Here is a 142595-nt window from a genome sequence, read left to right on the forward strand (position 1 = left end):
TCAATATTTATTGCCTACCTACTGGCACCTGAAACTGAGGAGTCTCTGTCAGTCAGAGCCCGTTTTTCATTTCCACTGAAGGAACTTCACAGAGGAAAATCCATCAATTTTAAAAGAGATGCTCTTGGTTTGAATGAGTATAAAAAAAGATGATAATCAGGCTCCTAATATTAATACATTAACCTTCTGCTTGGCTACCCACCGTCATTCCTTATCCCTGATGTAAAGACATGGATGCTGGTATGATTTCTGGGTATAGTTAAACAGGACCCTACTGAAGGGATTCTTCTAAATTGGTAGCTCTGTGCTCTGTGCCTGCAGTCAGCACAACTGAAGGCTCATCAGTGCCCTGCTCTGTTTTTTCCATATATTGTCTTTGATGGACACCTGAGAGTCTCTGTGCACTTCCAAAGCCTCACAGTGGCCTTGTGTGATGGGACAGTATCCCAATTTACAAAGGATTACATATTCACTCTGCCAACCTTTAAGCTCCTGGCTTGGCACATAGGAGCCTTAGGCTCCTTACAGAGTCAGTTAAGTCCCCTGCCACCTAAATTAGGTATTCTGAATTATCGCAAGAGATTAAAAACCTGACTTTCAAGCATGGCTTCTAATCTGGGGATGTGGCACTCCTGGTTGTTCTGGGAGCACCTTGACCTTGACTAACACATGGAAAAAACTGCAGGTCCCACAGACTTCTTGTTGACCTGGCGGCACTAAAGGCCAGGTCTCCTACTGGACAAGCAAAACCAAACACAACAAAAATCAGAAGCCAGTTTTGAAAACAAGACCTGTAGCTCTCTGCCAAAGGAGGCCTGGGATAACTTTTAGGGGATTGCTTCCCTACATTTTGAGTCCAAATGCAATACCTTAACCACAGTACTATCCTTTCCTCTTAATGACAGTAGTTATAGAAAAGTCTAGAAGCTACAGGTCAAGCCAAAGTGTTTCTTTTGGGTTTTTTAAGCAGTAATGCAAACTTCAGGAAAAGAATGTATAGGAAGGTACTGGCTCTTCAAAGACAGGAAAAATAATTTATTGGGAGGAGAGGACTATATTTTACCCATGATCTGCCTTGTTTACTCAGAATGCAAGGAAAACAGGGCTCAGAGAATAAAATGCCATGTAACTGCAGTAGTCAATACTGCTGGACCCACAGGTAGAAATGAGCCCTAACTAGAAATGCATGTAAAGTACCATAAAAACTGAGAAACTAAAAGCTATGCAATGTGCTCAGATAAAGTTAAGAAAAATGAACTTGTTATTGTTGTTGTTCTACTCTCTCTCAGTTACTTTATTCCCAGACAGTGCTACCTAAAACAAAATCAAAACCAGTGGGGAAATCTGAAGTTGCAGCCAGAATTACTTGATAGTGCAGAAACAAAAGTCTTGTGAAAAGACTTCTACAAATCCTCAGTCAGTCCCTGTATCTTGGGCAAGCTACAGTTGACTGACTGAACGATAAAAATGTAAACTTTCATATTTGGGGTCAAAGATAAAAAAGTCTCCAAATGAGCCTCAAGTTTTCTTGTGAATCAGGTCCAATTTGCCTAATCTCTGCTTCCTGACCAAGCAGGAAACTACAAAGGTTACATACAACTCTATGAACAGAAGATTTCACAAGCCCCAAACCAGTAGGTTTCTCCTCTGTATTTTTAAGATCATCTGCCTTGAAAGAAACACTTCTAAAGTGAGTTGTTCTTTCTCTTTCTCTTGCCCTCTCTATGATGTTGAAAGTCATCCTGAGAATACTTAACCTCTAAAAAATATTGCCTTGCTTTCCTTTCACCTCTTATCATCTGGATTGTCAGTTCTGGGTCTTCACTATTTTTGCTTGAACATCTGCTGGCATCCTGTAAGGATGTGTGTCAATACTTCTCAGGCACTGGTTAAAATCACCAGGAGGTGGTGAAGTGGAGGGAAAGACACTTAGCGCTGGATAGTTTTGGAACAGAGATTTCCTTCTTCCAGCACATTAATTCACTTAAAATCCAAACAGCCAAGTGCTTTTTAGGAGAATATATGGATGGAAACACAGAGCTACCATTTCCTGACTCCTTGTAAGATACCACTGGTGAGTGAATGATGTCATAACATCAAAGGATGCCAGAGTAAACCCAGTCACCTTCTTTATTCTGGAGCTATATCCAGGCCTGGATTAGGGCAAAATGTTAGAGGGCACATTTTGGGCATACACAAATCACAAATCTGTCTTTTAAAGTTTGTTTTTTGTTTTGATGTGGCAGGTCATTTTCAGCTGTTATTCTGTGAACAGCACAGTAACCTGTCCTGCATGCTCACCTTTAGGCATATCTGGACATTCTAAGGAAGGCTGTGCTGCTTGTGTCTGTCATCACCTGCTGGCGCAACTTTTTAATTAAAAACTGACAAGAGCAAGAAGACTTACTGTGCAGCTGTCACTGATTGATTTACAAGAAGTTTCTTGAATGATCCCTTTATGAGTGGAGGTTCTTTGTTATTCAACCCAAAGAGGAGCACGTAAACCACAGACACGTTCTCGGAATCTGGAAAAGCATTTGTCGTGACTGAGTGAGAGTACTCATTTGAAGTTCTTAGGAAATTTGGCATGATAGGTCCCATTTTAAAATCAATCCATTTTCTCAGCCTTGGGGCACAAAGTGAGACACAGAGGAGAAATCTGACATCATCCTCTTGTCTGACAAATCAGATGATTGGTAGAGTTGCTCTAACAAAACATTGGGATGGGCAAATGATTCACCGCACTATCCAGGGAATGATCTGTGTGGACTCTCTGGAATGTGAAGTCAGCCAGTGGTATATTTAAAAGACTGATATGTTGCTCACCTCTATCAGTAACTGCTTATATTTGTCTTAATTTCTTAGGCTATGGTCCTGCAATGGTGCTAAGGAGCAAAGCTGAATTGTGTCATGATATCTTTGAGTTTGAAACCAATTTCCAAGGTAAAATGAAAACCAGTAGGGTAGCAAGCAGATGTGGCAAGCAAGGTTTCTAAGAAGGTTACTGTCAGGAACAACTTAGCAAAAGAAAGCAAATCTTTCTGCACTTAGAAACACATCCTCCATATCTCTGCTTCCTGCAACTGTGGCTGCAGCTTGTGGGCTCAGATATGGGCCATGGTCACTGCCACCTCACACCATGCAGCTCTGTGCTGTGTAAGCATTGGCAAGCTGTGCTTAGTGCTGGGACTTGCCAAGTTTCCCAGGCTAGGCTTAGATTAGGAGCCAGAAGGTTTGGGGTCAGCACTTCATATGAGGCTAGTTTTGGGGTCTATGAAGACCTCAGGCTGGAATATTATGTGTGAATTTGCTACTACCCAAAATTTTAAAGAAGAGTAGCTACCTGCACTGAGGGCCTTTTTTGAGAGAGGTTTCACTGGCACTCATACAGACCTCTGCAGCCTCTCCCAGAAAAAGCACCAGAATGCAGACACCTTTAGAGAACCCTCTCGAGACAAATAGGAAATAACAAGCTCACCACACTGGCCCCTCTACCAAGGCAAAGCTGGAGAGCTCCACGTGAAATAATTAGCAAAGGACCAGCTGGACCACCTTATTGCAGGCATTGCAGGCAGAGGCTCTGAATGTCACAGGGTGTTTGTGTATTTGCAAAGCGCCCGAGGCTGCAGCACAGGCGCTGAAGACAACCAAACAAACAGCATAAACCCCACTGCAAGCTCCTTTGATCCTGTGTATGAATCGGGATTCAGTCAGGAGATTTATGAGAGCCACCAGTGCTGCACAAACCAGCAGGGCTGAAAATTGCACAAGAACCCAGCACAGAGAGGAATACTGAAGAACCCACCGGGCCACTGTTGTGACAAAGTCCTTTCTCTTGTATAGGACTCTTGCAAAGCTCTCTCTGATCCCCGAAGCTGTAATACCCTCCTGTGCAAACAGAACTGGAGGTACAGGGGGATTGCCAACCTCCTAACTCATGTCTTCTATCTATATGGGCCACCACAGCCCCCCACCCCCTCCAGCTAATTGCCCCATCTTGCCAGGCTCCAAAGCGTCTCACAATTGCTACATGAAGACTGACAGGAAGCAAAAGCAACTTGGATTACACTCTGCTGCCTCGCCTAGACTCCAGAGCATGAACTGAAATGGGGCAGTGTTAAGGGAACAGTTTTGTTTCATTTAGCACGAGGACTGATTTTAAGAAAGTATAACTTTAAACCCTTTCCTCTTTTCTATAATCTGTTTTAGGCTTTCTGATGCCACAACTCCCCTGAAGCAGCAAGTAGTGCACACAGACAGAATGACCAACATGTAGTTCAAAAAGAAAAAGGAGCAAGAGAGGGATCTGTTCCAGCAACTACTGGACCTAATCCAAGAGAAGGCCCTAAAGCATTTCCCGGAGAATCCTCAGAGGACTGAAATGGAGCTCATTGCCCTGGAAAGAGCCCTGACACAGGCATTGCAAGGAGGAATGTCATGGATTAACTTCCTTTGTGATTGGCTCTAATGACTGCACCCCGGAGCGCTGCACTCTGGAGAAGATACACATTCAGGGGTGATTGGAGGGCCACCCCACAGCATGCAGTGTGCAATCCCACCACCAGAAGATGGATGAGATCAAAGGCATTACTTACACTGGTCATTCTTAAGCTGTGGTGTGTGCTTTGCAGATCCCTAGCACTTGCCAGTGGAGGTCCTGATTTGTATCCAATTAACTTCCAGCCTGCTTGCTTTGTTACTTACCTACCTCATTACCAAAAGGTCAGCTCACCAAGGGCTGGCTATTCAAGAAACAATGTGCTACCTCTGGTTTTGCATTTATTTTCTGTTACTATTTATCACGAAATAAACTTATTCTGATGCCACTCAACTGCAAAATTTCACTGGAGTACCACCTATTGAAAGCATAACATCCTTCCATGCTGTTAACTCCAACTGCGAGTTAAGTGCAAACACATATTCTTGGTTACACAACATTCCTTCCCTCCAACTATTTTCTGGTCTTTAAATGGGAGCATAGTGCCTCCCTGATTCTGTTTCCCTGACCACATGAGGCAGCCTGCCAGCGTATCCTCTTTGGCTTACACATGTCCAGAGGATCTCTTGACCTCCTGATCCCCACAGTCCTTCAGCATCTTTCTTGTACTCTCACAAATGTGCAAAAGCCATCAGACATTTGGCATGAAATACTCATGATGCTAAGAACCATCAGCTCTTACACAGGCATTGCTACTGACTTCAGCTATTGCAGAGCATGTTCATAGCACTCTGCAAACCCATAGGACAGAATTAGATCATTGTTTTCTTCTGTACAACCAACATAATGGGAGGTTTTAGAAAGCAGAGAAGCATCAGGCAAGGCATTTTTTCTATAATGGTATGAAGCACTCATGTTTCATGACTTATGTTAAAATCCACTAAGAAAAACCATTCTCACTGGTGGTGTCCTTGCATGAAGGGCATGAAAGGAATTTAGGTTTGCATAAATGACCTCTGCACCAAAGCAGAAACCTGTGACTTAGAGCATGTGATTTAATTTTGTGTGGTCATCTTATTTTTTATGTTATTATTATAAATCAAAGTATTAATGTGTCAGCTGCTACAGATACCTGAGAAAGCCCATTTGTCAGAAGGGACTTTTTCTAAACTGTTTGAAATGCAGTGCAAGTAATAAACCCCTTTGCATTGCTGTGTCATATTAAGTGATACAGCAGCATCTCAAAAACCACAAATGCCTGTGGAACAACAACCTCCAGAGCTGATCAGTCATTGCAAAACTGAATTTGGAGAGAAACTCTGTGTGTGTGAGCCTGTTGCTGATGCAGACAGGAGTGGAACCTCTGGCAACAGAGGTTGATGGCCCCAAGATGGCATCTGTTCCCTGCTGCACCCAGCACTGCACCCAAAGTGCTGCTGCACTGAGCAGTGGTGGCAGACAAATGTTCTGCTGAAGTACTCACTCAGTTTCCTCATAATCAATGCTTGAGAAGAAGCAGGGATGTTGATTTCCAAGCCCCCTTTACTTTATGGTGGCCATCCCAAGGTGTACTGCCAGAGAAACCACCAGGTGCAGAACAAAGGGGCACAGCATCACAACAGGGCTGTCTTCCCAAAATCCCACACCATCCTGTCAAAAAAGGTCATAGCTACATCAACACAGTGGTCAACAAGGAGGGTACTACAAACCAGCGTGGCTTGGTGTACTTAAACGCCACAAAATTTAACCATGTTTTGGCAAAGTAACAAAACACAGTATCTGTGTGAACTCGCAGCTGCCACAGAAAATAATACAATGTTAGTTCTGCAGACGGGATCTCTCTGCCTTATGTACTTCCAGAGGGAACTATAAGCCAGCCCAGCAGCTCTCCTGCAAACCATCCTCCCATTAGAAAGAACAGTGGGAATGCATGGGCAACATACATTAGAACACAGCCCATGGAAATGGCTCAGGAGCCTTTTGGCTGAAGTCCAGCCTCGAGTCAGCTGAGCATCTGCGGGAATGCTGGGCTCCTCACTGCAGGCATTGTCTTTGGGCTGACAGCAGCACAGCTGTGACAAAGCACACTGAGGGAGCCTTGGCAGAACTCTCCACTCAGAGCAAAATATTGGTGTAACATACTATGCTTGGAGTAACTATAGCAGCTATCATTAAAACCCTATAAATGTGATGATATTCTCCCAGTGCCTGAGGCTCACAGAGCCATCAGTTTATCAGGTATGAATGCAAGAGACTGGATCACACTCCAGAAGTTTTTCATGTTTTCCCAGTATAGGCTGCCTTAAAAAAAAAAAAAAAAAGAGAGAGAAATTGAAAAGGAATTTCCTGAATAAAGGCAAAAAATTCATACCATATATGGCTGGGAATATTTGAGGAAGATGTGCTGATTATAAAAAAAAAAAAAAGAATATTATAGCTAAACAGAGGATTATTACCAATTTGTTCTGACAAACACTTGTGGCACATCTTGTCTGATGGTGTCCAGTACTTCCCAAGCACTAAAAAGAACTGATGTAGAGACAATTAAAATAAATGCAATCTGTTTTGTGACCCCATTGGGAACTGGAATTTAAGTGCCAGAATGCTATCAGCATTTTACGCTTATGCACTTCCTAGAGGTCTTCCTGTCTCTTAGATTTGAAGATCACAGCCCTTGGATAGATCACAGGACTCCAGAAAGGCAGGCAGGGAAACATTTATAAATATGTAGTGAGGGAAATGGATAGATCCAGTAGACCAAAAGCATGACGAGCACACGCATGAATAAATATGATAAAATTACTGTATGGTCAGAATCAGAGTTGTTGTGGGGTGGTTTTTTGTAGTTGACCTCTAAATTACAAGGGGTGACATTCTTGCCCCACTGAAACCAGTGGGATTTGTGCCATTGACTTCAAGACAGCTAGGATTTTACCCCATGTAATGAGCTATGAAACCAAGCCAAAAGAATCCCAAGTGTTCCTTGAACTCTGATGAACTGGAAATCCAGTTTCAAACTGCAGAGCCCATGTTCAGCTCTGTCTGTAACAGATGCAAAGCAGAGGCTGTCATCTTCAGAAATACATCTGCAGGGGAGCTAGTCCCACAGACAATTTTGTGAAAAAAGAAAACTAAACCCCCAAAAAATCTGTTTTTCTTGTTGGTCTAGCTACTGCAGCTGTGTTCCAGTCAGTATGCCTCTCCAGTTCCCTCTAGTCCAGGATTTTCCCCCCTTTCTCTTGAAGGAAAGCATTTGAAGCATGAAAAGCTATGGGTAAAATTTTGCCTGTAATGTCCCAAACGAAACAGGTGGATTATAATTGAGGAAATGGAAAATATTATTTATGACTCTATTTAGAAGATAACCAGGTTCATTATCATTTTATGGCATATGGTAGTTATTTATGGCATATGGGAATTCCCCATAGAAAATTTTCCCATATCCACGCCCCCACTCAACAGAAGAAAGATTCCTCTGTTGGTGATTCTGTAACACAGAAGAACTTGAGGTTTAAAGATCACATTTACGATATGCCATGTGTGGCTTTATCTGCCAAGGTAGTAGCTCATTGTACATGAAGAAAGGGCTGCATTGCCTCATTGGCAGTATACAATAAATTATTGACAGAAAGAAAATGTGGCCAGTAGCTGCAAATTCCTTTCTTGAGGGAATCTGGAAGGGCCTTAGTTTCTGGAGGCAAATCCCCAAGTGCAACAGTTAATAGGCTGTTTTCACTGTCCTTTCCCTGTTCCATCATTAATGTGTCCTCTCATGGCCGCATCCGTTGGATATTGATCTCAGTGGACTTCGAACTCAAAGAGCTGAGAGTGGCAAAATGACACTGGGAAAGGAGAAAAACATGCTGCAATCAGAAACCAATATCAGATTTGGGGGGCTTGCCTTGCTCTGCTTCCTTCCCCTGCCTCTTGTACAGGGGAGTTTTTATATCTCCCCTGAGCAAACATTAGCAGCATGGAGAGTATCTGCCTCAGAGTATCTGACATGTGGAAAAATAAGCCAGAGCTGGCCCTGAGGGTGGTTGAGGTGATGTGAGGTGGCTGCCCACTGCAGAGACTTTTCCATCTTTCTAAGTGACGAACTGCAGAACTGACAGCATAAGGAACAATCTGAAAGCTGGGATGCATCCTGGATGCATTCCTGACTGAGAATGTTGAGAAATGCAGGCAGCCAGGGAGGAGGACTTGCAGAAGGCTCCTCGCCTGGTTTGCTGACTGAAGTTAGGAAACCTTGCTATAGTCAGGCCTCAACAGCAACATCCTGAAAACATTGAACAATAACATGTTTCCATTACATTCACAATATATTCTAAACCAGCTATCCACACACTGTTGGCCATCAGGAGCATGAGATTATCGATATCCTTTTCCACATGGACAAGCACAGAGACAGCAACTTTCACCTAAATGCCAGTCCTGGAGGTTTTTAGCAGCTGCATGTTTCTGTTTAGCCTTTCTCTGTTTTTTATTAAAATCACAGTGGTAAAAGAGCTCAGTGAAATTTTTACTGTATTATACAGCTTGACAAAGTATTTTGCAAGCAGGAAAATACAAGTGAGATTCTAATGGAAGCACGAAGCTGTATCCTGGATACAGTATGGTCCATTTACCTGTATCAAGGAGAAATGTCACACTGCAATGTGAGTGTGTGTTACCACGAGATAACACATGCCTTCTGGGAATTAGGAAACACTTTGCCTTGCTTGAGCCTTCAGCAGAACAACAGGAATTATCTCATGGTAATAAGTAACCCAAAATGTCTAATTCTTGCAAGAAAATGGCAAGGAGAAAAAAAACAATTACTTCATTGTTATGAAAGAACCTGTTTCTTCCCACTGACAAAAAAATTAGTGATCGAAGATGCCTTGGGAATCTATCTGAACTATCTATTTGCCTCTACCGAGTGAATCTATGGGTCTGCAGTTTATTATGCATACAGATATAAACATATGTAAGGACAGATACCATTTTCAGATGTGCACAGACATTGGAAAAAAACCTTCATGCCTATACTTAACAAATTATGGACATATATTTAACTTTATGGCTGTTTAACATGATGGTACTCTTTAATTGGAGTTTGGAATTGCTTTGATAATGTGGCACTATTACACCTTTTTAAATGCTCTAGATGCAAACGCTGCAGGATGAAAATGGAGCTTTTAATACAAGGATTTATGTACAGATTCATAAGTCAGTTTTAGAAACATCTAACTACATTTAATTTTGAAAATAATTAAATATGCTTATTTAAAAGTATTATTTTTATGGCAATTAGTTTTTAATAGACTTTTAGAAAGAATCAGCTTTGATCCAGAGAAGAATACCTTTTGTCCTCAAAATTTATTGTTTTATAGGTATTGAAGATTCTTCTGATTAGAGCTAACTGCAGGATTATGACACATTATAAAGCACTTCCCTGCATACTTAACTTTTGAGATTACTGCAGACTTACATGCCTGAAATCTGCCACAGACAGGCAGGCACATGGCTGTCTCATTATTTTCATCATCTCTGGGCAAAATTCTACCACTCTTTGCCTTGGGTTCTTTAGGAATTTGCCAGAAGCCAAAAAAAAAAGAAGAAAAAAACCAAAAAGAAGAAATGAGAAAAGTAAGGGAGGATGTTAATATTTGACTTTAGGATCAGAAGGGGTTTATGTTAATTATTGATATGTCTCCTTTAATGTATATGACATGTCCCTTGAGACTGATGAGATAGCTACAGAATATTAACGACCTTTCCCTAGACGAACGTTAAGCAAAATATTAACAACAAAAATTGCATTCCTTCAGCCTTATTATTGGGAAGAGATCAAAGAACAAATTTGTAGCTCCATAAACATGGGCCTCGAGACACATTCTTCATACCAAGGTGAGGGAGTCAGCCCCATTAGTTCATTTGTAGAATCTACTCTTCAGTGCTCATTATTATTTGATACATGACCAACACCAACATATTGCAGCCAATGGCTCATTCATGAACTATGCATTAGGACAACTGCATAGACCAGCTGCCTAAAGCTTGGCCTGATTTGCTAGATGGCACTGTTTCTGACCCCTGTCTGTGCAGCTCTAAAACCCATAGGAAGATTTCAGCATGGTTAATTCATACAGTTTATGAACTAGGTGAACACTTGCACAAATATTTGCAAAACTTTCCTGCCACCTAGGTATGCTTGCGAGGGAAATTCTGTTGATCAACATTGTCAGAGGAAGCAAAGCTGCATTTTTATTGAATTCAGAAGACCTAAAAATATGAGAAAAAGGAGAGAAGCATGGATTAACTTGTAAAAAATATGGTCCCACATAAAGAAATTAACCAGGGTAACATACTGCATGTGAGATTAATTTTGGTCTCCCCTACTATAGACTTTCTGGATGGACTAATTTATTCTTTCCATGCATCTGTTCCTATTAGTATGAAGGACATAAGATTCCCCAAGAATCCCAAGATAGATGGGTAAAAGTGAGTTTCGTAGTTGCACTGAGCAAGTCTGAAGGGAGGAAAACTTGTAAGATCCATGAAATACAGATGGGGATAGGAAGAGTAAGAGTTTACTTTCTTCCTTCTCCCAAAAGCAACAGCTCTCTCCTTTCTTCTGAGAAACAGCAGTCCCAGCCTTCTCTCGTCTGTGTCACAGGCTCATTGGAATAGAGGGAAAGAAGACTGAGACAGTGTCACGGTCATGCTGCAGGGAAACCAAGAGCAAGGGTGAAGAGACGGATGGGATGGGATGGGATGGGATGGGATGGGATGGGATGGGATGGGATGGGATGGGATGGGATAGGGAAGGCTTGGAGAGCTACTGCTAGGTGGTGGTGTCAGCAGCTGTGCCATCAGAAGGTAGGGATCGGGTACTCAGGCTAGGGCAATCTATGGCTGTGCCATCCCTGGAAGCCTCCCACCCTCCCAGGGATGCCAGCTGCTGAGGGCCTGCTCCAAGGCTTCTCAATTGCATGGGATGTGAGGACTGTAACAAGAAAGATGCTCAGGTGCCATGGTAAAACAAGTTTTATAAGTAACAGAGATAGAAATACCATAGAATCATGGAATGGTTTGGATTGGAAGGGACCTTAAAGATTGTCTTGTTCCAACCCCACTACCATGGGCAGGGGCATCTTCCATTAGACCAGGTTGCTCAGAGCCCCATCAAACCTCACCTTGCCAGTGCCCCATGACCCTCACAGTCAAGAATTTCTTCCCAATATCTCATCTAAACCTACCCTCTCTCAGTTTGAAGCCATTCCCCCTTGTCCTACCACTACACATCCTTGTAAAAAGTCCCTCTCCACCTTTCTTGCAGGCCCCCCCTAGGTAATGGAAGGTGCTCTAAGGTATCCTCAGAGCCTTCTCCAGGCTGAACAGCCCCAATTCCCAGCCTGTATTTTTGTTTTGCCAAGGAATGCCCATTTTCATTGGCACTGGTTTAGATTTATATTAAGGGGACCAATCAGTACACTTCTGTAGCCATTCATTAGTGGTTTTCCTGTTGCTGTCACAATAAATTACTCTACAGCGAGTGTGTGATTGTTAAATATCAGTTAATTTTGTTGGATCATCTTCCCTAAACTGAACAATATTTTATTGGCTTTGCCCCTTGGTATTCCATTCTCACCCTGCTATTTACTATGCTCATTTATTTCTTAATTTGAATTTTAGTCTGCTCTGCCATTTGTCCTCCACATCTCAGCATGCTACGTACTGGTAATAATAATAACCAAGATCCGTATTCTGAGCTTGTTAACAGAAGAATAAATTCACAGCTTCTGTGTAGGCTTCACCAGAGGTCTAGAGAGCTTACAAGCACCATGATCTTGACATTGAAATTGCATATATATGCATTGCTTTTGGTGCAGATCATGTTGTAACATCAAGGCTTTTGTTTGTTTGAAGCCTTAAATTCACTAACCTTGTGATTTCTCTCAGAGTACTAAAACAAATGAGTCTTACAAAGAATAAGTAGCACTTGTAATTAGTAACACAATTACAACGAGAGTGGAATCTATCACCATGCACTATTTTGATATAATTACTAAGCATTAACATTTGCTTTGGCCCACAAGATGAGTCACTGTCTGCATTAATGATGACGGGGACCAGATTGTCTGCTGGTATACACTGGGATAGCCCCAGCAGGGTCACCAGAGAGGAGCTATCTTACAGCCCCAGGGATTATGGCCCTGGCAGCTCCACCATGAGCCTCACTAGAAGTCAGATCCAGTCTCTAGTGCATTTTCTCTAGGAGGTAAATAAAAAGAATAACTAACTAGGAATGAAAATGAGGGAAAGAAAAAATACTCGCACAAATGTGTGGTTCCCTTTCAGTGATTCAAGTTTACTGTATGTGCTACATCAAAACAAATCTTGGCAATTACATTTTTCTTGGGGGAAGGGAGGTGGTTTTTTATTCTGAACTCCTACACCCTGGTTAAAAGCTTAAAGCAGGGTGAGTTGTGCAAGGCTGTGTTGAGACTGATTAGACAGGAAAGCGCGCTGTGACACTCCCATCCGTGTGAAAGAAGAAGGAACCAGCTCCTGAAGTCCGTCCTTGCCGGAGCTTGATCTTCCTCCCACTTGTTCATGTCAGCAGTCCTTATGCAGGAGCAGGAGATGCATCCAGTTCTTACTCAGCAACAACTGCTATGGAAATCAGAGGGAAGGGTGTGGGCTCAGCTGTTTTTTATCCATCAGGATCTGAAGTACTGTGAGTTCTTTTCTAGTAAAAGCTTAATAAAAACTGACCAAAAGGCCTTAAGATCTGTTTCAGTGGATTTTCTATATACTTATTCAGGGGAAATAATGGAAATACAGGACAGTGTCAAGAGTAAGGCTTGAGACACAAATCTAACCTGAAGAATTAATATATATATTTAGTTTTGGAATGGAAATAAACTTTGTTGTTGTCAAAGATGGACTTGCAAGCAATACTGGAAAGTGTTCTGGTACCCCAGTGAGATTTTCTGTCCTATATTTCATTTCAAACACATCAGACCTGTGTAAAAAATGAAATTATTCTCTTAAGCAAACCATTAGCTTACTTAATTTATTCTCAGATATTTTACTTACCTTTTTGATACTCCTAAATGATGCTGGACTTTACAGTGTTTCAGCTAAATGTCCTTAATTCATTTTACATCCCTATCAACAACACTGTGGAGCTGAGCTATGAATATCCCAGAATAAAGTCTGGCATTTTCTTCCATCCCTGTAAGCACTGGCACCATCACAGAGCATTTTCACTAACTTTGAACTAAGCTGATGAGTTACAGACGGGAACAACTTTTCCCATAGCAGCAGAGGGCCAGATAGGAATGACTGGCCACGGTTAACCCCTGACAGATTTGAACAGTGACCTACATATCAGAAGCAGCACAGCACCTAACAACATGAAATAGAAACAAAATCCATAACCTTTATTAAATATAGTGTTGTATTTCATCCCACTGCAGAGACGTCATTAACATGCTGTGGGCAAAGATGAAAATAGCACGCCTGATATTATGCATTTATATAATGCATAATAATGCTAAGCAGACATACAGCACTGCTCATTCTCAAAACACTTACAATCATTTAAACCTCAATAAAACTGTGAGGTAGAGCAGTGTGCTGCTTCTTTTTACTTTTTTAATCGTTATTTTTCCCCTAAAACTTATTGAGTAAGTGCATCACATCAAGGAACAATAGATCTATGGCCAAATTCTGATCAAATTACTTTGATGAAACTACTAATTATCTTTGAAGCCAATGGAAAACTTCCAGCAATATGACCAAAATCAGAGTCTGGATCCTATTCGTACATGCCATAAAACTGAATTGTTATTGGATGGCTTGGTACATCTAAAAATAACCCCTTTGGTTTATTTTTATCTCCTTCTGGAAATCAAGTTGACATTGTTTCTTATTTCTCTGGCTAACTTAAAAAGTAGGATCTGACAACGTGCTTATTTTCTTGCTTGCTGTATTCTCCTATTTGTTTCCAGGCACCCTCCTTTCCCAGCTGGGAAAGCAAGATGATGTGGTTTTGCAAGGGGATGGTACTGGTGGCAGACTAAGGCCCTGTACAGTTATCCCATCTCAGGAGTGGCCAGGTAATTCAGAGTAAGGTTCCCTTCCCTCTCCCTGCACCTGACTTTGAGGCGTTGGTTTTTGTGCAGACATTTAGTCAATTGAAAGTGAACCCTGCTGCCCATCATTCTCATCTGGTTGTTTTACATCCTCTTGGAATCTTTAAAGAAGACTTCTAGAATCCGTCCTCGTTTAAAACCACGGCTGAAGCTATTGCAGTCAAGGTTACTGCCAGCTCTAGCTCAGCAGCTGTTACAGGAGGTCCAGATGGCCTTCCTTTGCTCCTGATAACCTCTGAGAAGGTGGGATGGATTTCAGCTTAGTCTTCAGTCCACTATAAGACGTGGTCAGGATGACTCATGGCAGTCAGTGGCTGTTGGCCATTTTGTTCCACATGGAAATTCTGGGAAGGATAAAATTTACTTTCTCTTGTGGAAGTAATGAATTCATTTGAACAGACCATTGTGGTTGAACTGCTAAAAAGTTCAGGAATGCCTGTGTCAGTTCTTTCCTTCCAACATTTTATTCTATCCTGTCATTTTGTCAATTAAGGCTATTCTGCCAGTTCAGTGCAGTCAGCAGAAAACAAAACAAGGCAACTGCTTTTTTGGGGGGGTTGGAGGACGGGCTAGGGGAAAGATGGGAAAAGAAGTATCACACAATCCAAGTCATTTTAAGCCTCTAAAGTGGTAGAGTGACTCAATGAGAAATGAAACCTAGTACACTCAACAAAGTACTCTAACCAAATAAGCTATTACAAAAAGCAGTCCTAAGTAAGTAAAAAAATACTCACACACAGAGATATACACACACATGCTTAAATGCTGCAGTCAGGAGTTTAGCTCAAATTTTTCTTTCCTTGGTCACCTTAAAATGGGCGGAGGAAAGTGTTCAAATTGATCCCACACTCCCTGAAGATTACATAGGGTCCTTGCCACAGTTAGAGACCTTCCTGTTACAGAATCATTTATTGGATCAACTCATAACAAAACCTGCAATTGTTCCTGGATCAAAAGCTGTTTTTCCTTGGATCAGAATATGCAATACTGCCACAGGATAGCTCTGCACCTTTCTGCATCAAGGAGTTCTTGTTGCGCTACTGTAGAATAAATCTTTGGAAAAAATTAGATCCTGCCAGGGATAGCAGCTCCATTTAGCACAGAGTTTCTGTTTCCACAGAAACCACACCACTGAAGTCTGCAGAGGGCAGATGTGAAGTGACAACATCTGTGACCACTTAGGTTAATTGCCTTTCCCAACTCTTCCCCCACTTTTGGTCTCTGGTGGCCCTCTGAAGATCAATGGCACATCACCAAGCATCTTGTTGCAGGCTTTCTGCCAACCTGCCCCATCTCCTGGGGTTATCTAAAGCTGGTTTTAGAACTGTATCCAGAGGGTCCCCAAGGACTATTTCTAGCGAGTCTGCTGTCTCCTTTGTCCCTGGCTTCCTCTCTGCTCCTGGACAGACCATTTATTCCTTCTGCTCCTCAGATCTACAGCTTAGCAACAGCTTGGGAAGCTTCCCAGCTCAAATGCAGAGGTGCATTATGTTTTATGTGATAGCTCAGATACAACTATGATAGGAACCATGAAGTACCTGATTTAAATAGTTATTTTACTCTTTAACATGCTTTCATAACAAATAAATATTTTCAGATAAAAGGAATACCAAGACATTGCATATTCATTACAGATACTTCCAACATACTACACTGTTTTCATTATTACTCTCTGATAGTCTTTTCTAAAAATGTTAATGTTTCCCAAAAAATGAATAGCAAAAAAGATATTGTCAGTGCTGATGCATGAAAATGATTCAAGCCTTATCTCCTCTGCCAAGATACTAATCTCAACTCAAGCTACAAAAAAAAAAAAAAAAGAGGAAAGAAAGAAAATGAAACTTTTTTTAAAAAGTAAGTTTGAAACTACTATTGAAAGCCACAACAGTCAAAAAATGCTGCAGCAAAAGAAAACAAGGGGTGAAATTCACAGAGCTGCCATTGCCCCAGGTTTCACTGTGGTTCTACCTCAGTGCTACAGTGGCTTGTAGTTTCCTTTTTGAAACTCTTCAGATGTGGGAAGAGGTTGGCTGTGTGGCTGAAGAGACCGGGGGCATCAAAAGAAAGATGAGATATCAAAGCTGAAGGAAACAGTCAAAACTAGCTATTTTTAGCAATGATTATTAAGAGCCAGTGCAGAGATCTTTAACATAGTGGGACCAGTTTACAAGACCCTTCTGTTTTTTTTAAGCCATCAGACTCATGACCAGGGACAGAACAACTGCCCTTACAAGCTTCTTCAGACCACTGGCAACCCACATGTTCAAGAGATAATTCTCTCTCCTCTGGAGGAGATTTTCTGATACCATTTTAGAGGCCTTGGATAATATGTGCATACAAGAAAGTTCTGCAACTATAAAGTTGTACTGTGATTTTATTATCCTTCTACCAGATGTCCAAGCTAATCAGTGACAAATGCTGCTTTTATTTAGTGTTCTCATATGAAGTTCTTACATGGATATTCTTAGGGCAGTTCTTCATAATGGCATTGAAACAATAAAAATCCTCAGTTACCCAGAAAAAGTGAAGACACACACTTAACTTCTAAATTTCAGTACAACTGATCTTGAGACAAATTCTGGCCTGTTAAATGTATTTAAACATTTCAGGGAGGTTTTTTGCATATACATGATAAGAGTATCCACAAAGGGTATGGCTTGCTATTAAAAAAAAGTTCATTTGTTTGCAGGTTTAAAGTATTAGGGCAAATTACAAGTTATTTAACTTTCCACTAAGACTGTACTTCTTAATGATTCTTACAAGCAAAATCAGAATCTTGATTGTAACTAATAATATATTTACAAAGTCTACATATATTCAGAGTACATGCAATTTTTTCCGGTGTCCCTCATGAAAGCAAACAATCTATGGAGCCCTGTACCTGTAGTTTGTAATGACCTCAGGACTTCATAATGCTATTGCAGCCTTATTGTATGCAGCTGGAGGTATTTTAGTCTTTCATATTTGCCAGGTCTTTCATTTAGTTTTCCATGCTACAGTAGATGTCCTGGTGTAATGAAAGGCAATAAAGAGCATGATTTTCCTCTGTTTTATACACATCTCAGTGGTCACCTGTTCCCGTGTTATTTCTGAACCTCTCACCCTTTGGCTGTTGAGAATTGAATTTGAAAATTGTGGGAAAAGGTTTCATTCAAGTCAGTGTCTGAAATCACTACTACAGTAGTGGATGGGATTTGGGTCCTGTAAAGGGGGTGGAATATCCACGTTTTCAGTGCCAAAGTTCAAGCCATTCACTAAATATACCACATGAGGGACAACTCATGCTGGGCACCAAGCAGGACTTAATGCCGCTTGAAGCAGCAATAACTTTCTGCATATTTTAGTTGCAGGTCTCAGACAGTTTGAAGCATTCTCCTTCCAGACCATTTTTGTGCTCAGACCACTGCCTATCTCCTGCTTTATCTCTCTGGAGAGTGACCGAGTTAAGACAGGACCATCTCTGTGGTCACCTTCTCTGCCATGCAGCTCTTCAGTCATTGTCCCCACATCTTCCCCCCTGGGGGAAACAAGAAGCCTGTAGTAATAACACAACAAAATTAAACAGAGCTATTAAATGAATGACTGACCTTATTAACATGAAAGAAGATGATAACAGTAACAATCATGGACAAAACAACTGCACAGCAGATCTTCAGATAACAAGAATTATTACATTATTACACTTTTAATTTCTGATGAACCAACATCTTCCTACGAAATACTGAACAAAGCTTATTCAAATTGTAAGGCAGGAAGTCTCTCTAAGCTTCGCCTTAGTTGATGGTGCCATTAACACATTTAGAAGACATTGGAGCTTACACTTATTTCTTCTCTGACTACAGGCACATACCCAAATCCTTACCAGGGTGGGTTTGCAACAGTGGGAGTTTTGACCAACTAAGGATTGCAGAGTTAGGCCCCACACAGAGCCCTAGACAGTCTTGTTCTTTCTTGGGATAAAAGTGAGTGCATTTTGATGAGCTAAGCAACTAAACTGGGTTAATATCCAGTTTGTCAACAAACTTGTTTCAGCATGCCAGCTAGACCATGGCTGCTTACCTCGAGTAAACCCAGTCTTGCATTATTTTGTTCCCAGTAAAATGAAGGACCCTAAAATTTCCCTTGCAGTCAGTAGTTCCAGCTATGTGAGGAGAGAGCTAGGAATTCAGAGACCCTCGCCAGGATTTGGGAGGCTTTGGTCTGATGATGAGCTGGGAACCTCTATCATTTCCAGACTGACAAATCATGCATGCTCAGAGCAACAGGATGCTGAATGTGCAAACAGCGAGTCCAGTTACACTGCTCCTACAACATGGGGATGTTCTCTGCCTGTGCCTGCATCAGCTGTTTTCCCAAATATGTGGAAAACTCCACTGTGTGCCGACCGGTGCTGAGGAGCTGGGGGTACCTCTTGAATGACACGAGAATTAATACAGCCAGAGTTAAACATACACTACTAGCGTGTTCACCTATACATACAGATGCATTTATACATGCTATCTATAAGTAATGTATAACAGTCAGTGCTCTTTCTTGAGCACATAAGGGCTTCCTGAACTCATGAAGTGCCTTCCAAAGTGTTTTCCTAAGGAAGGTCTTTCAGAACAAGGATTGTGTTTACAGAATTTGTGAAGATGTTTACAGTCTCAGCTACACAAATCTGTCAAAATGCTGCAATGGAAATTCAGACCCACTGTTTTGCTTCTGGTGCAGCGGAAGTTGGGGGAGGGTTTGCATTTTTTGCTGATTATTTTTCAGAATTTGGTGAAGGGTTTGGTTGGTTGTATAGCAAAAGCTGCTGTTGTGTAAACACTAGTAACTTCTCAAAGACAAAAATGCGTGTATGGTTCTAATTTTAAGCACATGAGGTCACTGGTTAAGTGTTCAAGGACTGTGAGCTGGTTGGACGTGAGTGGAGAGATGGGCTGCACAGTCTTGTTGATCCCATTTCAGCTTCAGTTGGGTAAAGGAGGCTAGGAGGCTGGCTGAGGTGCACAAATAAATGGTTTGATTTACACAGACGCTCTGATGCTGACACAGGGTTTTACAAACCTCCGGAGAGTCCATGAATTGCAGACTTGAAGCTGTGCAAGAGGCAGGCAGGGCTGCCCCACTGCCCTTCCTCAGGCTCCTGGTAACCAGAGACAACCAGAGCCACGGAGGGACAGCTCTGGCAACCCACTAGCCAACATCAGCGGCCCCAGCACCCCATGGGCTCTGTCCCACAGCCCACACGCAGGGGGTTTCGGGCTCCCCAGGCAGGGACTCGCCGAGCCCCGCTGGCTTTCTCCGAGGCCTCTCCATCCTGCCAGGCGCAGGGATACGCCCGGTCCCCCGGCGGGCCCTGACCCCGGGGCACTGAGACACGCCCTCCCCTCAGCGAAGCATCGCACCTGTCTCACAGAACCACAGGCTATCCCGAGCTGGAAGGGACCCGCAAGGACCATCGAGTCCCAACTCCTGGCTCTGCACAGGACACCCCAAGGATCACACCATGTGCCTGAGAGCGTTGTCCAAATGCTTCTTGAACTCTGTCGGGGTGCCTGGTGCTGTGACCACTTCCCTGGGGAGCCCGTTCCAGTGCCCAGCCACCCTCTGGGTGATGAACCGTTTCCTGATATCCAACCTAAACCTCCCCTGACTGAGCTCCAGGCCATTCTCTCGGGCCCTGTCACTGGTCACCACAGAGAAGAGATCAGTCCTGCCTCTTGTTGACTATGAGGTCCCACTCCATCTACGGGCCCAGGGCACCCTCCCGCCCGGCCCTCACCCAGGCTGGGCGCGTGACGGAGCCGGAGCCGGAGCCGGAGCCGGAGCCGGAGCTGGAGCAGGAGCCGCAGCCACAGCGGCGCTGGCGCCACAGCAGCGCCCGCCCGCGTTTACCGCGCCCGCCCGCACCGCCCGGCGCTTCCTGCGGCGGGGCCGGCGGGGAGGGGGCGGGCAGGGGGAGGAGGCGGAGGAGGAGGAGGAGGAGGGGAGAGGCGGGGAGGGGAGCAAGGCGGAGTTGGTGCCGCCGCCGGATGCTGCGAGGAGGAGCCGCGGCCCCCCTGCGCTGCCGGTCGCTCACCTGAGCGGGCAGGAGGGCGGGGGAGGAGGAGGAGCCGGCGGCCGAGCTGCGCGGAGCCTGGCGGCGGCGAGGCGGGCGGAGGGGCAGCCAGGCGGTCGGGCGAGGCGATGGCGCCGGGCGCGTAGCGGGCAGGAGGCCCCGCGTCCCGCCGTGTGCGCCCGGCTGCCGGCGGGGGCGGCCGGCGGGCTCCGCTGAGGCCTAGGAGCGGTCTCTCCCCTCGGAGCGCCGGGCGCGGCGCTGCCGCGGCCCGCACGATGTCCACCCGCACGCCGCTGCCCACCGTCAACGAGCGGGACACGGAGAACGTGAGTGCCGCGCCGGGACCCCCCTCTCTCCCTGCCTCCTTCCGTCTCTCCCCGGTAGCCGGCGGCGGCCCAGCCCGCCGTGCCGCCCAGGCCGAGTGCCCCAGGGGCGGGCGGGCCGCGGCCGTGCCGAGCGGCGGGCCGGCACCGCCGCCTGCCCGCGCCCCAGGCTCCTCCATGCGGCGCTGCCGGGGCGGGTCCGGCCCGCCGCGCTCCACGTCGCCCCAGCCCGCCCGCGGCCCCGGGCCTCCCGCCGGGAGCCCTCCCGCAGCCCCTTCCAGCGCTCTTGGGCCGGGCCGGGCCGGGCCGGGCCGGGCTGGGCTGCCCTTATATGTCCTCGGCTGTCGGCGCACACGGGCTGCCGGCTGCGGGCCCCCGCCGGCTAGAGGCCTGTAGCCCCTGCGGGCGGCAGCCGGGCTGCCCCGCCTTAGGGCGGCCCCCGCACTCGGCACCTCCGCGCCTGCCTTGGGATATCCACTTGTGGGCTGTCTAACCGCCTGGCACTTGGCCTTGTCTCACCTTTTGAGGTTCAGCGGTACTCGCTCTTTGTTTGGTTTGCACCTCCAAGACGGTCCCTGGTGTTGTTGTATTCCTTCCTCTGCTTTGTTTTGTGTTGCCTCTGAGAGAGGCTGTGGTCGTGTCCTTGGTTCTTCCCGAGTTCATTGTATCTTCCTTTGTGCTCTGTTTAAATATCTTTGCGGTCTCCTCTGCTCCGCCCAGACTCGATGGAGTGGGAGTACGGTGGTGTTCTCTGCTGTGGTGGTCTTCCATAGAAAAGAGCTAGTCTTGGCTATGATGGACGATGTACCTGAGGAATGCTGGACCATGTCTGGTCCTGTCCATCAGTGGTGATTATTTACATAGGTGGTAGTGTGGGAGGTGTGAAATTTTCCTCTTGGGAGAGGGGACCAGTGTTAAAAGCAGTATGTTTGCAATGTGTATCCTTAGTTGCCTTTGGGAAGGTGGCAGAAGGAGGGGAAAAAGGAGTCGTAGGAAATGTAACACATGCAATCATGCCCACCTTCTATTTGTGTGGAAAGTGATTGGTAAGAAATGAAGGAAGATGGCCTAGTGGGCTGAAATGGTTGAAGAAGATTCTTGTTTGTGTTGCATCAATCTGTTCTATAGAGGTTCTGGCTCTGGTCCTGGTAGCAGGAGCTCCTAAGGTTTGTAACTGTACCAGCCCAAGCAGTAGTGCCTTTCTGAATGATGTGAAAGGAAAAGTGACTGTAAGAAGATGATTTGGAAGACAAAGGTAACAGAGGTAATATAGCTAGAGAAGTGAAACCCTAGCGTGGTGAATTATTATAATGAGCTTTTAGTGTCAGTCACTCAGTGGAACTGACACAGCAATATCAGACTTATTCTTAGTTAAAGCAAATAGATGCGTTTGGTCTGTCCTTACTCTTCATGGACTGATGAGTTCTGTGTTACTGTAAGAATGAGCAAGTCCTTGGGATGAAAATTTCGATTTAATTAAATGGTAAACTCCAGGTTTGTGTGATACATGTTACTCATGATTCTCTATTTCAAGTGTATATAGGAATGTAGATGAGAGATAGATGACAAGAAAGGATAAGAAATTTTTATGTATATATCTGGTAACACAGTCCATAGGACTTGCAAAATTTACACAAGGCAAATGGAAATACTTTAGACTATCTTCATCTTTTATGGAATGAAAACTTCTAAGTGTTGGCAGTTAATTTAAAAATTATTATGCTACTTGTGAGTACTCACTTTTGACACCTAAGGAGTAGTAAGTGTTATTATTTTGTTATTGTTATTTCAGGAAGTGCTTTGGGTATCTGAAACACCCAGATTTGTACAGGGTATCAGAATACTCAAAATTGCACATTTGCTTCCGAAAACCGTGGTGCAGGTCTGCAACCTTATACTAATGAATGTAATCCTCCAACCAGATAAGTACCAAAGATCTGTGCAGTTGTAAGTTCCCAGATCTGCACAGAGTTACTCTGGTGCTGTCATTAGTGTGACGTCTGCAGGGTTTTGGAGCAGAGACCTCGAGCTCTGCCTGTTGGGCAGCCTCAGGAAGTTGTGCTTGCTACCCATGGTGTCCCTTATGTAAGACGTTTGGCTAAAGAGGCAAATGTAGGATGGAGGAGGAGTAGGTGGTCCATTGCTGACTTCCTGATCAGCAGCATTCCTTGTTTCAAAATGGATTCTGTGAGGGTGAGGTGAGACTCTTAAATTACTTTTAATGTGCTTCCTTCTGCTAATAAACACTAATGGACTGGGGGACTGTTTATGCTGGTGGCTTGTGGTGTACAAAGTCGAGCTAGTAAGCTGTGAGTAACTGAGGTGGTGAGAAGTTGCAACTAAAGGGAGAAGTAATTGGAAAGAGTGAGGAATTAAGGAGCAGTGTTTTGGCCTGGTAAAAAAGTCTATCTTTGTAGTGTATATTTCCAGTTCTCCAGTATGTATATTAGCAAAGCTCTCGTCAGCAGCTAATGGTGATCTTCAGGAGAGGCTCTTTTCTTCTGTCTGGTGCGCGTGGCCATCTCTCAGTGTTGCTCCATTGTGTGACTCCCAAGGGACAGACTGGAGCTCTGTATCCCAGAGAGAGCTGATTGATGCTTCTGAGTACAGACCCACGTACGCCTCCAGCTGTGCTCTGCACATGGGGTGAGGTTGTTGCATGAAATCATGGGGAGCTACCCTGCCACCACCACCCCATGTCTCTTGGCAGCTGCTTTCAGTACTTTAAAATAGAAAATAAATAAAATTTAATGTGTGCTTTTCTCAGTGAGTGTGCAAGCATGCGTGTTACCATTTGAAAAAAAAATTCCAATACTTGGCTATAGCACCTATCATAAGAATATACATTCCTTGAGGAATTACAGGAGTTCCTGGTGGGATGGGTGAAAAACTTGCTTGTTTCCATAACTCCTTGTGCCTTTTGTCCCACACTGCCCTTTGAAAATATTCTAGAAGGCATAAGATCAGGCAGCATAATACTTTTATCAAGTCTTACCAGAAAGCTGGAGTGAAAAGTACAGGAACCGGCAGCAAGGGACAGACAACAGGTGGAGGGAGCGAGGGGCTGTGAAGCATCAGTGTGTGTGTAACTGATAGGTCTGCCCTGTGGAGCTTCACACCCTTTTTCTTTTCTTTGACTTTTTGCTATTCCTGACATCTCCCAGTGCTATGTTTAACTTCCCTAGCATATGTCCATAAATACTTTTCACTGGAAATGTTATTTCTCTTTCATGAAAGCTGTGTTTAACGAAGCAAAGTAGATTATGATTATCAAACACTTATTCGTACTAAGAGTTCTTTGGGAATCTTGGGGAAGTTAATGGGTGGAGGCAGTACTGTGTTTTCATGTGTATTACTGGATTTATTTTCTCAAGTGAGGGGTAGGAGTAGTATTCAAAATAATAATTTCCCTGTGTCTTGATTTTGTACATGTAACTATTTACAGCCTCCTCTTGATATGTTTTACGTAGGCTGTGACAGGTAGTGTGTCACTGCATTCAAACAATTGCACTTGGGGTTAGTTTGGGTGAATTGCGTTTCTCATCTCTGCTGTTGCTGGAAGAAGAGGAGGATAGGATTCAAAAGCTTTTAGCTAGCGTATCTCTTCTGTTTTCATTGAGCTGGTATAATTGAGGAAAGAGGGGCTTTTATGTTTTTCCCTTCATAATATGTTGCCTTGTATTGTGTCATTAAACTGGGGAATGGTTTTCCTGAATTAAGGCAAAAGAGATGAACTACATAGGTAGAGGAGCTCTGTGTAAGAAAAGACTCAGAGATTCGACAGTTGGCTCTATACTACTTGCTGTATCATATTTCTAGTAAAGTTAATAAGAGTTTTAAATTTTAAATCTGTAGTTTGTTTTTTCTGATATAAGGACCTCTAAGTCTGGCAGAAGAATACATGGTTTTTTTCCTCTATAGCAAGTGTAATTTAATCTTTTAAGTTATTATTATTATCTGTGAAAGTATTGCTATTTATTTGTGCTGTGGTGTCTAGCTAAGTTTTAAGGTATTATTTTGTTTTGTACTTTTCAAATACCTCAAAGTTATTTAATTCTGCTGGAGTGATCTGGCATGTTTACAGTGGGAGAAGGAACAAACAAGGCAGAAGTGCTGGATGATAACTCTGGCCAGAGTCGAGGAGGAATGTGGGAATTGTGGTTTGTCTTACCTAGCCAGTGCTGTACAAGAATGATTGAGATATCATGGCAGGGGAGGTTTTAAGAAGGATAAACCAATGACCTATGATCATGTGATTTGCTTCATTATCATACAAATAATTATAACTTTGACACATGCACACCCGTTTGTGGGTTAGCTGTGGGAAAGTGACATCTTGGATGCCAGCTCAAGTGGGTGTGGTTAACGATGCCTTTCTGACAGGGGAGCCTACAGGACAGATACATTTTAAAGAGATAAAAAATTGAACAGGGCAAAAGATAAGAGGATAGAATGAAGTGGTCAAGTTGGGATGATAATGATTATACCATGTATAATTTTTTCTGATTTTTTTTTTCCTTCTGGATTTGCTTTTGCACAATAAGAACACATGGTTTTGATTTGGACAAAGGGGGCGTGGGAGAAAGTATCTGACAAGAATTCTTTCCTTCAGTGCCTTAAGCAGAAGAATGGCCTAATTTCCAAGCCTTATGGGTTCAAGAGTACAGCTGTATCTTTCTTATCCACAGGAGAAGGACTTGAGCAAAGTGAAGAATGCCTGTGTTTTTTCTTGCAAGATTATTTTCCTTGATCATAAATACACCGTTAGGTTGTGTGTTTGTTTGAACAGTAAGAAGAGGGTATATTCTCCTAATCTTATTTTGAAGATTTGTGTTTCCTTGGTGCAGACTTGTTGTTTTACTTCACATCTGGAGCAGGCTCCTGTGTTGTGGGGGGAAAACACACGCTTAGCAAGAGCATTATGCATGGGGAGAGCAAGGTTCATTTTGAAGTTAACCTTCTGTGTGGATCAGAGAGAGTCATGGGACAGGTGATGCACATATTCAGTTTCATTTTCTTTATGTAAAGAGGAATATTTTGGTACAAAGCATTGAAAATGTAGCTTCATGGTTCAGTGTTCTTTCTAGGCATCACGAATGAGTATACAGTGTTAAAGTTCAGAAAGAGTTAATGCTGTTTGCTTGTAGTACTTGTTTCATACTCCAAGGGGTTTTGAGGTTCATAGGTAAACATAAAGTTGGATTGTTTGTGGTTGATGTTCTGAAAACTGTACTTACATGGTCAGTGGACTTAAACACTGAACTAGAACAAGGAGAATATGTTCTAGGGAAACTTACCCGTGTGGTCTTTACTATTGTATGTTTCTGGTCCTGTGGACTTACTGTTTATATTAGTAGAGATTTTAAACATTTTTTAACTCTGCACTTAAAATGTTTCAATCATCAGTAAAGGCATTTTTTTCCCCCGTGACACCTGATTACATATGCAAACAAATGTCTCTATCATAAATGTGTTAAGTTTTTACTATCACAATTGCTGTTGCTTAGCAGAGGAATCTCCTGCCAGCTTCTATTTGATATCAATAGTTTAAACACAGGAAAAATAGTAATTTAATTTTTAAGTGTAGATAGTGTGACTTCTGTAAAATCATGTTCTCAGTCAGTAATTTGTAGTTGTATTCATGGAATTTTTTTTCTTGTTCTCAGAATTTAGATAGACCTCACCTTAATGTCTTACTGATGCTTTAGAGAACTTTTAAACAGTGTTCCAGTAAAGCAGATTCATTGAGAAACTATCATGCAAGAAGGAGACGATTTTACAATTAATGTGGAGCTAAAAAACTATAGTGCAGCTACAGCCCTAAGACAGGTTTCTTACAGATTGGCCTACTCACAACTTGAGAGTTCGAGCAAACTTTTCATATGTTGCAGTATCAGAGAGAAAGCATTTTATCACTTCTCTTTAGATCTTATCTTTTAGTAACTTCAGCCTGTCCTTTATTTTAAAATACATGTTTACAGTCTGTGCTGCCCTCCAGGTTAACCATACTACTTGTAAGCTGCTGCAGACAGTGACAAGTTTCAAATTTAGCTTATTTATGTTGTGGTCATGACACCATCTATTTTTTTTTTTGTTGTTGGAAACACAATGCTTGCTTTTTGTGGTTGGATTTGTTGGTGTGTTTTTTAAATTTTTCTGCAATTTCAGAATAGCCAAAAATTTTTTTTTAGGATTTCACAATTTTTTTCTGGGTCTCGATTCTTGAATGTTTGCTCTGCTCTAGGCAGTGGCAAATTAAGAAGAAATATTTTCCACAGTTGACTGTTTGTGAAAACAGCCATGAAAATGGGAAAGTTTCATTGAAACATTCACATTGTTCAGTTTAATGAATATAATGCAACTCAATCTGAGTTTTAATAAGAAGCTCTTTCTCCACATCAACTACCAAGCCTGTTTAATTGTTAGCATTTCTCTATTTCTTTCACATTGTCAATTAGCTTTTCTTTGGTGTGTTCTCTGCGCTCAGTGCTAAACTGAGCTTTAAATTGGGCCAGTTGTATTTCATGTAAGAATGAATCATCTTTGTTTTTCTGTGAATAACTTAATAAAATAGCAAAATCAAAGGCTTGTTGAGATCTCAAGGTCAGTTTGAGACTTCATAGCTGTATGTGATGATTCAGCTTAGATTGTTTTGGTGAGCATCCTAGTGAATCTAAGGTTAAAAGTTCCAAGATGATAAGATGGCCCTTGTTTTTAAATACATTTCCCTGTGACTGTTTCAACTTTTATTTCCTAGGTAGTGACCAAACATGCTTGTAGCTATTGTGGGAAAATAGTTGAAGGCAAGAGCATTTGAAGGCACTCTCTGTGCTTGTCATGATCCTGATTTTTTTTGACCGAGATGGCAATTGGAAAAAAAAAGTTTGGTGGTGGGGTTTTTTTGATTGGTTAGTTGGGGGGGTTTTGTTTTCTCTTTTTTTAATATAAGCATTTTTTTTCAGAGATTTTTTTGTATGCTTTCAAAGAAAACAGCAACTTCTGCTGAGAGGCATATGTTCAGCTGTAGCAAGGTGCTTGCACAGTTAAATTCAGCTGGGCTACAATTAACCTTAAAAGCAATGAACCAAACATGCTCATGGAACACTGCCACAGCTTAGTGTCTAATGATTGATCAATAGCTGTATTTATGTGAAACCCAAAAGCACAGGTTTATTTGGCACCTCTGTAGAGTGAAAGATCATTATGCTATTCTAAAATTCTCCATCTTATCAGGACAGCTGATGAACAGTCACTTCACATTTCTTAAATCCTTGTGGAAAGCAGTTTCTCTTGCTGGATTGAATGTGTATGTGAATTTTCAAGCTCTCTTGTTCTGCTGTTTGTTGTATATGGTTTCAGGAAAAAGTAATTTTCCTTTTTTTATCTTGCTGTTCCTGTACTTGTGGGACACCTTAGGTGTAGGCTGTGAGAGTGGTCTGCAGTCCACTTGTTTGGTTAGCATGAATGTGCCTTAAATTAAGATGACTTTTAGAGAGAATTCTTCATGGCTGTTCAAGATTTAAGTGCTCAGTACCAGTGACTTCTGTCCCTTTGTGTGCAAACTATTTCAAGTTAGGAATGTTTTATTCAAGTGAGTGATTGTTACAGAAACCTAAAATCAAAATACAGTAACACAATGTATATTGAAAAAACGGTTCTTTTTCTTCACACTTGGCTTCTTCAAAAGCCTGACAGTATCTCAGAAAGAGGACTCTTGGTTACAGTAAACTATAGCCAGAGTAATTGTTTATATTTCCAAAATGTACAACCCATCTAAAAGAGCACTGAATGCCCACACACTGATACGTGTATTCACAGCCATAATGGTTTCTGAGGTAAGGGTTGTTACACGTAATGGAGTTTTGCTGAGGTTGGAATGAATCACATTTGACTTCAGACCAGCCTCTGCATTGTTCAGTGTGACCCTACTGATGTGCTGGCAGTAAGCAGAATAATAATCCTGGTTTTTGTTTAAACACCTGTAGAATTCACAAAAGTAGCAGAATGTTAATCAAAGCAGAGGATGATGCCCAAACTTAACATATATTTAAACTGATTGAACATAAGGAATTTTGTCCAGCTGTGTTGCAGAACTGTATTTTAAACATATGCAGTTGTGATACGTTGAATAATAAGACAGAACTTTACTTCACCTCTGATGAAAGCACTTGTGTAGTACATTGATGTTCATGTAGCTGAACATACAGAGTTACTGGATAGCCCATGGCAGTCTTTTGCAAGAGCAGATAATGATAATATTACTGGTGACAAAGTCTAATTGCTTCTGTATTATAAAGTAAACTAGTACATGATAACTTTTAAAATCTCAAGCAGAATTAGGCAAGGTTGTTAGAGTGAAGTGGTATCTTTCATTAGACAGATGTGGTTGGAGAAAATAGATGAGATTTGGATAGATTAGGCTCTAGCAGGGCTTGCTGGAAAGGTTCTTGCCTAAGGTGAGACTTGTGGTAAAACCTGTAGTGCCTCTGCTGTGCTTCTGTAGGAGGGCCCACACCTTACTCATGGTGCAGTAAAACACGTGCCTTCTTTTAGGAGGATGCTCAACCTTAGTCACTGGGGTAGGGTACTATTTTAAGCTCTCCTGGAAGGTTTCCTCCTGGATTCCTCCTTTCCCCACTGTTGGTTCTCATCTTTGTCATCTTAACCCAATACTCAAGAAGAAAGTAATCGAAAAATAAAGAAAAAAAAATCTTTTACTTGTCTCCAAGCAGCCCCTTTTTTTTTCAGAGAGGAAAAGGCCATTTATTTGTAATCATAAAGTTGTCACATAGATAACTTCCCTTACTTAGTCCCTCAAATATTTGACCAATTTAATTTTAAACCTGGTGCTAGTCTAGAACCTGCCATCACATCAGCTTTATCCTTGCACATCCAGTATCTATCTTTCTGAGATTCCTTCCGATTGACTCTGTTGAATAATTTGCTGTCTGTTAAACCCCTGCAATTTGCTATAATCTCACAATCTGGCTCCTCCTGCTCCCCTTGTTTTCTCCCCCATTTTGCTTACTAACGTGCTTTTGTGCTGGAGCTTGGCATACTCATTGCCAGCTTCCTTATGCTTCTCACTCTTTCTGGGACCTTTTCCAGTTTTGCTCATTTAATGACATAAGCAAATCCAATACAAAGCTTTATAAAAGCCATGTAGTTGTAGCTCCTGTTTACCCTTCAAGTAATACCCTTCTGTATGAATCCTGAGGAGCATTTAATGTGGGAACAATCTGAATTTTAAAGCTAAAGGGAGTGAAGAAATTCTTTGCTGTGGGTGGGCTGGGAAGACCTGTTTCTGTGTTGGGGGCTCTTTCAAATATTATCAAAAAGGATTGTTACAACTTGAAATACTCATCAGTTAGACCATGTTTTCCTCATTCTACCTTTCCTTCCCTCCACCCTGGTAAAGTTACTGTGCTTTCTTCTCTCAGATAACAGCAGAGAGTAACCAAAGCTTCATAGTGATTACTTAGAAAGGACATACAATTTTATCATGTTCTCTTAGAGATTTTCTCCATATGCTCAGATACGTGAGGAATTTAATGGGTGAGAGTTGCAGAGTTGGAGAAAGGGAGTGTAGGGTGTACTGCAGGCTGTGTAGCAGCAGTGTAAATTACTTGTGCTTAAACAGTAAATATCTGACATTCCTTTTGAGAGTGCATGCTTGGCTTCAGTCATATGTAAGTATCTTTCTACTTCTTAGATGTTTGTCTTAACTTCAAATAAGTAGAGACATAGCTGAGAAATTCAGAGAATCTAATGTGTTAAGAGGAGTCTTGTTTTTTGCCATGGAAATTACCTTAGTCGGTGAAATGCTACATTGAGCTCTTACAGAGGGTATGGTTGTTTTCCACAAATGGATTACATGTATAATGTATTTACTCGTATCTCGTTCCAGATAACATTATTGATTCAAGGTAATATAATTCTTTAAACCATTTGGGGTTTTATTTAGTAATTTTTTTTTCCCATCAGTAATCTGATTTTCTTCCTCCTGCCATTATAGTAAGAACAGTCTACTGGTGGTTAAAAAAAGAATAAACCAAAGAATATGTCTTTACTTGTTGGAGGACTAAAATAGTATTTTTTCCTTAAGATCAGACTCCCAAAGGATTAGCAGTTTTAATCATTCAATACAGTGAAATGGGTACAGAAAATATTAATAATACTGTCCTGAGTAGTTTTTAGCAGGCACACCTATGTATAATAGCTTTTAAAATTTGTTGTTCTTAATTTGATATTAACTGAAGAAGACTGACTGGTTTTTAGACTTCTTTCTTCCAGTGGTAGACATAACATGCACGTGAACAAAGACAATTTATGAAAGCCCTTCACAATGTAACTCTTGCTCCATCTACTGCATAGTCCAGAGGAATCTTATCCTCAAACCTGGTATGAGCAATGAGGGTCGAGCTAATACAGATGCTGGAATTAGTCAGGGAAGACATAATTATTATCAGAGAATGTATGCCTCCTGCAGTGCTTGTAGTCAGGCTAAGGGAAATCTAATCCCACAGCCTGTGCAAAGTAGACTGATAAAATTGCATTTAAAGGTCCTTTTTAAGAAAGCTATGCTTGCTTAACCAGTGATTGCAGAAGTACAGCACTCATACAAAAGTCAGTGTTTCCTAAATACTACAAGATAACATATTATTACTGCTGCTGCTGCTGTTATTATTAGTTTTCTGTGTGACCTTTTGTAAAACTTTGTATTTTGGTATTGTGTACAAGCTTTTTCACCATTACTCATTAAATTAATTTCCTAATGGTGTGTAGTATTACATTTCAATAGAATTATTTTCAAAGTGAGAGATACCAAGCCTTCTGGAGTGGTGTCAAAGAGACAAAGTGGACTTCTCTATCCATCTGTTTTCGTTACCTTCACATAATAATCACTAACCTGAAGAAGCTGAATTAAATACAGCACTTGAGTATTAGATTGGAGTTATGATCAGGTGAAGTATTAATGGTGTGCCAGCCATTTTCCTAATATTGTCTTGATTTAATTGAAGATTAAACTCAATGAATGACAGACAGAGGAAAAGAAAGCAGACTTGGGGGACTGTCAAGTTTATTGCCTGTAGAACAGTTATATATTCGAGTTAAGTGTACCTCCAGATGGATTCTTACCCTTTCTCCAAAACTATGCTTGATTTCAGGTCAGCTGCTGGATCACAGGAAGGCAGTAGAAAATGAATAGATTCCTTAACTGTTTGGTGAAAAGAGAGAAATACTTAATGCAATAGTTGTCATCCCCAGAGGTTGGAAGCGTTCTAGTTAGTTTGGTAAATTAAGGAAAAAAATAGAATTCCCAGCAAGTCTGTGATAATTCAGGGATTGCAATGCTGCATAAAGGGATATGTGATCATGTCTTCTGCCATGCTGTGGCTTTCCTCATCTTTTAAGAGGCAAGGAGCATTTTAGGACTGTGGGTGGATAAAGGACCCTTGGCACACGGATGGTGGAAGAGAGAACAAAGCATTGCTGGCAGCTCATCCTAAGACTTGGAATAATTCAGTTGTGTCCATTTGAAATCTGCTTAGCGATGACTTTCCTTTAAGGTTTTGGGGAAAAAACCCCAGTTTCCAGTAGGGAGGTTGGTAATCCCTGTCACCTGTGACATTGCCCTCAGGTTCCCATGACTTCCTCTGCTTTTATGACTTTCCTTTCCTTGAGACTGAATCAAATTAATTCCTGTTTTAATATGAGACAACATATCATTTGGTAAGGCACTTCAGTTGGGGATTTCTAGGCATGCTGCCCTAGTATTATTCAAACTTGTTCAAACAAATATGTTTGATGTCCAGCTCAGGACAGAATTGAGAGTTGCCCCTGCTAATGGTGGGCTGGAGGCTGCTGTTGCTGCTGCTGGTTATTTGATGTATCTCACTATCTAGATAAAGAAGTTTGAAATGCCCAGTTTTTACAGCCTGCCGGCTGGGCTGCTGTGTAAAGCCTGTAGATGAGGATCTGGGATTCCTCACCAACAGATTGTTAAGGATTCTAGAAAAGGTCATACATCTTTTTTCTTACTGTTGGATTTGCTGCTTATTTTAATGACTATTCATTTTGAATACATACTATATTTGTTCAAACCTCTAATCACAGATTATTTGGCTTGTCTTATTAAGATTTACCTGTATATATGTGTACGTTATTTCTTCCGCATTTTCCTAACTTGTTATTTTAATGGTCTGGGTAAATGCATTATCTGCTGGTTTTAATTTTTTCTTTGCATCCTGTGATTTTTTTTTCTTTCACTTCCGTAGCCGGATTATGTTTGTGGACTACTAAATTTGTTTTGTTTGTTCTTGTTCTTGGTTTTTACATCTCAGTTACACTCGTGTGATTTCTGTCCATGGTTTGAATTCAGCACATCAACATATATCTGCTGTATATGTGTGGTTGTCAGTATTCATTGTCTACTGTATCACTGTATCTTCCAGTTTAAAACAGCTAAAGAAATGTATTCTTTTTTCTAGCTATTTTACATACTTTGCAAAGTCTTTGAGGAATATTGCTGCTGTTTGCTTTTTTCCTTTTATCAAGTTAGCTTCCTAGTTGCATGTATTTCTGGAGTGCTGCATTACAGTAGTTTGTGATCATGAATAATTGAAGCCCAAAGGTTAAAACAGGGTGGTTGCACGAGTTTAGGAACAAGGGGCTCGGTGGATATTGTAGTCTGAGCTCTGTGAAAAACACACTCTTTGATCATAAGATAGGAGCTGGTCCAAGGGCCAGACGCTGTTTGGACAGCTTGAAGTTAAGCATAAATCTGTGCAAGGCTGGGAATATATTTGCTAAGTTGAAATGTGGTATAGCATTATCCAGATAAAGGTAAATAATTACTACAGCTCAAGTGACGATGTTTTATTTGATCTGTTAATTAACACTTACATGAAAAACAAGGTAGAGAGCACTCAGCAGAAGAGTTTCTTCATTTTGCCGTTTGATTTGTTTGAGTTCACTATGTCCCAACCAGTTGACTTGGATACATTGTCATAATCTTGCTCTGTGTGTAAAACGTAGTTGGCCTCCTGAAAGCATAAACTAAGTTTAGTGGTGTCCTTATGACTTTGCAGCTCCCACCATCAGGTCATGCTCTGCTAGCCTGTTCTTAGGGGACAGAACTCTTGTAACTGAATGCTGCTTGAGTGCAGGCTTGTTGGTAGAAATGTCTTATGCCAGCTATGGTGCTTCCTCCTCTTAGGAAGGTGTTCTGGTTTTCCTGTGCGAAAATGTTACTCCTCAAAGTCAACCTTACACTTGTAAATGAACCTTATGCTTATGAAAAAAAAAGTATGTCTGCAGAATGCTGGGTCTGATGAGATTCTGGCTTAAATATGAAAACCACATGTCCTTGACAGATGAGGTCCAGTAGGCCCTCTGCACTTCAGATTTCTGAGGCAAGACTTGTTACCGACACCAGAAGTCCTTGGCTGCAGAGCGATGGACCAGTGCATATTACTAAGCCTTGAAGATGGAGAAACTAAACTATGCTCTACTGCAGGAGGCCATGAAAGTGCTCTTCAGGTCAGGAAGGATTCCCTGCCCCTCACTTGAAGGCTCTGTGGAAGGGCTTGAGATAGGCCTTGTTAATCTGCTGTAAATTCATGCTTTTTATTCCCTTTTCTGGTTAGGCAACAAGTTAATTTTGAAAACTACTTCTCGTTACATTTATTTTGTATGTACTGTATTGTATGAAGGGAATTGTTAAGATGAGTCTCCATACTCTTTAGATTAGACTTCCAATATCCCTAAAAAGAGCATGTCAAGAGAATATTGCAAAATCATGCTGAACATTGGGTAACGGCATTTGAAACAGAGCTTGATGTGATCCTCAGACATTGCAGAGTCCTGCATTGTCCAAGACAGTTTCTTTTCTAGGACATTTGTGCATCAATTAGTATGTACTTCTATCAGGTTGGATATTTTAATTGGTCATCTCATCACTTTTTAGAAGCTGTCTTTACTTCGGAAAGTTAATAAGACCTTGAGGTAAAATAGTCTTCAAAAGGAGATGGTGATCTGTCTTGGCAAATTCATCATTGGATCCACTGGAGGAATCCAGTAATGGGGATATAAAGACTTTAGAAATACTGTCCAGCTCACTAGAGGAGGAACTTAACTTTCTCTTTTGTGTAGCAAAGTGTTAGGGGTGCTCTGCCCCATGCATGTCATCCCTAAAGGGGAGCTTGTGAAGATCACATTGTGGGCTCTTCTGAGGGTAAACAACGCAAGCAAGCTATTTACTTGTTTGTGGGATTGTTTTTGTTGGTTTGGGGCTTTTTGTGTTTCAGAGGATTTTTGTTGTTGTGTTGGTTTTGGTTCTTTCCTGAGCCCTACTGTGTTTTTACCTTGTTGTGGAATAGGAATAAGTATCTCCTAGCTAAAGTTTCACTAGTGGTGTCAATTTGCCTTTGGATTATCAAGAAAAGTAGTGTGATCATTTTTCTTTTCCATGTTGTTCCTGTCCTGATAGCACAGTTCCACAAGAGTTTAACATAGAGCTGATGTGATCCGTCTTCCCAGTGCTGGGTGTTGCCCTTTGTCCTTGTGCCTGCTTTGCTGCTGGGAAGCTGTCTGGGGTTGCCTGTGCTCTGGGAGCTGGAGGTGACCCTGGCCAACAGAGTTGCCAGGGTTTGTCTGGCTTGGCTGCCTGTGCTGTCTGTCCGTCCTGCTGCCCCAGCAGTAGTGGGGTTGTAGGTGTGTGTGGGCATGTGAGCAGTGTTGGATCAGCTTCAGTGGCCACCATGCCAAATGGAGACTCATCCAGAGTTGTTTCAGGTATGCAGTGGATAAGGAAAAAATGCCCATTTCATAAACTTTGAGAGGAAGAATGAGTTGAGATTCAGAGCCTGGTCCCAATTAGCTGCTGTATCCTTTCCTTCTGTAGGAAAACCTCAGCTGGTGCAACAGAGTGGTTGTTTGATCCTGAGTGTCAGACATGCTTTGCACTCTAATCTGGTCACTCTTTTGTGAGCAAACCTTGCTTCCTGCTGCTGTATTCCTCATCTGGAGGCAAGCCTCAGGTTTCAGGATTGCAGTCTCTAGGCTGTAGAAACAGCTCTTTCCCCTCAGTTTTGAAGTTTGATGTTAAAGCATTTTCTACTTCTTGAGCCCTGCAAATGCTTGAGAAGCTCCATGTGCTTGACATGATCCTGAACTGTAAGTTGTTTCATGTCTTCCCTCTTCTGCCTTTCATCAGGCCGATTGAAAAATGACCTGGCTGCATCATTTATAAGTGCAATAAAAACACCAGCCAGTTTCCTTCGCCAGAAGTTTCGCTTTCTGGGTGTGTTCCTGTTCTTGTTTGGTTGGTTCAATTAACAGCCAACATTTGCATTTAATTTTCTTTTTGTTTCACAGGATTTTTGAGCAAACTGTGGGTGCTGTGGCATTCAGAATCAGTAGTGCCCTGTAGTTGCCTGTGCCTCCAAGTGCTGGCAGGATGTACTGGGGGAGATGGGAATACTCATGGGGAGCTCTGTGCTGGCAGGTTTGAAGATCTCCTGAAATAAGTCGAAAAAGACTGGCAAGGTTAAACTGTTCACCTCCTGAAGAAAGAGCAGTGGCTGGCAAGAAATGTTGAAAGAACTCTATCTGTGAAGGACTGTGTTTAAATGTGTCCAGGAGGCTGTAAGAATAGTCTTGCTCCTTCTTTCCCCCTCCCGTAAGTGCTTTTCTTCAAAAAAAATTTGTGTTTCGTGTGTGAGGGACATTTGACATTTTATTTTGACAAGATAGGAAATGTTGTACTCCTTTGCTTGATAGGGCTGATGGTAGTTTCTAGTACTGTACCCAATGACAAAAATGAGTAAACGAGGATTTTAGGAAAAACTTTCCTTTTTTTCCCCCTCCTGTTGGTTCCACCTGTGGTTTACTGCAGCAGCTTTTAGCTGGCTTGTCTCAGTTTTCATGGGGCTACAGGGAGGGTTCAGAGTTGTCCTAGCAATTAATGGAGATGATATGGGTTGGCTGTCCTGAATTAGCCCTGGAAAATCTTGTTTGTGTGTTTGGGATGAGTCAGGAAGGAAAGTGCCAGGTTGAAATAACTGTGCCAATTCTGAGTGAAATGGAACAAAGGCAGGAAGGTCCTGTTCTGCTGCACCTGCATGCCTGGCCAGACTGAGGGCTTCAGGCCCAGGGAGAGGAGGAAATGTGTTAGCTGAGTTCAGGTTACAAGACCTGGTTTCATGCTATGGAGGTATTTGTTTTTCTGAAATGCTTTGGCTGTCATCTTGGGGTGGACCAGCACATTTTTAAGGTTTTTTTTTTTTTATCCATCAAATAAAACAGATCTGTAATTCCACATGATAATGAACTCCACCCTTCCATATGACATTACTGCATTGTTTAAAAAAAAAAAAAAGGGAATGAGCATATTATATCATGCACAGGATTAATGCAGGGTGCTGTAACCATATGAAAATTAGAAGCATTCTAAAGATCCTTGTGTATGAACTTCTGAAACTCTTATTAGCTGTGTCTGGTTCTGCACTGGTAGATCATGGGATGTTTTCTTTCCTAGATTGCTTCAAGTATGGAGCTGTAAACATTGCATCTTGTGTAGCTTGAGATGAGAAAAACAATTCTGTCTCAAAGTTGGCAGACATTTCTGTACGTCTCACATAGATCCGCATATGTTGAGCACTTAAAAGGCAAACAAACAACAAAAACCCAAACAAAACACGCCCACCAAAATTTCCATGGGGCTTAGATCCCCTAGTAATGAGCACAGGATAAGATTTACTCAGTGCTCAGCATAAGTTTACCTATCACCTGTGTTTATGTCTGCTTTTGGGGCACTATTTGTCTATTGGCATTGGGGGATGGTATTTCACATTGCAGTAGAAATGTTTTACTATCAGCATTGAAGTTCTCTTTTTGAAATACAGAATATTACAACTGGGAAGAAAAGGGAAGAGATGCAAAAATAAAATGAGGAAGTTATTTTGTTTAGTATCTTTCTTGGTGCTGTGTAGTTTGGAGTTTTTTATGAAGTTTTATAAAATGCTTTTCAGAGTTGCAATGTCAGTTAATGAAATGTTTGTGTATGCTTGACTCAGGCCAGCTTTATTCAAATCATTGTATCTTATAGCTGATAGATTCAAGCTATTCTAAAAGATCATGTCTGGCATTTCTACAAATTATGTAAGTGATCTAAAGAGAAGGATGTATATGCATGTGTTTGATTGTTTTCTTCATGCACTTTTGGAAAGCATTCATGAGCGGGCACAGGACATGGGTACGTTCTAAATTTTGTCACAGTTTTGATTCTCTTCTGTGTCTGCCATGCACTGATCTTGGCATCTGATTTCAAAACTGTATCTACTTCTTTCCTCACTCTGTCATTGTGGTTTTGGTTTTTCTGAGTGTAGTCCTGCATGTTATCCTCTCTTTCAGTGGGGAAGGTTGGTTGATTTGCGCTTTGGTGGTTTTTTTTAATAGCAAAATTTCTGTCATGCATTTCCAGTCTAGTGTGCATTTAATTGCTGTTAAGAAATTATGAAAAAAATCACGTGTACATACATTCAGCCTTTTAAATTGCCCCTTCCAAAGCACTTCTTCACATGTCTGAGAGATATGTAAAATTAGGTAGTGCTCTATTAATGTTTTGATTTAGACCAGAGGTGCTTTAGTAATTGTAGTATGATGTGATAGATATGTATGGCAAGAGTAAGGCTGTGGTTTTGTGCAGGTGTGAGGCTTACCTGGTAGAGGAGGGAATCCCCTTCTTCTGCCCCTAACTGGGGGATCAGGTACTATAATCCTGTGCAGGTGCACTATTCATCATACCTGTACCACCTGGACGCTCTTGACAAGTGATGCAGAACAAGCTCATCTGAACATCTCTGATGGTTTCTACATTGAAGTTTACCAAGAGCTTTCAAAAAATTGGACTCTTTGCTTTAGTTTGATTGCTACTTCAGCAAAAGTCTTGCTTGAGGTGGCTTGCTAGAAGCTCCTAGGTCCTAAAGGAATAGTTGCAGACAGCAAATTGACAGCAGCTGGACATCCAGGACAGTATTTCACATCTTTGTCCCCTTCCTTTCCAGGCATTATATTTTAAGAAACATCTAATGTTATGTGTTTATTTCTAGAGACTTTATTTTGTACTGGCATAAACTGAGTATATCGGGAGTCATGTTTATGGTGTACTAGTAAAGTACTGTTTCCCACTACATTATACATATATTAAGGGCAGAGCTGTTGCAGATCAGAACTATTTAGGAGACTGTCTTCTCAACTCTTCAGAATCCCTCTGTATGGGCTAGCTGTTTTGAAAAATATTTGCATATTTGCAAAATATGACAGCTGTTACAAATGCTCATGTGTGTGGCACATGCTTGGAAATGGTAGGAGTTACGAATATAAAAATTGGCTGCAAGATATAAAATACTGAGAGAGAAAAGTGTGATGATTTGCCTTTTCTGCAGACTTTGCTTCCATGGGCTGACCCTACCAAGGAATTTGCCTTGTAATAAATCAAGATGGGGAAAATTCAGGACTAAGAGGTTTGTTTAATCAGGTGAGGTGTGTTTGTAGGCAGATTGATGTGTGGAAATTACCCTCTCACTATGAAGGGCTGTAGAGACCTTCAGTGTTGTTTGGTGGAGAAAGGTTGTGTGGACTGGTGACTGAAATGGTTTGGGGGAATTTTTAGGACTATGCTGTAGCAGCAGTTAATATAGGTGATGTTGTAAGTTTAATTACAGTGTATAATCCCTGAGAATACTACTCCAGTGACTAGTAAGTGGCTAAAGAATGCTGAATATGTAAAGCAGTGAAACCCACACGTTGTACCTACTTGGTGGGGTTAGTTCTTGTGCACTTTCTTAAAGATGATGTGTCTGGCCATCGGGTCATCTTGCTTTGGCAAAGTTACCTTGGGTAAACAAAGAAAATGATAGCTTTGAGAAGCAATGGGTCAGGTTAACTCTCTTGTGGTCTTACTGCCCTTGGCTTTCTGTAACAACTCTGAGGGAAAGTGTCAGACACAGACCTAGTAGGGAACAATAAGTGTTAATCGAGCTCTCTTCTGTTGCAATTTAAAACTGAATGCTAGAAATACTTCGTTGAGATTTCTGAGAAGGTGGTGGATTTTGTTTTGCATGAGTTATTTTCTTACTTTAAAATACTTGACTAGTGTGCAAAATACCTAAATGCTCTAATAAACTTTTCAGCTCTAAACTTCTGTTACTGCTGCACCTTGTTTTTGTTTAAAATTGCATTTTATTTTAAGAAACATCTAATTTTGTTTATTTCCAGATACTTTATTTTACACTGGCAAAACTGAATTTACTGAGTCTTGTTTATGATGTACTAGTAAGGTAGTGTTTCTTACTACATTTTATTTAAATATATATAAAGATATAGTGTCAGGATATCTAGTGAAATAACAGAATCTCTAATTAAAATCCTGTGTGGGAAATGCAGCTTGTTAGCTGGAATTGTTTTTAGATGACAATGAACTTCAAGGAGACTGTTGGTTTTTACAGCCCCCTTGTTCCCAGTGCCCTGAAAAATTTCTCAGAATTTAGAGATTGTTCTACTGAAATGCATTTTAAATAGCCACATAGTAGCTGATGCATAATGAATGAAGGTATTGTAATAGACCAGAAGAATCTGAAAATTATGTAGCCTGGCCTTCTAGACAATGTGGATGTTGCATACTTCTGTGAAATTCAGCTTTAGTTTTGTTTGGAAATAATCTCTGAGATACTGTTATTTAACCTTGATTTTAATTTTTTTTTCAACTTCTTAATATTTTCTTTCAATTTCATTGAATGTTGATTTCTAAAAGTTGATAAGTTTCTACTTTTAATTCCTCTTTACTTTCCAACAATAGCAAGTTTATGTGCCGAAAAGAGCCCTATTGCAAGAATAATTTGAATTTCATTCAGTGCTGTTCAAATTCAGAAGTTGTATATATTTATTTGTGTGGCTCACAAACTAGGAAATTTGACCTGCTTTATGCATGATTTCTGTCATCCTTGGGCATAGCTGGAGAGAATCGTTGGTTGACTGAAGATAATCTGTTTGAGAAGGAATAATTAGGAGCCATCCAGAGTGGCTTAGATTTTCTGTCACAAAAAGACCAAAATCCAGAATCATCATGACCATGAACCTTGTTACTTTTTTATTCCTCTTCAGGTTTGGTACTGTCATTTTGATGAAAAAATGTTTTCCCTGTTAAGTCTGCATTAAAATGATCTGTCTTGTGAAGGCATCTTACTTTTTGCCCGTGGCATTGGTTAAGTCTATCTAACTGTTTATCTAAGAGATCCCTTCAGGTGACTGCTGGGAGTAGGCTAATCCTGTGAAACATATGAAATTGGCAATTGATATTAGGATTGCTAATGCTTCTGGTAGGCATTGTATTTTCCTGTAGTGAAGATCGAATTCAGTGAGTAAAGAGGCTCAAAGACGCTTAAAACTTGTTTGTATAGCACAATGCTGTAGGCCTGGATGAGGTTCTAGGTACAGCTGAAACATTCTTTGTTAGCACCATACAGATACTGATTTTGCAGGGTGTATTTTTAGGGGAGGCTTTTCTTTGGGCTGTGGTTTATCACATGTGGGACTAGTGTCCAGTGCTGAATTCCTTCAAAGCCTTTTTGCCTGGAGCTGTCTTTCTGATCTTCTCTTTCAAAGTCCACAGAAAATATTTTAATGATGTGCTTCTAAAGAATAAATATTATTACTAGTGTGTTATTTCACAGCTGAATAAATTTTCTGATATACAGAATCTAAACATGCTTGGCTTGCTTGGTTCTCCAGTAATTTGGAAAACAGTTTAGCAGTGGGAGTACAGTAGTATTTTGCAGAAGGATTCATGCAATGAAAAGACAAACAAAATTATATTTAGGGCTGTTCTCTTGGCCATAGTAAATAATTAATAGTGCTGGAGGTGATGTAAGCAGGGTTGTGCTACATTTGGGAAGAACATTCTGGTTGAGGTATACTCCTTGTTTTTTCCGGTTGTGTTGCAGCTGTTTGCTACTTTTCCCAATTCCACTACTGCCACCACTTATGTCCTGAAATAATCTTCCCTGGTTCAGTGGGACTGTCTGTAAGCCTGAGTGTTTATAGGAGGGGATTGACTTCAGTCTCTAACAAATGCACACTGAAGCTGAAGTTACTGCTTTCAGTTCTGGGTTGTATGTGCGCAGCCCAGCGTTAGGTTGGGTATTGGAAGAAGCAGTAGAAGTCCAGCTACCCTCAGACTCTGCTTTCAGCTTAAGGTCAAGGATCTAGAAACAGGCTGTTTAGTGCTCTCTACAAAGATATCCACTCTCTAATTGAGGCAATCAGTAATGGGGAAATACTCAGGTGTCTGTTGGTGCTTTATGCTTAGCTGGGAGTAAGCATGCCTTTCTGCTACAAAATCTAAAAACTGCTCTGGGAAGACACTCTTTCTACTTCCAGTATTTGCCAGCCTTCAAAATCTGTAACTTAAAAGATGAGAAGCTAAATTTTACCTGTTAAACATTTGTACCCATCTGCCCCTCTTAGAATGTATTTGAAATACTGAAACACTTAACACTCCTTTGACATTTTTCATTACTTTGGTTTCTCCTTGGAACAATTCCAAGCCCCATCTGTAACTTGCCCCTTATATACTTGGAAGTTAGAGTACAGAAGCACTGCAGATTTCAGTGACTAACATTTAATGTGGGATGATGTGTTGGCATGCATTAAAAATAACTTCCTTTTAGTTCTTCAGACTTTTGAGATTTAAAATATTTTATGCGATCTCATGGAGTTTTAAAGAATAGTTATTTTTAAATAAAGGCGTAGATTGTTTGCTACTTGAATAAGAACTTAAAAAAGATGCAAACGTGTTTGGGGAGCAAAGCTTACTTGAAAAAAAATGTTGGTAATGTCATTTGACTTAAGAAAGCTAAGAAAAAAATAGAGTGAAACCTTGTTTCCAAATATGCCAAGGTACAAGTATGTTTTGTACGGTGTGTTTTTAAAAGACTAACTTTGATTATGGTCAGACAAATATATCTGCAACATAGTGCTATACTGTGTGGCTTGGCAAGTTTAAAAAAGTCTGTAATGGTTTGTAGATTACTGCCTAGGTGTCTAGTTTTGCTTTTGGAGCTAGTAAAATCTTTCTGTAGATTCTTTTTCATGACACATGTATCGAACTCTGCCCAAAGGCAGCATTTTCTCCTTAGGTTGCCATCCAGAGTTACCAGTGATATTGTAAAAGTTAAATAAATGACTCCCCTTTACATCTTTTTATGCTTGTAGTCTATTCTGTTGCAATTGTCTAAAATCCAAGTAGCTAAATTCCCAACTATTTCATCTGCCTTGCAGCACACCTCTGTAGATGGATACACTGAACCACACATCCAGCCTATCAAGTCAAGTAGCAGACAAAACATCCCCCGATGTAGGAACTCCATCACATCTACAAATGAAGAGCATCCTCACATTGGAAATTATCGCTTACTGAAAACAATAGGAAAAGGAAATTTTGCCAAAGTGAAACTGGCAAGGCATGTGCTTACTGGAAGAGAGGTAAGCCTTGGAAAAAAACAAAAAGGCTGACAGTCTGGTTTATGTTCTCTTTGGCTATCTTTATAATAAGTATTTCTTCTAGAGGCTGTTTCAGGATATAGAAGAAGTTACCTGACATGCCTGAGTTTCCATCTAACCACCCACCCACCCCCTTTTTAAAATGTAGCTTCTTGGTGAAAGGGTCAAAATGTTTGTTGCGCATCAAAGGGTATTTTGGGGCTGGAAAGGCATCTGTTCATCCCCAAGCATTTCTAAAACTGAAGAGAAACATATTGATCGATTTCATTGATATTGGTGATCTATTAATAGATAAATCTTGTGTTTGGAGGGCCTGGACAAGATAACAGTGGACAAGATAACAATGTTCAGTCCAAACACAGACATAAGTTTATAACTGATTCCTTGGTGGCAAAGTTCCAAGCTCCTGCTGGTAAATCCTAATAGGTTAGAGAATTTTGCTTGATGAAATGTATAGAAGTAGACACACATGCGTGTTTGAGAGGTGCATCTATGCTCTTGCTCACAGAGGTGCAATATATTTTTGTTCAAACCTTCTTCTGAGTTTAGTAATTCATAGTTGTTTGTTTTTTTCCCAAGGTTGCTGTGAAAATAATAGATAAAACCCAGCTAAATCCTACTAGTCTGCAAAAGGTAAGAATAGACCATAACATCTGGAATTCTGTAAACAGTTGAACTGTGATCCTTTACTTGACAAAAATACTTGATCCCCTTATCTTGCTAAACAACATTTTTGTGTGTGACCTTGGGAGAGTGTGGTCTCCCTGCTATAATGTGCACATCCGTGTGTCTGAGGGCAGTGACTCCGTGTGGTTCCTATCTGCACAGCTGTTTTGCTCTTTCTTCCTCTTCTAGCTTTTCTCTTTGCCAACAGTAAATTTATTTCCAATTAGGTGCACAAACAATTTGTCTACATGCTAAACCAAGATGTAATGCTGTAAAGGATGGTATTTTTCTTGGATTTTTTCTTTAATGTAGTAATTGGTTTTTTGTGGACTTAGAGTACCAACTCTTATTGCTTTAATGGGTTTTTCTACATTTGTCTTTATACTCTTTCAACTTTTTAAGGTATTTGCTGAACTCAAGGGACCTGTGGCAATTACTTTTTGTGCATAGAATTGACAAAATGAGTGAATATAATCAGAACAGCCTTGTTTATGCCTGTAGATAGAAATTCAGCAGTCCTTCATAATGATTGTGATAAGTGTTTTATCAAAACCCTGGGGATTTTTGTTCGGTTTGGATTTTTACTATTTAACTCTGCGTATGTTTTGTTGTGGCTGAAACACAGAAATGTTGTACTGTCCTACTGAAGGACACCCATTATAAAAATTTGGGGTTTTTTTTGTTTAGAAGTACTAGACTGCTGCTGTCTGTAGCTGTAGAAATGAGTGAAAGAGGCCAGGGCTTATTGCTGTTCTTTTATCTCTGGCTGCTGTTACATTCATTTTATTGTGTCACTTTGGTTATGGGGAGTTATAAACAGCTTTGCTTTAATTTCTTTTTCCTTTTATTTCTTTTATACTTTGATTTATTTGCTTTAATGTCTCCTTTGTAGTACTTGTAAGTGTGGGTTCTTCTGGGTTTTTAATCTAACCTGCTGTGCAGTCCATGCAGAAGCTTTGCTGTTAAATCCTATATCCTATATTAAGCAAATCTCTTTGCTAATATTTGAGCTAGAAGGCAGCGTGTGACAGAGCATATTGTGGAAATCCTGTGCTGCTCACGTAGCTTATTTTCCACCTAGCTTGGTGTTGACACTTGAAGAGCTGGGTGAGTTTGTCTCATTGTTGAGCAATGAGAAGCTAAAGTATGTTTCTGGAAAACTAAGAAAAACTCAGTTTTAGGACAATAGTTTTAATGTTAAGTTGTATTTCATACAAAAATACTTGATAATAATTCAATAAACCATTCCAAGTATAAATAAGACTTTCACAGCATACAAATGATGTTGTCACACTGCACAAATAGTACATAAATTACTCATGCAGTAGGTCTTTGCTGTTATTATTTGTTTTTTTGAGTGGGAAGCTGGCAACAAGAGAAACAGTATTAGGTACTGTTAGAAGCAGCTGATAGTAGAACTAAGGATAGATGTTTAAATTTAGTAATTTAACCACTGAATTTAGGAATTTAATTCTTCAGTAACTTCTAAATATATTTATTCCATGCATCTTCTGCTCACACTGAAAAATGGGGTAATTTGTTGGTATGATATTTTCATTTGTAAAATATTGATTATGATTTTCAGAAAAAATAATCTTTGTTTTGAAGCTTTATATTTCTTCAGCTGTGACTGAGTGAATGAATATTGATTGCCTGAAAGCTCTTAAGTAAACTTTAACACAATTTTTGCACAGTCACTGAAGCAACTGTAAAGACAAAGCAAATAAGGGTGAGAGGGTCGTTCATTAGCATACTTAAGATAATTTCTGTTAGTATTTTAATGGGTCATTTGTGAATTGTAAGTAAAATAATAAAAATTCTTGTTCTGTTCTATGAAATCAGTCACCCTTTTTTTTTTCTTTCTGCACTGAGCTATTACATTGTGTTTTTGATTCTTCATGTACTGTTTAGTATCACTGCAACATGAAGCTTTATAACTTTGTCATCAGGCTTACACTGTACAAAGGGCTGTTCAGTAGTTGGATTTCTTTCCTTGAGAGAGAGGCAGTGTTGGGAATGGGAAGCAGTGATAGTAGTATTGTGTTAATAGGAATGGGCATTTATCTAATGAAGGTTTATAGAGGAAGTGGAGTATGTTACTGGCACAAAAATACCGCTCCTGAGTGTGAACCCATCTAAATTCTCATGGTTAAGAGGATGGTCTCTAGAACTTCAAAGCTGATAAATTGTATGCACTTCAGCAAAACTTTTAGACCTTCAATCACTACTGATTATTATTAATCAAACAAGACAAATTTCTTATCTTGGGCATGGGGTCATTGACAAAACCATCCCCTTTCCATTCACCACAGTTTGAAGGATACCAAGTGCAAGTTGGTTTTGCTACAGTACTTGCTACTGACCTAATTAAGTGAAATGAGTCATCATAGCTTAGCATGCACCATTCTGTTTTGTAAACAGAAATATTTAAGCACATACTTCGCTTGCTGGAAGTGTTATACAAGCTGGGTCTGTAGTTAGTCATGGGTATAAAAGCTCTTAGCTGCTCACCAGTGGTTTTCATGCCTTGTAGTATGGACAGGGTACTTCAGACAGTTACTTTAGCTTGTGTCATGGGCTAACATTTGATTGCTTAAGTAAGTTGACCTTGTGAATTTTTAACTTTGCTTTCTTGTCCATGCAATGTGATAATCTTAACTTACATTATATTTCTCACTCTAGGACCTCTGCTTCTTTAAACAGAAAACCAATGTTGAATTAAGGGTCCTGCCTTTTTATTTTGTTTTCAGTTTGTTCAGTGTGTGGTTACCACTGTACTCAGTGAGCATCTGTTTAGAACAGAGCTGGCTTTATTGTTGACTTGCTGTCTTGATAGTAACACACGGTACTGACTTAGCTTTTTCCACTGTCGCTATTGTAGTTTGTTCCCAAGTGTAAGTATTTGGGTTTTGTCATAACACAGATTTATATCAAAATAGCTGGTCTACTTTTTGCATATCTGCTACACTGAAAGTTTTGCCTTGTACTGGCTTCACCAGGGATGTTTCTGAAATAGCATTCTCTTGCTCTTCTGCGAACTGCTGGTGGAGCAGAAGGTGCTGTTTTTTTCATTAATAGGTTTAATTAGGAAATGGTGTTTCAGATATGCCCCTTTTAGGTGTCAGCAAGGTTTTTATTTTTCAAACATACTTGGAGCCTCTAACTTAAGTTCCTTCTGTTAAGAAAAGCAGAACAGAAGTAAAGTAGTAGTAGAAGATTTGGAACAATTTCAGTATGTTACCTATTGAAAGCTGTGCTTCTTTTGCCCCATCCCTTCTCAGTAACAACTTAGAAAGTAGAACAGCTTTCAAGCACATTTTTAAAAGCAAGACAAAGCCTTGGTTAACTGAAGATTTTCAGTTTGATTTTAGTAACTTAAAATAGTAAATCTCAAACATAGGTATCAGTCTGACAGCAAGTATAAATGTTAATGGTGTGGCAGATCCTTGCTTTCTGCAGTTTGTGCCTTGAAAAATTAAGCTGGAAACACAGGAAACAATTTTTCAAGTCTTGTCACTTTTTCCTAACTACAAATTTGAGGAGCTGAGTGTGGTGCTGGTTGTCCCTTTCTATAAGCGAAGCACCTTTCCAACAAGGAGATGCTTGTTCAAGAGCTTTTTTTGAATGGCAGCACTTTTCAAGAATCAAGGGTGGTCCTATAAATATGTGGTGGGGTGAGGAGAGAAAAGTCAGGGAGCACTTACACCTTCTGAGAGAGCAGGACAGTGCTGCTCAGGAAAATACAGGTGTGTCTGAATTCTGAAAATGCTGTTTTTTGTCAGTAAAATAGATCATAATCCTGCAGCAGGTTGCCTTGTCCTCAGAGAAGAACGAATACCACTGTTCTCTCCAGATTTTTATAAATTTACCAAACTTGGCTATGTAGGGAATAACTGTGGTCTTCTTGCTTAAATACCTCTATATGCAAAGGAAAAGATGTATCCTGGGTGTTATTGAGGGGTGTGGTGGGTATTGTTACAAGGTGTTTATATTTGTAAATACATGGTTATTTGCATTGCAGGTGTTAATGACCAGCATGCTTCTGCATGGGGAAAGCATGGTGGGGGAGGTTTATCTCAAAGTAGTGCTTCATGGAATGCAGAGTTGCAATGTAAATAATGTCCTTGAATACTGTTAATGCTTTTATCCAGAAATACTTGGGGAACAAAATTTTATGTCACTGTAAAATCAATTTGAATCTTAAACCGATTAGTAAACTTCTAAGTCTTGTGAAAATATTGAATAGAAAAATTCACACCTGGGGTTTTTTTTTTTTTTCAATTCCTGTGTGCTTTACCTTAAATATAAAATTGTGAGGGTTGAAATTATTCTCTATAGAAGTCATATTTTAATCCTTCTTATGAAGGTATGTGTTTATTGCTGTACCTCTTGTACCAGCATTAATAGCATTAAGTTACAAAATATCTTTCCAATCTTTTGGGAGGAACTGATTTTCCACATACCTGCTTAGACACTCTTCTGATGCTGTACCATCTATTGGATTAGATTTGTTAGCTTCTGATTATTTTATATTGATTTAGCTGAGAAATCTATTCTTGTGCAACAAATTCAAATACTTAGAAAAGCAACAAATTCTCAAAGAATCTCCTGCTGTGATGTTTTTCCTTAGCAATGACTGATTTTATGAGGAAAAGAAATTTGCTGAAGTTAATTCTGGTGCATAATGTTACATAGCCTTGTTTTGTGTTTTAGACATAAGCAAACTGCATCTGTTCATATTTGCTCAGAGAAATGCTTCTATAGTCTTTGCTTCCTTCTGAAATTGTTTTAATGATGATTGTAAGGCAAGGGCATAGTAACTAGCTTGAAATGCTTAATGCAAGTATAGAACTGTAATATTATTACTTGAGCTGTAGTAATGTACTTTATCAAAAGCTGAGTTTCAGTAAGATGTTTCTCTGTAGTCTTAACTCGTAGAATTTTAGAAACAGCGTAAAATATGTGCTAAAGTGCTACTCTTTGAGGAGCTGTTTGGTCTCTGGCTTGCATCACTGTACCGTTTTGCAAGGGTTGCATCTGATCAAATGGGACTAATTTTGAAAATGGAGGGTGAGATGTCTCTGAGGCATCAGACAAACAAAACAACAACACACATAATGTGTTGAGCCCAGTTTCTCTCTAAGGAGTACTGTAGTGCTAAGATGTTTCCAAAATATCTAAGCATTACATTGAACAGTGAGCATTTCTTCATTTATTTTCATATCCTCCATTAGCCCAATAAGGGACCAAAGAGTATGCAGCTCAGTAAATAGGGGCTATGCTCTTCACTTAAACAGTGGAAAGCCTATCAGTATTGTCAGCCTCAAGTACACAGCACCAAACTACATAGTCATTTTTGATTTCTTTCATTTGCCTTCTTTCCTTTGAGCCCTTAGGTTAGTCTTGATTACCTCTAATTAATAAAGGCATGCATGGTAGAAATTTAAGAGCAATAACCTCTTGTTTGTTTAAAAAAAAAAAAAAATCTGTCAGAAGTATGTATAGTTAGGGTTTTACGTTTGTCCAGTTGTTTATAATTATGTGATTCAGCATCATAGAGCAGACTTTCAGCAATGATATATCTTCAGGAGTTGCAGGGGGAGAGAGGGGGCATCACTGCTACTTGTGGCCCAGTGTAAAATTTGGTAGTTGTAGGAATAGCAAACTTGCCTGCTTCACCTCTGTGGAGCAGCAGGACTTGGAGGATGTCAGAATTCCTGGTATCTGATTCCATTTGAACATCTGTGTGTGACTTTTCCCTAGTGCTGCACCTCGTACTTGCACCTGCAGTTTTGATGTGTTTGGGGTAGTTGGCTGAGCTTGCCGGTCACCAAAGAAATTAGAAGAGAGTGAAAATTTGTGTGAATGATCTGTGGGGTTTGGTCAATGTGAGACTCCAGAAAGGGCTGTGCAACTTAGTGTGTTTGTTTGCATAAAGCTTAGTAATTAGTCTGGTTTTGGTATGTAGTTATTTGTAGTGATTATAATTATTTAATGCATAAGATGTAGATTGTTTTCTGGAGTTCACTGCACTATATTTATTTATATTTTATGCTAATTCTACTTTCTGTGGCCTTTTCTGTTTTCTTTTTGACATTTAAATTTGGATATATCTTGTGTAATTTTTCCCTAATAAACACATTCTAAGGAAATTGTCCTGCTTCCTTGACAGTTGTTTCGAGAAGTACGAATAATGAAGATACTGAATCATCCCAATATTGGTAGGAGCCCTGCATTTCTGCTGACTTTTTTTCTGTTATACTGTTTACATTTTACTCTATTTGGCTGTATTTGAATGTACTGCTATTAAACTTCTTTCGGAGATAATAGGACAGTAAGCATCCAGTAAATGCTTCATTGTCTCACCTCCTTTATTGACTCTGTTTGCACCAAGAATTTTGCTTAGAGGAGGTAAACTGCTCAGTCCAGGAAAGCCTTACAAAGAGTAGGAGATGTGACCTCTCTGGTCTATAAAGTACCCCAACTCCCCTCTTCTACTGAAATTATTCTTGAGACCCAAAAGCATGAGTTTTTTAGGTGAGAGTACCAAAACTCCATTAGTTCAGTCTAGGAAAGACTCCTGCTGACTGATATTTCCAGAAAATTAGAATTACCAAGTATGTAATTTTCCCTTTCTGCTTTAGTTCTTTCACCTACCCCACAGCTTCAGGGCCCTACTTTGTGATGACAATTCTTCTGGCTGAGGAGGGCTGGACAGTCTTGTTCCAGAGACAGTTAATGGTCCTGAATCGGCCAGAGGGCTTGTTGCATACAAGGTATGGATGAGGTGTACAAGTTATTACATGCTAGGCACTCCCTTCTCATCCCTTAAATTGTTTGTTGCTTTTTCAGCATTCATAGCTTCTGCTGTTTTTTGTTTTCATGGGGGTGGTGGTGGGGGTGTGTTTGTTTTAAATGAGTGGTTATATTGCAATCTGAGGAAAGTCAGACCTAACATTTCTGGTATCCACTTGGTTTTTAGTTGGTCAGAATCTCAGATTTCTGACTGTGAGCAGTTTACTAGCAAAACAGGGGAGGTTTGTATGATCTTAAAGAAGTCTGCGTCAAATTAAACACTAATTTCAGCATGAACTTGTTTGTACAGTGTGCATAAACGTCTGAGAAAAGTGTGAATTAATATGCTTTATTATCAACTGTGATTTAGAAATTAATTTTGGTCTTTTTTCCCCTCAAAAGAATGCTAACCTAAAGGTCTCTGTATGATCTAGTGTTATCACTGGCCGTAAATTATACTCATTCCATGAGTATAATTGTTTGTTTGTGCTGTGCTTTTACTCCTGGCTGCAATCTCTCTCTCATTCATTTTTCTTGCAGTAAAATTATTTGAAGTTATTGAGACTGAAAAGACGTTGTATTTGGTAATGGAATATGCCAGTGGGGGTAAGTGGATTCTGAAATGCGTGTTAAGGATAAACTGAAATGCTAGTGACATGCCTAGAAACGCTTTAAGGATTTAATGGGTTATTGCAATCTGGCCTTCAGAGCAGTCCCAGCAGACCTCCCAGGGCAGGATTTCTTGATTCTGTTAAGTAACCTCTTAGGTTTGTGCTGAAGGGTAGTTCCCATTCTGAGGTTCCTGCTGCAGTATCAGGAGATAATCTGGCACTGATTCTGGCAAAAACTCTCAACTCGGTATTTATCCGCTATATCTAGGCGGGCACTGGTGCCTCATTTTATCTTGCAAATGTGTGCCAAAGCACTTGGAGAGGCAGATCCGGGGATGGGAATAAGTAACACAGGAAGGGGAACCAGCAGGCTCATAGTGAGAGGGATAGTGAGTGCCTGCTTGAGAAACTGCTTAGCATCTGAATGGGAAAGGTTTGAATGTGGGAAGAGAATCCAGCACAGCGCCAGTGACCAGCTAGGAAAGGCTGCTGTCAGACAGTGCAAAGATGAGGATCTGAAAGGCATTTTAGCAGCTTTATCAGAAAGAGAACAAGAAGGAATAAACAGAAATAATATAAATAATGTTAAGTGAAGCCACTAGAGACGCGCAAAACAAATCTAGTGCATAAGTTGCCTGATTCCTAGTGTGTCTTACACACAATATCAATATTTTTCATGATGGATTTTGTGTGTTTCACAGTGGTTGTCAATTTATTTTAAAAATTGAAGAAGCCTTAGTATGAAGGGTTCCATTTTTACTACTTTGTTATTATTTGTCTGAATGAAATCCAATGCAAAAAGTCAAAAGGAATTTTTCTTGGCTGCTTGTATTTGCTTTCTCTTCAAGAAGGGGGGAGCATGGGGTGTGTGTTGCTCTCAAGCATGTTTTGATTGTGTGTGATAGTCAAAAAAATTAATACTAATGTTTTGTCCTTGTCATGATCAGGAGAAGTGTTTGACTACCTAGTTGCACATGGAAGAATGAAAGAGAAAGAGGCTCGTTCAAAATTCAGGCAGGTATGGAATTAGTATATTCATTCTTTTATTTCTGTTTATGTTGTTTTCAGATAGACATGAGTGTGAGCAAACTTCTTTTACTTAAAAAAAAAAAAAATTGTTTTGATAGTGTTTATTGAAGCCACAGTGGAAAAAAAATCCCAGAAGATAAGTGTCTGCTTCCTATATACTGTCTAAAAATAGTAAGATTGTTTTACATTTACTTTTAGTCAATGTTTCTAAGAGTCACTTTTTTATTGTGACTCACTTCAGGTTTAAATCCTTTTCTGCATATATTAGAATTTTACAGCTGTTCTATCTAGAGCTGTTGATATGATGACAGGTACTGCTGTGTTCATGTCACACAGTTTTGTAGGAAGGCTATTCTGTAATAGGCTTTTCTATTCTTTTTACAGAATTTTTCACCTTAATCCTTTTCTTACCCTGGTATTAGTGATTGTTTTGGAAAAGCTTTGATCAGATAAATATATCAAGTTTGGTGTTTCTCAGAATTAAGTTATATAATTAACATTTAAAGAAACTGCTCTTAACTTGATGTTTCAGACTTGTTTTTTGATGTATATGTGAAAGACATGAAAATGTTGAATGAATTTTTCTGCTAGGGATGAACTGCAAAGATATGCAGTTGATATTGTAGAAGATAAAATCTGAGATGATGTGTCTGGCTACTGGGTTGAAGGGTGGATTGATTTCCTTTCAATAATTATTGCGATTGGGTGATTGTCGTTTAAAAAAATGTTTCTCCAATTACCTCGAGGGGTATGTATTAAACTTCTTTTTAGTAGGAAAATGAGCTGCTTATAGGGACTTTCCAGTTTTAGTATTTAAGCTTTAATGAAAGAAACTTAGATGAATATTTTTTAAGATAAACGCTTTATTTATTAATTTCTTACGTTTTAGTGAATCATATCAGGAAAGAAAATTATTAAATTATGTGCAAAAACTCATACTGAAGTTGAAATAAAATATTTCACTGATCATCTTGGTGTTTCAGATTGTGTCTGCTGTACAGTACTGTCATCAAAAATGCATAGTTCATCGTGATCTTAAGGTAGGTTGTTACTTATTTTACTTTTTGCTCCCTATCATAGACTTAATTTCATTCTGTATATTAGTCCTTTCCACTGCCTGTGTCTGCCTCAAACATGTGAACGAGGGAACTATCACTTGTATTTTATTCTCAATTTCCTGAAGCACAAAAATAATGTAGCTTGCCTCTTGGAACAGGGGAGAGACAAGAATAGAACATGTGTTACTTTGATTCCAGTTTTGGCTTTAAGAAAAAGACATGCTCTCCAAAGAGTTATACCTGCTGTTGTGCTGGTATCTAGCACAGTGAAACTGCAGAAGATCAATTTATACCAGTCAGTACTACTTAATTAAAATATTTTCAGTTAAAGTATATTGCAAGGATATTAAAAAAATAGTCTTTCCTTAGTGATCTATTAGAAATATGTTAAGTTTTTAATCTGTTTGAGTTTCTGGTTTAGTGTTTAATTTGGGCAGGAAAAAGAAATTAAGGGTAAACAGAAGTTAGTTGAATTTCTTTTTCTTTTTTTTTTTTTTATCCTTTTTAGTAATCTATCTGTGTAAACAACCAGACCATATTAAGAGTTCAGCAAATGCAGGTACAGCCTAGGACTTCAGCCTGAAGTTGTCTTCATGCCAAGTTTAGGTATCATGGGACTTGGACAAGATCTTCACCTGCTTGAAAGCTGTCTTGTGCTGTTGCTTTGATGTCTCTGTACATTTACAAAGAAAACACTGTTGTAGGTTCTTTCTTACTAATATATCTAAATACTTGTGAAAAGCTGAGGTTAAATAATTCCTAAGGCTTTTTTTTTTCACCAGTATCTTTTGTCTTATCTGATAATGCACTGCAGCATTCTCTCAACCTCATTCTTACAAATCTATTCCCTGCTTCCTGTCAATCTGCCAGCTCCTGCATGTGTACATGAGGATGGATAATAAATACATCCTTTTCTGCTGAGTCGTCCCTGCCCCGGGACTGTTGTCATCTGGTGGTGGAGGTGCCTGCCCAGCACTCTGAAGTCAGAATGCAAGGAAGGAAAGGGTTAGATCTCACTGAATTCTTGATTAAATAAAACTCCTCCATATCTTGCCTGATGGTTTGGAGCCTGTGAATGTTTTGTCAAGCTCCCTGGAGCTTACTGCAGCCACTGCTGTTCAGCTTTGCAGAAGGCTGCACCCAGTGACCTCTTGGCCAGCCAGGACAAGCCTCTTTCACTGGTTCTCTCAGTCCCACACTCGGCTGGGAGTAGGGAGCCAGCCCCCTCCTCCTGCTTATCTAGCTCTGGCTCCTTCAGCCCAGCTGTGTGACTGAATCTTGCTGCATTAACCCCTGCAGTTACTCAGCATCCTGCATCTTCCTCTTTCTCCCAGAGCTCCTTAGAGCCTCCACCTCTCCTCCATTTCTTAGTTCCGTAGCGCACACAGAGCTCGCAGGCCATGCTCCCAAGCCTGTGCAAAACAGCTTTGCAGCATTCACGCAGGAACTACCTGCCACGAGGAGTCTGCTGCTGATCTCCTTCCTATTTGCAAGACAGGCAGGCAGGCTCCGAAATAACTTTTATTTGATTTTTTTCTGTCTTCTCTTGGCTGGAGTTATACTAGATTCATTCGAAAAGTTCAGAGCAAGGTGTGATTGAGAGCCAGTCAGCCTAGCCAATGAAAAATACATTTTCCAAAGGAAAAAAGGCTATATGTGTGGCTTTGAGGAGGCGTTCTTTCTTCATCTCTTCTTTCCAAGTGATGTGACATCTCTCTCTCCTTTAAAACTCTTCTCATGGAGCTGCAGATAAGGAAAAAGCAACTTTAAAGTGGCGTCTGCATTCTCATCTGCTTCTGTTGACTCTCCATGGTATCAGCACATTGAGCAATTGATATTGCAGCACAACAAGGCAGAGATTTAGCACATTTTGGATATTTTTGATAAGACTTTTTGGCTTTAATAACAGGGTAAACTATCATTTACAAGTTATTTCAGACTAAACTGGGGAGATGTGTAAGAAAATATGCAGGTTTGTCCAGGCTATTCTGGTAGAAGAGGAGGGAGCACAAGGCCCATGGGTACTTAAACTATCTCCTTTTAATTTTGTGATTATAAACAGCTTGTGCAGAAGGGGCTATAACCAATTCCAACTTTGCTTATCCTGTGATGCACAGAACTTAACTTTTCAGTTCATACTTTTTGCTCTGAACGTGTAATCAACAAGAGCATAGTCTTGCTATTTGGCATATTAAAAAGGTCTTCTGGTGTTTTTGTTTGAAGTAAGGAACCTAAAAGCATGGGGTACTTGGGTTGCAGAGTACTGTTGAACTAGGAGGGCTATTGTAATCACAGACCAGCTGCACTGACAGTACTGTTTTCACCACAAGGAAAATGAAGTCTTTGTGCAGTAGTGTAGAAGGCTGTCAGATCTGGAAAACAGCTCTGTGAGTCTGTCTGCAGGCACATCAGCTGGAACCAGCTGGGATTACAGGTCATGAATTGGAAGAATAAAATATTTTCCAGGATAGAGTTTGTAAAAATGGGCTGTATTTAATTCCTGATAAAGACTGAATTCTGTTGTGCAGCTATTGGGTTGATATACTGGTAGTTCGTTGTCTCCTGTTCTGTTCACTGAGTGTAAGTGAAATTATTAAAAATAAACCCAAACAAACCCAGATAAAATTGTGTTTACCCTTTAAATCAAATCAGCTGACAATTAGATTGCTGCTTCTCTGATTGTGAGCTAAGACATTTTTATATATTCTGGGCTCAATTCTGAGCACAGCATGTGATGAGAGATGTCTGTTTGCTATAAAATTGCTTGGCTATAAGGTGAACCCTCTATTCTGGTTAATATCTATCCTCCTGTTGAAAAAGTAGGATTCCTGCACTGCTTGGTGCTATCCTGTGTTGCTAATGTTCAGATTAGGAGCTGGGACCCAGTTAGATAAATAAACATTGCCCAGTTCTGCTGCACTTCTTGCAGAGTATCCTTGCATTTTGAGAAATCACTTTATTCCCCCAATAATTTATTAGTATTTCTGTAACTTCACCGTTTTAATCTTCTTTCCTACCTGTGGTACTAAATATAAGGTACTGTTCACTGACTGTCCAGGTACCTGTACACTTGCATCTCTGTATGTGTGATGGATTGCATTCACATGATTGATACTCAGGCATTAATTGTAGATGTATAGAAGACATTGTGTGTCAAAAGAATTAAATACTTAAGTGTTAACACCGTGATGTTGCTGTTGCTGAAGCAAACACTAATAATAAAAGGGACAGGATTTTTTGGTACAGAACGCTAAGATACAGCATGTACCTTGAAGTATTTAATCTTAAAAGCAGAAGGTATCTTCTTCTAAAGTCTTAAATTCCTGCTAACATTTACTCCACCAAAATGATAGATGATGTCTAGGATTAGATTTACTCTCCTTGGCATGAGAAATTGGCATGAACCTGTCACAAGCTGAAACTGCTGTCTGAGATGTCTAGCTACTTCATTCTAAAGCTGAAGGAAGTTATTTCTTCCAGAAAAGAAAATGTTCATAGTTGATTCACTAGCTGACTTTTAAGTTTGTTTAGCTGCATTTAACAGTTAGATTTTCTTGAGTAAACACTGCTGATTTTCAGTACTTGTAATGTACTAGGGGGGATTAGGTTCTTTTATTTTGCAAGAAAGAGGCAGAATGAACCATTCTAGAAAAAAATGAACCATTTTAGAAAAAAATACTTGTATTCATTGATGAATGATACATTGTACTATATATGTATTTATACTTAGATACAAAAATTGTCCTCTTCCTCTTTCATTTTCCTCTTAGGCAGAAAACCTTCTACTTGATTCAGATATGAACATTAAAATCGCCGACTTTGGGTTTAGTAACGAATTCACGGTTGGTAATAAACTGGACACGTTTTGTGGCAGCCCACCTTACGCGGCTCCTGAACTTTTCCAAGGAAAGAAATATGATGGCCCTGAAGTGGATGTGTGGAGCCTTGGGGTGATTTTGTACACACTAGTGAGCGGATCACTGCCATTTGATGGGCAGAATCTAAAGGTACAGTTACAGTATGAAAGCTTGGCTTTTGCTGGGTTTCAATCTTCTGTGTCATCAGGAGCTCACCTTTAAAACTCTTATTTTACAGGAACTGAGGGAGCGAGTACTGAGGGGGAAGTACCGCATTCCATTCTACATGTCCACAGACTGTGAAAATCTACTGAAGAAGCTACTAGTACTGAATCCAATCAAACGAGGCAGCTTGGAAGTAAGTCATTTTGGTTTTGAAACAAGGGGGTTCAGATTAAGAAAGAATAAAATACAACAGTTGCTAGAGAATTCTAAATTTTTCAGGATGGATACTTTCTTCCTGTTTTAAGGGCCCAAAAGTCTTGTTAAAAAAAAAAGGAGGAAATGCCCCAGAAACAGTGCAGCTTGAAAATAAAGTGTTAATCAATGAAAATCTAACCTTAATTGCAGCTGACTAACAACTAAATTAAGAGCATTTCAAAGTGCAAACTGTTCCCACTTGTTTCAGTCAGATAATGGAGCTAGTTCAAAACCTGTGGAAAGCAGGACAAGATTGTAAATATCTTCCTGGAGGTTTTTTTTGGAGAAACAAGACCAGCAGCAGGCAGTACCATAAGCTTTTTTGACTTACCGTTTTCATGACTTCTTAAAAATGATCACTACAAGAAGAGTAACTGATGGAAAACTGTGGAGTTTTTTGTCTTATTAGTGCCATAAAACATGTAAACACTAAGAACTCTGTGAATGATATGATAATAATGACTAGTTATTTCTCTTCAATCGTTTCTTCTCCCTCTTCTGGTAGTTTTGTTTCTGAGTAGCTGGAAAGTTTTTATATATATATATATAAAAAAAAAATTCCTGATGTGTTCCTCAGGTGAAATCTGTTTTGAGGATTTCTAATGAGTTCTGATTGTTGTTGTTGTTAGTAAATTAGGTTTTATTTTCATGGGATGGAGAGAATATCTGTGCATAACTTGTAAGGTGTTTAAAAGGTTCAGTGTTTTTAAAGGGGCTGTTTTGTTTGAGATTGATGGATTGAATTGTATTTGCTGCATAGCTGATATTTAACAAATAATTGGTGTAGAGTTCACTCCAAAAGCTGCTTGGTTCTATTTTGTGAATTCTTTAACAGGGAGGGATTTTTTAAAATAACATCTCCTTACCATAGAGATGAAAGTAGAGCAGAAGACAAATAGAATACTTCTAAAATAGTATTTGCATGAATTAATCACTAGTGACTTTTGTTTCATCTTTCTACACATACTTGTGCAGCAGTGGATGGTGTTCCAGAGAATAAATCCCATTTAAGCAGCTTTTTATTTGTAGTGGCATGACTTATGCTTCCTGGCATGGATGGTACCTGTGCAAAGAAGCATGCACTTGCTGAGCTCTGTCTGCATGCAGCTCATTCCAAGCTGATGCTGGTTTATGACTTTTTATAAATAGTTCTAAGTTGAATAAAGTCTGTGCTGATGAGAGTGGTGAATGATGGCTTCTACTTTACTGATATGTGCTCATTATGCTCTGTGATTACTGTCTAAAGGACATAACGGTAAGAGTGTAGTCACTTCACAGAATACTGTTTACCTGTGTCATGTTTTGGTTTTAGGGAAATAGTTTTTTCTTTTATTGAATTTTCCTCTGGGTTTTCAGCAGTTTCTCTTCCAATCTAATTTCACTTTCATTCTAGACATTGTAGTGTTGTCCAGGTCTCTCCTTCCTGTCCCTGGAGAGAGGTATTGGATAGCAGCCTCACTGAAAGGACAAGGTTGTCAGATTGTGTGGAAGAGAGCAAGTAAATGTTGTGATCGAGGGTCTTGAGCCAGTTCCAAAATACTGGTAACAGACATTTTTCAGTATGCTAACCTGAGGGGGAGAGAAATAGACATCACAACATCTTTTTAAAGAGGAATATTCCTGAAATCACATTTGTTGAAAGTGTGGTATGTGATTTGGAAAGAAATTTGTCTGAACATTTCTAAAAATACATGTTTAGAATGAAAGTATAAATTTATTGGAAGCTTCTAAAACTGGGAGGACGATGTCATTTTACATGGGGAGGATTTTTTTTGTGCTTTGCCTTCTGATTATTTGCTCAGTTCCAACCATACATCATCTCAGTTCCCATGAATGTTTTTGGCAGACCATCCAAAAGGATGTTTGTCAGGGACATCAGCATCAAAGCTGAGATCCACACAAGATCAGCACCATATGGGTTAGGCTTAGCACTTGTCCTGTGGTAAGGAACCAGGCAAATCTTTATTAAAATGGTTCTTCTAGACTTTTTCATTGTTGCAGCTGAGAAGAAACGTTCTGGAAACAAGAGAATGTTGTTATAAACCAGTAAATATTCCCAGGAAGAGATGGGAAAAATGTACTGTCAGAAAATATGTGGATCTCTTAACTGTCAGGATTTCAACTAATTCCTCTTTCCCTCTCTCCCGGTCTTTAATTCTTTTGCACAGTGTTGCTCTGAAGTTCCTCCAGAGCAGATTTAGGCTTACAGAATGTAATAAAATAATTTTGACACAGACAGGACTTGAGCCAGACCAGATTTTTATTAGATAGCTTTCCTAAAAACTGAGGGAAAACTCATCAATAATGTCTAGTTGGTTGAAATTTAGTTTGGGTTGATGTTTAAGAAGTACAGTTTGGGTCAGATTTCTAAATATTCTGACCAAGGCTGCTGCTCTTTAATCAGCTGACTGAAAGCCCAGCAGAACTTAAACAAATGTAGTATTGATCCTGGAATTGGATTGTTTGTGTTGCTTCAAAATGCTTGATTGTAAGAGCCTGTTTAAGAGTTGTACAATAACTCAGTGTGCTTCTGAGATCATGTATTTAAAAGACAGAAGCTAGCAAAAATGTAGATATTTAACAGCTTGAAACAGAGTGGATTACACTGAACTCTAGATCTACCTACTGAAGAGACGTGAAAAACTAGGTGGGGATTTTCAGGTTTGCCTGTTAATTCAAGAAGGATCAAGAAAAGGAGGTAGAATTTGACTAGTGATTTCTGGCATCCACTTCATTGTGCTTAAACTTCTGATTTATTTAGCAGTATCTTTAAAAAATTGTGATTGCAGAGACTGCATAGTACTCTTTGGGGAGTCTCTTGTGTTCCTGCAAGGCTACAAATATGTAACCCAAGTCTGTTGTCAAGTAGACTCATGCTCTGTGTGTCAGAAATGCGGTATAGCATGTGTTCACAATCCCTCCCTCTTTATCCCACTCAAAAGCCAAAATATCAATTCCATCATAGATCAAATCCTTAAGTGTTATTGTCAGCAAAATGTTAATTAGCACAAAGTTCTCTATTGTTCTCATAGGGGTACAGCTATTGGGGTCTGTAATTTGGCAGCAGCACTACATACAAAGAATTTGGTTATATCAGTGGAAAATTGAGTCTTTGGCTCTTTGTGAGAAGTAACTTAATTTGGTGATTGCAAGGCATATTTGGAAGCTGTGGGAAACTTGATTTGCTGGCACTTGTTTCATTCTTGTGTCCATGTAGTGAGCAGTATTAGCATCTGTCCCTGAAGAGACATGTGTGCCTGTTGCTGTAGGAGAGAAAATTATTTTAGCTGTTTAATATGCCCTTAAGGAGAAACTGTAATGGTTAGGGATTCCAGACAATCAATCTTGAAGGCCTATAAAAAGATCCAGGCCACAAGAGAAGGAAATTTTCCAAAGAAGGCAGGAGAAATTTTTGAAGTAAATAACTGCATGGCATAGAGAGAGTTAAGAGGCATTTCTCCCTCCAGCCAAACTGTGAACATATTTAGGTCAAGTGCAGTGAGAAGATCCATAGGAAAAAGTGACCAGTTGGCATCATGATCTTCAAACTAATGACTTTAGGAAGCATCAGCACATTCCTGAAATATTCCTTCATTTCTAACACGTCCTTTGCTATTATTTGAAGGAGCTCTTTATTGTGATAGAGTTGGTATTGCAGTACCATCTTAGGATGTTAACCAAGAGTAGGGCTTGAGTGTTGGTCATTGGGCAAAATGAGATAAGGAGACAGTGGAAGTGAAGGGTACAAAATGAAAGACTTCCAGTAGTTTTGCTGGTATTTTGGGACACGGGGATTGTGTTGGGAAGGGTAAATAGGAGGAATGAACTTATGGAAACAAAAGGATGTGAAAGATAAAAGAAGAGTAAGATGTGAGGAGGAAAGGTATGAGGGAAAGAGCAGCATTCAGATTATTATGAACTTCAAATTGTTTTTCAGTAGACAAGCTAACACAAATGTAAAGGGGTGTGGTAAATGGCATGTTGTCCTAAAGCTCTTTTCTTTCCTTAGCAAATCATGAAGGATCGGTGGATGAATGTTGGCCACGAAGAAGAAGAACTAAAGCCATATACTGAGCCTGAACCAGATTTCAATGACACCAAAAGAATAGGTAAGACCTTCAGAAGGATGTTGCATCTGATGGACACAGGCAATTTTATCTTGTAAGCCAAACTAAACTCGTATTGAATTTGACCTACAATCTTATCATACAAGTAAAATACATTCTTTTTATTTAAATGAGAAATTCCATTACAATGGCCTCCTTATAACTACTTTTGTGACTTCACTGAGCTGACATCAATCTACAAGCACAGCAGAAGACAAATAAAACTACAGAATTTAACAGACTGAAGGAGACAGATTTTGTTATGAGGGCAACACTTCTTGCCTGCTGTGGTTAGTGGCAGTTACTGTTTTGGCCCAGTAGCTATTCATAGTTTCTATTTGCCAGTGATTTATTTGTTTGACATTGAACATTGTATAAGTTAGTTAAGAATTGTATAATGTAGTTGGCAGTTTTTATGATGAAAATAACAATGAAAGAGAGGAGTTTGTAGCATTTTCTATTTTGCACAGGAAAGAAACCTCATTGGCTTGAGCTGAATCTTAGTTACTTTAAATTATAAAGCTGTTTTTCTATTTTCACTGTTCTTAAGTTGTCAGTAAACCCAAACACTTATTCTGCTGATGTATCTGGCTCTTTTTACTTTTAGACATTATGGTCACAATGGGCTTTTCGAGAGAAGAAATCCATGAATCTTTAGTAAATCAAAAGTATGATGAAGTCATGGCTACTTACCTGCTTCTAGGTAGAAAACCACCTGAAGTAAGTGCTGCTTACATTTTCTGTTTTGGCCTTTATATGTTGCTGAGTTTAATGATGTTTTTGTTAATTATTTTGTAACTTTTTTTTTTAATGTGCTTGATAACTTATTAATGTGTTTCCCTTTTCATATCTTCTTGGATATCTTGTTAGTTCCCATATGAAGAAATAAATCTTAAGTATGTTCGTGTTTGCTTGTAAATATGTTGAATTGCTTTTTTAAAAAGCTGGCTGTTAATCTGAAGTGCCATGACTTCTTCTTGTCATGTATTTTCAGTTAAAATCTGAAATAGTTAGTAGCAGTTATTTTTCTGGCTACTCAGATGTGACATCCTTTATTTCTCAGAAATGTGTTTATCCTTTCTCACTTATATACTGTTTTATAGTGTATTTAATTATTTAATAAGTTACTGCATTGCAGTCATTAATAAATTTGTGGCAGAAAGTCTTGTGATTGTTTTGGAACTTAGAAGGATCTGTACATCTTTCAGGACCACATGGATTTTTCAAGAAATCAGAGACCAAGGCTTTCTTTTTGAAATTATTTTTTCCTGCTGCTTTGTTGGCGTTCCTTCAATTCCAAGAAAGTGTAGATCTGATATGTGCATCCTTGAGTGAATTTTCTCACATCTCTGAGCCAGAATTCCCTTGTGATGGTAGAGCATGAAGGGAATCTGTCTAAAATCATTTTGGCTCAAATTGCTTGGAAGAGGATCTTTGTCTTTTCCTCTGCTCTTACATAGAACTTACGCTTCTTAGATATGAACAAATCAGTGCCTGAGTTGCAGACCTTATAAAGATGTTTTGAAAGCCATAAAGAATCCTTTAGTCAGTACTTGCTTTTTTAGTCCTTCTGACTCAGTCCAATGCATTTTAAAATTGTGCTGGAGCTATGAATGCTCCTGGGCTTTAAAATAAAAAAGGCAGGGAAAGCCATTCTGTGGCTTAGGTTTTAAAATAGCACAGTTTTTGTTTCTGTCAAGATTCTTCTAATTTTGTTTTGAGCATTCATTAACTACTTAGCTTTAGCTATGTGTTTTTAAAGCACATTAAACACAGATAAAGCGATAAAATTAATCTTGAAGAATATTCAACTCTGGATGCAATTTTAAAATTTAAAAAAAAAGCCTTTGATTGGAACTTTTTGCTTTATAATGCCATGAAAGTACCAGTTGTGTTGAATTTCATTTATGATTTGAAAACCTGTTTTTCTTGTAGTTTGAAGCCGGTGATTCCTTGTCCAGCAGCAACTTGGGTCAAAGGTCTCGTCCCAGCAGTGACCTCAACAACAGCTCAGTGCAGTCCCCCGCTCACCTGAAGGTCCAGCGGAGCATCTCCACCAACCAGAAGCAGCGGCGGTTCAGTGATCATGGTGGGATAACGTTCCAACAAGGAAACTTACAGACACAGCTTAGTGGGAATGGGCAGTGTTTTGTGAAGCTGGCAGGGCCCCCACTCTGTGCATTTGCTGTGTGTGATGTGTCCTGCTGTCTGTGATGTGTCTCTGTATGAATGCTTCCGTGGTAAATCTGGATCCATGCACCTCACCAGTTTAATTCTTTGGATTTGTTACTTGGTTTATCTTCTAAATGAGAACAGTGAGGGTGTTTGCTGGTTAGGAACTAATGTCAGCTGTTGGTCTGGATAACCTCAAGGGCAGCAAACCAATTGTTTTGTCATTACATTTGGTTGTGGGGCCAAATTGTTTGTTTCCAAAAGACAACAATTTTACCAAGTATCCAGGAAACATTTTCAGGTGAAAATGCTTCTATCAAAAAGGAGTACATATTTAAAACATTAAATGAAAGATGATTCTTTTTTCCTCAGCTGTCAAATTGCTATAAATATTTCTAAAATGTTTCGCCCTTTTCTCTGCCTCATTTACATTATAGTTTTCTGCATTTTTTTTCCCAAAAATAGTAACCAATGTGAAAATTGTTAGCTGATGTGATTTTATTTGAAAGGAATGTAAAAGTCTACTGACGGAGGAGTTTTCCCAAAACACTTTAAAGAATGGTGAAAAGGAAAAGAATTGTGATATTTTCCAAGTATAAACATGCTTGTAAACAAAGTAGTCCTAGGGTTTTCAGGGGAAAACAGTTTTTCATAGTATTTAGAGGAAAAGGTATCCAGTAAAAAGTACTAAAAAAAATTTGGAAAATGTCATTTAATTCCTTTTTTCATAATATGGTGCAAATTGCATGGACTTAAAATGAGAATTAAAATGCTCTTCTAGGTTTTACATATTGATGTGAAATGGGAAGTAATTCTGAACTGCAAATTGGTAGTGGAGAGAGAGTGGGTAGAAAGAACACAGGCTGTCACAGCTCGATTTAGTAGGTTGGTCTGTGTGCTGAGTTTGCCGTCAGAGTTGTTCAAATGCTTTTTTTGGACTCGGGGAATTATATTTAGACTACTTTGGCCAAGAAAAATGCAGTGATTATTTTTAGATATTTATTAATTCTATTTTTATTTGGCAGTTGGCCCCTCGATTCCTCCTGCTGTGTCATACACAAAAAGGTCTCAGGCAAATAGTGTGGAAAGTGAACAGAAAGAAGACTGGGACAAGGATGTCTCACGCAAACTTGGCAGCACTACAGTGGGATCCAAAGGAGAGATGGCTGCAAGTCCACTTGTGGGTCCAGAAAGAAAGAAGTCAAGTGCAGTTACCAGTGTGAGTTGGGTGTGCTTCTGGCTTGTTATATTTACTTTTCCCTTTTTAAACAAAATGTGCAGCACAGGGTTACTATAGACATAATGGGTATGGAATAAGCCACTAAGTCTATTTCTGGTAACTTTTACTGGCAGACAGAAATAGGCTACAGTGGATGCCTTTTAAAATAAACCTTGCCCTTCCCCCCACAACTTTACTTTTTCTAACACTAACATAACAGTAAACATGAGAATGTCTGCACTTGGGCAAACTTCAGTTTCTGTCAAGAAAAATACTGGATATTTAAGGAAAGAACATAAGAATGGAGCCAATATGGAGTGCTCTTTTTCTGGTTTCTAATGCTTGTCTATCTACAAAGAAGTCAAGGGGCTTCTAAATCAGAGATTTCATCTGATTAATCCTATGTAATATCTCTGATGAACTTTCTCTGTAAATTTGGTAGCTTGGTTTTCTGAAACCATGTCATTTTGGACTTCAGAAATGGGGTGAGATGAGGGGGAGCAACCCACTTGTTCCCTGGTGCATGTGCCTGCTGATGATACGATTTACAGCCTGGCTGTTGCATTAAGAAACTGAACTAGCAAATGAATAATTTCTTAATGCTTCTGTTGTGATACTTACAGTTCTGTAAACTGCTATCATATTACTGCCTCAAACACCTTTGTTCCAAATAAGAGTCTGTCTCTTCTAATGTGAAAGCATCTACTTTGCCTTGTGGTAATTCCTGTGCAGTTGTATTGGTGTTCAGGATTCGCAGTGAAAAAGTACTGCATCATGTTTAAACAGCTACTTAGGAGCAAGAGTTCATGTGGGGAGAAAAAAATCGGCATGAATCATGATTTAAGATTCAAGTATATTTTGTGCTGTTTAGGAGACAAGGTCTATTAAATACAAAAATTCTTGCCATCTTTTAGTACAGTAGACTGGCAACAGGAGTTCTCATTGTCCTTTGGGATTCTGTGTGCTCCTATCTTGGATATTCTGGAAAGATGATGTACCTTTCTACTAGAATTTTGTGAAAGTAAAGTAAATGCTGAAGTTGATTTAACCTCTAATGTTCTGTAGGCTGTGTCTGCAATACATCTGCATATGCTTTAAATATTTTTTTTTTTAATTTTAAATGGAGTTGTTGTCTCCCCACCCCCCCCCCCCAAGAGTCTTTGAAATTATGGCTTTGTGGATTGCATGCAGGAACTCTGAGTCTTCTAAGATGAGATTTCATATCTGAGCTCTTCCAAAACTACGCTGCCCCAAAGCTGATTAGAATAATGTGTGGTACAAGCTGATATGTCACAAGCATTTCTCTGCTTTGTGAGAACTAATTAAATGGAGTATCTTTGCTATGAAGAATGAGAAATTGATTTACTTGCTAATGGCAGCTTCAATATTCATGCATTTTTAGCTCTGTTACTATTTTGGGGACTTTGAAAGGCTTTGTGATGGGCATGATTAGGGAATATTGGTGTCTGATATTACAATAGTAGTTCAAGGTTGAGCAGCTTACACAGCTACTGAATATTTTTGTTTAAAACTCAAACATTTAAAATTAAAAAGGCTAATTTAATGTGGATAATTTAAAAATATTTTTGTGTATCTTTTGGGGTAATGTATTTGTAGCTACAAGACATATTTGCCATGTTATCTGCATCATAATTTCTGGGTTGACTGGCACACAGTGATAGTATTTCCATTTTCCTCTTGAAAGCTCTTTTGACAGGGGCAACAAACTGGAGCCCTTATTGGAAAATCATGCTGTGCAGGAAAGCCTTTCAGCCAGCCACAGGTGTGTTCTCTGGGATCCTGGTTTGTTTGATCCCAGGGACGAATAATACAGGAACACAGTATGTGGGAATTGCATAATAACACTTTCTAAAGCATGTGTCAGCAAAATTAAACTTCCTTGTGTTCTCTCAGTGTATACTCAATAGTGCAGTAATGAGATGGTGAATGAGCTATTGGAAAAAACAGCTGATGATATAAAGGATTTATGTTGACAGATTGACTTAGTACATTTGAAAGCATTAACAATACACATAAGTGGCTGAAATGCTAAGTATTCTTCCAATGCTTAGATTTTTGTACAACATGATATACAGTAGAAGAAAGTATTTAATTTAACTTTAGTCTTAATTTCCTTCTAGAATAACGTGTTTTCTGGTAGTGGAATGACAAGGAGGAACACTTATGTTTGTGAACGTTCTTCAGATCGCTATTCTGCAATACAGAATGGGAAGGACAACAGGTATTGTTCAACTTTCCTTGTTTATTGGTTTGAGTACAAGAACTGAGGCATAGAAGACACAGGTTATGCAATTAATCCATACCATTATGAATCACAGTGTGAAATACATGAAGTCCAAGTGTATGTTTTCATCTTCCACTGCTGCTGCTTTGTGGCAACTTTTTAAGCTATGTGTCAGGCAGCCTTTGCTTCTTTTTATGGCATTACATTGATTACTGAGGGTTGTCTTCCGACACAGGATGGAGTAACTGTGCTAATAACTAATTGCTAAGTGGGCAGTTATGCTGTGGAGAGCTTGAGATGGATTACTCTGACAGTGTAGCCTGATCCTTTTTCATTTCCCCCAATCACTCAAAAAGCTGAAATGGTTAAAATTTGTAAATTGTTTTCAATATAAGTTTTTGGCCTAAATAATATTTTCATAGTGATGGTAACCCATTTGTGTCTTTTGTGGGATGACAAGCTCAGTTTAGTATGTTTTGTTAAGTAGTATTGTGTTTAACACTGCCAATTAGTCTTTTTAAAAATCTTTTGTTCATCCCTGGTGTTACTTAACTCCTGTACTTGACTGAAAAATAAAATACTGACTTTACTGGAGAATAATAAAAATCCAATTTTGTTTTTAGATTCAAAGAACAGGTCTTACTCTGGTGCTTTTGAAGCTATTCAAATACAACAGTTACTGTAAAATGAACAAAAAAATTCATAGCACGAAATAGCATAATCTAGTAAACTAGTTTTCTTTTGTTTTCTGTCATAGTGTTTAATTTTTTAATGATGCATACAATTTTGGAAATAAGAGAACTATAGGGTTGTTCAGCTACAACAAAATGATGAGCTGTGGAACACAAAATACAACTATTTAATTAAACACTTAGAATTAGTTTTCTGCTTTTTAATGTACTTCCTTAAATCACTTTAATTTCAAATTACTAGATGGGTGCTTTCAAAAGTGTCTTCCAGTAGTTTTGTGTATAGTTTCAAATATTTGAACAAGGGTAGTAATCCATTTTTGAAAAGAAAGAAGGTAATGTAGTTTTTAGATAGAGGGTTAAAATATATATTACAGTATTTTTTCTGATCTCACAAAGATACTTTTCTTTCAAGAGGTTTAATGCATGAAACACTATAAAGAGAAGGGATTTTTTTCAAAGTTTTTCATTTTACAGTTCAATTTTTCTAGTGTTGAAAGATTCTTAAACCCTGTTCCTTTCATGAGTACAATGAAAATTGTGCCCAGTTCTTAAAGCATATTCTGAAAAATGAGGAAGAATTTTCTTTTGAGTTGTATTATTTGCCTTTCCTACAAGATGTGTGTTGCAAATGAATTTGGATTGGGTGTAGCTGAATGTCTTGTGTCATCGAATTGTTCATCTGAAATCGTTACCTCTTTGCTACAGATATTATTTGGCTGTGGGACTCCAGTTGCTAATACATTATTAATGCAATTTCACTTATGCTTGTAAAGGCAAAGCTGTATTTTGCCTTAATTCGTTTGACTTTTGTTTTAAAAATTAATGGCACAATAGTTTTGCCACTACTTCCATCTTTCTTGCCACTTAAGGAAGGAGAAATAAAAGTACTGGTAGAAGGAACTGTACTTTGAAAGGGTTGACTCAGCCCAGCAGTGTCTGGGATAGTCCAGAGGAGAAGGACAAATTGGTCCTTTAAAAACCAGTCACTTCTAAGTGATAATGTGACAGCAGTTCCAAATGTTTCAAGTTTTAGATGTTTGTTTTAACTGTAAATAAGGGTATTCACAAAAGGAGTCTATTTAATCAATCTGTTTAAGTCTTTGTGAATTTCTTTTTCAGTATTTTTTATTATGTCCTTGTATTCTTTGTAGTCTTTCTTCATTACTTTGAATAATGTGTGTGTAAGCTTTAATCTTGGGAGGAATGAAAAGGCCTAATTTAGCATATATGGAGAATTCATTTATGGATGAACATAATTCTCTCAGAATTCTGTATTCTTTACTTTAACTGATTAAGGCAGCCTGGTCACTCGGTCTTCTGTTTAATTAAACAGCACTGCTGAGTTCTAAAAGAAGAAATGAGTTGTTTTCTCTTTTTTAAGGGGTTTTACACTAACCTTTCTTTTCCCTTGTCATTTGTCCATCCCTGCTGCCTTGCTGCCATGGCAAAAGCCTGACAGAAATGTCTGCAAGCAGCACATCCTCCGCAGGCTCTGCAGTGGCCTCTGTCTCCACGCGCCCTCGGCATCAAAAGTCTATGTCTGCCTCTGGTCACCCTATCAAAGTCACACTGCCAACCATCAAAGATGGTACTGAAGCTTACCGACCAAGGTAACAGATTGATGGGCGTTTCTTCATTGCTGTGCACTTCAGAAATGCTGTTGTTCAGTTCATGATAGACCTCAAAGTGTTTGTAATCCAGTCAAAACTGCCACGTTGTGTACTGGTTTTAAACTTGCTCAAGTATTGTGGGTATTACAGATAATTTAAGCCTGGTTTTGTTCATGGCACACGTTTGCATACAGTTAAAAAAGTTCCTTGACTGCCTCCCTCTGGAAACTTCTGGAAAACTTAAGTAGTTAAAAATCTGACTACTTAAGATGGGACCGTGCAATGCAGGCCACCATAAATTGAAATTAAATACTGGAATGTTAACCTCTCTGATTTATAGGTTGCTAAGCTCATTGGTGTCTAAAAGCACTGCAGTATAGTTGTTCTTACTATTAACTGCCTGAATAGCTTTATACACTTATTTCTGTCAGGTTATGACTGAAGAAATACCCATTAAGTTTTTTGGGAGTGCTTGTGTTAAGGGTGTTAATGAGCATGTTTTTCCAGAAGAGAGCTGGGAACATTTCAGCTCCCACCACACTTTTCTACCTTTTTCCTTTGTCCTATAATCTGTGTATACTTTACCAGCTCTAATACTTGAGATAGAAATAATCAAGAGATATTAATTGTAAAATCAAACTGAGTATGAATCATAAAAGCAAATCAGTAGCACATTCAGTTTTTAAAAAGAATCAAGAGCGGGGTTTCTTTCCTGTCTTTGAGAAACAGTTGTCATGTAGGAGGGCTTTTAGCCTAGTCTTTCTCGTTATTTATGCTTCTATTTTCCCAGCAGTGCAACTCAAAGAGTGCCTGCTGCCTCCCCATCTGCTCATAGCATTAGCACTACCACTCCAGACCGGACCCGCTTTCCCCGGGGCAGCTCCAGCCGCAGCACTTTCCACGGGGAGCAGCTGCGGGAGCGGCGCAACGCCACCTACAACGGCCCGCCCGCCTCGCCGTCCCACGAGACCGGCGCGTTCGCACACGCCAGGAGGGGCACGTCCACTGGCATCATCAGCAAGATCACCTCCAAGTTTGTCCGCAGGTTGGTACCTCACGTTTTAAGAGAAAACAAAATTAGAGAAGCCCAGCCTGTAACCAGGGCTTTAGCTGTGAAGTCTTTGACAGTTTCCAGTGTAACTCTGAAGTGAATATAAATTTAGTTAGAGTGCTGCTTGGTTGGTGTGTTCCTTCCTGCATCTGCCTTGTTTCACTTCTCTGTACGTATTGTAACCATTGTTTGAGCAGCTATTCTGCTTCTTTATCTTAACAGGAGCAAGAGAACGCTGCTCAAAAGGGGCTTTTGCTCTTGTTTCACAGCTATGATACAATTAAATTAAAATCAAATTAGTTTGAATACTGGAAACAGTGACTTCAAAATGAGTCATTATTTAGTGTTAACAATATTTTACTTTTTTAATTGGATGCAGTTTGTTGCAAGGGCTATATTTACAATCATTTTATTGCTGTCCTTAAAAGGAATAGGTATTCACAAGTTATTTCAGGTAATTCTTAAATCTGTGAATAAATGAGAAGTTAGAAGCAGGCAGAAGTCTGGAAGTGTGGAAATAATAGTATTTCAGTATCATACAGCCTGTTGTTCTATGTCACCAACTTCTTCAAATGTAAGTTCAGGTTTCTGAAAGAAGTAAACCCACACATCCTGGATCTTCATTCATTCCTTTGATGATGCTAACAGCAATAAAACTGTGAGGAGAGGTGCTGAGAAAGATTTTCAAATACTGTGTTTAGTATCAGGTGACTGTTGACTTAGAAGTCACAAGAGCCTTCCCAAAAGGGGACTTAATTTTTCAGTTTGCCTCTTTCTACCAGTGATTTATCTATTAATTTTCAATCCTGTTTATGGATGTGTCCATAGTGCATTATTCTCAGCTTTACAACACAATGATATACTGGAAATTTCTCCTTCTCTTGCAGAGAATGCAAGAGGAGGGCTGTTATGCCCTGAATCCTATCACTTGTGTGTAGGGGGAAAAAAAAGATCAATTCAAAGTTAGGTTAAGCTAGTAGTTGCAAATTTATAGGTAAAATATCATGAATTGTACAAGGCAAGAGGAGAGAGAAAGTTGGAAATGGAATGATGTTCCTCACAAAATTGATTTCACCTGGCGAGCTGATAGTGCATCAGTGTGTGCCTAAATAATACTTCCTATGAAGACCTAAAGAAAAGTATATGAATTATTTTCTTTTTCCAGAAACCTGAACATACAGGACTATGATCATCTGTTATTGGTATCTCCAGCACTTACATAGTAGCAAGGAGAGAATTGTTCTCTGATTTTAAAGAGGAAAAAAAATATTACGGAAAAGTTAGTCAACTGTTGTCAGTGTAGATTTCTAAATGAGAAGAAAGGTATTTTCTGTTGAGTAACTAATCAACCTCAAGAGCACAGGCTGCTTTTTTGTGTAACAGCTCCTTGTTATTTGCAAGGAATGGTATATTGAATTTTTTTAAGAGTTAGATCAAAGAAATAATATCTTCACTATCTTAAACTACAATATTAAAATAACATTTTGGACTATATGTTTAGAATTAAGATATCTTAAATTGCTGTATTGTAAATTTATCTTTATTATAGAAGGTTTTATACAATTTCCTAGTATGTTTTGTACTGTTAAAAGTATATTTTGTCATGGCCCTATAGGGTGTGTGTTTGTTTTGTTTCTGGTGATGGTGGGGTGTTTTGATGTGTTCTTATTCTTTTTAATTTGGGTTGTTTGAGACTTAATGACTGGGATTATGTGGGTGGAGGTCCAGGGGGTTATTTTTTTGCTGTTCTTTGAGTTGGATCACATAACTTTTAACTTCTATACTGTTCAGGAAATAATGGTTTAAAGCATACTTTGACTAGAAGGTGTCATGAAAGACTTTTTTTACTAACTTTTGACAAGGGTAAATGCCTTTTCTGGTAAGTATATAAAATAAATACATAATGAGAATGCTTAGTGAATAGGGTATTGAAGTATTTTGAATCAATGGTTTATGTCAAATGATACTTCCCTGGTGTTAGTTACTAAAGTGTTTGTGTTTTGAAGGTATTACATTAATCAGCTAATTGCAATTAGGTGCCAAAATGTTGGTACAGCAGCACTAGGAACATACCTAGGTGGCTTACACAGTCTGGGGATATGTTTCAAGTTGCTTCATACTAAAAAGACATAATATAAAACAGTTCCTTGCAAAGCACAGCTCTAATGCAACAAGTTAAAGATATATTTAATCTTGAGCTCTGTGGTAATCTCCCTGGAGTCAGTGTAACAGCTGATTTGCTTAAAGTGAAGCCGATGTTGAAGTAACCTTCGTGAACTGGGCTTCAAGCATTTGGTCTCACAAACCCTTAGGCACATCTTATTGTTAATTGCTTGAGTGTGCTTAAGCATGGGCTTGTCTCAAAGTGCTTTCAGGACTGACATACAAAGGCCTGACCCACAGGGGTGCAGAGTGGAGCCCCCCGGACCACCTTGACAAACTGCTCCTCTGTGTTTGCTGGAATTACATGTGGCCATTGCTCTGTCTGCAGTAGGTTCAGAACAACATGTTAATTTTGCCATCAGTTGGGGAAAAAATAAAACAATTACATGTCAGAGCTGAAGAAAGCTAAGGTGTCATAAAGGGAAACTAAAATTACAGCTGTGAAAAAATACTTTAAACAGTATTAGGCTTGACATTATTATACTGATTTTTTTTTTTTTTTGTCAGTAGCTATTTAACATTGTTCTAGGTGTAGGTTTTCTTAACTTTTATTTTTCACCTTTATCATTGAATCTCAACCTTAACTTTGTTTTGAGGGATCCAAGTGAAGGCGAAGCCAGTGGCAGAACTGACACCTCAAGGTGAGGAGTCACTATTAATACTTCGCTCCTAGGTCTTTCGAATCAAGTGATTTCTTAAAGCCTTTTAATCAGGATGTAAAAGAGAATAGTGCTTAAGTATTCTGTATTTCAAAAATGTTTTCTATTTGGGGGGAGGGGGTCTTGGTGAGGTCCTTTATATCCCTCATTTCTGCTTTCTTGCGAAGTATTTAATATAAACCTTTATGTGTGTTCCTTTGAATAATAAAGCCCCCTGTAGGAGTTAACCAATCCTTCAGGCACTTAAAATCATGTTTTGACTTACAAATATTTAATGGTGTTTACTTTTGGTTTCAGTGGACAGTGTAAATACTTCGTGTGTCTGTGTGTATATATGTACCTATTAAATTTTTACTATAGTTACATACTGTGCTCATTACTAAAGCTGCTACTTGCCATAAGTAAACACCTTATAGTCCCTGAGAAATGAATGTCACTTGCTCTGAGAAATAAAGCAAGTGACATTCAGACAAAAGGGGTGGTGACCACCAAATATTGAATTTCTGTGGCAGCCACTGTACACAAATCTACAGATGCTTTGTTAGCAATAAAACATTTCTTCATATGCTCATTTTCCAGTATATCTGCTCTTTTGCCATGTTTCAGCATTTGGCTCTGCATTTTTGGTGTGCTTAAGCACAGTGCATACCTCCTTATTTTTCTGCTCTCTAATGAACAGGCATTGTAGTTTGCATTCATTCTAAACTGGTCACTTACAGAAGGTATTGATTTAGTTTTCAAAACAGAAAGCCTCTATTAAAAAAAAAAATAAACAGCACATTCTTACCAGGATACACTGTATATAACACACAATGCATTTATCTAAGTTAGCCCTTTTCAATTCAGAGTCTATTAACTGTCAAACTCTTGGATGTGGAAAGGGAAAAGAGACTGAGTGTTCAAGTGAAGTGTAAAGTTGCTTTCAGCTCTTGCTTTCATTCTCTAGCTTTCTCTGCTTTTTGTCATCCTACAGTGTCTGTTTTGGGCTAAAAAAGTCATTTGAGATCTTATCCCTGCTTTATCCTTTGATATCAGTGTGGTTCTCTGGGGGTCACACAAAGTCAAATTAAAAGTGCTTGTTTTGACTCCTCTCTGCATAATGACTGTTTATACACTCAAAATGAGTGCAGCACCTTTCCCCAGTGATGGCTGGGGAGGCATCAGCATCAGGAGTACCTGTGGCACAAACAGATACAGCTGACCGTGGAATTACTTTAAAATAATTAGTGCTGGTTCTCAAAATGTTTTCTGTAATGGAACAAGTAATCTGTTTGATAAGGAAGCATCAGACTAAGAGCATTAATTGGAATTGCTCCCTTGCTGTTTTGTCCTTTATCAAATAAAATACTTTGTGTCTGTATTTGTAAAATACACGTCGCTGTTTCTTATGCGTAAAAGCTGGTGGCTGTGTACTCAAGTGGTGACTAACAGGCTGTTTACAACCAAATTACAGTCCAAAATTCTGCCTCATCAGTTAAAATAAAACATGTTATTATAAGGTCTTTTGACACAGAGAGAGGTCAAAAATCTAAGCAAGTACAAAACGGGGGGAAGGCAGAAAAGAGGGGAGGGAATTAACTAAAGACTTGTGAATTGCAGGGTGGGATTTCTTCCTCTGCTGCTTTTACAGTATGATTTCTGCTTCAGGATTGTGTCCCTCAACTTCAGTTTTGTTGGTGTATGGCATGCTCCAGATCATGAAATCAGCAGAACTTCAGTCATGCTTTTACATAGATTCCACTCTCTTTGGAGCAGTATGGAGTAACGTGTGTCTGCTGCAGTTACCATTGCACATGTTGTCATCAGAACACTGTAGAGCAGGGGTTTCCAAACTTGCTTTGCTGTGTGCCACTACTGTGGCACGGTGCTGTGCTGAGCACATGTGTGCAGCATGTGGGGCAGGACTGTTCCAGCAGTGTCCATCCAAATCCCTGAATTGGCTCGCCCATGACTCATGGCATCTCAATGGCAGTTTAGAAACCCCTGTTCAAGAACTGTATTTCTCTTCATCTCTCTCGACTACACTGCTTTGGTTTTGACTTGGCTGTATGTCACTTGTTCCAGGAGTGTTTCTGGGGAGCCTAAAGACAGAGAGAAGGAGGATAGCAAAGATTCAAAGCCACGCTCCTTGCGGTTCACGTGGAGTATGAAGACCACAAGTTCTATGGACCCGAATGATATGATGAGAGAGATTCGGAAAGTGTTAGATGCTAATAACTGTGATTACGAACAAAAAGAGAGGTTTTTGCTCTTCTGTGTCCACGGTGATGCACGACAAGACAGCCTTGTTCAGTGGGAGATGGAAGTCTGCAAACTGCCACGATTGTCGCTCAATGGAGTTCGCTTCAAGAGAATATCTGGGACTTCTATTGCATTTAAGAACATTGCATCCAAGATAGCAAATGAGCTTAAGCTGTAAAGAGAACCTAAATTCTTTGGGATCAGGGAAGATTCATACATGATCTACACTTTGAATGTACTGGTTTTGCCTAATGTGATTGGCCTGTGAAACTTCCCATGTAGAAATTGCCCTTATTGCAATAAGGTTATACATAGTTATTCAGAATTGTAAAGTTAAATCCAGTATGACCTATATTAAATAACTGTAGCTAAAGAAGTTATGTTCACATGTACAGGTAAGTATATAGAGCATTCTGTTCATTTTATGTTCATAGAGTTGTATAATAAAAAGATGACTGCTTAAATTCAGATCTTGTATAGTTGTCTAGATTTCTGCACAGAAATGTATGTTTGATGCTTTGAGTTGGAAAAGTTCTTCCCTATCATTTACATTTTTGGTGGGTTTTATAAGTCTTACCTCTACCATGTGTTTTTTAAAAAACTTGTGTCCTGAGTCAAATGCACAAAACTAGTTTTCACAACTGTAGCATGACCATTTTTAATTATTTAAAAATTGTTCATGAGTTGAACCAAAAGTCAATGAATAATTGGCTTTTGTTCTACATGAGACTGTTCCTGCTTATCTTTGGCTCTTTTCCTTGTTATTGGACAGTGTTTAGTTAAAAAAAAAGAGACAAACATGTTTACAGTGTTGGCACTTACAGTTTAGAAACTTTGTTCTGCCTTTGGCCAGCTCTGAGCTGTGGGGGAACAGAAACCGGGCATAAGTGATTTCTGTCTGCAAATTCCAATTCTTATTCCCATGGCCCATTAATAAATGTAGCACCAAAATGGAGAACCGGAATTATTTGAATATCTTGGTGTAAAATATCACTTATTTGCTGCCTTCAGAATACTACAAATTCCATTTTATGGAAATATATTAACATTGGGACTGTTTAATAGCACAAGATAATCTGAAGTGTTGACCAATTGTGTAAGTTAATAATACCACCTCAGGAATTAGCTTGGCTTTTGGAACATGTGCCCCAAAGAGTACATGCAATTCCACATAATATTTTACAGCTAAACATACATTGTTTATAATGATAAATTGTTGATTTATGCTTTTGTGGTTGTACAGTTTGTTCCCATGTAACCTGTTTGTGTTTAATATTTTACCAGATTTCTTGTATTTATTCCACATCATTATGCCTGTAATGTGCAGCTTTGTAATTAGGCACTTGCCTACAGAAAAGAAAAAAAAAAACCAGCCCCACTTTTTTTTTCCTTCATAATTAATGATTATAAACTATGTAAAACCACTAGTACTGGTACATTTTAATACTTGTTCTTTTGTACTGAATTAACCATAGAGGTTGGTTGTGCAATGTTATTTAATGTCGTAATTACTGTAATATCAACATATGGGCCCCATCTGCACACTCTTGTGAAGAATAGAAAGTTCATTAAGAAATTGTCACTTTAAAAAATAAAAACTAAAAAAAAAGCTGTGGTAAACTCTGTAACCCTAAGTTAGAAAGCTGTAAGTGTAGTAAATGTGCCATTCTCTAATGGCTTCTTGACCAAGATGGACTTTACATACTGTACTGTGATGTAGCTTTCCTATGTAACAGTTATGTTCGGAAATGGGCGTGTATTGTTGCCTTAGAAAAAGGGTGGTGTTTGGAAAGAAAGAACTGTAGCCCCTTTTCTTTTTTTTATCTGATGTTCATTGAAACAAAATCTGATGCAAGTCATCTTGATTCACTGGTGCACTCTATTAAAACTTACTTGAACAGTTCTCATACTAAAATACTTGTTGTTTGCCCTTTATAAAATCATTACTGCAGGTAGCAAAACAGTTTAAAGGTGCATAGGCTCCATCTTCAGCACAGTGTGAATGCAGGATTAGGATTGCATGAGTTCAAGTGGTCCTGCACTGTTCAGAAACTGTCAGTGGTTTAGCATTAGTGGATATCCAGGAGCTTTTACAGGAGTTCACTAAAAATCAGCCTGGGGAGGAGAGGGGTGTGTGTCTGCCCAATTTACCCATAAATGTCTATAAATGCTCAATTTTTCTTTAAAATACACAACTAAAATGTAACCGTGATGCTAATCTAAGATAATGTATGAACTTGGTCATGAAACAAAACCTTTTGCCTTTTCAGAAGGTTCAGTGGAAAAAAATATAGGTCATGCTGTGAGACAGTAGATTAAGTACTTAGGAAAGCTTCCTGCTTTACAGGCGCTGTTTTTCCATGGCTAACTTTGCCCTAGATTGTCGCTGGTTTTCACCACTCCATAGAAGCAGAGATGCAGCAAAGTTCCATAAAACACAGGTAGCTTTTCCAGAGGACAGAGCTGATAGATTTTAGTTCAACTCTCCCATGAAATGTGGCGCTGCCAGTTTAATGTTTATATATCAGTGTAGATTGCAAATGGTGTTCTGTCCAGTGACTGCCAGTAGTGTGAAACCGCCCTGATTCCTAAACCCTGCTGCCCTCCTTCTTTTACCTTGCTGGAGGATGAGCTGTGACCCACCTAAGGCTCTCCATAGCAAATACCCCAGGAGCTTCCTAAAGGCCACAGTCTGAGTGTGAAAGGTGTAGGTGCACACAAGTGCAGCATTTGGCTTTCCAAATCTGCTGCTGCCCCAGGAGGAGTAAGATGGATAGATCAGAGAAAGCAGTTCTGAAAAAAGTCTCTGGTTTTATTGGCAAGCAGAGTCGTCTTAGTCTGGGATCAGGGAGATGGTGCCTACCCAACCTCAGCGCCTGGTTCTGGGAGTCCTCAACAGCTGCCTTATGCTGGACCTGTTCATATGTAAGTTACTCCTTCGGCAACAGTGGGATAAGCTGCATTTCAGATCCAAACGTTCCCAACTTCCATGTGGGAGGGGACTGGTGTGGCATTTTACCAGCACAGCTTTCACTTTAGAAATATGAAAGTTTTAAATGCCACTTCGTGTTTCCCAGCTCCAGGCAGGGATAGGGATGCCTCGAATCTTGAGAGGCCTCACGAATTCAATTGTAATTTGTTGGCAGTGTCTGTGCGGGGTGTTTGGGGTGGGTGGAGGGTGAGCAGTGGGGTTACTGCATGGTTCTGCTGGTCTGGGTTGGGGTTTTTTTGGGTATTATTTCTTTTGAGGTATACAGATGTTTCCAAACTCGGTGCATCCCTTTTCACACAGTCCAATTTAAAAACATTAAAATGTATTTAAATCAGTAAAAATACAATGAAGAGTCGTTCCTGGTCCACTGAATGAATGACACTGCTGGAGAACCAAGTGAGGTCATTATGCCGTATGGTAATGCATGATGCTGAAATTCCATGAGCTGTTTAGACAAAGGTTTTGGTATCTGGTGTCATACACCTAAGGGTACCTTGGACCTATGCATCTCAGAATATGTGATTCCTTGGCCACCATACAAATGGAGACACTAAATCTCAGCAGAGAGTTGTATTCTGAAAAAGGAAGCAAACTCGTGAGGTACAAACCCAGTCTCTGGGGAAAGGCCTGCCCCTCTTGAGAAGATAGTGAAAAATTATCTACCTCAGAGCTTCTCCTTTAGGGGCAAGTATACATCCCCTATTGGCTCTATATAGAAAACTTGAACATACACACTTCTCAAAGCCCCTGAAAAATACTTAATGCATTTCTTTAAGATTTTTCAAGATAGCTTCAGGTTAACAAGAAAAAAGTTTCCAATTTAAAAGCTGCTGAACAGATTATTGGTATTTTATTTCTTGATGCTGCTGCTTAATCAGCATCAAACAATTACCTCAAACTTTATAAGAAAGTAGCTCATGAAAAGCTACAGCAGTGCAAAATTTACCTCCTGTCCCCCCCGCCCCCTCCCCCGTGCAATCGTTGTGGAGCTATGGTGCTACTCCGTTTCAGTGTGCAGTGTTCAGGAACGACTTGCACCTTTGGAATGCAGGCAAGCTCAACATCTGGCCCCAGGAGGTGGGGGAAGAACTGGGTGGCTCAGAAATGGGCCCTGCAGACGCTGCCGAAGCCAGAGCCCAGAGGAAAGAGGAGCTCCCAGGGCCACACATGGTCTGTGGCAGGTGACCCTTCGGGACTGGTATTCAGTGAACAAAAATCTTGTCCTGGTTTAGGTTACTGCCTCAAGCTTTTGGAGACTTAAAAACTCGACAATGGCAACAGGAGTGGTGTCGCCTTCAATATGAAATCGAGGAAGGGACAGAGCACTTCTGTAGTGACAGTCCTGAGACTTGGCTCACACCTCCCACCCTGCAGAGACGCGGCCCCGCTCTCCTTTACGCAGCTTTCCGGAGCTGTGAAGGTGGTGAATCATTGTCCTTGGGGCAGATAACAGCGTTGAGTGCAGGATTTACTTCCCGAATGTTATGCATACATACTGGGGAGGCACAGGTTGAAGGCTTTATTCCCCGGTAAGAAAAGTTCAAGGTAAAGGATTAGTCTGTGCCTGTGTTGCATCTGCTTGTCCAAAGTGTTCATATGCGTATCAAATGTTGATAAATACACCAACTGGTTTAATAAGTTGTATCTATCCTCCCTATACGATTTTGTAGTTCTTGATGTACCCAGGTGAGGAACGCCGCTTAGAAAAGGCAGCTGTTACACTGCAGCACCCCAGCCGCAGAGGTGGGGCTATCTCAGCCTCCCCAGCACCTGGGCAAAAGCCACTGAGAAATTTCTTCGGCGCTTTCCCCTTGGCCAGGGGTAGCCGAACGCAGCCCAGGATGCAGAAGAGGCTGTTTACCCGTGCCTTTAGTAGGAGCGCCTGTAACTGAGGGGTGTCCAGGGAGCTTGGCCTTTTTCTCTGACGGGGAAAGAACGTGACCTCCTGGCGCTGCCGCGGGCCGGGTCAGTGCGTGCGGTGCCACGGAAGGAGCTTCCAAGGGTCTCGCCGGCCCTGGCGGCGCCGAGGCCGAAGGAGCCCGGGGGTGGTGCGCGGCTGTGCCGCCCCCTCAGCGCTCACCTGTCCCCGCTGAGCCGACGGGCTCGAATCCCGGGCTTCCCGCACCAGAACAGCGGCGGGGCCGGGGGCACCGCCAGCCCTCGCCCGCCTGTCCGGTGCCGGGGCGCCTCTTCCCGCAGCCGTCCCGCCCCGGGGAGGGGGCAGCGGCCGCCTCAGGCCACACCTGTGGCGCAGCGGCGGAGGAAGCGCCCGAGGTCGGCGCGGCCGGGTCGGCGCCCGGCGGCACCATGACGGTGGGTGCGCGCCTGGGCGCCAAGGTGAGGGGCAGGTTCTCCCGCCGCGGGCCCGGTGACGACCAGGTCTCCATCCTGCCCGGCGAGGAGGAGGAGGCGGCGGCGGGGGCCGGGGGCAGCGCGGGGGCCCCGCGGGCGGCGGCGCTGCAGGAGGAGGAGGAGGAGGAGGGCGTCGGGTGCAGGAAGGTGCACTTCGCCGTGCTGCCCGGCTCCTACGAGCCGCTGCGCCCTCCGCGGGCCCCCGGCAAGCGGCCCTACGGGAAGCGCCTGAAGAAGTACGGAAAGGTGAGAGCACAGCGCGCCCGGGGCGGCCGGAGCGGGGACCCCCGGCACGGGGACCCCCGGCACGGGGACCCTCGGCACGGGGACCCTCGGCACGGGGGCTGCGGTGCCGGGAGGGCAGCGGGGCCTCGGCTCCGACAGTTCTGAGGGGCTCTGGGAATGCCCATTATTCCGCAGGCACTTCAGAACCAGCGCCCGGCTCCGAGGTGGGGGTCAGGGCTTGCTCTGGACCTGCCCGGGAAGGAGCTGATGCTGGTGGGAAGGGCCGAACACCGACCCTCGCCTGGATCAAAGAGCACAAAATCTGTCTCTTCGGAGTGAAAATGACACTAAGCTAATCCATGTGACGGGTGCTTTGCCTTGCTTAGTTCTGCGTTTCCCTCGGCGTCATCGTTTTAAAACTATTCCTTAAAACTTCCAGTTAATTGGCCTGCATTTTTTTCCCTTCCACTGAAGTACCCGAAAGAAACGGTAAACAGCCCCGAAGGACATTCCTTGGCTAAGGTGACCCTTAGAAATCACTGCTGTGGGTTACCAGAAAAAAATGCAGCTTGTTCTTCGTCTGTAACAACTATTTTGGATCAAAATTGTTCTTTTGCTTTCCTGTGTGGGAAGTCACAAGTCCTACAGTCTGGTGGTTTGGTTTTCTTCCCACCGGAAGACGGATCCCTTTGGTTACAAAACTGCTATCTGGAACAATTCTATTGTTTTTCTCTTGTTCATGTCACTTAAGTATGTCTCAGGTATGTTTTGGATATTTGTAGCAAAAAATAGTTTCTGTGTTAGCAGGAGAAACCTGCCTGTTGTCAGGAATGTTCTCCTGCTGCTGAGATTACAGATGTTAGCATGAGACATGACTTTCTACTGCATCCTATTAAAACCCCATGATTTTGGTAAAGATATGCTTGCTATGTCTGACATGCAGAAAATGCTATTAGCTTGGCAAAGTTACTTTTGAAATTGAGTTTACAGATGTCAGCATAGTCAGGAGCCGCCTCTCAAATCCTACTGTTTCACAAAGAAATGAACAAAATATTTCATTCTTTCATGATGAAGTTGATACTTTGAGTTTCCAGCCCTGTGTTTTCCAGGTCCCATGCTGTAGGAAGCTGTCTCGAGCTGTAGGCTTGATCTGTACGGTGCAGTTTTGTGAGCATGGTTATGTTGCAGAAGGTCATCATTTTGCTGGTGGTGTAAGGGTGCTTTTAATGGTGTTTAAAGCACAGGCCAGTTCTTGGGCACTGTGTATTCCCTTTTGTGTTGGTCAGATGACATTCCCATGGGGAAGGGTTGCCAGTTTGGCTCTGGCATAAAGAACAACTCAGAGAAGCACAGGTGAGGCCTGGGTTGGTAGGTTAAGGGCAGGAAGGGGGAAAGAAGACTCCAGTGTGACATAAAGAGGCAGGAGCAGATGTGGGAAGGAAGACCCTCCTCCAGCCTCAGGATCTGCCCCCAGGCTCGAGCTGCCTTTTTATTTTGGCATCTTAACTCCCTTCAAGTAAGTTTGCATAGGAGCAAAACCAGCAAAGTTCAACTGCGTAGTAGCATCATGGTAGATGAAGGTTTTTATGTGCCAGCACCTCTGTAATGCAGCTTTAAGAAATCATAGGAATATAATAGATATTGACTGGATTTCATCAATTTAGAAATATTTACTCAGATTCAGTGTTTTCCATGTCACAAGAGTCCCACACAACCATAAAAAGCTACTAAAAACTAATTCTGATATTCCTCCGGATCTGACCACATTGTATTAATCCCCCAGTTGTGAGCAGCCACATGAGCAAAAGCTATCAAAAGTGATATTAAAATTAGATTAAGGTTTTTAGTTAAATAATCCATGGCAAGTTTATCTCTAGTGCAGTACATAGATGGGTTCCTAAATGTTTACAAATATGGATCAAAACTTTCTTATTTTGACAAAAAGCCATGAAATTTCCATAAAAGTATTCTCAGTGAATACTGCCTTCTTGTTCAGCACCAGTTTGAACACCTTATGAGCTTTTAGGAGTTACTAACATAGTTAGAACATGTAATGTGGCAATTATGTACTTCTCCAAAGTAGGGTGATTTTAAACTAATTTTATTCTTGAATAGAATCACATGTAAAAGCCTGGCTTCCTGTGGAGGCTGCATCCGTTCACTTTAACTATACCCTGTGGGTGTGTATGCCTATATAAAAATAGATGGTAAAACGTTTTTCCACTCTCCAGCCCTCGTTAGCGGTGGGAGAATTTCATTTTCTGGGGCCGTGACATTGGCTGTCAAAATGATTTTGTGTGAAGGTATTTTCTATAACCTTGCCTTTTTTTCATCCCTTTTTCCCACCTCTCTCCCCAGAACGTCAGGAAGGTTCTGCAGAAGGGTTGTCACTACTTGGTGGTTGGCCTGCAAGGATTAGCAGCAGCCTATTCTGCTCCCTTTGGAGTGTCAGCACATGTGGCATCCTTCGTCCGCTAGCGCAGCTCCGTGTGCCCCATGGGAGAGGACACGAGGCCATTGCTGCTTTTTTAGGATTAAATTTGAGACCTGGATCTGAAAAACCTCTTGGACCAACAGCCCCGAGCCCCTGCGCCAGGCCCTTTCCAAGACTGAGCGCTCATCTCTGAAAAAAATTCCAGCACTTTGTAAAATCCAATTGGGTCAAAGAAGTGTAAGGATGAGAAAATAATCTTTGATTCATTGATCTGAAGTTTGTTTCCAGGCATGAGTTGGTTTTCCAGAGCTTTGTGCTCCGTGTGGAAGGGAGCCAAGGATGGATAGCAAAGTAAGTAGATGAGGGAGAGAGAAATGAAGGAAAACAGAGGATGGGAGAGCAGCTGGGGAGGTGGAGATGAGTTTGGGTAGTGAGAGGAATTGTCAATGCAGTGGAGGAAACATAACAAGGGATTAGGAAAAGATAGTCTTTGGTTTTCTGAGATTCCAAGTTTGCTGGGGTTTTTTACCTGAGAGGGTTAAGATGATGAGTGTGCTTAAAAAATATACTTGGACATAAATGGACTGTGGCCTGAGACATGGAGAGCTCTGCTGCATCATGGTTGTTTGTTTCAAACACTGGGCATAGTAAGTCTTTAAATAATCTTAAGAACGATGTAAAAATCCAGAAAGAAAATGAGGTGTGTATTTGTGATTTTGTGGCATTAAAGGTTGACTGTGATTAACATTTTAAACTTTTCCTCTGCTACTATGAAATCTGCATGTATTTTTTTACTGAGAATGGAGTTTAAATGTGATATACCTGCATCTGGAAGCTGGGGCATTTTACACCTAATTCTGTGGTGTTCACCAGGGGAAAAATAAATTGATTACCAGCTGCATCTGAGAAAAAAACCATACATACAGCATTTGGTATAAGAATGTACAAGTGTGATGTATGAGAAGAGGGCCAAATAACCTCCCAGCTCCATCTTCATTTCTGCACTTGGAAGCTGTAAGCAGAGGATGTCAGTATCAGATGGCTCAGCTCCGTGGTGTGCATGGAGCAACTTCCCTGTCACACCTCCAGGGATATAAATCTTGTATTGATGACACGGGAACAAGGTGGTTTATGTGCCTTAAAAATTCTGTGGGGTTTGTTTGTCTGTTTGTTTGTTTGTCTCAGTCTTTTGTGGTAGTTGTAAATGACTTCCCTGCTAGCACTTTCTTTGTATTAAATATCTTTCTAGTTTTGATGTTGTTTTTGTAATCAAGGAGTTGACTTAACTGGAAAAAAATGCTGTTCACTTGCTTTCTTCGTCTTTTCTGAACAAAGGAGTTTGTATGTCTTGGCAAACCACACCATATTTCTTTTAAATGTAGCAAATGAATCAGATGGGGGGGTGGGGTGGGCTGTTATGCTCTTTTCTAACTGGACTGTAAATAAAAGCCACGAGAGCCATGTCTGTTTTTACTTACACACGTAAGTAAGTGCACAAAGGAGGAGTTTTTCAGCAGTAGCCCAGCCAGTGAGGGGAAGCTGCAGTGTAAACTTCCCCACGTTGTTTTGCCTGTGGCCTCAGTGCCCTTGTAGGACATGATTGTAGCCCAGAGTGCATGGAAATGCTCAGGAATGGCAAGGTGTGGAGATGAGGCTGCAGAGTGATGCCTTGAGAGGCTACCTAAACACAGAGACTAGACAAGAATAAGGGAGTAAAGGTAGGTATTTATTTGAAAGGCCTTCAAAGGTACACCCTGGGGAGCCAGAGGCTACTCTCAAAATGGACCCAAGATGGACAATAGGTCACGAGTTCTTCACACTTTTATAAGTTTGGTTCATTTGCATATCAGGGTTAATTCTCCAATTAAAGCTTCAGTTAATGATGTCGTTTCCCCAAGCTTGCCCCCACTTTAGAGGCTTTTGGTTTATGCTTTTGGGCCTAGGACGGTCTGAGTGTCCCTGGAGAGCAGGCCTGGAGAGGCTTTGCTATGTCTACCTAGCACGAGAGAGCAGGAGTTAACAGGCTACAGGAAACTTCAGAGTTACAGTACGGGATTTTAAAAATATGAAAGTTAAAACCTAAGACTTCTAAGATTGCAAAAACTGGGGTATGAATACCCACAAAGGGATTTTGTTCACTGATTTCATGCCTTCAGTTGTTTCTGTTGAGCCTTTTTGTGGGGACAGACCTGTCCCCCTGATCCCATCCCAGCAGCATGCCAGAGGGTTGTTGATAATGCAGTAAGAACAGGGCTGTCCCTACCACCCACATGCCACACCAGCCTACGGAGTTTGGGATTAACTTCAGATTTTGTTACACCACTCCATGTTTTACAGTGCTTTTACAGCATAAATCATTAGAACTTTTTAAAAATAACTAAAACCATGTAGGGAGAGATTTGTGTCTCCATTTTTCTGTGTGGAGTGAGTGTCCCATCTATTTGTCCATGTGTCCCCTGACTAGTAAGGCTTCTCCCTCGTTGCAACACACAGGGTCCAGCCCATTCAGACTTTCCACAAAGGTAAACATGAACCTTAGCTCCTGAACTGCTCAGCACAGTGGACTTTTGCCTGCTGACACATGGGCTCTTGCTCACCTGGTGCAACTTTGAGGGAGTAACTTGGTTGCTATCCATACAGAACCTGAATGACATGTACTTGGTGCTTCTGTGTGAGCCTGAGAAAAGCCTCAGGCATATTGGCAAGTCAGCTTTGGCTGGCCAATGTTTCTAAAATAGACCAAAAACAAAGCAAGAGGAGAGAGAAAGAAAAAGTAAGCGAGTAACGAGTGCTGTTGCAATAAACCAGCTAATGATTCATTTTTCTCCCTCAAAATGAACTGGTGATTCTCACTGAGACTACCAATTAGTGCTGCTTATCAGTTCTTGAGCAGTGATTCACTCCTCAGCTCCTGAAGGGAATTTGTGAGGCTAAGCCTTGTCCTGAGGGTTTGCTACTCTCTTCATTAGCCCAGTGTCCAGAAAATCTGAATGCAGAGGGTGAGGTTCATTTTTCAGCTGGGTGGATGGCAGAGGGCTGTGCTTCCTGTCAGTCATGGCAGCATCCCTGTTGGGCCAGGTCTGGCTTAGCTACAATGCAAGCAGGTGGAACAGGGCAGGTCCTGCAGCTCTGTTGCTAAATGTTGTCTTGAGGATCTAAGAGATGAGGAAATACTCCCTGACCACCTCAGCATCGGCTGGCAGGTCATCTGCTCAGCCAACAAAATGGCCAGCCTCCATCTGGAGCAGAGATGCCGTGCTGGAAGTCTGCATGTGAGTTGAGGGAGAGCAAGACATTGGTGATGGGGAAGAGGCTGGGATTGATGAGGAGCCTGGGTTGCCAGCCCTGGCAGGTGCCAAGCCAGAAGGGCAGTCCAGGATTGATTCTTGGCTTTCTGCACAGGTGTTAGACGCACCCTTGGCAAGGTTGGCCTCGGAGGAGCCACCCGAGCAGGGACAGCTTTCAACCCACAGGTGCACACTGGCTCTTTTATTAAAATAGGCTTCTCTGCAGCTGAACTGCTGGTGCCTTTGAGGACCAAAACAGACATTCGACTCGCTCATAAACAATACAAGATGTGGTGGATACCATGGTGGGTACATGGGGAAGATTTGATTTGACATTTGAGCTGGATGAAATACATTCCTCCTTTCAAGCACTTGTGTGGCCTCTCTACCCATTGCTTCACTTGCCAGGTGTTTGTCTTCAGTGGTGTGCTATGGCGCTGTCTGGTTCCCTTCAGACTTCCAAGCACCTTTCACTGTGCTTTAAAACAAATGGCAGGATAAATAGGTTCAGGAAGCTGAATCCAGGCAAGAGTGGCAAGAAGTAGGTAGTCAACTTGTCCATGCTTCTCTTGGGAATGAACTCCACTAACCTGACGTGCCTCCTGGCACGTCACTTTTACTTTAAATTGCTGGCTATTCCTAGTGACTGCTCAATGACTCACAGAGCAGAATAAAGCATATTTCTGCTGGTTTTGCCAGAGTATTTAATTACTCCTCTGGCTTACCATAGGCTCTGAGGAAATGGCAGAGGACTCACATCTATTGTCCTTTGTCCTGCAACATTAGCAGCAAGGAAGCACTCTTGCACAGCTTGCTTTGGAAGTGCAGTGACTGAGGAGAGCTGTACCACGCCGCAGCACTTTGGCACTTCCAGATCTTTGCCACTCCCAGGCCACGGATCACTTCAGGGATGAACACCCTTTCTGACCTCTGCCTGTCTGTAAGACTGGGAAAGGGGCAGGCTTTGTGTTGGGGTGCAGTAAAACCAGTTGTCTCTTCTTCTGTATCCTGAGTCCCTTCTTAGCTGAGCACTGGCCTCTTCTGAGACAAAGCTGATCCTAAAACATGCACAAAGTTGCTGCAGTTACCTGCAGAGTGCGTGTTTTGGAAATCCTTTTTCCTTCAAGGGAGAGTAGAGAGCTTGAAGAACTTGTAGATTAATGGAGATAATTAAATTAAGAGAAAGTAAAGGAATAAAATCCTTCCCATCCTTCTCCCTGTAGGAAGTAGTATTAGGCTGCCAGGTCTGTTTTGGGGTGAGGTCTAGACTGGGCTTCAGAGTGGGTGGTGCACTTTCCTGAATCCTGCATCATGTATGAGGAGAGATGCAGGACTCCGGACTTGTCCAGCTGGAGGAGAGAAGACCTAGGAGAAACTTGACAACAGCTTTTCAATACATAAGAAGGGGTTTCCAAGAAGATGAAGCCAGGCTCTTTACTGAAGTCTGCAGCCAGACAGCAAGAGGTAATGGTCATAAATCCAAACTGAGGGGTTTCCAGCCAGAAACAAGTCAAGGAAAGCAGTAATATGATCGTTAAGCATGATGAGGTTACTTCAGGAGGCTGAAGTCTGTCTGTGGAGTGTCTCAAGGCATGACTGTACAAAGTGGAAAGCAAGCCAGTGCGAATGCAGCATTTACCCTGCTGTGAGCAGGAGGCTGGAGGAGAGACCTCCTGGGCTTCTTCCAGTCTGGATGAGGCTGTGAGTGGGATCCTGCCATGGTAGGCAGAAAGCTTATAATTTACCTACTTTATGGGAAGGTAAAAGACTGAGCTCCTCACCCTTGCTAGAAGCACTGACGCTAGGAATAAAGCTTTGCTGCTGGTAACAAGGAGCGACTGGCGAGGGTGGCAGCGCTGCCTGAGGAGCAGCTCGGCTCCCACCACTGCTTTCACTTCCCCGCGCTCCTTTGGCTGAAAGGGGATTGTCCTTTACTGCCATCTCCTGGGAAAAAAACCCACAAATTTCCAGCCTCGTCAGCCTGCCCCGTTGTTCTGCCTCATCTCCTGCAGGGATTTCCTGCCTTTCCCTAGGCTGCCCTCCCGGTTTGTCCAGATCCATCCTCAGGATGTGGGGTCTCAGCAGTGTAATGTGCATCTCCGTATACCAGTGTTTCCTACCCAGTGGAATCCTGAGCTTCGTCTGTCCAAGTGTTTCAAATGTAAAGCCATGGGAACATTGTTCTTGTGTTGAGTTTTTTTCCTCTAACACCTCAAAACGCATTACACTTTGCCCTGGAGTTCTTGTTGTGCCTCAAAAACATTCCTTAAGGAAGATTCACTGGAGGTGAGGGGATGAGCCACTGCCACTTCTTGTTTCTAAATCTCGTTTTTGCTGGAGAGATGACAGCTGCCTATGTGTAATTCCAAAGTGGAGGTTGGCAGACTGGAATGACACCCCCCCAGGAGTGCCTTGGACCCCAGCGCCAGCAAACCACACGTACTTGCCTCCTCATGCTTTCTGAATTCCCCTGTTTTTGCTGCCCATAAATGAATCATTGCTCCTTCCTTTCTTGGGACACTGAACTAGTATCAGATTGTTTTTTCAGCTGTGCCTGAATTAGGGTGGGGACTTTCCTGTCCTTGGTGAATCCCATCCTGCCCCGCGATGGCCGATAAACCAGAGCTGCAGCAGTGTTAGTCCTTGTGCTGCACAACAAATGCCCTGCTCCCCTGCAAAGCCTCTCCTTTGGTCCTTACCTGCTCTCCCAGGTGACACCCTGACTCTTCAGACTCCTAAAGCTGCTGATGGACATTATATTCATATGGAGAACTGCATTTACAGAACATCAGGAGAACTCGTAATGTCAACAGCCTGTGTTAGTTAATACTGGGCCAAGCATTTGCCTGGAACAACCATTTCTGTATTGTCCTGGTGCATTTAGAGAGCTCTTGACCAGAAGAAAATGATAATTTTCAATTCATTTTCCGATATGTCTGGAATGACAGCTGATAGGTACCAAAGTAGCCTATCAACCCACCTGGGTTTTGGGTATAAATAATTCTCTGCATAGGAAAAACCTCATCACAAAAAGAGAGATCTTTTTATTTCTTTGCTCTGGCTCCATTAAAAGGCATCTATCATTAATGACTCTATTTATAACTCTATCATCACCAATTACTCGCCTGAGATTTTTCCATACATGAATTTCACTAAGCTCATTTCTAGTGCATGACTCACTGAGCTCTGATTTCCTTCAAGATTTTAAGAGGAAACAGCAATGCTTTTATCCTCCCCTCCTCTCTGTGAAGGAATTTTTTAAATTTATTGTGTTGCAACTTTGGAAAATGGATATAATTTGCAGGTGTGTGTGAGTATAATATGATTTTTACCATATCTGGTTGAAATTAGCGTGCTTGGCCATGTTATCCCCCATCCCTGCCTTTTGTTGAATTATCAGAGAGTCACTGAAAAAATAATTGCCATATCCCTGGTGTGTGCATTTAATTCCTCCCCTGAGACAAGCCCAGGCTACAATTAGCTCCATCCTAACACACTGCCACCTAATTGAGGCAAAGACAGCATTTTGCTGTCTTTGTCCCTGTTTTTTTTTTTCATAATGTCCATTCAAATGTCTTCCCTCAGTGTGGTAATTTATGCCTTTCCAAAGTACAGCACTATGTACATATTGAAGATCTAGAAGAACCCCAGCTGCTTGTCTCTTTTTTAGTAGAAACAAGTAAAATTCTTCAACTCTTTCCTTGTCATTCATCTTAGATCTCTGATTGAGCTGCTGCTACGAGAGAGTCTAGGTTTGTCTCTAGAATGATCTCAAATTGCCCACTGCATCTGAAGGGAAATAGGCCTTTTAGTTTCTCCATAAAATTTGTTCCAGCTGAAGATTTGTCCTGTGCTACTGAGTTAACACCATGCTTTTTAAAGATATGTCAGCATCATCCACTTTCATGACTGAGGGAGCCTGGCCCCAGTTTGCTGCAACATTGACACTGTGAATTCTTCATGTGACCACGTTTTAAGGAAGCCTGAAACAAGAGCCTGGTGCAGAGACTTTCAGCACAGCTGTCCTGAACTTTGATGGAGTTATAAGCAATTGAAAACATGGTCATTTTCTTTTAAGTGCAGGAATACTGTGCCTGCTCTGGCTATGACAAACACAGTTCTGTCACACATGAGGCTGTGTTTGGTTGTAACAAAACCAGTACTTACATTTTGTCTGAGTGGCTCTATTCACATTGCTTAACAGCAGAAGGAGCTGGTGGCTCCTAGCTAAGAACCACTGTGCCTGGGATGGAGGATTAAACAAACCTACTGGTCAAGCTGTTTACTGGAGGCTGTTTGGGAGGTACCTGGCGCATGGGTGACGAGGGCTTTCCTCAAACCCTGCAGACTTAGACCTGAAACATTTAACCACAACTGTGCTCTCTGCAGCTATTTCTGATTTTATGTTCCTTGTTTCACAGCAGAAAAGGAGAGATTATGCAGATGCTGCTGCCTTCTGTTATTTCTTTAAGCTCCTTCTCACCATACTCCCCAAGAAGAGTCAGGGCTGAATGTAACAGAAGGGCTAGTCTGAACAAAATCTCCTTAGGCTCCTTAGGTCAGTAGATCTAGGGAATGAAAGTTTAAGGTCCTTCTTGGATTTAGAAATATTTTTTTTTCTCTAAATTAATACCCAATTGTTAGCAAAGGTGAGTTATTTCTGAATTCAGTTAACAAATCCTTTGAACTAAAAGAATCTGGTTTTGTACATCACTGTGCTGCCCATAATGTGTAGCTAGGAAGGAGCTGTAGCTTCTCACAACTATATAGGTCTCTACTTCTCCAAATTCTCATGCTGGTGAAGTATACATGTACTCCAGATCTAATTTCTCTGGCACCCAGAAGAAGCAAGAAAGCAGTAAATCACCCAGTTTTTTTTGGTCTTATCTCAAATTCTTTTATTTTGATGCCTCAAACACAGAAGATCAGAGAGCAAAATCTTTCTGCATTTTGCAGTTTGGACAGTGCAGAATACTGCCACTGCTCAAGAAACCACAGGGGTTAGTAGCTTATTTTTGCCTTAGGGTTGAGAAAATAATCATTAATGTTTGTCAGGAGTGGCCAGTATCAATAGTAATTTATTGGGTTTTTAAAATTTATTTCATTTGATGTATCACTTTTTTTTTTGTTAGATTCTAAAACCAGTTTGTGTTTTTGTTTTTACCTCTTTAATACTTATGTTAATATGTTTTGATTCCTGCTTGCAAGCACTGCTTATCAGACACTAGACAGTTGCTGCAGTTTTGTTGAACATTTTCTTATGTATTGTTGCTAATACATAAGATGCCTGACTCCCCTTAAAGCATTTTTCTGCTTCTGTGGGTGCAGGTGCAGATTAAAGACCTCTGTGGGAATTGAATCAAATTCAATAAAATATAGACTCCATGTTAAAGATTAAAGACTCCATGAGAAGATTAATGGTTGCCAAAGAGTGTGCAAGGGCTCTCAGTCTGCTCAGCAGGGCTGGCTCCCCTGTCACGTCTGTGGTGGAGTCATAAAAGTAATCACAAGTAATTATTTTTTACTCAGTGGGTCAATGACTTGAAGGTGGTGGGGCAGGTCTGGTCAAACCAGACCAAGCAGTTTAGCACCTATGATTTACCTGGAGCCATGTGTGGATCCCAGGGGTATGGAGGACAGGGTGTCTCACCATGGTGAGTAGTCACAGGATTCAGGCTTGCTGATGGGCACTGCCACGGCTGCCAGGATCAATGGAGCAAGGAAAGCCCACGAGAGAGGAGATCAGCCCTGCTGGAGATGCCCCTTAAGTGTTCCCTGCATCAGTCCCATCTCAAATGCACCAGTTCTGCCTCATTTCACACTGTCCATTGAGGGATACAAGTGGGAGCAGGAGGGAGGGCTGCGAATGGAGGAGGAATTCTGCAGTGTTTGACAGAACTCCACATCCTCCTGGGGAGCTTACAGGAACCTGTGATTCTGAGGCCACACAGTGTGACTGAGCAGGAGGGAAAGGAACTAACCTTCAGAAACACCCCATGCTACAGACACAAAAGGCAACTTATTTAATGAAAAAAACAATCCTCTAGGTAAAGTAGCATAAGAAGGGGTTTCAAGTGATGTGGAAGGTGAGCAGGCAGCAGGCTGTGTCTGCACACATCCCCCATGCAATCCAACAGCAGCACAAGGCTCTGCTGATCAATAGTTAATCTCCAGAACTGTTCTGGGCTTGTTCAGGGGGCAAATTCAAAATAAACACAAGTTCTGTTTATCTTTCATGTTGTGGTGTACTTGTAGAAGGAGGAAGGTCTCAAAACCCATGACTGGAATCAGGGCATGGTTTAAACAGCAAAGTGGAGAACAAGAGGGCAAAGGTATTGCCCTCCCTCTTGCCTTTTCCCAAAGATAATGTTCCCAGAGACCTTTATCCCAATATCAACCAGTAAAATGTGACAAACAAGGAGCAGCTACCCAAAATGGCTGGGACACCACAAAAGTAATACTAAGCATCCTGATGAGGAATGTACACATTACTCCCTTGTGTACCACACACTGTTGGTGTCCCAGCACTGCTGCCTGCCCAGCACCCCTCATCTGAAAGAAGCAGGCAAAGACATCTGCAACAAAACCATGTTTAATTCCTCTCTCTGTGCTCAGGCAGATGTCTGTCTCTTTGGCACTATTTGTGCCATGCTTTCATGATCACATCATATTCCGATCCTTTTAATTGAGGACTCCTATGTGGACTCCCTTCTTGCCTGTGAGGAAGATCAGGGTTTTGGGGCTCATGCCAAGCGGGATGGATCTGCTGTCACTGCCTTTGCTTCTGACATCCATCACATTGTCTTCATCCACCAGCAGGTTGTCAAAAATCCCACCACACTTTTTACAATCTATAGTGATTCCCACTAACAGGAACATTTTCTGATCTGGCCTGTGATCAAGTGATTCTTGAAGTGAATGTGAGGAACTCTCCTGGCTTGATTCCCCACACGTACCCATTGTCAAAGAGGCCCACAGTAGCCTCATCTTCAATGTCCCTGCCCACCAGAACGCTGCTAAAGGAGTACTTCCAGTAATCCATTGTGGCTGGGCTGTCTGAATCTCCCAGAAATGCCCAACACTGAGCTTCCCCATCTTGCACGTTCTAGGACTTTGGTCTCAGCACACTGATCCTAAAAATTTCCGTTTGTGAGTTTGGCCATCAGATCCCAAAGCTCTTGCTTTGCTGTGAGGAGAGACCAGTGGCGACAGCGGCATTTGCCACTCCAGCCTGTATTTGATGTCACATTTGCCTTGCAGCTGCGTTTGCCACTAAGCGACTTCCCTGCGACCCTGCCAACAAACAGGAACCTCTCGGAAGGGGTCTCAAGTGTTTGACACCAGGCAGCTGGGGTGTGCAGATGTCCCAAGGCGGCCAGACAGCACTGGACACCCCATTTGCTGCCTTCCACGCCGCCATCCACCTGTTCCCCTCTCCTCTGAGCCAAACCAAACCCATGGATTTGACGCACTCGCGTATTCCCACACAGCCCACACTTTTCCTGTAGCGCTGTTTTCACTAAAAGCCCGGATATCAGAAAGAACACATCCTCCGCCGGCGCTTTGCCAAGCCGGACGCTCAGCCGCCTATCTTCCCCGCTGCTCAGCCCCCTTTCTCGCACCGAAGGCCGCGGCTGCGCGCTGCGCCCGCCTCGGCGCGGCCCCGGGGCAGGTGGCGGGCCCGGAGCGCCGGGCGGGGCCGGGGGCGGTGTGAGGGGCGGTGTGAGGGGCGGTGTGAGGGGCGGTGGCCGGGCCGCCTCCGCCCACAGCCGCTCCGGGTGCGCGGCGCGGCCCAGTCGCCATGAGCGGCCTGCGGGGCGCGGCGGGGCCGGCGCGGCGGGCATGGCTGTGGGGAGCTGCGGCGCTGCTGGTGCTGGGCGCCCTGCTCGGCACCTGGCGCTGGGCCGGCCGCCGCCGCCGCCGCCTGCAGCGGGTCGGGACGGTGCTCAGGCTCTTCGTGTACCCCGTGAAGTCGTGCCGGGGGGTGTCGGTGCGGCGGGCGCAGGTGACGCCGATGGGGCTGCGCTGCGGGGAGCTGCGGGACAGGTAGGCGGCCCGGGCGGGGGCGAGGAGCTCCGGCCGGGCCCTGGGGCCCCCGCGTGGCTCCGCGGTCTTCAGGTGTTTCCTGAGGGCTGGGAAGGAGCACCTGCCGTGCGGGTGCTGCCGAGCCCAGCGTTAACGCTGTTGGGCACCTTTGTACCCCGTCCCGCCTCAGGTTCTGGCTCGTGATCAGGGAGGACGGGCACATGGTGACAGCTCGCCAGGAGCCGCGGCTCGTCCTTATTTCTGTCAGCTGTGAAGACGGGCACTTGACCTTGGAGGCCGCGGACATGGAGAAGATGTGCGTGCCTGTAAAGCTCCCCGAGAAAAACCCCGTCCGCAACTGCAGGTACTGAAGAAGGCTTTTTCTTTCCCCTCTTCCTTCTCTCTCAGAACTGTCTTTCTCATGTGCTTTGCTTTCCAAGATTGTGTGAGGCTTTGCATTTTCTTATGAAGAAATTGGAGTGTAGAAGTTCAGTACTGGTCTGTCTTTTCTGTGTGGGTATTTCTCACCATCTGCTTAATGGAGATAGGCTTCAAACCAGAGCCTGTACTGACAAGACAAGAAGTGGTGTTAGTAGGTTTAGATTAGCTATTAGGAAGAAATTCATCACTATGTGGGTGGTGAGGCACTGGCACAGGTTGCACACAGGAGATGTGGATGCCCCATCCCTAGAAGTGTTCAAAGTCAGGTTGGATGGGGCTCTGAACACCATGGTCTAGTGGAAGGTGCCCCAGCCTATGTTAGGGGAGTTGTCCTAGGTGGTCTTTAAGGTTGCTTCTATTCCAGACTGTTCTGTAATTCTGTGAAATCCCCTGCCATGTGTTACACAGGAGGCCAGGAATAGCTGTCATAACAAAAGCTCTGCTTTTAAGCTGCTCAGCAGTGGTGAAAACAAATCTCAGTAAAGGATGACACAGTATCAAAGACCATGTGTTACACACCTGCCAAATGAACTGTGATCTTCTGTCTTCACAGAATGTCGTGTTTGCTTATTTGTTTTTACTTCTAGTGTTTTCACTTTTGCTTGCGTGAGCAGTCACATCTCAGAACCTCAGTCATGTGCTTTGGGGTGTCTTGGTCACAACTACTATGTGCATCAGCATTTTTGGATGCACACTGGCCATTCAGAGCTGGTGAGATGTTGGAGTTTAGATTCCCTGACCTCTGTCTTTAGGCATTTAACTGAGGTGCCTCAGTTAAAAGCTTGGTTGCCCAAGGCTCACCCTGTGGTCACAGGGGAAAGATGGGCATCCCAGGGACTTAGGGCATTCCCTGTAGGTGCTACCCCAAAGAAGTTTCAGGTGGATGGGTTGCAAACAGTGATTTAGCTGTGTGCTTAGAGTTTTGGTGTATGAGTGAAGGCCTAGTTAGTTTATCCAGGTATTGAAATCCATGCTGGAAAACTGCCAGCAGGAAGTGGAAAACCTTTTTCTCTGCTAAAATGTCAGTTAATATGTAAGTTTCTAAAAGTGTTTGGAAACTGTAAGTGGTGTAATGCCCTACAAAGATACGGTAAGTGTTTGTTCTTTGGATAGCAGAGATGGTTAATGCACCAGCTGCTGTAATTGTAACTAAAACAGTGCTGGCAAGGAACTGAATTTGCTTGCTTTTAGCATGAATCTGTTGCTGTGGAAACCCTTGATCAGCATAGCTCAGTATCTCTGTTTATACAGGGCAGGTGCAAGTTCCAAATGGTAGCATTTCTCATGGAGAAATGGAACAGAATGCATAATGCCTATATGTTAGCCAATGACATGCACTGCAAAGCCATGCAGTTTGCAAGATGTCATTTTTCTAAAATTTGCTGTGCCATTAGAAAAATGTTTAAATAGCCTAATACATTTCAGTAATGAAAAGTTGGCTTGGATTTCTCGGATTTTCCAGTTTTAGATCTCAGTGATTTGTTCTTCTGGTCTGTCTTTTTTTTTCTTTCTTGCCTTCGGGTGGGTGCTCATGGGAGCTCTTGCCCCATAGGTTGGAGCTAAAGCAGTGCCAGTAGTGCCTCTGGCTGCACATGGCTGTGCATGTACTGATCTTGAAAACTGCTAAGTCACTTGCAAATTTTATGTGGATATTCAAAAATCCTGTGCTTGGGAGAGTCAAATAAAGGACCAAAGCCATTGTATAGGTACATTTTCTTATTGTGTAAATGCTAGAGGGTTTCTAGAGCCCCCTGGCTAAGAAACCTCGTGCTCTTCTTTTGTGCCCTTTGTCAGTGTATGTTCTAACACTTAAATTGTGTGATCCATTCCCAGCGATCCCTGTACCACTGAGTGCTTAGGATAGATCTGCTTCCTGAGTGGAAAGCAGTAGTGTTGGAAGCTGTAAGAGCCTTGCCTCTGCTGTCCTGCCAGTCAGAAGGCATGCAGGAACTGTGGGATGGAGGGAGGAAAAAGGCAATTGAATGCTGTCTGGGGCAGTGGCATTTGATCCCCGTCTGTGTCACAGGGTAGACAGGAATGCCAGCAGATGGAGCCGGGATATTGATGCCAGCACCCTAATGATCACTGCCCCAGATGAGTAAAGAAAGGCTCCTAGGAGCTGGGCTCACTCTAGATGAACTGCATGGACATCCCTATGCTTTAAGCTGCCCAGGATTTGATTGCAGATAGGAAACTGCAGTGCATTTGGGTCAAAATGGCGACTTTGAAGAGTGTAACAAAACTACTCGTGATTGCTGTTAAAGTTTATTGAAAGGTTGAGTCAAGGCTTAGCTTTTCTTGCCAGGAAAGTGTTTCTTGCGTAACATTGTTTCTATCCTACTGGCGGTTGCTTTTTGTGGCCCATGGACTTTATTTCCATTACAAATCTTTAACCTCTCTTAAGATACTGAGCTATTCTGTATGTGAAATCTGAGCTGAAGAGTCTCACTCATCTCTGGATAAATTTTTATAGCACTAAAATCTGAAGGAAAGTTTCCTTAACAGTTAGGGACACTTTTAATTAATAGCATTTGTATGTATCAGTTGTGGTAACTAATCACATTGTTTCAAACTATCATTAATTTTCTGAAATTAGTTACCTTTCAGTTAATTTCTCTGTAGAATTTTTTTGGTATAGCAGTCACATGCAAATGCAAGAGCAGACCCTTTTTTTCCTCAAAGTAGGACAAACAGGTAGGTTTGTTACTGTCACTGGTGTGACAGTTCGCTCTGGGCACATTAACACTGGTTCAGAGCTCATTCTTTCACCAGCTGGTATTGTCTGGTCGTGTCCATGTTCCTTAGCTTTCAAAACACAGTGGCCACGAGGAGATTGCCCACTGGAAATGTTTTGTTTTCTGTATATTGCTACCACTGTTAAAACATGTTCTTTACCTTCGAATAAGAAGCTTCCTTGAACCTTCATGTTTCCAGCTAACTTGCTGTTGTGTTGTAACTCTCCAGGGTGTTTGGACAGGATATCCAAGGCAGGGACTGTGGTGATGAAGTGGCTCAGTGGATCACCACCTTCCTGAACTCAGAGCCCTGTCGACTGGTGCACTTCGAGCCCTCCATGGTGCCAAGAAAGTCAAAGGACACTATAGCCCTTTTCCGAAACACAGATGAGGTAAATGAATGCTCTTTTTCTCAGAAGTGTGTCCTTTTAACCATTTCTGCCCACCCACCAGAACTTGCCCCTTCCATCATTGATGATTGAGCCCAGTTTAGCAAGGTGTGTAGCTGTGTACTAAAACCATGTGAGTATTCTTTTCTGTGATGAGGTGACTTGCTTAAGTTTTACTTTAAATCTGTTTTAAGCTATTGACCATTCACAGCTAAAGAGTCTGAAACTGATACTTGAAGAGGAGTTATTACATTGCAGAATACAATACCCTTTTGTGTCTCAGTGAATAGAAAAAAGTTACATCTTTAAAGATGTTTTGACGGTGTAATCTGTGTTGCATAGAAAGACTCCACTCCCTAACTCTTGTTAGGTCTGGGAGTGTACTGATACAAGTTGTTACTTCGTATTTTGTTTAAAGGAATGATGCTCAACCCAGCCTTATCGTTGTAGGCCTAGGAATAACAGAGAAGGTTACAGAGGTTTTATCTCTCTCCTTTCTGTGGGAAGGGGCTTGAAGGTATGATTTTAGAGAAATTTAATGCAGGTATGGAAATGAGATGCTATGCTGTGACATACTTGTGTCATTTGAGCAACTGCTGCCCTTCTTTTTTCCTGAACAGCTCTCTCAGGTGAAGATGGTTTGAATTGTATCAGATGTAAGGTTTTTAAACAGCTTAAAATTGTGAGTACCTTGCCATAGTGATGTTATTTTCTATAGGGCATCAGTGTCTTGCTTGTTATTGTACAATATTGTATTATTATTCAATTATAGACTTTTATAGATACGCATTTGTTATGTAAAGGCACTGAGACCAATACAAACACAATGTTTTGGCAAAAGGGACATCAGATTATGAGGGGTGGGTGATGTTCAGAAATTGTAGCAAGAAAAGAGGCAGAATTTTTTGGATCATTATTTCAATACTCATCATCTCGTGGTTGGAAGGCATGAACAAGAATGGAGTAAGAATAATATAAGAGAAAGGCAGGAGGGTTATACACTAAAATTCTTACCAAAATGTCTCTCTTTTTTGTTTTCTCCCCCCACCTCTGTGGAGCTCCACTTCTCGGAGGTTTAGAGGTTTTTGAATACTGTTCATTGGCCTTGTTTGCTAATATGGTCCTCCCACTGCACAGGCATCCCAGACTGATGAGTGGAAAGTTGTAATTGAATACTGCTGTTCTGGGTGTGGAACTCCCTCTGGTGTTGTGATAATGCAATTTGCGCACACAAAAATTGCCATGGTTACTGTAATAGGATAAAGCATGTTGTTTTCCTTGTTAACATATTTTCAGGAAAAGCAAAACCTGAATGGAGCAGCCTAAAAGGCCGCTGTTTCCAACACCTGTCTTTTGCCATGCAGTAACTTTTCTCCCTTGCTCTTTCAGCAGCCTTACGATTTGTTGGTGTTTGTTTCTATAGGTTGCCTATCCTGACTGCAGCCCAATCTTGATCATCTCTGAAGCTTCAATGGATGATTTAAATACCAGGCTGGAAAAGAAAGCTAAGATACAGAACTTCAGGCCAAATATTTTTGTGACAGATTGCAGTGCTTTTGAGGAGGTAAAATAACTGTCTGAAATGTCTTTTTGAAGGCTTGGTTGTGTTTCTTTGTAACTTAGTTTCCTTATGTGATGGTGCCTACAAGGGCGAGGAAAGCTGCTAGTCTGTGATTTTTACAACTCAATTCCAGAGGGAGATAAAGCTTCAGCTCACATCAGTGCACATGAAACATTGATGGAGGACACAGGTCTGTGGGTGATTATTTCTCAAATTGAAGAAGTTCCTAAAGCAGGAATAGATTTTTTATCTCCCAAGAGGCTTTGCAATAGAAAGCTTGTGTAAATGAGAAGCAAAACCTTACTTCCACCAAAAATTTCCTTTCTGCAAAACTGTTGATTTACCAGAGGTCACAGATCTAATTATCACCTATACAGTAAGAATAAATTGTTTTAGGTTCAGTGCTTCAGACAAGTGCATGTTGCAGAACAGGATTGATTACTTGCGTGTCTCTCTTTTCAGATGTAATTATTAGTGTGTCCTGAACTGGATAAATGCAGTGGCAGTAGGGTTTTCATTAAAACGGTGCTGTAGTGTAACTGTGCATATTTTGAAGGTGCAAGTAAAGGTGTTCATCTGGAATGGTGCAGCTATTTATGAATGATGGTGCCACTCCTGGAAAAGTGATTGCATGTAGGTGTGTCTAATCTGTGCCTAATGTTTACTTCCCTCAGGACACCTGGGAGGATATTCTTATTGGTGATGTGGAGATGAAAGGGACCGTGTGTTGTGGCAGGTAAACATTTGGGACCTTTATTTTACATAGGAACAAAGAGGTTTATGATAAGAAGCCCTGACTGATTTGGCACTGTCTGTCATTGCAGGTGTATTTTAACCACTGTTAATCCAGACACTGGGGTCATCGACAGGAAGGAGCCCTTGGAAACATTGAAAAGGTTATAAAAATACCACTATTTGTTAGACTGTGGGAGAGGATTTAGGCTAGACCCCAGCAGATGTTAGACTAGTGTTTTAAAAGTGGTTTGGAGTGTATGTGGGACATAATAATGCAGTGTAAAGGTCTGTGTATATTGGCTTCCAATCTACTTGAAATTCTATATGGTAAGAAAATTCAGGAAGTTCTCTTCCTTCTTGCAAATTTCACATTCCCTGTCTCTTTCATGCCTGCTATGATGAAAGCTTGGGGTAACAGGTATTTAAGGTATCTAAAGGTCTAACTTTGACTTTTCTTTTTATGAAGATTTTTGTGTATATATTAGACATGAATATGTGAATACATTCAGGCTTTTTTTTCTCTATTTGAGCTGCTTGGTTCCCTTAATTACAACATTTATTTAACTTTTAGCCTAGTATGATGACCAAGACATCATTATTTGCATGTCCTCTCTTTCATCACTGATATTTTAATGTTTAGATTTTGCTACCACTGATTCTAAAGAAAGGCTTTCTCTCTGCAGTTACCGCTTATGTGACCCCTCTGAGAAACACATCTACAAAACCAGCCCTCTCTTTGGGAAATACTTTGCTGTTAACAAAACCGGAACAATTCAAGTTGGAGACCCTGTGTACAAGATGGTCTGGGAGTGAAAGAGATTTTGATCAGAAGATGCTTTTTCACTTTGATATGCAAATTGTTTTTCCATGTGCACAGTCACCAACATAACTTTTTCTTCTTCCTTGCAATATTTTTTGTACTTTTTAAGGTGCAGGAGGTTCTTTGGGGCTGTGAAGTGCCAGTCTTTTCCGATCACGTAATCTACTGGCATACCTGTAGTAACCACATCTTCAGTTTTTCTGGAGGCTGTGGTAGAAGAAACTGGTCCAAGACAGACTTCACAGCGCTACTGTGAGCATCACACCTCCTAAAATTTCACATCAACTGCAGTATCGGAATCCAAAATCACGCACAGCGGTTTGCATCGTATGTTAGATGCATTTAGTGCCTATAAAGAACCACAAAAACAGTCATGCTAAGCACAAAGTATGTTTGTCACAGAGCTGCCTTTACGAATGGTCATGGAATGCAGATGGCAGGGCTCTGCCACTCTCCTTTGGTCCTAATCCTCCCTGGATCCACTCTCCTTTGGTCCTAATCAGCTTGCCCTGTCTGTGTTCAGAGGTAGTTTTTAGAAGTGTTTCTTTCCTTGCAGTTGTGTCCTGAAGATTGCTACTGTCTCTTGAGATTGGAGCAGTATTAGAAGGAGGATTGTGAGCCAGGTAATGATGTGTAAGGCTGTGGGTTTGTTTAGTTTGTGACCTCTGCTTGACAGTTTGAGCAGTCAGTTTTTTCTCCTGTGAAGAATACTGTAACACTGAGGCTGTAGAGTAGTGACGCATTTGCTGACGTAGCAGTAGAATTTCCACTTTGACTAAAGGAACTGGATGTTCACTGTGTCAGAGACTTTGTGCACATTGGAGGGGAAGAAAAGCTGTAGGGAGTGATCTGATGTTGAGCCTGCCCTGTTCAAGCTGCTGTCCAGGCCAATGTTGTAGGGCTCATGCACAGCTCCTCTGTGGCTCAGTGAATCCCTTTGTGTAGAAAGTTAGGCTGCTAAGCAGATGTTTGGGAAGCTGCAGTTTGAGCATGTTAGCATCCTTACTGGTTCTATATTTACATCTCTGGTTACCCCCTGTCCTGCTCCAATCTAACCAAAATGTCAGCCGTTTGTAGGAAGCTGATAATTATATTTCCTACTGCATAAAACAAATAAGGGAGAAAACTAGTTGAATTATGGCAGTGTTGTCTTTTCTTTAAATGTTATATGATTATACTTTTTTAAAAAGTGGCCTCCAGGACACAAGCCAGCCATCTTTCGAGTGCTTGTCTGCTTGTTTCTTTTTTATGGATTAATAGATTTGGAAAAAGAGTATTGCCCTAGCCTAAAAGAGGAATCTAATTAAATATGAAGAAGGACAAATATGATCCAATCTGATGTTTAGGTTCTTCATTTTCTGTTTTAAGTAGGAAGGTGGAATTTTGATGCATGCTCACAACTCAGACCTGTAAAACAAAGAGCCATTGAGCTTTGAAAAGGTGCAGGTGAGTGTATGTGGCAAGCCTGAAGCAGTCACGTAGGGGAGTTAGTTTTCTATTATTTGTGAACTCAGAGTTGCTCTGAATGCCATTTTGTCAGCAGGGTGCTCTGTAAGATTAAGTTTTCCTGGGATGACAAGTGCCCAGTTTGAAGTGCATGTTGCTTATTTGTGTGTTGTTATGCCTGATGCAGCAACTAGTGGGAAGAAGTGAGAGAAAAAGCATCTTTGGAAAAGAAAAAGAATTTTGAGGTTCACTCTTAAAAAGCACATGTTGAAGGTTCTTAGTATTAGAAGCTGAAAGCTTGTGGGATTCCTAATGGTATTATTAAGCACAGGGAGCCTGTTGGCCTGCCAAAGCAATTAGTTGTGTGTCTCTTCATTAAGTTAAAGAAGTGGAAGGAAAAAGAGCTGATTTTTTTGCTTCTGGCCAAACACATTTTTTCCACTACTGTTTCAGCAGCACATCAGCATTTACATAACACAAATAGTGTGGTATAGATCCTGTTGCCTCTCATTAGGCAGCTGTTGATTGGGCTAATTTGGAAATGGGGCTGTCTTTGCAATGAGAAACTGCCATCTGCATTCCTGTTAGGGAGAGGCCATAGATCAAAACCCCTGATTTACTCCTGTAAAGCCTCTTAGAAGAATACGGCTGGAATCCTAAAACAGGCGTGCATCTGAGTACAACATGGTTCACAGATGACACTTAAATCAATTATGTGATCAAAGAGGGCCATTTTGTGAAGTTGAGAGCATGAATTAGAACATTGAACTATCAATATCTTCATATGACTGTTGAATTCCTGTAATTGTAGGAATTGCGTTTGATTTTGTTAAAGCCATTTAGAAAATTGACTGAAAACATGTCAGTCATGAACCACTGTTTTTTAAATTGTGTACTTAAAAATGTTAATTGTTTTTTAACTCTAGAGGAAGAAAATGAAAGTATAAACTTCTAATGAATCAAACTTTCTTAAGGTGTAATATTTATTTGTGAATTTTTTTTTTTTTTTGTTTTCTGTTTCAGCATTTAATTTTGACTACTGTTCCCAGGATCTCATATCTAGTTAATACTGATGATTGTCTTCTTTAATCCTACCTCTGAGTTCAGGAATATATGTAGCTAACCAGAGGATATTTGTAAGAGAGCAGAACCATCAGATGTAAGTGGTCATCAGACTCAGTTTTGCTACCCTCATGATTAGATGAAAAAGATGTTTACAGACTACCTTTTTTTTCCAGACGTGTATGAAAATAGGGAAAAATGGGTTTAAAAATATGAATGTTTACTCAAGTCTGTGCAAGGTCATGTCTGAGAGTATAATACCAAAACTTTTTTTTACAGCATTTATTGTACCAATAGTTCTTGCAGAAGACTATGTATGAGAATAGCAGTTGTTAAAAGCATAAATTTCTGGGTTGCTTAAGATTTGTGGTGGGTACATTTTCCTCCAAGTCTGCTCTCCCTTCAAAAAACCCAAGAAAGATTCTGCTTCTGCATCCTAAGGAGAAAAACAGCCTTCCAAAGGCATCACTCTGCTGCTCAATAAGAAGACAAGAGATTCCTGGATCTTGCCTCTGAAAATGACAAATGTTTCAAAAAGGGCTTCCACAGGGTGTTCATTTCTGGTCTATCCCTAGCCCCTTAAATTGCCTTTTTCTCATTCAAGATCCATGAGAAATTCCCTGTGCTGGGTAGCTGCAGGGCTGAGGGCTACACATGCAAATCTTTCTTTTGGACAAAAGATTCTAAAAAGTGATGCAGGCATAAAGCCTACATGTGTATCAGTCTTCAGCTGGAAGAGAGGCAGTATTCATACCTCACAAATGTTTATATTTTTACATCATCTACATTGTGTTAACAATCTCAGCTTAGAATGTCACTGTTACTAGTAATTATCTTTGCATTTTACCTGAAGAAATTGGTAAACTCAGTAAGGGTTTCACACACTGGGCCTTTTCTGTAACAAATCTGCTTACTCATCATGACAATAGTTGGATTCTGGAGCCAGAATCTTCACTTGTATTTGCTTTCCTGGTGTGGGACGAGGATATTAACCTACAGATGCAAGCCTGCCAGAGTTCAGGAAGTGTTTGGACAATGCTCTCAGGCACATGGTGTGATTCTTGGGGCTGCCCTTGGCAGGGCCAGGAGCTGGACTTTGGTAATCCTTGAAGGCCCTTTCCAACTACAGATTTTAATTTTCTTCACTTTTCTTTATTGTTGTTCGTTTTCAAGTATCCTCAATTCATGGGTTGCCTGTGTGCTGTCAGAGCCACTTCTGGGATAGTGCATGGAGAAGGTGCTCCCAGCGGAGAAAGGAGCTGGATACTGCAGTGTGACCGCACCATGTGTGGGAGCACACAGCACTGCTCAGTGTAGGTGAAGCAGGGGTTAGTGTCTCTTGGCTCCCCAGCTGCTAAATACCTGTTTGGGATTGTTAGAACCAGGATGTGAGCAGTCAAGCCTAGCAATGAAGTTTGGATTCAACTTGTGGCACAGGTGTGTGTCATTTGCCACAGCAGACTGGCATGAAGCCACGAAGCAAAAAGAGCTGAGGAGGTGCCAGCTACAGTGAAGGGAAGGATGGTGTCAGCATGGCAAGTGACAGTGTTCTTGGTCAGGCAGACCAGGGAACAGGAATGGTTGGAAGGGGAAAGGAGATGAGCAAGCCTTAGGTGTGTAGAGGGTGTGTGTTAAGGCTGGAGCTGCACGAGATGAGACTGTGAATGAAGGCAAGGTACTTGGTGGTTGCGTATTCTCCAGGTGTTTCTGTGCAGATGGACTGCGAATGAGCCCTGGTTGTGGAGTACAATCAAGTCCCAGTATTCAACAATAACCTGGCCTGAGGAATGCCACTCTCCCCTGTGGGCCACAGCTCATCACATTGACTTCAGAAAATCACAGAATGGGTCAGGCCGCAAGGGACCGCACTGGGACGTCTGGTCCAACCTCCCTGCTCAAGCAGGGTCATCCCAGAGCACAGGGCACAGGAGTGGGTCCAGGTGGTTCTTGAATATCCCCAGTGAGGGACACTCCACAGCCTCTCTGGTGAACCTGTTCCAGTGCACAGTCACCTGCACAGTAAAGAAGAAGTTCTTCATATTTAGGTGGAACTTTTGTGCATCAGTTTCTGCCCGTTGCCTCTTGTCCTATTGCTTGGCACCACTGAGAAGAGCCTGGATCCTTCCTTTTGATACTGACTTTTGGATACTTATGGACACTGATAAAATCAAACCACAGGAAATTGTAGCCTGAGCTAAACATCAGGTGGAGACTATCTTCCACCTTTGTTTGTGCAAAACAAAGACATGGAGCAGCCTGTGGTACATCACACTGAAGAGTTTGGGTGGGAACCTCTCATTTTTCTGACACTCTGTAAAGCTGAAGCACCTCCCCTTTGCCCTTGGACTGTTATGCATGAGACACCAAGGCTGGCTGAAATTCCCCTTTCCTCCAGGAGCAGCATTGTAGAGAATTGTATCTTCTCTAGTACACAGAATTGCTCTGGCAGCTTATCACTGCTTGTTTAGCAGGTGACTGTTCTCACTTTCTTTAGGCGCTAGATAATAAGCACAGTGAAATAATTATTGTGCTTCACTGACGTGCTAACCCTCATAGCCTCTTTACTGTTGAGTTCCAAAAACCAGCTTCGTTCACTGCTAATTGAGGTTTGTCTTCAAGAGATTATGTAGGATGACAATTCCTCAATCATAGCAGCCACAATTACTTTTACTGGGTCATGGACAGTTATTTTCAGCAGACCTACCTACATCGCTTTGGCGTAAGTTAAAAGTGGCAACTGAATCTCTTCATTTTTTCAAGATTTTGCACATAGACATGTAGGATAAAAAAAACCAAAACAGATGGGTAAGAGTGCAGTGTCCTCTGGCTGCACGAAACAAAGCAATAGACATTAAGTTCAGACTTGGAAAATACCTTCTCCATCTCTTCACATACCATGGGCTACAGGGCCAGCTTCCTGCGTGCTTTGAAAGCTTTAGGTTTTTGGTAAAAGATCAAAAGCCACTGTGATAGTTGGACTGCAAGAAAATCGTGGGAGACGTCAAGAGTACCAACAATGTCCTAGATCCTTTCAAACATAAAGACTTCACTCACTGAAAAATTATGTTCCACTGTGTTTACAGTGGTGCAGTTTGGTGGTCCATATTAACTCCATTCCTTGGGTTTATTTAAGGTAAAGCAGAATATCATCCTTGCAGTTACCTCAAGGAAAGGTAACATGAAGTCTAATTTCCTCAGTTGTCCTTTATTTCTGTTTAATAGACCTCAAGCTGTCCAATGATGGTTTGCCATAGCCTAGGCTGCGTGTTAGCAGAACTAAATCTCTTCCAGTTCATGTTCATGTGCTCAGAAATGTGAGTCACAAACATCCTGATTAGGGGGCCAGGTTACTGTGTAATTAATCCTTGAAGGGAACCAGCAAGACAAATAGATCCATCACTCTAAACTTAGTTGTAAAAAGTCTGGAAAAATACCTCATGGTTTTTGTGGAATTCTCAAAGTATCTGCTCAGCTCTGGAAGTGGTTTTAAGAAAAGGCTGAGTTTACTTGACATGCAAAGGCACACACTGAAGTCCTTCAAAAGCCAATTCAAATAGGAGCAGCTCTTGGGCACTAGGTCTGATGGAGCAGAAGGTCTGTGCTGAACCTTGCTTGCAGACAACCTGTGTGTTACTGCTCTCTAGTTGGAGAAACTGTACTGAGCTGTGCAACCTAAACACCTGTCCAAGTGCTCAGCTGGGATCTCCATCAGAGCAAGACTCTTGTTTTTTAAGCAGAGGGGCAGTGTTGGCTGTGCGCTCTCAGAGGACCCATTCTGGGAGCGACTGTGCTCAAAGAAGCTGCCGGGCCTTATCAGCCCCTGGGAGGATACTGAAAGCAGATAAAATTTAAACAGCTTGCTGAGAGTTCTGTGGCACTGCTGATAACCTGGCTCAGTTTATCACCTGGGCTCAGGTTTGCCTTGTGGAATCTATCTGGGAAAGCAGTGGCAGCAGTGCTGGAGTCAGTGGTGTGCAGCCATGAAGGGGTAAGTGACATACATACTTATTTTAAGATTGCCAAGAGCAAAATCCATCTGATTTCTTTACTTTGAACATGCAGCTGGAGCTGGGGGAAGTCAGACAGTGCAGCAGACAATGGAAAGCTGCTAAAAAAAAAAAAATTAGTGTGCTTTTCCCCTTTTTTATTCTGTATGGAACACAGAATGATTTGGGTTTGGAAGGGACTTTAAGATGATCTAGTTCCAACCCCCTGCCACGGACAGGAACAAGTTCCACTAGACCAGAGCTGCATCCAACCTGGCCTTCAACATTTCCAGGAGTGGGACATCCACAGCTTCTCTGGGCATCCTGTGCCAGTGCCTCACCACCTTCACTGTAAGTATTGCACTTACCAGCTGTAGAGAAGCTGGAGTGGTGGGTGGTGTGGCCAGATAGTCTCCTCGCATGGAGAGCAGAAGAGATTACCTCCAGCACTTAGGGAATTTAGAGTGTGTCTGAAGCCTTAGTTACTTTGCTTGACTATGAAATTCGCTGCATTTAAAGCTTTTTTTTTGATCTGCTTCTCAAAAGAAAATTATCACCTTATCTGCACAGGTGTGTTAAAATATGATTTCATTTAATTTAAACAAACTCAAAAATACTCCCCCCCACACAAAAAGAACCTCCAAACCCTGAAACTAAAAACCCCTGTCTTTTTTCTGTCGCATGTTATGAAAAAGATTCCTGATAGCACAGCTCCAAGCAGTAGAAAAGTTACACTGCTGATCAAAAAGTGAGTCCTTTACTTAATGCATTTAATCATTATGAAGTCCTCTGCCAGCATCTCTTTAGTAAAAATGCGTTTTCCTAAAAAGCCCTGTCAAGATTAGCATCCTTACAAGAGCCTTGGAACACCAGTGCTTGTCTTGTGTTCTGCTGACCTTCCTTCAACCCAAAAATAGCTGTTCCTACCCCACTGAACTTTCTATGTACAGAAAGACATTTGATGCCAACTACATTTGAAGAAAATAAACTATATTTAAAGCTATTAGTCAGTACCACAGATAGTTCCTGCCTTTCCCCATCCCTCTGGGATTGTTTGCCCTTTTTAAATGGAGTAGGTTTGGATAGAGTATGTGTCTCTTGCATGCCTGTTCTGAAGGGGTCTCCCACAGATGCTATTTAACATATCCTCTGTTAATTAAAGGAGAGGTCAGTTTATTCTATCTGTTCATCTAGGAGTTGTCAAAGTGGATTTGGAGCTGGATTGGAAGACCATTTTAAATTCATACATTTAAAAGTGGGGGAAGCATGCCTGCAGGTGAGTCTGAAAGCCACCACATTTATACCAACCTCATTTATCCTTTTTTAAAAAAAATATTTGATTGTGCATTATTTATTACAGACTTGATGTAATGCTTTTGGTTTTGTTTAGGGTTTTTTTTTGCAGAGAGGCATTGTTTAGTTTGCATGTTCTCCTAAAAATTGCAAAATCTTGAAATTCACCACAAAAAATTCATACAACACAAACATGGTTTCGAAAAGCAATTCAATTCCCTCTGTCCTCTGTCACTTTATTTTATTGGGTGATGCAATATGGATGTTTTTCCTTCAATTTTAAACCCTTAAGGCAGTCAGTTGTTTGTAGTGTATGTGTGTGCGTATATATGCATGCTTACATATTTATTGTTGAACTTCTAAGAAATCAACCTTGGTTTCAAAATGGTGTGCTTTGCTTTTATACTCAAATACTTTGTTTTGTCAGGTTCCCAAAGTTACCCCAAACAAATGTCTGAAGGCATCTCAGAGTTAGCAAGATAATCAGCTCTGACCTGTTTGTTTCCATTCCTGATTGCTTACTTTTTCCCATGAGAAAATCCTTTTGGGATAGCATGTTTTACTTGTGGAAGGGAATGGAAGCTCGATTCCTGCAAAATGTGAAGGTTTCCTGACTTGCTATTCTTGTTTCATGCTCACCACAACCTATTATAGACGCATGCATGGATTTTTCTGTTTTCTTTCCTGGCAGGTTTCCACTAAAAAAAAATGGAGGGATTGCTTTTGGTACATCCTCTGGACTAAAATTCTCCTGGCATCAGTGAAATAAAGCAGGAAGGTACACGGTGTCCCAGCCCTAGATGAAGTTGTGATAATTAGCTTTTGAAGCTTTAAAAGTTGATTGATTTGTTGTTGAGTTTTTTTTTTTTCCATCTTTTTTCTTTCCATTATTTTTCTTGGCTTTCTCCTTTCCTTGTCCATCTTTAGTGACTGGAAAATGACCTGGTGTAAGGCACCTTAAAGGAAGTTTTTTCTAAATGTCTGGCCCCAGTGCGTCCTGCTGCACTTTAAGTCCCTCTCTATCATACAGATGGTAGATCCCTTAGTGTATTTGAGTGCTCAGTCTCCTTTTCTGCAGGTTGAACATCTTTCCTAGGCCTACAGTGGCTCTTAGTCCATTTGCTCATGTAGCCATTCAGGGTGTACTGCAGCTGGATGGGAAGTGGGTGTTGGGGCGGCATCTGCTTACCTTAACATGTGGTGAGGTCAGGGAAAGGAAAGGGAAAAGGACAACTATCATAATTCATTTAAATGGTAAATAGTTTGCCTTTTTTGTTTGCCAAAGTCCAGTGAAAGAAGTGTTTCTGCTGGATAAGGGCAAGTTCTGTTTGGAGCATAAAAGCCTCGCTGCTCCTCCTGGGGTTCTGTTTTACCCCCCCATGTCAGGCAGGTTTCTGGAGAGCATGTAGTCGTAAACACAGTCCCCTCTTGAAAATTCCAACCCCTCGTGCCTAGTGGGGTGCACCTGTGTCACAGGGATGTGCACCTTTGAGGTGTCCTGGTGGCATTTGTGGGCATACTGTGCACAGAGGTGAGGAGCTGACCCAGCAGCCTCCCCTGCTCCAGCATGTGCACATCTCTACAGCCTGGTAAAAGCCTCCTCATGCTGGATGGTGTCAGGTGGCATCCCCAGAGGTACCCAGTGGAACTGGAGAGCAGCCTTGTGTGACCACCTGCAGCCTGCTTTAGCTTTTGCTGTGACCCTTCTGCTGAGGGCTGGCTGCTGGCCTTCTCTGGAAAGTAATGTTACTTATTTTGGTTTTGAAACTCCAGTAAATCTTTTGCTGTCTTTTGTGCAGTGCTGGGACATGTGGGGTTTTCCAATGTGAAAGGCTTTCCTACATGTTGGCTGTACCTGTACTGTCACAGAAGCTTTTGATTAATGTATCACCTGCTTGCCAAATATATACCTCTTGAAGATGAAATACTGAGAAAGAAAGAAAAATGCAAAATCAGTTTGGGATATAGGATGTCCCAAGTTGATTTGGTTAGAGTGAATTTATTCATGTCTAATCCCATGGTGTCAGAAGTTCTGCTTTCAATCTTCACCCCATAAGAAAATTAAAAGTCTTGGCACTCATCAGTGCCAAGAAATAAATAACTGACCAAGATTCTCTCTTCAAACCTGTCCCAAGTGAAGTTTTGTGCAGAATGTTTTTTTGTTTGTTTCATTTGCATATGTGACTGGAACCAGGCCCTGCCAGTGGCATGGCTGAATAGCAGGGAGCCTGCCATAAATTGCATGGAACAAGCTCAAGCCAGGCAGGGACACAAGTGTGACATGAAGGTTTGACATAGATCAACTACTTGAAAGTGCTGTGTATGCTATCAGTTTCTTAGAAGGAATAACTATGCTAAGCAAAATCTTTCAAGCTGCTCTTTTCTGCTTTAAGATGCTCTGGCAAATTCTGCAACAGGATCTAAACAAGTGGGAAAATGATCACCTGGAAAGGTGATCTGGGAAGCGCTTTTGAGGCAGTGTTGTGATTGTATGGTACTCATAACGTGTCACAGGAATGTGAATGGTACTCATCAGTTCAGTGCCCTCACCCTCAAACCACACACTGCTCTCTCTCACTCCCCCATTTTCCCCTTCATTTTGGCCAAAATTGGGTATTTTGAACAGCATTCTTTTAATGTCCTTTTGTTGGATAAGAACAAATGGAAGAAAACACTCTTCATATATTACAAAAAAACCAGGTGCATTTCCACTACATTTTGGAAGAGCACTAGGGAGATCCCTCCTCTGAGCTCTGGGATGCTATGGTTCAGCCCCAGGCACCAGCATGCTTCACACTGCTGCTCAACGGTGCTGCACCAGCTCTGTGCAAAGGAGGTGGCACCCTTGGGTGGTGGAGGGCATCAAGAATCTCTAGACTCTCTTTCACAAGCTTGTGAAAACATAATTGAATGTTGCTCCTGCAGCCAACAGGAGGAGCAGGAACCCACTTCTGAATTAGAGCCAGGAGTCACTTGTAAAATACTCCTTTGGCCACCTCGTGAAGGGCTTGCAGCACCTCGGGTTAATTCAGCACCTGGTTCCTTACAAACCCCAAGGGGAATGGATAATCATCCTCTCTTTCTCGGAGAAGAGCAGAGTGAAACACAAGAGGTAAAATGCTTTGATAATGACAGTCAGCCCCTGCCAGCATTTTGCAGTCAGAAAGGCCTCCTGGAGCGCTGCCAGGCATTTCTCAGAGACAGGCAGGAGCCTGTATGTGCTGTGCAGGGCACGTGCAGTGAGCTGGCAGCATCCAGGAGCCTTTGGCATGCCAGCAGGCAGATTGCACGTTAGCTGGGTCTGGAAGCCCATGGTGGTGCAGGCCAAGGAACTTCGAGACAGCCAGCCAGGGCTTTGCCAGGTTGAATCCAGAATGGAGGTAACACATGAATTCTGCTTGAGGACTATCTCAGCTTGGTGCTCCACTGTGCTCTGAGGAGCTTGGATTGGTGGTTACAGGGGGTATTTGTCTTGAATACACATAGCCTTAATTGCTGGCCTTTTTTTACTTACCTCCTTTAAGTAAGTCCTGTGAAAGTTAAGGGTTTGTAAGCCCTAAAAAGCCATATATCCAGCATCTTCAAGACTGAGAGCTGAAAAATCATTTCACCTGAGTAAGGTGAGTAGGATTTGACTTGAGATCTTGGTGTGCTACAGATGATCTTTATCTTTCCTTTTATTCAAGATGTTTTTGTGGAACTGCAGGCATTTGTCCTGCATCAGTCAGAGCTCTGCTTTTTTTCTTTTTTTTTTTTTTTTTTGTCTGAGCTGATGAGCTTGATAAACTCTCCACACAGGAGCATCCCTGTTGGTGTTACCATGTTATTTATATATGAAAACTTAGCACAGCAGCACTTCTGCTGTGAGACCTGTTCCAGCTGAAGGCTACATCCAAGAAGTCCTGATGTGGTCTGTGTACCTGCTCACTAGGATGTCTGTAAGGCTAAATGAGAGCTCTGTCTATAATAGACTTCAATGCAAATAAACAGAACTCTCTATTTTTGATCATCTTACAAAACTCATAAACTTCTTCCAGATAAAAGAATTCAGCATGACCTCTCTAGCCTGTCTTGGGACTGTACATGAACTTTAGGCTCCCATAATTACAACAAAGTATATGTTTCCAGGAAAGGCAATCATTAATTTCAGGGAATGATGTCTTTTGCATCCCGAAGGACAGATCCAGCTGAGGATCCTTCACTCATGCCTGAAGGAGCTTTGCATTTGGTAACACGGTGTGCTAAAGCTGTGCTAGCTCTACAGTTCCCAGCAAACTGTTCTCCTACTCCTATCCTTTTCCAGATGTTCAAGAAGTAAAGCTGTATTTTACTCTTACTGTCAGCTCTTTGACAGTGCTGCTGCTTTTTAAATAAATACAAAAGTTGGGATCTTAAATCATAGATAAAGTATAAATACACTTTAAACCCACATTTGAATAGCGTTGCTGTTGTTCACCTGTCAGGGCTCTGTTGCTATTACTGGAGCTCAGCTCACCCCTGGCTGAATGTTTCAGGGAACTTTGCTCCCCTTGCTGTTTAGGTGGTTTGGTAATACTGGAAAATGCAACTCTTTTGGATGCGATATCTCTCTCTCTCATATCCCTTCTGAGTTGTGTTTCGCATCATATTGATCTCTGGAAAAATATTACTCATACCCAGGTCCTGTGACTGGCCGAACTTAATTTATTCTTTTCTCTCATGCCACCAAGTGTTATACTGATGTTTGATCTTCAGGTTTTCTTTACAACATATGCTTACTCCTTCTAATTGAACAACAGTCCTGAAATTAATATGAATTATATCTTAGACCATATGTTTTATCTGGTTGGCAGAGTAATGAAACAGAAGGAATAGGACAGGGAAGGCAGTTCTTGTTTACTGTACTTTTTCTAGCAGACCAGTGTAATTAAAAAGCGCTTAGGTTAGATGAGGGAGATGTGAGGTTTTGCTTTCATCTCTGTGCAATTATAGCTTGGACAATGACCTGAACATTTTTTCTCAAGCAGAAGGAATGCTGGTAAAACAGCTGTTGCAAGTCACTTAGCCATGAGCATCATTATTTGTATTGTGATAGTCTTTATTAGTTTGCTTTCCTCATCTGTCTGCTCTCCCTTTGCTAATCTGTCCTTGTGAGTTTACTTTGTCTTTACTCTGTGGTGTTCATGAGGTGGTTCCTTGCCCTGGCTCTCTTTCCTAATAATACTCATTATTTGCTTTCATTAACTTATTAGAATTGTATAGAAATAATATTGTCCTGTCATTATTACCATTGAAAATTAATTAATATATGGGATCAGTTTTCCAACTAACTTCATAAAATGGTACACTATTTGAAAATAGGACTGTAACTCAGATATTCAAATTCTCATTTTTCACATTTCTCACTTTTTACACTTTTTAACAACAGCTTTGTTCTTTACCTGAATGAGCAACTCAGACCTTGAGCAAATGAATAGTGTTTCCACTAAGTGTGTATATTTACAATGTATTTCATGTATAAGAGCTCCAACCAACTGAAATGCTAAGAAGTTTGTTTAAATCAGATTTCTTTTTTTTTTAAATGCTGCCTAGATATACATGACTTAAGGTTATGGGCTTTCGTTGTGATCAGCTTCTGGTCTTTGTGTTGTATGTGTTCTGTAGAACTCCATCCCTCAATTCATGTGTGCAGCCACAAAAAAAAACCCAAACAAAGCAAACCACAGTTCTGAGGCAACAGTAACATGCTTGAAAGAAAAGATGATTACAAGTATTTCTATCAAAACCAACAATTACTAGATTCCTTCTATGCAGGCTTTTGTATTAAATGGTTAAGTATCTTGAGAAGAAACCCATGATAATAGAGATAATTGTATTGGAAGGGTGGTGGTGCATGTTTTATCCATCTATTTTCTTCCTCTAGCTACATGATGGGAATTAGGATTTCCCTGTTCTCCTGAGTTTCCTCTTCGCAGTGTCTAATGCAGAAAAGCCAATTCTCTCATTGTTTTAGTAATGGTTATCTCTTCATTTATCTGTTAGTGAAAGTAGACAGGGAGTATTTTATGCACAGGCACCCATAGCTCACAGGACTGGCATAATCGTTTAGAGGAGAGTCGTGGAGTGAAATGGATGAGACTTTTGTTTAGACAGGAATTCTGTTCCTAGCTCTGCTTAACGTGACCCTGCGCAGCCTTTCGGAGCCTCCTGTATTTTATCTCTGACATGGGTGGACTGATACTTGCTTTCCTCATAAAGCAGGAAGATGGAACTGTGCTTAGTCATTATCTATCTGAAGTGTCAGCATCATTAGGCATGATCAGGGGAAGAAGTAAAAGCAGCACTCCTGAGTCTCCTCCAAGCTTTCCCTGGCTGGCGAGACGCTCCAGCAATCCCAGCTGTTCTTCCCGTAAGTGCTCGGGTTTGCCAGTTTTACTCAGTTGTTTTTATAAATGATGGAGGAGGGACAGTGGGTTCAAGAAAAATGCATAGGATGGGTAGGTAAAGTCTCTAGAAATGCTAAAAAAAATATGAAAAGTGAGACCCTTCTTTCTTCAGCAAGTGGATCTCACAGCAGTGTCACACCATCCCTTAAATCCTGATGGACTCTCTTGCCAAAATCTGAATTATTTCTACAAACCCCAGAAATATTACAGGCTTTTAAAAGAATCATAGCATCATTTAAATTGGAAAAGGTCTTTAAGATCATCAAGTCCAGTCATAAGTTATGCTCTTAAAACAGTGTGGTTTTTACGGCCCTTATTTCTAGAAGTAGATGCAGGCCAATGTAAAGGGTAATATGTCTCCTAAAATATGCACACTTTTTTTGCTTTTAATCTGAAAAATAACACAGAATTAAACTGAGGCTGATTGATCAGGGTAAATACCAAAAGGTCAAGGTGTAAGCATTTCGATTTGCTAGCAGTTTTGAAAAAAACAGCATCTCCAACTCCATAATCACTTCTCTTTGGTATCACAGATAGTATCTTGAGAATTCAGCCTGAACACAATGGGAATGTCAGCATGAAAGATTTTACTATTTCTAGTTTTTATCCATTTGGTTTAATCTAAAATATTTGTGGAGTTCAAATGTAATTTGATGGAGTCCCATGTATAAACATTTTTATGCTGTCTGCATTTATCCTAAGCTTTTGTGTTCCTCAGCAGCTTTAGTGTGTAGAGGAAACTTAAAAAAAAAACCAACCAACAAACCCAAACAACTTTTTAGTTCCATTCAGATTAGCTTTTATGAGCTTGCTTTGCATTTCAATGCACTGTGTTGATGTCCAAATTTTCTCAGTTCCTTTTGTATGGCAGTTTTTCCTGGTTTGAATGGGTCTCTCGTACCAAAAAAGGCAAAAACAACATAGATAAAAGAGAGTTGAAGGTGTGATATTTAAACCTCTTTAAGTCATACTCGTTTTTTGTTGAAAATTTTTCAGTCTAACAGCTTTGTTAGGGTCTAGGGTAAACAATCACTAAGAAATGAGAAAAATGTAGTTCAATCAGAGCAGATTAATTGCATGTATTATTACCACAAAGATGTGTATATGTATCCTCAGTATGCCATGCACAGGAAAGCTTACTTGGGATTTCATGTACTGCATTTGGAGCAAGAGCTCAATTTTGGCAGCTAGAAGGTCCTCTTCCCTGCCCTGGTCTTCCATCTTATTATCAGCCCAACCCTGGGTCTCTGATATTTTGACACCTGCTGGGTCTCAGGTTGAACCTAGTTAATTAACCCGTATGTTGTTGTTTATTTCAATAAAAATACCAGATTACTTACAAAGAAATTAAGCAATCTTTTCAACCTCTGAGCACAGCCTCGTGGGACAGCCAAGGACAGCTGTAAAGTTCTTCTTTTTAAGAAGTTCTGGTTAATGTCAGCTGAGAAAGCTCTCAGTAAACAAATGAATAATTGATTGCTCAGCTTTCACATAGCTACTGCCTTTCTGGGCTCACATGACTCATTTGTGAACCATTCCTGTCGTCCTAATGCCATAACATTGGAGAAATGATGATTGTTTCTTGGAGGATTCTTCTGTGGACATAGTTGCCAAGACCAAAGCTGTAATGGTTTGTTATTATGACCTCTGTTATTCCATTAGGCTCAATAGCTTTAAAAAAAATGATGTGTGCATACTTTAGGAAAGTTTTTACCCTTTACATTGACCTGACAGCATAGTTTATGCTACAAAATGTATTAATGACAAAGTAGTGTTTTCATGTCAGGAGGACAAATTTTAACAACTATAATCTGCCCTTAGTCATCATAAATACAAATGTATTGGTAAAACAGACCTTGTTAATGCAGCCAAGACAAATGCTGGGCCATATTTCAAATGAATTTGAAGCACTAGTCTATACACTCCACGATTTTTTTTGTGTGGCTTCAAATACATTATTGTCAAAGCACTGTTAACATGGTTTTCCAGTGGGTATTGTAGAGCAGTAATGACCCATCACATGCAAACAATCTAGGCCATTTTTTCTTGATTACTTGAAGATGTGTAAATGTCTTTGAGGCTATGGTAGGGCATAGGGAGCATTCAATTAATACTGTTTTGGTATTTTTTCAATACTTGAAAAATCAGCTGAAAAAGAAACCTTGTGAGCCTGACAGTACTTGCAAATTGCCTTGTACAGTAAAGGGTTTAATTTGTAATAAATTCTGTACACTATAGTGAAGTATACCCTATCCACTATCCTCTGCTCACTGCAGTGATGATATAAAGTAGGTTTGCTGTTTTCAATTGCTCTAGAACTTCGAGGCCAATACACTGACCACAAGTGCTCTCTTCTGGTTTTGCTTCCATAAATTAATAAACTGTATGCAAAAAGGCTGGCTTTGCTCCTTGGCTTACACCCTTTCTTGGACACACGGGTCTTAGAAGAAGCTGTGAAGCAGAGAGGCTGCCTGCTTTCTCCCAGCTCCCTTTCATATTTTCTAGCTGGTGCATGAAGCGCTCTTACATGCATAGACCTGCCCTGAGAGGGCCCAAGGAAATGTGTAAGAAACTCTTGGCCTTTGTTTTTCCAATGCCTTTCTGGAGGAGAGCTGCCTGTTACTGTACTCTGACACCAGCATGCTACCAACATCATGGAATATTCCCTCATGGAGACTTTGCTGTAAGGCTTTCATGCAGAGAAAGGAAATAGTGAACTTTCAAAACTTTCACAGATTTGCAAGGAATCAGAATGGAGTCAAATTTGGTTATTTGTGTGTGGGTTCAGGCAAAGGGAAGTTTCTCCACACTTGTGTTTACAGCAGAAATGCACCAGAAGGTCTCCCTCGTTGTTAAATCCTGTTAACAGTGGAACTGGAGAAATGTATCTTTCCCTCAAAATAGCACCACTCAGGCAAGTTTGCAAATATTTTTCCCATCCACATTGTAAGCTGAGGAACAGGTATTTACTGCTGCAAAAAGCGATGAAGAATTCTTGATGTCAGGAAGCAAGAAGAGACAGCACAGCACCTCTCTGCAAGAATCCATTGCAGATTATCCCATGCATGTGGATAAGTACATATTTAAAGATTCATCTTTCTGGTTTTAGACCTAAATCCTTATGGAAAACTGTGTGTCTTAGGAATCCTGGATGCAAAATTATCATGCTTCTGCTCAGTGCTGTTTAACTGCTGAATTAATCAAGTACAATTGCTTAAGGCCCTGGAGGGAAGGATGTAATAAATCTTGGGAGTATTTGTTCTGGTTTATGGCGGGGAGAAACTGCGTAACATTAAATCAGATGTTATAAACATTTGCAATGGCACATTTTCCTTACTCGGGGCATTGTGGCATGAGTCTTGAGAAACTAAAGAGGGTATGTCCTGTGGACTCGATGCATTTATTCTAGTTTTTTATAGCTGACAGCATTGCTTTGTGCGGGGTGGGAAGGGGCCGGCTGCCGAGGAGCTGCACGCTGTGCATCCCACGCTTTCGGGTAGAGGGCAGTCGGGTACCGCACACGGGGCTGGGAGCCCAGCTCCGGGCTGAGCCTGCTGCCCCAGCCTGGGGATGGAGAGCATCCCCCATCCCCAGAAAAACTTCCCTGAAGTGGAGAAAAGAGAGGTGGATTCATTGTACCCGGACTCTGATACTTCTCTGGAGTAGGACAATTTGCTGGCAGTACAGGGAGCTTCTCTGCACTGGGAGCAGGAGCTGCAGAGACATGCAGCAAACAGTTGAAAAAACTATCCTGCCTGAAATAAGAATCTTCCTGAGTTTAAAATGGAGCTGTCTTGAACTGTTGTCCTCCCTGCAGTGGGGGACAGTCCCAGCGCGCTGCGCCGAGCAGAGTGTGCTGTTCTCATGCACAGCATGTCCTGCCCCTGGGACATCAATCACTGGAAGGAAAGCAAGGAGGCAGAGCCTCTTTCCCCAGAAAAGACACGTGCCTGCCATTCCAGCAAAGGGAGCTTTGTCTCACTTTAGGGGATAGTGTTCTGAGGCACTTGTGGAGTCTTTTCCTTCTAATTTACAAGTACCTGAACAGGCTGGTTGCACCATGCTTGTTCACTGCATGCTTTGCTCTGAACCCTTCAGAGCTGCTTAGAACCTTTGGAAGGTCTAAATGATTTCAGATAAGGAGCCAAAGCTGGACTCCTCTTGTTCCAGGGAGGGAAGGGTGAGCTGAAGTTTCTGGGTTGAGCCCTGAAGAAGAGCACTGCTCCTTGTTCTAGCCAGGGATGGGTGAGAAGCTGCTGCTTCTGCCCCTGGTGCCCTAGCCTTCCTCTGCAGGAGCTGCTTAGCGATTTGCTGGTGAAGCAGTCGGAGGGGCTGTGATAATTGCATTGTCCCAGTAGTCTGTGGCCCTAGACTGGGGACAAGAGCTGGGCTGTTCCACAGGGAATAATAAGCCCCTGTGGTACCAGGTCTTCTTCTTGCTCAGGTATTTGAGAGCCTCTGGATGATGAGAGGATGCAGCTGCTTGAGTTGCTGGAAAGGGTCTCTTGGGAAACGACTCTAGAAGCTGCATGGCAGAATTGGAGCTTTTGTTGTTCAACTGGTTTAAAGGAAGGTGGAAGACAAAAGGCAATCCAGGGGCAAATGTGTGCTGCCAAGGCTGAGCACGTAGTGTTCACTCATCCCCTTGGACTGTAAAAGCCCAGCAGGGCACCGGTGGGACCACTTCACTTGCACCAGTATTAAATCTGGTCCCGGTGCCCCTGCATGTGCTGGCCCATGTCACTCAGCTTCTGTGGGCTTCTCAGACCTTCCCAGTGGAACCTGCACAGTCACTGGACAGTGCATCAGCAGACAAACCAGCCCTGCTTTAAGAATGCAGCTGAAAGCATAAACGATGAACTGTATCTGTGGAGGGGGCTTAGGGTCTTCTGCTTCACATCTTGCAGTGGCTGCAGTGTAAAGCACGTCTCCAGAACAGGAGCCACCTGCCACAGCAGCCTTTCAGACACCCTGACCAGCCAGCTGCTTGCCAGCTGGTGTTGGAAGTCTCATTAGGAAAGTGCTCCCTGATGAGGGGCTTTACCTATCCGAGGGTTATTTTTGTCATTTCCCATTGTGTTGATGAAAGCACATCAGAAGTTGTGAGCATCAGAACATGGTTGGGCAGTGAGGGACCTTCCCTCTCTGGGAACAGTGGCTGGACAGGAGCTGCAATGGTGAAATGCCTCAGAGTTTGCCTATCACTGCCTCAAATCCAAGCAAATTCCCAGCTGTGATGCTGCTGGTCCTTAGGATGCTGCTGGTACTGGTGCCCATGAGCAAAGCCTCAGTCAGTACCTCCATTTCTCTGCTCCCTGGCTCCTGCCCTTCCCGTGCCAGTGCACCACACCTGTGCCTCTGTCCTGACAGCCCAACGTCACACTGGCTTTGTTTGCAACAGCTGTAGAGAGCAGCAAGGCCACACCATAAAATATGACCAATTTTTATCAGAAGAATTTCCTGGGAAGTCTTTTTCTTCTTTTCTTTTGTTTTTGTTTTTCTCCTTCCGTAACGTAACTTTAGGTTTTAAGAGGGGAAGGAAAATAATAAATAGTCTAGAGAAAATAGATTGGTGGGACCATGTCTTGGGACACTGGAACAAAGGGGCATTCAATGAAATTAGAAGGTGGTAAATGCAGATCAGAGGAAGTATTTTTATATGAGGTAGTTCCAGGCTGAGGAGCTCATTGCCTCAGGAGATAGCAAAGGCCAGCAATGTGGTGGGTGTTGAAAGGGCTGAAATTTGGATGGGCAACAGGAATGCTGAGAATTACCAAAGTCAAGGGAGGATGCATGGTATTAATTGGGTAGAAATACTAAGCTTTCAGGCAAAAGATGCCCTCTTTTTATCACAAGCTGGGATCTGAGGTGGGACAGGTTATTTCAGTACTTGGTGAGACTCCAGAAGCAGACCTGGACATCCCCACAAAATAGTGATGCAGAGAAGCTCATTCAGGGAGCCTGAAGCAGCACCAGAATATGAGCACAAGTCCCAGAAGTGCCACAGGGCCACACTTCCTCTTGGAGCGAGGTTCAGGCTTTCAGAGCTTCTCCTCATGTGAGCAGGTCTTGGACACAGACTCTCTGGACTTGCCTCTAGTGAGAAATTGTGAGTGTCGAGAAACTTGGGTGTTATTCCTCTGCTTCAATGCTGTTGTAAAAACAAATCTCTTTAGAGATATTCATAAAAGTTAATGGAAGTCTTGAATAGAGCTTTTTTTCTCCCTCCTACCAACCTAATAAAATGTATTGCTTTTTCTCCCAAGTATTTTTATATTAGCAGCCAGTGGCTGCTGCTGGAGGAGAGCTGTTCTAGTGCTATAAAATTACTCCAGATGGAGACCCTCTTGCTGTTCACTGACTTCAGGCTCAAGCAAAGCTGAAACGTAATGCTTGTCCTGATGGTCACCATCCTCAGCCAGGAAACATGGGAATGTGTTTGGCTCAGGGAACAGCAGTGATCTCCCCTTACAATGCCTGATTTATTGGATGTCTGTTAAAACAATAGTTTTGGAATAATTTTTAGATTTTCTTTAAGAAAAGGAAGAAAATGAAGATGAATGAAATGGGACTGGTGCTCTGGGCTTGACAGGCATAGCACAGAAATCAGTCCCCACAGATTTGGCGTTAACAGTCCTACTGAATGTCTGGATCCAGTGCTCGTGCCAGATCATTTTTGCATCTGCCTGGGAAAGTCACGGCCGCTATCTCCCGACAGCTGACATGGAGATGCAGCCAAAGCTCCTTCCTGGCAGGCTGAGCTAGCAAGGGGTGTGGGTGCCCACCACCATCAGGACCAAATGATATCAAAAAAATTAAAAATAGAGAACTCGTGTGGTGCTCACTCTGCAGGGAAGGAAAAAAACCCTTTTTCCACTGTGCAGAGGTACATCACTGCTGTGGTGGCAGTGAGGCAAGGGGCTGAGCAAATCCAGGGTGAGCTCAGTCCTGCTCAGGACATCTCGGCAGAGCACTTGGTATCCAGACATGCTGCTGGATTATACCACTGCTAGAATACGCAGCAGCAGTAGTGGAATAAGGATTTTCTGTGCCTTAGTGCTGAAATGCTTCAGGATTTACCTATCAAGCTCTCAAATCCAAGCAAAAAAAATCCTGGCTCTGGTGAAGCACTGAACAGATGCTCCCTCTTGTTCCTTCTGGTTTGGAAGAGGAAAAGGAAGTTATCTCTTAGCTTACCTAAGCTAAGGTGTATAGTACAAAGGGTCTTTGCATCATCCCCCCATTTTGCTGTTGCAGAGAACCCACCCTTTCTCACCTAAGACACCATTTGTGCACATTTCATGGTTTTTTGGAAATGGCTTGCACTAAGCTAAAGTTTTATTCCCTTTCTCTGTACTCTGCCAGGTTTTCTGCTCTTTTCTAAGTGACCCACACTCGAACAGCTTGTCCTGGCTGCTGTGCTATTGTTCTGCACACATATGCTATCACCTCTATTGCTGCCGGACTGTTTGTCTTTTGATTGCATGTGGCTTGAAGATTAAGCCTCAATGAGTCCTGTAAGTTTCTCATGGGTTTTCCTCTCCTCCAGCATCTCAGCCTGGCAGGTGACTTTGCCATTGTTGTGCTGTCTGGGGCTACGTACGCACGTAGGAAGTTCACAGGGGAGATTTTCTACGTTTTCCTTTCCTGCCAAGGGATCTGTAAACACTCTGTCAAAGCCAAGCATTTGACTTTTCTGTTGTCCTCACAGCAGCATGCTGAGGGTCAGCTGTGCACCATGGTTTTCCCCAAGAAAACTTGGAGATTTCAAGGAGGGGAGTTGTAATCCATTGTTGGGTACCAGTTCAGTCGGGTTTCCTTCTCCACCGAAAACAGCCGACAGGAAAGCAATTACAGGAGCAGATGTGACTTGTGACGTAAATGTTACTTCTGGCCTTTTTCTGCCTTTTTTTTGGTAACTAATCCAATAGGGTGATTCCAAAGCAAAAGTCAATGGGTACTTGAGACATATGGGCCTATGGTGGACATTTTAAGCTTTTCCTTGGTTCAGTCGAGCTCAGTCCAGGGGCAATTTGCAATACCTTGCCAGCCATTTTTTCAAATAAAATTAGCAAGTAAGAGGAATTTTTGGAGCAACTTCAATATGTGCATCCTGTGAAATTGTCTGCATGAATCCCAGTGCTTTGTCCAGTGTTGCTGATGTCTCTGTTGTGAGCAAGGTATTGAAGTGTTGCTTGTAATCCCTTTGTAGTAACAAATCAGTAAGTGTTTTCCAGCTCATGTTTCTTTTCAAGACAAGTTAAATCCATAGCCTGAAGTTGGGAAGTAAAGCTGGTTTTAACTATTTAGATCTTTTAAATTGCCTTATTTTTAAGGACATAATGTAATTTCTGTTGTATCAAATGGAACTGTTACAGAGTGTTTGTAACCTTTCTAGATGCTCACTTGTCTGGGTGTTTCATGAGGATAAGCCCAGTGGGCCATCAGGTTTGATCTCCCTCTGTGTCCATGTTGAGGCCAGCAGTCTGGCCAACCACTGGTCCCTTGGCACAGCCCCTTCCCTGAGCAGTCTGCTGTCCAAGTCATCCTAGGGCTGTGAGTTGTCTCCCCAGACAGCTGCAGCCCAAGAGCTTGTGTCTTCCTGCACCAAAAACTGAGTATGTCCCTGAGCTTCCTTGATGCCAGCACAGCAGTGTCTTGGTGCTGTCCTCAGGCTGCATGCCAGCCATGGAGTCTCAAAGAGAGTGATAATGACTAGAATCTGGGAGTCAGACCCTGAGGTTGCTCATCTCTTTATGCACAGGACCTTAATTCTTCCCAAACTCACCTGGCACTGTCTGCCCAAAGCTCACGTGTCAGCTGGAAACTGGTGGCAGAGCCAGACACATTTCTGGTACACATCTGATTCAGGGGGTACACATCTTGGGACAGAGGGCATGCCTGCTTGCTCACCTTGCTGCTGCCCAGCACTGCAGGGCCCCCTCTCCCTGCCCAGAGCCCTGAGCGCTGCAGCACAAGTAGTGGTGAACATTATGCCTGCTCATGAGGTAGGGCACTGTAAAGCTTAATTTATTCCATACACTTCACTGGCAAAGGTTTTGCTTTCATGTTCCAGAGGGGTGGCTGAGGAAGGGAAGTTGGCAGCCACAGCTAGCAGGAGTGGCCACCAGCAGGCTGCAACTCCGAGTGGCACCTGTTAATGTGAGGGCTCACTCTGTCTCACGTTAAGTTATTCATATGCTCATATTTCTGGCCACAGAAAACTTTCTTCCAAAATGTGCCCTGCCTCATTAGCAGTCCCCACCCAGGGACCTCCTTTCAACTTCTCCAAGCTTCCCAGCACCTCGCCACAGGGACCAGTCAGGGACACAATAGCTCCAGCCTGTTTATTTCATTTCACTTTTCCTCTCCTCTTGGCCGGCAGCCAGCAGAGATGTTCTTTGCAAAGATAATAGTTTCAACTTAATCATTCACCTCTTATGTGTCTAAAAGGAGTTAAGGAGACTGGAACTTTCCAAGAAAAATAAATGAACAGAACTCTCTCGAGGGGGCCTCTTTAAGGCTGTTTTATTGATTTAAAAAAAAAAAGCAAAGCAGCAAGCTGTTCCCGCACATCACCCCTGCCCTATTTATTTTTTAAATGCATGTTTAAATTTGGAGGGACAGTCATGAATAGAAGGATTATGAAGTGTTTCTCTTTGTGAAGGGATTTGTGTTTAGAGAGATGCTTCCAGCATGATATTCTAACTGTGTTCATTCTGGGAGTTGTAAAGATGGATCTGGATCTCAGGGGACTCCTTCCTCAGCCTGCATGTGGATGACAGGCAAAAACTCACCCATTTATTTGGTTTTGGTTGGTTGTTTTTTTTAAGGGGATTGTGATTCTGTCTGGTTCATTTTGGGGTTGTTGATTTTGTCATGCCCTGAAGGTCTGATGTTTCAGAAAGTTGGAGGACCCAGTCCCTTGATGATGGATCCCTTTGGGTTGCCTCTAGCTAATCAGCCACTATCACCAGCTCCTTTTGGAAATAAGACCTTTGTTTAAGCACAGAAAAAAACATCTTCCTTCCACCTGGCCTGGCTGAGGGACAGTTATTAAACCCCATATCTTTCCCACTGGCATATCCTGTCCATGGAGCTGTTGAGAAAATGCATGTCCTTGGGAACTGTTGACAAAAAAGAAAAGGTTTTTATTTCGACAACATTTAACAGAGGCTTTTTTTTTTTTACTGAAAACCTGAAAAATTGGATGGTTTTGGTAAAGAAGCTCACTTGTAGCTGGGGGTGGGTTAAGACACCAGCAGTAAGCCTGAACCTGAGGAATGAGCTCCTAAAACATACAACTTCAGGGCAGTCCATATTTTCATGTAACCATCAAACCAAAAGCTACACTGTGGTGGACCCTAAACCATAGGAAGAACCAAAGGCCATCTGGAAAGGCTGGGAGGACCAGCAGGCTGCACTGGGCTCAGGCTGCTTTCCCTTGGCTCTCTGGAACGGGGCTGTGGGTTGTGATTCTGTCTCTCTGTGGTTTTCCTACCTTCAAAGAAGCCTCTTTCCAGAAAAGAGTGAAATACCTGAATTCATTTCTCCTCTCCCATGGTTCTGGCTCCATCCTCTGAACAAAGTGTGTGGTACTCTGAGCACTCTGTTGTGGTGCTGCTCTTTGCTCATGCTCGAGTATGTGGATGTATACATACTTAGCACCCTCTCCCTGCAGCTATGGAGGGTCTCTGCCTGATCCCACCTTTGGAAAGCAGGTTTCCTTGTGGGTACAGATTGTAGGACTCGTGTAAATGTCCATAAAATAGTGGGAAAGGGAATAAAGTTTTAACTATCGTTCACTATTCATAAAAATTCCTGCAGGGCAGGCACCCGTTTTCCAGACTTCGATGACTAGGGGAAAGATTGTCCTGCCAGGTGGAGCGGGATTTCTAGTTCTTCTTTTCAGCAAATGAGGGGCTGAATTTAGCCACCTTGGAGTGGGATGGAAGCGAAACATCCGTTGTTCTCCTCCTCCCCCTCTTTTTCCCCTTTCCCCTGGGCACGCAGCACCCTCCTCCTTAGAGAACACAGACGTGTTAATTTTCATGAGGCTGTGATGAGGCTCTGGGCTGGGCGTGTGTTTCCCTTCCCCCACTCTGAGCACTCCAGTAACCACACATTACCCAAGCCCAGTGCTTTCTGCATGACTCAGATTTTTTTTTTAAGAACTAGAATCCAATGGACATTTTCTTCACTGATACCGCTGGGACTAGAGGTCTTTTTTTTCCCACCAACCTTAAAAACATGCTGATATGCTGCAAATTTTTTTTCCTTTCTAATATTTTGTTGTTATTAAAACAGCACCAAGTCCCACAGCCCCAAAGGATGGGATCTCTCTTGCTCTTTTCTCCCTTCCTCAACAGCTAATAAAAAAATTAAAAAGGGTAATTAGCCATAAAAGAAAACACTGAAGGACACTTGGGCCATCCTTGATGGCTGGGCTGAGCTGGGGGCACTGACAGTGCAGGATGGAGACGTGGCACAGGTTGCAGCACCCTGGGGTGCAAATGAGAGAAGGGGAAACAGCTGCCTGGAAAAACCCTGCACTTTTCTTAAACCTGGGGCATCCAGCTGACGCTGAGCACACATCAACCAATGCCAGGTGGAGAGCAGCAAATGCCTTTGTGAAGGCAAAGGTAGTGACCTGCAGTCCCTCTGTCATCCAGGGCCTTGGTCCCAAGTTCAAACAAAAGTGCTGTGGGCATGATTAGGTTGAACAATAAGGCAGTGAGCTCCCACTCAAAGCTGTCTAAAGTCAAGGAAAGGGATTTTGGAAGGGCTGGCACCAGCTTTGGTTGCAACATAACGTGGCACATACAATCTGCCTGATGACCCATGCTGAAATTGTGGTGAGTGTTCAGGTGGATCCACGCTCCTTCTGGCTTGGCACAGGGAAGGCCCAGCACTGAGCTTCCCTGGGAAGCACCAGCAACTTGGAGCCAATGTGTGTTTCCTCATGTGAATTCCGAGGAGTTCAAATGGACAGGTTTGGGGCCACGGTTCCCATCTGACATTGCTTGCCTGATGTGATTATTCAAGCCTGAATTCCTTCAATTGACAGCCATGCTATTTCCAGTCTCTTAGTCAGCATATACCACTCTGCTTCCCAGTCTGATGAGACCTGGATTTTCCCACACTCCTCCTTAAATGGAAACACATTGTTCATCTTCATTTTATTTATTTATTTGGTACAAAAAAACAAGATACTGCTATAACTTTGAAGTGCTGGCTTCTACAATGGTTGGTTCCTTTTTGGAGCAATGGGTTTTCCTAAAAGCCACTCTCAGCAAGATCCATATCAAACTTTCCTTAGCGGGAGACAATGAACATTTCACAGCATGAAGAGAAAAAAAATAAAAAGGTTGGTGAGAAGACAAATCCTCTAAGTGAAGAGATAGAGTGAAGATGAGATCCCCCAGCCTTGTAAACACAGATTATTTTCTGCCTAACCTACAGTTTCTGGACATTTTGTTCATTTAGTCAGTTACAGAGTTAATTGAGGGGTGAAACTGGGGACCTGGGCAATGTCTGGACACTTCCATTTGGGACCCATAACCTTCACACTCATGTGCCCAGGTACCAAGAACCTCACTGCCAGTAGTTGCTAGGGGTGGCAATTACAATGGGATCTGGGGGGGTGACAGGTGCCTCTGCAAGCTGCCAGGGGTGGCTTTCCACAACAGGTTGCACTGGGACCAGTTTGTTCCCTACTGGGCTGCAAAACTGGTGGCTGACCTGTGTGGTGGCACTTGGAGCTGCAGGGAGACAAACCTCCTGCAGGAGCCCAGCTGCCAAGCCTTGTGGTGAAGGGGCAACATCTCCTCCCACAGCCTGCCCAAAACCTGTCCCATGGCAGGTTGATGCCAAGGGATGCTCTGTGCAGGGACACGTTGGGGTCAGCTTCAGACCTCTCCTAGAAATGCCAGTGCCACTGGACAGCTGGTGTGGGTGAGGAGCAAGCACAGAAATGGATCATCCTAGCCCAGCATCTGCCAAATCTGAACTGCACCTGCCAGCTCAGCTCCATGAGAGCCTCCATGGGGGCAGGCCCTGGGGGTGGCCAATGCCCCGGGTCGAGGTGGGGGCTCAGGAGTTGGTTCTGCTGGGGACAATCACTGCTGTGCTCTGGCTGAGTCCGAGCAGCTCCGTGCAGGCGGGTGGCAGCTTTGTGTGGAGGAAATGTGTCAGCTGGCGTCTGCTGTGGGTTGTTTTTTTTCTTTTAGCCTAATTGTATTTTTAATTATTTTTCAGATGGTTTCGAGCCAAGACTATGCAATCAGTCAATGTTTGTTGGTTAAAATAGAAGTAAACACTACGTTATATAAACAAAGGAGTGCTCTGGTTTATTGCCCAGGGATAACACCGGCATTGTTGCGTGGATCCTCATCTGAAGGCTTTGAAGATTGCTTGCTCTATTTATTTTTCTAAAGATGGATAACTTTGTTCTATTTGCTCAGCTTCTTAAGGGCTTGAATAGACAAGGGGTAAAGTGCGGCAAAGGTGGGTCTGGCTCTGAATGGGCCCGGCAGGAAAATGTGTTTTTGGATTCTGATCTCATCCCAAAAATGTCTTGCATTTCAATAGCTTTAGATAGATTACACATTGGAAATGCCAAGGAACTGGAAACTTTCACTCCAAAGTCAACTCTGCTTTCATTAATAATTATTTTAAGACAGCACTGAGAGAACAAAACAGTACTATGTGGAGCAGAAAGAAGCCTATGAGGAAGCTGGGGCTGAGCAAGAGTTCAGCCCCCCATCCCCACTCTCACTCTGGATGTCAAGGATCAGCATCCTGAGATGCAGGGGAGGTGTTCATGTGAGGTGCTGGTGAGGGGTGTGACACAGGGGAGAAAAAAGAGCCGCCCTCCAAGCAATAGCAGCAACAGCAGAGCCCGGCCACTGCCAGGGATAGGCAGGCATTGGGATGGGCAGAGCTGTGCCCCTGGGGCTGGGAAGGGGCTGAGCCTGGCTCAGATAACCTCCAGCACCCACAAAGGCAACATTCAGGGAGCACATATCCCCCTAATTTCTTCATGTGGGAGAGATTTTGACCCCATTTTACAGATGGGAAAACAGAGCAGCAGAACATGAGGACGCACATTTTCTTGCCAAACCTGGGACCTCACTTCTTCCTTTGGGCCTGACCTGGTATCATCCCTCGCCTTGTTTTCTTGTCATAAAGTTGCCGCCTGTGCCTGTGATCTGCTTCTACAAGTCCTGGAGATCATTACAAATAATATTAGATTTATCACTTCTCTGTGTAATGTGCCAATCCTGGCAGCACCTTTTGAAAACACTATAGCAACAAGAAGCATATGTTCTGCAAGTTGAGTTAGTGGGATTTTTTTTCACTGCCAAGGACAATAATTTTTTTCCTCTTTTTTTTTTTTTTTTTTCAAAATAAACATCATGCTGGAATGTGCTGCAGCAAATGGCTTGGGCTCTATTATATTTCATGCAGCTTTCTAAACAATTTTCAACCCTGCTGGCCCAGTGTCAAACAGAAGGCAACCAACAATAGCAAAATCCCATTAAAGCTGAGAAGGTTCCTTCCTGAGGTGAACATGGCCAGAAATAGTAATCTTGGCTCTCTTTTCAATTTGGCATTGGGGACTAATAATGCCTGTTCTCCTAATGGAAATTATCTAATTTCATCCAAGTGCAGCTCCAGAGAGAGCTGGGCTGACGCACAAACAGTCAATATAACAACATTCTTCTTGAAGAGCTGAACAATGGGGCTTTGGTGGGACCGTGATTAACAACGTCAAACTAAGAACAAACAGAAGGTGTAAAAATAGGCATCTGAGGAGTTGACACAACGGACTATTTTTCATCTGTAAGGCCAGAGGAGAATAGCTTGTTAAATTGTATGCTTGGAGCACTTCATCAGATGTTGTGTGGAATGATGAAAAAAAAATCTATTTCCCATCTGGGTCTGAATGTACTAAGGAACTGCACATGCTTTATTAATATAAATCATGCTAGGAGTATAATTCCCATTAGCATTAAAGAACCATTTTTCAATGAAATACTCTTGCAGCAGGAACACCTAATGGGAAATAATGATGTTTGCCTCATTTGAGGAGAATAGTAAAATACAGTGTGGAGACGGAGAAGGTAGAGAAGCGTTTCTTCCCTCCAGCCCGACGGGTTTTTGTGTCTGCTGTAAGCCATCCCCTTCCCAGCCTAGCAGAGCTGTATCCAGCCGCTGTGCAGAAGCCCCCCGAGGTGGTAGGGAATGGTGATGAGGGGAAGAGCTGCTCCAGGAAACCGGAGCAGTGCTATGGCCCAGGGTCACAGCGCTGCTGTCCTGTTTCCCACAGGCCCCCACCCAGGCTGGGTGAGAGAAGGGATCCAGCCTCCCTCCCTCCACCCCTGCTTCCCTCCCTCCCTCCACCTCTGCTTCCTCCCCAGGGCAGTCTCACATTTGGAGAGCACTGAGATGGCTTCAGGCCACCTCCACCCCCTTACCCACATGGCTCAACCTCACCCTGTGGAACTCCTTGTTGTCAGCCTAAAAATAGCACTCCCCAAAAACAAATCGCCACTTCGGACATTATTTCTCATGTCTTGAGAAAAAGCATCAGTTCCTACATTTCTCTTTAACCCTGAAGCCACAGCTGGTCTCACAGTGTGCCTGGTACATTAAAAAGCAGAAGCACTGGAAGTGGGTGAAACCACCACACAAGTCATTAGCTCTGGTGCCTCACCTGCTTTCCCCAGGGCTCTGGCTTCGGTATGTGCTCTGTAGGGAGCTGCATGTACCAAGGGAAAATGCCAACCCCTGTGTTTGTGCGGACATGCAGTGGCTCCCAAACCTCAGCATCACCTTGGTTTGACACAGAGGGATTTACGCTCCTTCCCTACCTTAAGCACTGTAGCTTCCTTCTTGCTCCTAATTAAAAGGAAGGTGTAGCCTTGAAATGTTGGACATAATTCCCACCTCTGGTTAAGCAGGTATGGTTTCTTTTAATTTTTACAAAATCTCCAGTAGCCATTTACTCAGTGTTATTTTTAGAGTGTGAGAGGGGAGGTCTGTGTTTTCATAAAGCCCCCAGATGTGCGCTGGGGCAGTGGGATTTTGTGCGGGACACGACATGGTTAACTTGGCTCCGCGTTGTGGCCGATGGCATCCAGGAATGACCCTGCTCCCCCTCGCTCACCCCACAGGTCACCCGCTGCTCAGGGTCTGCCAAATTTGTGTCATTTTCTTGTTCTCCTTCCTCCTAACAACAGTAAAACTGATGAAACGTATGGAAATTGCTAGTAATGAAAGCAAAGTGCACCAGAAGTAATACAACACCATGTTGCCCTCAGTCTCAGCTTTCACACCCAGTTAGTCCCCAGCGCTTCCAGAAACCAGTGCCTTTCTCCATGTGAAAGTCCCAGTCCCCCCTCCAAACCCAGCCCTGCTTCCTGCAGCCCAGCCCTCAGCTAAGCCCCCTCCCTGCACATCCGACCCCTTTTAACCTTCCCCTTGGCCTCTGATCCTTTCAAACCAGGTAGGATACCTCTCACGTCTCAAAACATCCAAGATGGGAGGCAGACTTCTTACAAGGAATATTTCTCTACTTCCAGACTTTGGTGGGTAGCAGCATCCCACAGAAACGAAAGCAGCATGGCACAATAGCCATCCCTGCCTCCTGCCTGCAGGCAACGCTGCCGTCTGGGTCTGCCAGAGCCCTGGGGAACGTTCAGCATCCAACAGGTGCCCAAAGCATCCATGGGGGTCCTAGGGAGGAAATCTGAGAAAGTTTCAGAGAGAAGAGTAAAGCCTTGCGGCTGAGCTCACTCACAGCAGTTCCAGTGGCAATGCACCCGGATCAAATGTGACCCAGGAGATTGTTGTGATTAGGGATTTGATTGTCAGCTTGCACTAGAGGGTGCTGCTTTGTTAGGGTTTGGGAAAGAGCACAGTAATGGGACCGTCTCCAATGTCTTTATTCCTTACAAAATTAGGCTGAGACCTGAAACGTGTTTAGATTCATATTACCATTCAGTGTGGCCTCAAAATGAAATGGATTGCTTAGCTGGGAAAATGAGAATGTCTTGGCTTGGGAATGAGTTTATACATGTGGGGGGCAAGGGTAAGCCTTTGGGTTAGATGCTGTGACAAATGAAAGGAAAGACTGGTCAGCCTTGCCCTTTTTCTCTCCATTTCACAATTCTGAGATGAATGGATGCCTCAAGGAGCTGAGAAATCAGGGAAAAAAACTAAGGACAGGACAGTGAAGGCAGACATGGGAGATAATGAGACTTTGGAATTTACTGCTACAGGACAGATAATCAAAATCTCATGATAAAATTTTCTAGAAGAAATAAAAGCTAAATACCTTTTATGACCGCTGCAGTCTTTTGGCTAAGATAAAGGTAACCAGATCCCAGGCACTGAGATATAAAATGATGTGTTAGAGGTATCAGTAGGAAATTACTTCCCTTGTGTGCTGCATTGCTGTGTTGACTGCGCCTCCTCTGTTTTTGTTTCCATTTGCCGAAGGCGTGGAGGAACGGCTGTTGCTGTAGGCAGCATCCCAGACCCGCAGCTGGGAAGGGGATACGTTACACCACCCTGCTTGGCTCCCAGAGCATCTGCCCACCCTCCTGGGTGTCTCACAGGGAGGCGACCTGCGTCTTCCAAGACCTGGTGGAGCCTGGCACAGGGAATCTGTGAGCTGTCCAAGCAATGGCTGGACTTCATTCAGGGCAGATTTGGTTCCAGTGAGGGAAGCAGCTCTGGAGGGTGCTATGTACGTGCTGTATAGTCTGGCACGCTTGTTTATGGCCCCATAAAACTCCTCTGGTTGGCACTCCTATTTGGCATCCACCAGGAAGCACCTCCCTTGGGCAAAAAAAGGTTAAAATGGGACTTTTTGTAAGGGCCTTGATGACATTATTTTCCTGGTGTTTTATATATGCTAATAGCAATAAAAGAGCTGGTTTTAAAGTTGGGCTGATACATACCTATTGCATTTAAATCCACTTTGAACATGAAAGGAGGGGTAGAAGAAAAACAATAACTCTTCTCAAATCCAGATGAGTTTTACAGAGTAATTTTCTTCTAGAAACTTGACTTCCTTATGGGGTTGATTTTGCCTTTTATGCGTCTGCATTCTGATATCTTTATTTCCAGCTTCCCCACATTTTTGACCGTTGTTGGCAAGAAGGAGGAAACTGTTTCTTACTAAAACTTTTATTAGGCAGTTATTAGTATTTCCTTCTTTAATATTGAACGGCTTTTCTGTGCAGTAAATTTAATGTTCTGCTGCTGGAGAAGCAAAGGGACTAAGGCATCAGACAGGTTTTGTGGAAATAGATGGAGATTTTTCTAGCAAAATCATAGAGATTATGATCCACTCTGGGAATAAAATTTTTAAAAAATTCAGTTTTCATTTGTACTTGCATCTAAACATGCAACTTGAACTGAGGTACCCTGAGCCTGTCCTCAACAGCAGCAGTTTGCCTCATTTAAGGTGCTGCCCATTTGGGTCTCAGCTGAAAACAGGTGTAGTTATACTCTCCTGTTAAATTTAAGAAATACCTGTGGATGGTCTTTTCTCACTGAGAGTCAAATCACCTTCATTTTACGCAGTGGTGCTTGTTGTCAGTCACTGTGCACTGTGCCAACCCAATCCAGCGTGTGCAAGCAAATGCTTCCCTGATCTGCGGTTGCGCTTGAGAGCAGGGGGTCAGCACTTCTGCACATCTTGTCACCTTTGATCAGCCACCAGAGGGTTAATGGCACACCAGCTCTCTGCAGACCTCTCTGTTGGTGAGGCCTGGAAAATCGCAACTAGCCCATGATAAATGCCCCTGCAAGCAGATTAAGGTGTGACTGCAGCAGGAAGGTGGAGTAAGCTATGAAATCAGGATGATTGGATGGTGTATATGATATGATGCTGATGGAAAGGAAAACAAACTCAGGGGCTCTCCATGCGAGAAGGATCAATTTTATATCGCAGAAAGCATTTACAAGAAGCAGCACTTAAATGCATGGGTGACCTGATGAGAGATTAGAGCAGACTAGAAGAGGGTCACAGCAGTTCTGCCAGCCTGTCCCCCAAGTGTGTGTTTCCCCCAGCACCCTCAACCTGCCTGGCCACGTGATAAAGAAGCTAGTTTGGGGTACTGTGGCACTATAAAACTTTTCTTACTGGCAGAGTTAATTTGACATCCCCAGGGATAGGAACAGGCAGGCTGGGATGCAGCAAGAATGGGAGACTGGCACTGATAACTTCAAGCAGCTTAAACCATCACAGCATTGCAGGCTCACAGTGCCCACCTCCTGGCACAGTATCAGGTGTGTAAAAATGGGATTCACAAAAGCCAGCACACTGGGCAGAACCTGCCTGCTCTAACCCATAGGAAACCCCAGGGAAGGGACATTCTGATCCTGCTACTCCTCAGAGCGCAGCCTCCTTTCCTGGTGACTGTGAAGAGGCACTTACCTACAGCTCACATTTCTTACCCTGGCCCTTCTGTAAGAGTTATGAATCTGCAGCTTTTCACACACGCAAAAAATAAAAGGGGTGGGGGGGGCGTGGAAGAAAAAGGAAGAAAAGATCATTCCTTTCTTTTGCACGCTTAATGGCAAGATGCAGTGCCCTCCCACATCCCAGATCTCTGAGCCAGGCACTCAAGAGCAGAGGTAAATCAGTGTTTTCAGGTCCCCTCTCTGTCTGAAGGGACTTGAGGTACTACACAGCATTTGGGGGACTACGAAAAGTTTCTCCCCGTGAAGCCCCTCAGCTTCCCATGCTCTAATGTGTTTCCTCAGAAAACAGCAGTTTCAGCGGTTGCAAGAAAGCCACAGCATGCAAACGTGCAAGTGTGAGAACAAGTCTCCAGCTCAGTGGCTGGTGTGCTGTCCCTGGAGCTGGGAGCTTCAGGCTTTGATCTGCTCTCACATATGGACCCATTTGATGGGACCTATTCTGCTGGAACATATGGACAACTCTCAGGACTGCTCACATACAGAAAATCCCACAGAGTTTTCAGACAACTATAATATAGACGTTTCAGGGGAATTTTGCTTCAGAGCAATTTTAGCATGCCCTGTGGACTCAACTCCCATCTAGGATTCCTGTGTGTCCCCAACACCTCTCCTTGTTGCAAAGCTGCAGGTGAGGAGGATCAGGCGCTTCCCTCTTAAAGCACACTGTGACCCAAATTCAAACAGCAGTGAAAATACATCCGCAGGCGGCTTGAAACCCTGCCCTACCGCATGGAAACCCAGATCCCGCCTGCTTTGCGACGCCTTCCACGGCTGCTCAGCAGATGACATAACATTAGTCGTGACTTACTGACACAGGTATTCAACTAAATAACGCGTGAAACAATGGAGAGGAAACGTCAAGGGGTTGGCCAGCTCAGTCACTGGGTTCGCTTGCGGTTCTGGGCAGTTCCTGCCTGCGCTGCTGTTGAGCCTCTCAGATAACGAGCTGTGCTGAGCTGGGGGAAGCCCGTCCAGCCCCGCGGCGGCGGCTGCGGCCGCTTCCAGCGGCGGATCCCGGTCGGGGGTCTCGGCCGGGGTCGGGGGGGCGGCCCCGCTGCAGCGTTCCCCGCATCCCGCGGCGGCGCGGGAGAAGAAGCGGCGGCGGCCGCCGGGAACCCCCTGGCTCCTGCCTTGCGCCCCTGCCCGCCCTGCAGCCCCTGCCCGGGGCGGCTGCGGCGGGAGGGGCTCCCCAAACGTGCTCGCCCGCTGCTCGCGCGGACCCCTGAGTGGGTTTTTGGGAAGTGGGAGGTTTTGGGAGGGTGGAGAAGCCCCGTCCCGGGGACTCGGCAGGTGGCGACAGAGCACGGGCTTTGGGGGGTGCCCGGCGCTGCTCAGGGCGGGAGGGGCGGGGGGCTCCTCTGCGGGACCCCCGGGGCAAGGGTGCAGAGGCCCCACTAACGCCACCCGAGCAAACCTTCTTCCTGGAAGGCGTCTCATGAGGATTAATACTTACTTTTACTAGTACTCTTACAGAGAGATATAATAGGATTTTAACTTTAAAAAAAATTTTGTATATCTCGCACATATACGTTTCTAGATACAAATATAGGAATAACCAGAGCACATACAGAAGCCTAAAATCCAACAGGCAAGGCGCAGGCCGCGGGTGGAGGAGAAGGAGGGTTGGAGGCCGCTCCGGCAGCATCCTGGGCCGGCTCGGAGGGGCAAACCCGGCTCCCCATCCCCCGCGGCTGGGTCGCCGAGCGCTGCCTACACTGACGGGGACCCCCGAGCCCCCAGTGGGGTGAACAGGCTGCGTCGGGCTCAGGCACCGTTCGGGGCTCGGGAGGGGCGGCCGGGGGCTCCGGCTGCCAGCATCCCGGCGGGATCCGTGGGATCGACCTGCCCGCAGCTCGCCGGGGAGCGGGATGGAGCAGGCATTTGGCGAAAGGGCTGTCCGTCCTTCCCCGTGGGGCGCTGGCAGGCAGCGCCCGGCCCTTTCCGGGATGCTCCCCGTCCCGTGCCCTCGAGTAGGGACGGGGGAGCTGCAAAGCCTCGGACTTAGTCCTTCTATTTTCCCCTCGTAAGAACTCGAATAATTTTTTTCCATCTCCTTTGTCGGCCTCGGGGAAGAAGAAAAAAAAATCCTTCGAGACTCCCTTCCTAAAAAAAAAAAAAAAAAAAAAAAAGCAGCAGCATCGCTTCTGCCACACAGTTCATTCGGCTCCTTCTCGAGTCCCTCGGAAAGCAAGATTAAAGGGGAAAGTCGCAGCTGTATATTTATGTTTTCATTGCTAGAAGGGAATTGATTTCCTTGCATTTATTTTTGTAGTTGCAATACACAAGGGCGGATTTGCGTCACCAAAGCAACTTGCTGGTTGAGATAAAGTTGCACAAATATTGAAAAGAGAAGTGCTCGCGCTCATTATGAAGTTTTTCTCCGGAAGAAATAAGGATTTCTGCTGTATCCTAAAATACTAAAGCCGCTTCTATTTTGGGACAAATCTCGCAGGCACATCCGCTCATTTAGTCCGAGTTGGAACCTCTCAAAAAACAGGAGATGACCTGGACTGCAGCGAGCCCCGGGTTTCCTGCAGCCTTCTCCCTCCTTGCGCGGGAAGGAGGGGCCGCCGCCTCCCCCGGCAGCGCGGCCGCGCAGCCCTGAACGTCCCCGGGCAGGCAGGGAGGCCTGCGGAGGCCTTTGGGGAGAAAGGACACCCTTGTCCCCGGGAAGAGGGAGAGGCCGGGGGGTGAGGCAGGTGCTCCTGGTTTCGGCCGCGGAGGATGCGCGCGGGCGCAGCGCGGCCGAGCCCCGGGAAAGCACCTGCCCCCGCGGCCCGGAGTCCCCAGTTCCCTCGCCCTCCCGAGGCCCAGCCCGGGGGTGAAGGGCTTTAGTGCGAGGCGTTCGGCGTTTCCTTTCGGGTTATTTTAGTGTCCGCGGGATGACAGCGCTTCCCCGCGCTCGGGCCCGGGGTCCCGGCCACCGGCGGCACCGAGGCACCGGCGGCACCGAGGCAGCGGAGCCGCGGCCGTGCCCGGGTCGGGTCTGCCCGGCGTGTCCGCAAACGGGCCTTTCCCTCCGGTGCTGCTCGTCCACGGGCCCTGCACGGCAGCGAGGCGAGATGAGTTTTGAAATCAGCTCCTAAAAAAGAAAAAAAGAAAAAAGAAAGAAAGAAAGAAAGAAAGAAAGAAAAACAAACACCACGTTTGGTTTTGCTTGGGTTTTTTTCCCCTTGACTGCCTGGTGAGCAGCCCCGGGCTGGTCCGACGCTCCGGGGTAGCAGTGGTAATTGCAGCAATAATTTAACGAGGCGGTTTGCGGCCGGGATGCAGAGCCCAGGGCACGCTTCGTTGTCCGTCCCTCGGGCGGGTTGGCGGGATGGCTCTGCCCGGCGGTGGGAACGCGAGTGGAACCGGAGTCGTTCGATCCGGTTTGAGATCAAGAAGATGGCTCTGGGGTCAGCTGGCGTGGGGGAGAACGAGAGAGAGATGCAAGGAAAAGGGGCTTTCCGCTGTCGAAGCCGGAAAAGTTCAGACATAATCGACCTTTTCTTTCACCGGCTTCGGTTTCGGACACATCTTGGCAAGCCAGCCCAGCTTCATTTTTCGGTTTTGCCTCGTTAATAAGAATCAAACCAAAGCAAAGAGGTGCCTGGCTTTTCCCGGGGAACCAGCCTCACCTTTACCCGTTATAGCATACGGTTATGGCTGAGGAACGCGTTCACTCTCGCTCACAGGTGGTTTCAATATTCACACAGAAGCTACATCTTCATACCTGGCGAAACAAAAATAGTTTGCCTTACTGGCGGTTCCCCGAAAACCGTCAGAATTTGGGAAACGCTTTGGAAAAAATAATATGACATTTTTGAAACAAAATCAAAGCAAACTTGCAATCGTCCGACCCGGCAGGCTGCTTTAAACGGCAGCGACTGCTTCACTTGTACGAAAACTAAAAATAAAGAAATAGTTGATTTTCAGAGTCAGGTCAGGACAAATGTGATGTTAGAGTGGAGGGGGAAAAAAGCGCCAAAGACGTTTTGATAAGTTTGTCCCTAAATCATTGCAGTGAATATAGCATAATGATTCTGGTGTACTGGAAAAAGTGGGGATAGTTTTGTAGTCAAAGGTTTGAGAAATTATAAAGTAGTTTTTAAGGTGTAATTAGTGTGCAAGCAGATGCAGCCACCGGGATGGAGAACCTGACAAAAATCTATTGTAAAATTACCATGTCGTGAAAATAATATTAAGTAATTAGTCGCTGCTAATGCAGGATCCAACGTGTCCTGGGCCCAGAATATCTGGGGGCTCTCATAAATACATATGTTGCGTGCATCAGCATGGACTCCTTCTCTTCCAGACTGTCCCAAGCCCATTTATCCAGGAAGGAAACACATTTCCTTGAGAATCGTTTCCAAGAGGACAGACCCGCTTCCAATAGCCAAGAATTTCCCTGCGCTTTTCTTTCAAACGTTTGGAAATCGCGGCGGCAGCAAGCGCGGAGACCTTGCGCTGATTGTTTTTTTTTTTTTTTTGGGGGGGGGAAGGGTTTGTTCAAAGTCGAGGGCGCAATTTAAGGGGGGGATAGGTGTGTGTTGGGCTGTACTTTGTGGGGCAAACCGCTCCAAATCGCGGGTCCGCGCCACGCAGTTGGCGCTGTGGGCGCGGTGGCCGTACCCGGGACCCGGCCCTGCGTGGGCGTGTCGGCGGGCGGTGCTGCCCAGCCCCGCGGATCGCGGATTGGGCGTGGGGAGGGAGCGAGGGCTGCTCGCTGCCAGAGAAAATTTTGGGGAGGGGTGGATATTTTTTTCTTCCCCCAGTGCGAGGAAAGGGGGTTTGGTTTGGGTTTGTTTTGTTTGCGCCTCTCCGCTCCTCGCCCGCTCGCTTTCTTCGTCTGGCCGTGGGTTCTGGGGACTTTTTAATTTTCGGGGTTATTTTTTTTCTTTTTTTTTTCTTCATTTTTTTGGTGGTTGGCTCTCCCTCCTCGCCCCTCCGGGAAGTGCTCCACCAGCAGCCTCTCGCCCAGCCATCCCTCCCCATGCGCCCGGGGCTGCGGGCAGCTCCGCGGCGCGCACCCGGGAGCTGAGCTGCGGAGCGGCGCGACCCCTCCTCGGGCAGGATGTACACGGCCGGGCTGGCTCCTTTCTACGCCTCCAACTTCAGCTTGTGGTCAGCGGCGTATTGCTCTGCATCGGGGCCGGCGGCCGGCGGCTGCTTCCCGCTGGACGCCGCGGCGGCGAAGAAGCCGTCCTTCTGCATCGCCGACATCCTCCACGCCGGCAGCGAGGCGGCGGGAGGAGCTGCCGACAGCCTGCCCGGAGGACCCGGCACCGGGATGCCGGCCGCGCTGGGAGCCGTGCACCACGGCGGTCCCTTCCACGCCACGGCCTCGCCTCTCCGGCCCACGCCCGTCGTGGCCCCCGACGCCCCCGCCGCCGCCTTCCCGCCGCGCCTCTCGCCGCTCTCCGCCGCCTACCACTCCCACCACCACCGCCCCCCGCAGCACCGGTCCCCCGCGGCGGCGGCGGCGGCGGCTGCGGGCGGCGGAGGCGCCCCGGCCCCCGCCCGGCTGCCCGGCGGCCACACGCACGGCTCGGCGCCGGCGCCCGCCAGCAAGGACCTGAAATTCGGCATCGACCGCATTTTATCGGCGGAGTTTGACCCCAAAGTCAAGGAAGGCAACACGCTGAGAGGTAGAGAAATTGGCTTGTCCGCTTTCCCTGCTTACTCTCTCGGTGCTCTGTTACTTGTACTGTGATTAGCGACTACACCCGCGATTTGAAAACTTTTCTATCTAGCCGAGAAAAGAATTACTAAAAAAAAAAAAAAAAGTTATAAATCGGAGTCTCTAATAGGCTCACTAAGCCAGCCCCCCCTGCCCCCGCCCTGGCCTCCGCACGGCAGAGCCGGGGCGCAGGGCTTGCGCCCCTGGGAAAATAGCGATAGCGGGAAAATAGCGAGCGGAGCACTCCGCACTTCCCGGAGCGCCCAGTGATTTCTGCCTCCCGGGGCACAGCCCGTCTAAAGGCTTTCGCTGCAATCCATCTCCCCTCGCGGCCTGTAAACATCCTGACCAAGGGAGTAAATATGTCGGAGGATGTCTGACTGCCGGGGCACGGCCGCCTCTCCCGAGGAGAGCCCCTGGGGGCGGGAGACGGCTGCATGGTGGCCCCCCGAGCCCCTCCGGCCTGGGACCCGCTCCGGATCATGCCGGGTTGTCGGTCTCGACCGCGGTATAACAGAGCTCTCCTTGTTCCTGTGCTCGCAGATCTGACCTCCTTATTAACTACGAGCCGCCAAACTGGGGTTCATCTCCCCAACTTGCAGCCTTCCGCCGGCCAGTTCTTCGCGTCTCTAGACCCCATTAACGAGGCCTCTGCTATCCTGGGTCCCTTAAACACAAACCCAAGGAGCTCAGTGCAGCACCAATTTCAAGACACTTTTCCAGGTACATCTCGTCCCTCCTCGACCCTCCCGTGGCGCAGGGCCCTTCGTCCTGGAGCAGCCCCCTTCCTCCCGGAGGGACTCGCCAGGCACTTTTGAAAGGCCAGGGTGTGTGTTTTGTAGCGAGGTTCAGATTTTGGGCGAAAGCCGGGCTGCGTGGGGGGGAGGAAGAGTCGGCTAGGGCCTGACCTAGAGGACCATCCCATCGAGTATAGGAGTAATAACCTGGGCAGAGAGAGAAGGAGCGGGGAGGGGGGAGAGGAAGAAATTCGGGTTCCAGGCAGCTCCACCCGCGCCCGAGGCAGCACAAGCTGACAGGACACGTACCCATCGGGCAGGCAGGGCCACGCTGGCCCGGGCCCTCCCTGCACACCGCAGTCCAACTCTTATTCTG

General features: G+C 42.6%; 4 protein-coding genes and 1 long non-coding RNA gene across 11 annotated transcripts in view; 4 read left to right on the top strand and 1 right to left on the bottom strand.

Annotated features, from left to right (window-relative positions):
• Window positions 1–12773: 12773 nt before the first annotated feature.
• LOC125322682 lies at window positions 12774–21685 on the bottom strand. The gene is made up of 2 exons (XR_007202153.1): window positions 21475–21685; window positions 12774–13099 (listed from the first exon to the last, which is right to left on the bottom strand). It is a non-coding gene; the product is annotated as an uncharacterized LOC125322682 (long non-coding RNA).
• Window positions 20778–78027, top strand: MARK1 (microtubule affinity regulating kinase 1). Of its 6 annotated transcripts, none has more exons than XM_048296625.1 (18): window positions 20778–20958; window positions 43297–43500; window positions 44098–44151; window positions 50357–50405; window positions 51520–51585; window positions 52538–52608; window positions 53603–53659; window positions 57448–57684; window positions 57773–57892; window positions 61964–62063; window positions 62668–62780; window positions 63996–64149; window positions 65258–65451; window positions 67593–67693; window positions 69840–69998; window positions 70789–71043; window positions 73809–73853; window positions 75936–78027. In XM_048296625.1, exons 1-18 carry the CDS (start codon window positions 20908–20910, stop codon window positions 76288–76290), a joined length of 2385 nt encoding a protein of 794 aa, XP_048152582.1. In that variant the 5' UTR covers window positions 20778–20907; the 3' UTR covers window positions 76291–78027. The 6 variants fall into 6 exon arrangements, with proteins under 6 accessions (XP_048152582.1, XP_048152580.1, XP_048152581.1 ...); XM_048296623.1 differs by lacking the exon at window positions 20778–20958 and adding an exon at window positions 34399–34497; XM_048296624.1 differs by lacking the exon at window positions 20778–20958 and adding an exon at window positions 34399–34497 and having other exon boundaries at window positions 70792–71043.
• A 3288-nt stretch (window positions 78028–81315) lies between these two features.
• C3H1orf115 (chromosome 3 C1orf115 homolog) lies at window positions 81316–85426 on the top strand. Its single transcript, XM_048299455.1, has 2 exons — window positions 81316–81702; window positions 84040–85426. Exons 1-2 carry the CDS (start codon window positions 81412–81414, stop codon window positions 84157–84159), a joined length of 411 nt encoding a protein of 136 aa, XP_048155412.1. The 5' UTR covers window positions 81316–81411; the 3' UTR covers window positions 84160–85426.
• Window positions 85427–95188: 9762 nt separating this feature from the next.
• LOC125322846 (mitochondrial amidoxime reducing component 2-like) lies at window positions 95189–104518 on the top strand. The gene is made up of 7 exons (XM_048297110.1): window positions 95189–95448; window positions 95618–95791; window positions 98833–98995; window positions 100416–100556; window positions 101228–101289; window positions 101378–101449; window positions 101972–104518. The coding sequence occupies exons 1-7, from the start codon at window positions 95204–95206 to the stop codon at window positions 102099–102101; spliced, it is 987 nt and encodes a 328-aa protein (XP_048153067.1). The 5' UTR covers window positions 95189–95203; the 3' UTR covers window positions 102102–104518.
• A 35904-nt stretch (window positions 104519–140422) lies between these two features.
• HLX (H2.0 like homeobox) overlaps window positions 140423–142595 on the top strand; it is a 4152-nt gene continuing 1979 nt past the window's right edge. The window contains exons 1-2 of one of the 2 annotated variants that reach the window (XM_048299664.1): window positions 140459–141450; window positions 142026–142205. In XM_048299664.1, the coding sequence (XP_048155621.1) occupies window positions 140877–141450; window positions 142026–142205 (754 nt within the window). In that variant the 5' untranslated portion in view covers window positions 140459–140876. Of the gene's footprint in view, window positions 141451–142025; window positions 142206–142595 lie in introns of both variants that reach the window. The other variant, XM_048299665.1, reaches the window with a different exon arrangement.

This window comes from Corvus hawaiiensis, chromosome 3, assembly GCF_020740725.1.
Source record: "Corvus hawaiiensis isolate bCorHaw1 chromosome 3, bCorHaw1.pri.cur, whole genome shotgun sequence".
Lineage (NCBI taxonomy): Eukaryota > Metazoa > Chordata > Aves > Passeriformes > Corvidae > Corvus > Corvus hawaiiensis.

Coding starts and splice junctions, on each gene's coding strand:
- MARK1 (XM_048296623.1), top strand. CDS start 34,414: ATGGACCAGTGCATATTACTAAGCCTTGAAGATGGAGAAACTAAACTA. Junction 50,406..51,519: donor ACTGAATCATCCCAATATTG/GTAGGAGCCCTG, acceptor TTTTTCTTGCAG/TAAAATTATTTGAAGTTATT. Junction 64,150..65,257: donor GCGGCGGTTCAGTGATCATG/GTGGGATAACGT, acceptor TTTATTTGGCAG/TTGGCCCCTCGATTCCTCCT.
- C3H1orf115 (XM_048299455.1), top strand. CDS start 81,412: ATGACGGTGGGTGCGCGCCTGGGCGCCAAGGTGAGGGGCAGGTTCTCC. Junction 81,703..84,039: donor GCCTGAAGAAGTACGGAAAG/GTGAGAGCACAG, acceptor CTCTCTCCCCAG/AACGTCAGGAAGGTTCTGCA.
- LOC125322846 (XM_048297110.1), top strand. CDS start 95,204: ATGAGCGGCCTGCGGGGCGCGGCGGGGCCGGCGCGGCGGGCATGGCTG. Junction 95,449..95,617: donor TGCGGGGAGCTGCGGGACAG/GTAGGCGGCCCG, acceptor GTCCCGCCTCAG/GTTCTGGCTCGTGATCAGGG. Junction 100,557..101,227: donor ATTGCAGTGCTTTTGAGGAG/GTAAAATAACTG, acceptor TACTTCCCTCAG/GACACCTGGGAGGATATTCT.